Below are 144,179 nucleotides of genomic sequence, written 5' to 3'. Positions count from 1 at the left end.
GCGGTCAGAGTGCTAATGCTGACTGCTATCCACCGACTAAAGTGCCAACAATCGGCAAGTAAGCATTAGAACTGGACTATGCAGCAATGGAAGTAGGTGGCCTGGTCTGATGAATCATGTTTTCTTTTACATCATGTAGATGCCGGGTACAGGTGTATCCCTTACCTGGGGGAAGAGATGGCACCAGAATGGACTATGAGAAGAAGGCAAGCCGGCAGAGGCAGTGTGATGCTCTGGGCAATGTTCTGCTGGGAAACCTTGGTTCCTGGCATTCATGTGGATGTAAGGGTATGTTCACACGCAGAGTCAAAAACGTCTCAAAATACGGAGCTGTTTTCAAGAGAAAACAGTTCCTGATTTTCAGACTTTTTTGTGCCACTCGCGATTTTCGCTGTTTTTTACGGCTGTTTTTGCAGTTTTTTTCACTAGTCTATGGAAAACGGCTCCAAAATGGTCCCAAGAAGTGTCTCCTGCACTACTTTTTCGCGGCCATTTTTTTACGTGTAAATAAACGCGGCGAAAAACGCTCCGTCGGAACAGAACGCCATTTTCCCATTGAAATCAATGGGCAGATATTTGGTTTTTCGTGCATTTACGGCCGTGTGAACATACCCTTACTTTGACACCTACCTAAACATTGTTACAGACAGGTACACCCATTCGTTGTAACTGTTTTCCCTAATGGCAGTGGCCTCTTTCAGCAGGATAATGCGTCTGTGCGCCTGCCACACTTAAAAATTTTCAAGATTTGTTTTCAGGAACATGACATAGAGTTCAAGGTGTTGACTTGGCCGCCAAATTTCTCAGATATCAATCAAGCGTCTGTTGGAAGTGCTGGAAAAACAAGGACATGTAGCATTATATACCAGCCATTCAAATGAACGTCTGTATATGTAATGCATGGATGCGTCGGGTCTTCCAGAGCGACTCTATATTCCGGCTTAAAGAGGGGATCCGGAACGCATATGGACAGGGTTTGTTTTAAAAACCTGAGTTGAATGCACAGATTTTGCTCTTAATTATGTAAATCAGAAATACCAGTTAGTGGCTACTCCAAAACTTGCCTCAAACTTATGCAGAAATTGCTTTTGCCTCCTTAATTATTGTGTTTAAATGGATTCTCTTGTTCAAAAAACTCATTTTCAAATACCCTATTGGAAAATTCTGAGATGGGATCCCCATTCAAGAACCTCCTTAATGAGTGAAAATATGCAACACAGAGGGTCTCACGCTGAAGGGACTGAGACATCTGAGCACTACAAGGACAATCAATTGATTTCAATGACAAATGTGTAATGTTTCAGTTCATCTGTGTTGATCTTCGTCGCCAGGTTCCTCCACATATTATGACTGATTACTGGAGGTCCCAGCAGTGGGATACCCTGTAATCAGTTTTATCAGCAAGGGACCCTTTTAACGATCAGCGGATGGATGCAGAGGTGGCTTCAAAAACTCTGCAAGTTCAGCTGTTATCACTAGGGAAGTTCAATTACTGGATCAATCGGGAAACATTGTGAAGGATGTTTCCTTAACATCCCAAATTTGGCTTCCCTCTGCCCATGTCCCTTTTTTCTCCTTTATTAAAAAAATATTATCATCCTTCGAGGTACCTCGAATAGTTCATGGAACTCCGGGATGGTTTGATAATTTATTATCTCAACCACAGCCAATACGTAAACCTGTGTCATTGTTACATAAGAAACTCAGTTTTCATGACCATTCCTCTCCATATATCGTCAGATTATGGGAAAAGGATTTAAGTAGGACCTTCAATGACTCGGAGATCTGTCATATATTGACTGCTCCTCACAAGATAACCTTTTGCATATGTTATATAATCAATATGGGCTTAAAGTGCAGACACTCAGCTTTAATTTGAGGGTATTCACATCCTAATTTGAGGAAGAGTTTAGGAATTACAGCTCTTTAATATGTAGATGCCTCTTTTTCATGGGACCAAAGGTAATTGGACAATTATATCAAAAGCTATTTAATGGGCTGCATAGGCTATTCTCTGGTTAATCCATCATCAATTAAGCATCTAAAAGGTCTGGAGTTGATTCCAGGTGTGGCATTTGCATTTGTAAGCTGTTGCTGTGAACCCACAATATGAGGTCAAAGGAGCTCTCAATGCAAGTGAAACAAACCATCGTTAGGTTTAAAAAAATGAAGAAATTCATCCGAGAGATAGCTCAAATGTTAGGAGCGGCCAAATCAACAGTTTGGTACATTCTTGAAGAAAAAGCGCACTGGTGATCTCGTGAACTCCAAAAGGCCTGGACATTCACGGAAAATAACAGTGGAGAATGATCACAGAATCCTTTCCATTGTGAAGAAAAACCCCTTCACAACATCTACCCAAGTGAAGAACACTCTCCTGGAAGTAGGTGTATCAATAGCTAAGTCTACCACAAAGAGAAGACTTCATGAGAGCAAATACAGAGGGTTCATCACAAGGTGCAAACCATTAATCAGCTTCAAAAATAGAAAGGCCAGATTAGACTTTGCCAAACAACATCTAAAGAAGCCAAACGGAAACTGCGGTCCCTGGCTCCGTCACCATTGAAATCCATGGTGATGGAAACGGAAAGCCCTGGTTTCCGTCGAGGTCAGTTTGTGTCAGCTCAGGGTCCCGTTCTGACGGAAACCTTCGACGGAACATCAGAACGTAACCCCAACGCAGATGTGAACACAGCCTTACCCAGGTCTAGGCTAGATACATTACATCCACAGCCTTACCCAGGTCCAGTCTGAAACTTCCCTCCGTATGAAAGCCCTACATTAGGATAACATCTCTTAGAAAACTTCCTTGTGATCCAAAATTTAGAATCAAAAATACCATTGACGAATTATTAATTGAGGCCTACCATGCAGGCATCATAGATAGGGATCTTTTGGAATTTATGACGGTGCGGCATCCGGTGGTTCCAGTGTTGTACTGCCTTCCAAAGATCCACAAGTCGATGGTTGACCCCCCTGGTAGACCGATTATATCCGGCTGTGGGTCTATCTTCTCACCGATAGCAATTTTTTTGGATAAAATGTTACGAAATTTTGCCATTAATGCTAAGTCCTATATTCAGGACACCACTGATTTTTTTACTAATTTGGATGAGGTACAATTAGAAGGAGACTGCATACTCAAAATTAAAACGGTTGGAGCTAGAGTGGATCTTTAAATTAGACACCTTATCCCCTAGAGGTCTTAATATGGATTTCAAGATCTCCCCAAGTTTCTCTAGATAGTCCAGAGTTACACTTTGATATGAACATCTGCCCGTGGGTCCATCATTATCCCTGCATTCCTCCCCCTTCTCTACGGTTAGGAAATCAATAATAGTTTGGCCATTTTGCATTTCTGAGTATATTTTATATATTATTGACAATATTTTGGTTTATACATACCATTAATATTTTGATAAATACTTAATATATTTCCTTTCCTTTTTTCCAGATATTACTCTCAAGTTTTGCCTCAAGGATCGGCTGAAGTTATATATATATATATATACACTGCTCTCATGTTCTACTGAATGTATCTTATTCCCCAAAAAATGTCATATGTTATATTTGTCCATGATTTGCCTCTAAATTAGTATCATCCCTTTGGTGATGAAGTGGCTTTACGTTTATGTACTATGAATCATATTTATTCTAATATCTTAAATCTCTGTCTCTATATTTGATAGAATATACAGGGATCTACTATTTATCATATATTATCATAGTGACATAGTATTTACCTATAGTTTACTCCTAGTTACAGGGGTGCTCTATATACTATACATTGCTATCTGTATGGCCAACTATACACTTGCAGAGTTATGAGAGGATAAGATGGACTTGTAACGTATAAGGTAGAATTGGCCCTTTCCAAAATGGCGCTGAGTATCGTCAGTGAGTTTCGCGCATGCGCGAACTGACGATATGCTCTGTGACTCATATCCCAAATTGAGAGGATCTGACGCCATCTACATGAAACACTAAAGGGTGAACGGCCCTCTTTCAAAATGGCGATTATCACTATGAGTGGGCCATGCGCCTGCGCGAAACGACGCGCTGTGCTATGACTCACATCAACAGGTGATAGGATCACGTAAATTTTAGACCTGCGTAGTAGAGAGTGTAAAACGCCATCAGCCGATCCAGCGAGGGTAAGATGTTTTTAATTTAAATTTTATAATACACACCTGTCTTTGACATTGTTCACATGTCACTATACACATGTAGCCCATCTGATTGATTGGCCTTATTATAGTAAATATGCTATTTGCATTAAGCACATGTAATGTTTTATCTATATTTCCCTATGTATGTATTGCTATATCCATTAGGGATCCTATTGACACAATATTATGTATATTTGCTGTATCATCTCTTCACGATTTTATTATATATATGTAATTGGTTTTGTAATTTTGTACTGCATATATATGTGCTTTGAGTGTCACACTGTTATGCTTGAGAAAGGCTCACACCGAGCTGAAACGTTGCACACACGTGGAATAAAAGGATCTCTATCCAAATATTTGGTAGTGCTGCCTCATCTTCTTTTAGCCCCCACAGTATAATGCCCCACATAGCTGCCCCCATACATTATAGTGCCCCGCATATCAGCTTCCATACAGTATAATGCCCCCATATCAGCTCCCCATAAGGTATAATGCCCCCATATCAGCTCCCCATATAGTAAAATGCCCCCATATCAGCTCCCCATACAGTACAATGCCCCCCATATGAGCTTCCCATACAGTATAATGCCCCCCATATGAGCTCCCCATACAGTATAATGCCCCTCCATATCAGCTCCCCATACAGTATAATGCCCCCCCATATCAGCCCCCATACAGTATAATGCCCCTCCATATCAGCACCCATACAGTATAATGCCTCCATATGAGCTCCCCTTACAGTATAATGCCCCCATATCAGCTCCCTATACAGTAAAATGCCCCCCATATGAGCTACCCATACAGTATAATGCCCCCCATATGAGCTACCCATACAGTATAATCCACCCATACCAGCCCCCCATACAGTATAATTCCCCCATATCAGCCCCCATGCAGTATAATGCCCCCCATACAGTATAATTCCCCCATATTAGCCCCCATGCAGTATAATGCCCCCACCTTATCAGCCCCCATGCCATAATCAGCCCCCCATTCAGCACAATGCCCCCCCCCCACCCCCGCAATATCAGCCCCCCATACAGTATAATGCCCCCATATGTACATAATAGAAAAATAGCATAATTACTTACCTATCCTCATTCCCACGCCGGGTGGAGGATCCTTCGCCTCCTCCGGTGTGTGCTATGAGTGACTCGGCGCAGACAGGCGCGATGATGTCGCTACATCCCTCCTGACTACGTCGAGCCGCTCAGGGCACAGTAAATGCTGGATCAAGGAGACGTCCGCTCCTTGCTCCAGCATTGAATGGAACCGGGACCTCAGTGAGTGACTTGCGACCCCCCGGAGGTCTTCACACAAATCCCCAGGGAAACGCAACCCACAGTGTGTAATGTATTGTGCAGTTTGCGGTAGAGAGAGGAGGAGGGGGCTGTAATTTAATGGCCCCCCTCTCCACCACAACCAGCACAATACATTACAAGGCAACACAATACATTAAAACAACACAACACAATACATTACAATACAGACTCTGCAGCTCACCTGGAGTCCTCCGCACCGGTTCTTCCACTGCACTGGTTGGAAGACGTGTCACGTGACAACACGGTCACATGATACACTAAGTGTACCATGTTACCGTAACCAGGAAGTGCCGGTTTCACAGCACAGAAGATTTATGTAACAAGCATGTGCTATGGCAACGGGGGTCCGTGGGCCCCCCAGGCTTAGGGGCCAGGTCGCAACTGCGACCGCTGCGACCCCTATAGCTACGCCACTGGTTCACACCCTTCTTGGTAAGGGTAGAGATGGGAGCTGTCAGAGATGAGAAGTTTGGAATAAACTGCGGGTAGAAATTGGCGAATCCCAGGAACCGCTGTATGACCCTTAGGCCTTGAAGACGTGGCCATTCCAGGACAGACATTAGTTTCTCAGGATCCATCTTAAGACCTTGATCTGAGCTGATGTAGCCCAGAAAGGGCAAAGACCTCTTTTCAAAGATGCACTTCTCCAACTTGGCATATAAGTGATTCTCCCTTAGTCGCAGAAGAACCTGATGGACATGCCTCCGATGGGTCATCAGATCTGGGGAGAAAATCTAAATATCATCGAGATAAAGTACAACACACATATAGAGGAGATCTTGGAAGATATCATTGATGAATTCCTGAAATACTGTGGGAGCGTTACACAGTCCGAAGGGCATCACTAGGTATTCGTAGTGCCCATCACGGGTGTTAAATGCCGTCTTCCATTCGTCAACCCGGCGAATCCGGATTAGGTTATAAGCCTCCCGCAGGTCTAGCTTAGAAAAAATTTTGGCTCCTCGTATGCGATCAAACAGCTCGGATATAAGTGGCAACGGGTATTTATTCTTGACCGTGATCTGGTTGAGACCACAGTAGTCAATGCAGGGTCGAAGAGATCCGTCTCTCTTCTTAACGAGGAAGAAGCCGGCCCCAGCCGGGGAGGAAGATTTTTGTACAAAACCCCTCTCCAAATTCTCCTTGATATAGGCTAACATCGATAAAGTCTCTGGCAAGCAGAGAAGATATACCCGTCCACGGGGAAGAGAAGCATTTGGAACCAGTTCAATGGGACAGTCCTAATTCCGATGTGGAGGCAACGTCTCAGCCTCACGCTTGCAGAAGACATCCGCAAAACTGGCATACTGAGATGGTAGATCGGAAAGTGACTGAGGCAGAGGGGGCATAACAGGTCGGACTTGTGACAGGCAATGGCTGTGGCATCTGGAATCCCATTGAAGAATTTCTCCGGAACTCCAGTCAAAAACTGGGGCATGTAGGCGAAGCCATGGCAGACCCAGCAGGATAGGATTGGTAGCCTTAGGTAGTACAAGGAAGGCGATCTGCTCCGAGTGAAGAGCTCTGACCCGTAGTGTCAACGGCTCCGTGATGAACACAATCGGATCGGGCAATGGTAGGCCATTCACAGAGGCAACAGCCAGGGGTCTTTCCAGAAGCACTGTTGGTAGATGTAAATGATCCACTAGATCCTGCTGGATGAAATTAGCAGCTGCTCCAGAGTAAAGATAGGCAGAAGAGGTATGTGACGTCTGGGAGAGGTTTTAACGTTTGGAGACGTCCCACCTAGAGTTGCCTCTCTAACCAACCCTAGATACTGGAGTTTCCCGGTTTCTGTGGGCATTGGCGCACAAAATTACCCTTAAGGCCACAATACATACATAGTCCAGAGGAGCGTCTGCGCTGCGTCTCCCGTTCAGACAACCGGACTCTGTCTACCTGCATGGGTTCTTCAGGTAGCGCACTAGGGGAAGGCAATAGTGTTCTCTGGACCGAGGGTGCTGGTCTGTGGACCCGGCTCTAATGTCGAACCTCTTGAGTGCACTCCCGAATTCTCATATCAACCTGAGTGGCTAACAGGATGAGGGCATCCAAGGTAGAAGGAAGGTCGCGGGTCGCCAGTTCGTCCTTGATGTGAGAGGACAGTCCCTGCCAGAAGGTCGCCACCAGTGCCTCATTGTTCCATGTCAGCTCGGTTGCCAGGGTATGGAAGGAGATAGCATACTCCCCTACTTTGGAACCCTTTTGCTTGAGGGTCAACAGAGTAGCTGCGGCAGAGGATGTTGAACACGGCACGAAAGGACTGCAAGAACAAGGCTAGGTCCGAGGATACAGGTCCTTGTTGCTCCAAGATTGGGTTCGCCCATGCGAGGGCCTTGACAGTAAGAAGGGAGATGATAAATGCTACCTTGGCCTCCTCGGAGGGGAAGAGAGCCTAAAATGAACTGTGCATTCGTAAATAAACCCTCTACATGTTCTGGGATCACCGTCGTAGCGAGGAGGAAGAGGCAGAGGAACTGTGGATCCGGAACAAACAGGAGGAGCAACGGGCAGTGGCACAGCAACAGCCTCTGGAGGAAGAACCGGAGGTGGAACAGTGAGTAGATCCAGACGGACCAAGATAGAATTTACAGCCTCAAGGAGTTGATCCTGACGTGTGCGTAGGTCATGCATCTCCATCTGTGTATCTTCTGGACTGCGGTCTTGAGCTGGCCAGCGGGTTCCATGGCCTGAGCGTATTGTCAAGATCATAGAGTATGTGGACTCACTAGACCGCTCCGGAGAGGCAGCTGACCAGGTAACAGTCTATACAAAAAGTCTATAGCAGGTTGGTGCAGCAGGTAGCACCAGACGTGGCGGGCAGTACAACATGTGACATAAGACACTGGACGTGGCAGAAGACACTGGACGTGGCAGAAGACACTGGACATGGCAAACAACAGCAGGTGCAGTAGACACGACTCCAACAATAGTAGACACAGGAACTAGAACACAGCACGGGATACAGGGACAGGTAACAGGGCATGGGTAACAACTGGAACGGGAAACACTAAGGGACCATTTGCAAGACAGACTTGGGATAAACTAACAACGCTCAGGCAAGGATCAGAAGGGCTGGGGCCATCTTATAGACCAGGAAATCATGTGGATTGATGATGATGATCGTTTTCATGTGCGCGCGCTGGCCCTTTAAGAGCGGGAACGAGCGTGCGCGCACACCCTACGGGACACAGCAAGCCAGAGCAGAAGTGAACGCTGGCGTCTCCAAGGAAGGAGATGGGGACCAGTGGTCACGGATCGATGGACGCTACAGGGTCTATCCACGCCTGTGTCTGGCGCCGATTATGACCAGGAAATAACCTTTAAGAATAGGCAATTATGTGGGACCTCTTCTAGAGGTTAAGAGGTAGATAAGTATCAACCTCTTAGGACTAATGCTATGTCCCATTTTGTCACAGGTCAGAGGATGGTAATTGTCATTCTAGCAGATCTTTTCAGGAACCTTTTTACCAGGGGATATTGTGACAAGAATCTTACGCAAAAAGGCGGATCTGGACTAAATTTGGACCTTTAAGGTCGACTGACCTTTGAGGTCCTTTTCCAAATCCTTCCTGCAGGAAGTAGTGTTGGATGTTGCTAATCCGTGGGTTGGAACTATTCACTCCTTGAGTTAAATACCAAGCTGAAAAAAATTCACTCAACCCTTGTGTAAGCCATCTTGGTAGATTCAGAACTAGACTGTGAGCAGGTCTTCATAAATTCATTGGAGAACCCTTTAGATTATAAAAGGGGCTGGTCAACCTTCGGGCTGCCAGGTTGAAACTCTTCAGGTCCTGGCAGCGTTAAAGGGAATGTGTCGCGAATTAAACCTTTTTTTAAGTAAGTTATTATACTTTTTACGTTTTTTGCTGTATTTGTTTTTTTTCTTCCACATGGTGGAAAGTATTAAAAATGAAATAATAATTTGACATGTTTTCCTATGTTGGCCACCAGAGGGAGCACTTCCCAGAATTAACAAGGTGAATAAGGCAAAGCAACCTGACTCACAGCTGCCGTAAATGTGGGATTGAATGTCGCCCCCCCCCCCCCCCTCCTACAACCCAGGAAAAGGTGTCTTCAAATTGCTAAGCAGTGTCCGGCTACCATTTTGGGTGTGATTGTTGAAATGCAGCTGGCAGAAGCTATGGGACACACCAAAAGGCTAATGGTATGTTTACTAAACAAAGGGAAAACAGCTCCTGATTTTTAGCCATTTTTTAATCAAACGCACGTTTTTGGCGGCGTTTTTTATGGTAGTTTTTGGAGCTGTTTTCCTATAAAGTCAATGAAAAACGGCTCCAAAAACGGCCCAAGAAGTGACAAGTCATCATACAATCCTGCTGACAGTGACCTCGAGCATCACCGCCCAATACTGCTGACAGTCTCCTCCAGCTTCACCATACAATCCTGCTGACAGTCTCCTCCAGCATCACTGTCAGCAAGATTGTATGGTGACGCTGGATGAGACTTTCAGCAGTATTGGGTGGTGATGCTGGAGGAGACTGTCAGCAGGATTGTATGGTGATGCTGGAGGAGACTGTCAGCAGGATTGTATGGTGATGCTGGAGGAGACTGTCAGCAGGATTGTATGGTGATGTTGGAGGAGACTGTCAGCAGGATTGTATGGTGATGATGAAGGAGACTGTCAGCAAGATTGGGTGATGATGGAGGAGACTGTCTGCAAGATTGGGTGGTGATGATGGAGGAGACTGTCAGCAGGATTGTATGGGGACACTGGAGGAGACTGTCAGCAAGATTGGGTGGTGATGATGGAGGAGACTGTCAGCAGGATTGTATGGTGATGCTGGAGGAGACTGTCAGCAAGATTGGGTGGTGATGATGGAGGAGACTGTCAGCAGGATTGTATGGTGACGCTGGAGGAGACTGTCAGCAAGATTGGGTGGTGATGATGGAGGAGACTGTCAGCAGGATTGTATGGTGACGCTGGAGGAGACTGTCAGCAAAATTGGGTGGTGATGATGGAGGAAACTGTCAGCAAGATTGTGTGGGGACGCATCACCACCCAATGTTGCTGACAGTCAACTCCAGTGTCCCCATACAATCTTGCTGACAGTCTCCTCCGCAGTAGAGGAGACTGTCACAACACTCTATGATAGGAATAACCATCTGCTGCTGACAGTCTCGTCCCCGACCTCCTGCTGACGGATACCTCACCTCCTCACCCGATCACAGTCCGCACACCGTCCACACTGACAATACATCTCTGCTACATACATACATACAGACACACACACACACACACGCACGCGCACACACACACACACACACACACACACACTCAGCTCTACTACACAGACACACACAGTCAGCACTGCTACATACAGACACTGGCAGGGATTTTACAAGGAACACAAAGAAGCAATGACCCTTAGGGTATGTTCACACGGTCTATTTACGGACGTAATTCGGGCGTTTTAACCCCCGAATTACGTCCGAAATTATGGCTTGAAAGCGTTGACAAACATCTGCCCATTGAAAACAATGGGCTGACGTTTGTCTGTTCACACGAGGCGTATATTTACGCGTCGCTGTCAAAAGACGGCGCATAAATAGACGCCCGCGCCAAAGAAGTGTCATGTCACTTCTTCAGACGTAAATGGAGCCGTTTTCCATGGACTCCATGGAAAACCAGCTCCAGTTACGTCCGTAATGGATGCGGCGTTCAAGCGCCTGCACATGCCGTTACGGCTGAAATGACGGGGCTGTTTTCTCCTGGAAACAGCCCCGTAATTTCGGCCGTTACAGACGCTGCCGTGTGAACATACTCTTAGGAGATAGGAGCTGTGCGCGCTTTATCTTCAGCGGCTGTCAGCTGTCATACACAGCTGACATCCCGCTGCAATGGCTGCGATGGCTGTTACCGCCGATCGCAGCCATTTAGCCCCTTCAATGCGGCTGTCAATGACGTCCGCCGCATTGAAGTCATTGAGAGAGGGAGGGAGCTCCCTCTGTACCCCCCGGGCTCCTCCGCGAAGGATCGCGGGTGGCAATGGTTGGTATGGCAACCAGGAAGCCGTTACTAGGCTTCCTGGTTGCCCAGGTACGGTAGCCTATTAGGTCCTGCCCGAGGCAGGACGTAATAGGCTAACTGTCAAATGAAGAATGACAGTTACGATACACTGCACTACAGAAGTAGTGCAGTGCATCGCACCAGGGATCAGAAGACCAGATCTTCAAGTCCCCAGGTCAGTGTAATAAAAAAAGTGAAAAAAGTGAAAGAAAAATAAATAAATAAAAGTTAATAAATAATAAATAAATAATAAAAACAACACTTGCCCTGTTTCCCTGATCAACTCTTTTATTATTAGAAAAAAAATGAAAATATCGAAAAAAAACTATACATAATAGGTATCGCCGCGTTCGGAACGGGCTGATCTATAAAAATATCACATTATTTTTACCGCACGGTGAACACCGTAAAAATTTTCAATAAACACCAATGACTGCATTTGATAAATACCCCACATCATCATTTGCTGGACCCCACAGGTGGACCCTGTAGATGCAGGGGAGATTAAGAAACTTTAGGGCCTTGTGCGGCTTATAGGGCTAGTGAAGAAGTCAAATATAAGGCAATACTGGAGCGCAGATATTTTTTATAATACCCAATAAACCCGGCCTGTGTATAAAGAATTGGTTGAAAGCGTACCACACCAATCCATGATTTATTCATTCACCCCATTATTACATCATCCTATTATGACCTGATGCACTTCGCCCAGCTTACATATGCCCTGATGTACTCCGCCCAGCTTACATATACCCTGATGTACTCCGCCCAGCTCACATATGCCCCCACATTATAAGCTGAAATACCGGTAAAACACCAAGCAAAATCTGCGCTTCAAAAGCCAAATGGTGGTCCAACTGAGCCTGGCATTGTACCGAAACGGCAATTTATGACCACATATGGGGTATTACTGTATTCTGGAGAACCCGCTTAACAATTTATGGGATGTGTGTCTACGGTGGTACAAGCTGGACACAACACATTGGGCACTCAAATGGCATATCTGTGGAAAACAGCTATTCTCAATCTGCAACATCTATTGTTTACTCATTTTTGCAAAACACTTGTGCGGTCAAAATGCTCACTACACCCCTAGATCAATTCTTTGAGGGATCTAGTTTCCAAAATGGGGTAATTTTTCGGGAGTACCACTGTACTGGTACTATAGCTCAATGCAACATGGTGTAAAAAAACGAATCTTGTAAAATCTCCACTCCAAATACTAAATGGCGGTCCTTCCCTTTAGAGCCTTGCTGTGGGTCCAAATAGCAGTTTATGAGCACATGTGGGGTATTTGTAATTTATAGACAGTAGTTTGCAGATGGACGTTTCATCTGATGCTCCAGGTACGGAACCACATATTTCCCTTGTGTTCTTACAGGCAGCTATGGTGGACACCACCTTAGAAAAGGTGTGAGGAGCCGAAGAGATCCTGAATGGAAGAGCTGTGAACTGCAGGGTGCTTGACACTGCCTCTGATCTACACAGCTGTTCTTAGATATTTTCTGAGGCATAAAAATTGGAATGTGAATGTACGCATCCTTTAATGCCAGAGAGGCCATGAAATCTCCTTTTCATGGATCTGATTGTCTACTATCTGACCTTCTTCCTGAAGAATCAGATTTTACTACCTTTCCTTCATTTGCCCTAAGGCCTAGGAACTAGAATTACAGGAGAATAAACTCTAGTTCCTCTCCCGGGAATAGGGACCTCCCCTAGGATCTTCCTTTCTAGGAATTGTAGATAGGAGACATCCAGGATGACCTGATGTAAAGGAGAAGTACGAGAAATCTTGCTGGAGGATGCAAATGAAAATCTATCAGTTTGGGCTTTCTGGTGAAATGAAATCTGAATAACTGCCTCCATGGGGATTGTGACTTTAAAGCAGAGCTCTAGACTGCTCAGTCATCCTGATTGACTTTGTTAAGGGCTATTGAGCCTCTTAATCCCCTCTGTGGAACCATTATCTGCCTCAGTATTGACTTCTTTGGCATCTTAACCCCTTCAGGACCCAGCCTCTTTTGGCCTTCAGGACACAGCCGATTTTTTCAAATCTGACATGTGTTACTTTATGTGGTAATAACTTTGGAATGCTTTTACCTATCCAAGCGATTCTGAGATTGTTTTCTCGTGACATGTTGTACTTTATGTGTGTGTGGGTTCAGATAGCACCAGAGACAAGGTGGAAGTGGTTTTGCACGGATAGGGGCCCAACCCAAAATTGGTCGATAAATTTGGTATTTATTTCTGAAAAACACTAAAATTTTGAGAAAATATGCAAAAATTTGCATTTTTCTAAATATAAACGTTTCTGCTTGTAAAACAGATAGTAATACCACACAAAATAGTTACTAATTAACATTTCCCATATGTCTACTTTATGTTTGCATCATTTTTTGAACGTACTTTTATTTTTCTAGGACGTTAGAAGGCTTAGAACTTTAGTAGCAATTTCTCATATTTAAAGAAAATTTCAAAAGGCCATTTTTTCAGGGACCAGTTCAGATCTGAAGTGGCTTTGAGGGCCTTATATATTAGAAAATCCCCATAAATCACCCCATTTTGAAAACTGCACCCCTCAATGTATTCGAATCAGCATTCACAAAGTGTTTTAACCCTTTAGGCATTTCACAGGAATTAAAGTAAAGTAGAGGTAAAATGTACAAATTAAATTTTTTTTGCCGAAATTCATTTCTAATGCATTTTTGTTATTGTAACACAGAAGGTTTTACCAGAGAAATGCAACTCAATATTTTATAGCCCAGATTCTGCAGTTTTTAGAAATATCCCACATGTGGTCCTGGTGCGCTAATGGACTGAAACACCGGCCTCAGAAGCAAAAGAAGCACCTAGTGGATTTTAGGCCTTTTTTTTAGAATATATTTTAGGCACCTTGTCAGGTTTGAAGAGGTCTTGTGGTGCCAAAACAGTGGAAACACCCCAAAAATAACCCATTTTGGAAAGTACACCTAAAGCAATTTATCTAGGGGTATAGTTAGCACTTTGACCACAGGTTTTTAGCTAAATATATTGGAATTAGTCTGTAAAAATGAAAATCTACTGTTTTTCTAAAAAAAATGTGGTAATAAACTGCTAATTGGACCCACTGCAGGGCTCAAAATGGAAGGAGCGCCATTTGGATTTTGGAGCACGGATTTTGCTGGAATGGTTTTCGGTGCCATGTCGCGTTTGCAACACCCAGGAGGGACCAAAACAGTGGACACACCCCAAAAGTGACCCCATTTTGGAAACTACACCTCTCAAGGAATGTATCTAGGGGTTTAGTTAGCATTTTGACCACACAGGTTTTTTGCAGAATTTAGTGATATTAGATCGTGAAAATGAAAATCGACTTTTTTTCTGAAAAAACATAGAAATTTTAAATCCTTGAAAGAAATAAAGGAAAAAAAGAACCACAATATTTGTAAAGAATTTTCTCCTGATTACAGCAATACCCCATATGTGGTAATAAACTGAAGATTGGACCCATGGCAGCGCTCAGAATGGAAGGAGCGCCTTTTGGATTTTGGATCACAGATATTGCTGGATTGGTTTTTGGTGCCATGTTGCGTTTGCAACGCCCTGGAGGGACCAAAACAGTGGAAACCCCCCAAAATTGACCCCATTTTGGAAACACACCACAAGGAATTTTTCTAGGGGTATAGTTAGCATTTAGACCCCACAGGTTTTTTTGCAGAATTTATTAGAATTAGGCCACGAAAATGAATATCCCAATGTTGAATTTTCTAATTTTCACAAGGGATAAAGGAGGAAAAAACAACCAATTTTTGTAAAGCAATTTTTCCCGAGTACGGAAATACCCCACATGTGGTCATACATTTTTTCATTAGAAATGAATTAACCCTTTCAGGACTGATCCATTTTTTCCTTTCTTATTTTAGTTTTTCACTCCCCGCCTTCCAAGTGCCATAAAGTTTTTTATTTTTCCGTCAGTAGAGTGTTGTGAGGGCTTATTTCTTGCGGGAGGAGTTGTAGTTTCTATTGACACCATTTAAAGTACCATAAAATGTACTGGGAAACTGAAAAAAAAATTATTTGCGGGCTGAAATTGGAAAACAATTTGATTCCACTTTTTGGGGGTTTTGTTTTTACAGCTTTCGCCGTGCGGTAAAAACAAAAACTTTACTTTATTCTGCGGCTCAATACAATTACGGTGATACCAAATTTATATAGGTTATTTTTATATTATACTACTTTTACAAAGAAAAATCTAATTGTTAAAATAAAAATTGTTTTGTTTCACCACATGCTGAGAGCCGTAACTTATTTATTTTTCGGTTGATTGAGCGGTGGGAGGTCTTCTTTTTTGCGGGACGAGCTGTAGTTTTTATTGGTACCATTTTTTGGTACATAAAAAGTGATCAAAAAATTGTATTACATTTTTTTTTGAGAGCTAAGGTGACAAAAAAACAGCGATTTTGGCGGTTTAAATTATTTAAGTTTTGACAGAACACTGGAAGGGACCTGACCTGTTTACAGGTTGCAACTGAGGGAACTTTGGGAGTGAAGTCCGGCAGTAGCCTTAGCAAGATCATGCCATTGAGGAATCTGATTTATGGATCCACTGATGACAAGTCTTGATGCTCCCATACTTCTAGAGGTTCAGAGGTAGATAAGCATAAAGCTCTTAGGACTAAAGCAAAGTCCCATTGCGCCACAGCTCTGAGGATAGTAGGTCTCATTCTACCAGACCTTTTCAGGAACCTTTTTACTAAGAGATTTTGTAAAAAGGACCTTACTGAAAAAGGCGGACCTGAACTAAATTTGGACCTTTTAGGTCAATTGATTTTCCAAATCCTTCCTGCTGGAAGTGTAGGATGTTGTTAATCTGCGGGTTGGAACTATCCACTCCTTGAGTAGAATACCAAGCTGAAAAGATCCACTTAACCCTTGTGTAAGTCTTCTTGGCAGAATAAGAACTGGACTGTGAGCAGCTCTTCATAAATTCATTGGAGACCTGATCAACCTTCAGGCTATCAGGTTTAACCCCTTCAGGACGGAGCCTGTTTTGGCTTTCAAGACGAAGCCGATTTTTCAAATCTGACATGTGTCACTTTATGTGGTAATAACTCCGGAATGCTTTTGCCTATCCAAGTGATTCTGAGATTGTTTTCTCGTGACATATTGTACTTTATGTTAGTGAAAAAATTTGGTCGATAAATTCAATACTTATTTGTAAAAAACACCAAGATTTGAAGAAAATTTGCAAAGATTAGCATTGTTCTAAATTTAAATGTATCTGCTTGTAAAACAGATAGTAATACCACACAAAATAGTCACTAGTTAACATTTCCCATATGTCTACTTTAGTTTGGTATAGTTTTTTAAAAAAAATTTTATTTTTCTAGGACGTTACAAGACTTAGAACTTTAGCAGCGATTTCTCATATTTTCAAGAAAATGTCAAAAGGCGATTTTTACAAGGACCAGTTCAGTTTTGAAGTGGCTTTGAGGGCGTTATATATCAGAAAGTCCCCATAAATCACCCCATTTTGAAAACTGCACCCCTCAAAGTATTCAAAACAGCATTCAGAAAGTGTTTTAACCCTTTAGACGTTCCACAGGAATTAAAGCAAAGTGAGGTGAAAAGTTACAAATTTCTTTTTTTTTTTTTCAAAATTCATTTGTAATACATTTTTTTCTATACCACAGAAGGTTTTACCCGAGAAATGTAACTTATTATTTATTACCCAGATTCTGCAGTTTTTAGAAATATCCCACATGTGGCCCTAGTGCGCTAATTTACTGAAATACAGGCCTCAGAAGCAAAGGAGCACCTAATGGATTTTGGGGCCTCCTTTTTTTTAGCATATATTTTAGGTACCATGTCAGGTTTGAAGAGGTCTTGTGGGGCCAAAACAATAAAGACCCCCAAAAGTGACCTCATTTTGGAAACTTCACCCCTCAGGGAATTTATCTAGGGGTATAGTTAGCATTTTGAACCCACAGTTTTTTTGCTAAATTTATTTTAATTAGTATGTGAAGATAAAAATCTACTTTTTTTCTGAAAAAACGTAGACATTTTTAATTTTTTCAAGGAATAAAAGAGAAAAAACACCCCAACATATGTAAAGCAATTTCTCCCGATTATAGCAATACCCCATATGTGGTAATAAACTGCTGTTTGGACCCACAGCAGTACTCAGAAGGGAAGGAGCACCATTTGGATTTTGAAATTCTGATTTTGCTGGAATAGTTTTCAGTCGCGTTTGAAATGCACTGGAGGGAACAAAATAGTGGAAACCCCCGGAAAGTGACCCCATTTTGGAAACTTCACTCATCAAGGAATTTTTCTAGGGGTAAAGTTAGCATTTTGACCCCACAGTTGTTTTGCTGAATTCATTGGAATTATTCTGTAAAGGTAAAAATCTACTTTTTTTCTGAAAAAAGGTAGCCATTTTTAATTTTTACAAGGAATAAAGGAGAAAAAGCACCCCAACATTTGTAGAACAATTTCTCCCGATTACGAAAATATGCCATATGTGGTAATAAACTGCTGTTTGGACCCACAGCAAGGCTTAGAAGGGAAGGAGCGCTATTTGTCTTTTGGAGCTCAAATTTAGCTGAAATGGTTTTTGGGTGCCATGTCGCATTTGCAAAGCCCCTGAGAGGCCAAAACAGTGGAAACCCCCCAAAAGTGGAAATTACACCACTTAAAGAATCTATCTAGGGATATATTGGGCATTTAGACCCCACAAGTCTTTTGCAGGATTTATTAGAATTAGGCTGTGAAAATGAATATCAACATTTCTTTCACTAAAATGTTGCATTTTTTCAATTTCACAAATGATAAAGGGGGAAAAAGCTGCCCAACATTTGTAAAGCAATTTCTCCCGAGTACGGCAATACTCCACGTTTGGTCATAAATGGTTTTTCATTAGAAACTAATTAACCCTTTCTGGACTGATCCATTTTTTTCTTTTCCTTTTTAGTTTTTTCCTCCCCGCGTTCCAAGAGCCACAACTTTTTTATTTTTCAGTCAATAGAGCGATAGGAGAGCTTATTTATTGAGCACTTTTTATTACATTTTTAGGTAGAGCCAAGCTTACCAAAAAACAGCGATTTTGCAGTTTTAAATTCTTTATTTTTCACGTGAGACACTCCATACATCACCCCCCACACTACGACATGCTATGTCGTGGTGCGCGAAGGGGTTAATGTGCAGCGGATGGTGCAGAGTGAAAATTACAATTTTCCACTCATATGCCATTTTAGTGCACTACATGGTATGCCCAGTTTGTGCCACTGAAGACAAATACCTCATAAAATATTAACCGGGTTCTCCCGAGTATAGTGATGCCATATCTGTGAACGTAAACTGGTGTTTAATTATGCTGCAGGGCTCAGAAGGGAGGGAGCGGCATTTGGCTTTTGGGGCGCAGATGTAGCTTGGTAGTTGTTCTGTTTGGGGTTTTACTGGTGTTTCAGTTTATAATGTAGGGGCATATGTTATCTGTGCGGGGTACATCAGGGTATAATAAGAGGGTATAATAATGCAGTAAATAAATAATAATCCGCAGATATGTGGCCGGTGTCGCACTGATAAATGGCGCCCGATCTTATTCGCTTTTGGAACACTCTGCACATTTTGCATTGCCATATTCTGAGAGCCAGAACTGTTTTATTTTTTCTCCACCGGAGCTGTGTGAGAGATTTTTCATTGCGGGACAATCTGTAGTTTTCATTGGTACCATTTTGGGGTACCAGAATTTTTTTTGATCACGTTTTATTCCATTTTTTGGCAAGCAAGGTGACCAAAAACCATCAATTCTGAAAATGTTTTATTCTTTTTTTTTATGGCGTTCACCCTGGGCTATAAATTACCATTATATTTTATTCTGCGGGTCGGTACGATTACGGTGATACCATATGTATATAATTTTTTTATGTTTTGCAGCGTTTGTGCAATAAAATCACTTAATTATAAAATAAATTCTTTTTTGTGTCACCATATTCTGAGAGCGATAACTTTTTTATTTTTCAGTCCAAAACGCGGTGTAAGGGCTTGTTTTTTGCGGGACGGGTTGTAGTTTGTATTGGTACCATTTTGGCGTACATGCGACTTTTTGATCACTTTTTATTGTATATTTTGGGAGGGTTGGGAACCAAAAAATGGTGATTCGGGCACTGTTTTTCGTTTATTTTTTTCGCGGTGTTCACCTTGCGGGAAAAATAATATTACAGTTTTATAGTTGGGGTCGTTACGAACGCGGTGATACCAAATATGTGTACTTTTTTTAACGTGTTAATTTTTTTCCTATAATAAAAGACTTATTATAGGAAAAAAAGCATTCTTTGTTTATGTCACTTCGAACTTTTATTTTTACACTTTTTAAAAACATTTTTATTATCTTTTTTTTACTTTGTTTACATATCCCACTAGGGGACACTTAGACTTGCAGCTCTGATCGCTGCTGGAACACATTACACTACACACGTAGTGTAATGTGCTCTAACTGTCATTGTGACGTAACTGTCACACTGACAGGAAGCATCGGAGGACCGGCCGGAGGCTGCTCCTCCGAGGCTTCCGTACATGGCAACCCGGAGGTCATTGTCTGGCCTCTAGTTGCCGTGAGAAGGATCGCCAGCCCCCGCAAATGCATGTGGGGGGCTGCCGATCCGCTGTAAACCTCTTTAATGTGGTGATCGCAATCGACCACCGCATCGAAGGGGTTAATTGCCGATTTCAGCGGCGACAGGCCGCTGATCGGCAACGGGGAGAGCAGGGCATACGCCCTGCACAGTTAACCGCCGCTGCGGTGTAGCGCCGCGCGAAGGTTAACTGTCAAAACACTGACGTTACTGCACGTCAAGGTGCGCGAACTTACTGCACACATTGACGTGCATTAACGTCAATGTGCGGGAAGGGGTTAAACTCTTCAGGTCCTGGCAGAGTTAACTGCTCTAAGACACATAAGTTCTGCACTGGGGGAAGTGTCCAGTAACACCCTCGACTCTAATAAGTTGGGATTACCATGACCTCTGTGGTCAAAACGTATGATGGCTTTTACTGTGGTCTGGTCTTGCATAATTTTCATCAATACCCTGGATATTAACCCCTTCTTTCTTTGGCCACTTTTGACCTTCCTGACAGAGCCTCATTTTTCAAATCTGACATGCTTCAATTTATGTGGTAATAACTTTGGAATGCTTTTACCTATTCTAGCGATTCTGAGACTGTTTTCTCGTGACACATTTGACTTTGTTACTGGCAAAATTTGCTCGATACATTCAGTATTTAATTGTGAAAAACACCAAAATTGAGCGAAAAATTACGAAAATTAGAATTTTTCTAAATTTAAATGTATCTATTTGTAAGACAGGCAGTTATCCCACACAAAATTTTTTGCTAATTAACATCCCCCATATGTCTACTTTAGATTGACATGATTGTTTGAACATCCTTTTATTTTTCTAGGACGTTACAAGGCTTAGAACTTTAGCAGCAATTTCTCACATTTTTAAGAAAATTTCAAAAGGCAATTTTTTCACGGACCAGTTCAGTTGTGAAGTGGCTTTGAGGGTCTTATATATTAGAAACCACCAATAAGTCACCACATTTTAAAAACTTCACCCCTCAAAGTATTCAAGACAGCATTTAGAAAGTTTCTTAACCCTTTAGACGTTTCATAGGAATTAAAGCAAAGTAGAGGTGAAATTTACAAATTTCATTTGTTTTTGCAGAAATTCATTTTTAATCCATTTTTCTTGTAACACAGAAAGTTTTACCAGAGAAATGCAACTCAATATTTAGGTTCTGCAGATTTAGGAAATATCCCACATGTGGCCCTGGTGTGGTAATGGACTGATGCACAGGCCTCAGAAGCAAATGAGCACCTAGAGGATTTTGGGGCATTCTTTTTATTAGAATATATTTTAGGCACCATGTCAGGTTTGAAGAGGTCTTGCGGTGCCAAAAGAGTGGAAATCCCCCAAAAGTGAGGTGTGGGAAACTACACACCTCAAGGAAATTATCTAGGGGTATAGTGAGCATTTTGACAGCACAGTTCTTTTGAGAAATTATTGGAAGTAGGCCGTGAAAATCAAAATCTAAATTTTCTCAAAGAAAATGTAGGCTTAGCTAATTTTTTCTCATTTCCACAAGGACTAAAGGAGAAAAACCACCACAAAAAGCAATTTGTAAAGCAATTTCTCCCGAGTAAAACAGTACCCCATATGTGGTAATAAACGGCTGTTTGGGACACACGGCAGGGCTCAGAAGGGAGAGAGCGCTACTTGGCTTTTGGAGATTACATTTAGCAGGAATACTTTGCAGTGGCCATGTCATATTTGCAAAACCCCTGAGGGGACAAAACAATGAGCCCAAAAAGTGACTCCATTTAGGAAACTTCACCCCTTGAGGAATTAATCTAGGGGTGTAGTGAGCATTTTGACCCCACAGGTGTTTCATAGAATTTATTAGAATTGGGCAGCGAAAATAAAAACAATCCCTTTTCTTCAATAAGACGTAGCTTTAGCTCAAAATTTTTAATTTTCTCAACAAATAAGGGAAAAAAAAATAACCTCAGTATTTGTAAGGAAATTTCTCCCGAGTATGGTAATACCCCATATGGGGTCATAAACTGCTGTTTGAGCACACGGCAGGGCTCAAAAGGGAAAGAGTGGCATTCGGCTTTTGGCGTGTAGATTTTGCTGGATTGGTTTCTGGGTGCTATGTCGCATTTGCAAAGCCCCTAAGGTACCAGTACAGTGGAAACCCCCCAGAAGTGAACCCATTTTGGAAACTAAACCACTCAAGGTATTCAGCTAGGGGTGTACTGGGCATGTTAACCCCGCAGTGTTTTTCAGAAATTAGTGTGCACTCGATGTTGCAGAGTGAAAATGGGATTTTTTTCCATAGATATGCCAATATGTGGTGCCCAGCTTGTGCCACCATAACAAGACAGTTCTCTAATTATTATGCAGTGTTTCCCGGTTTTAGAAACACCCTACATGTGGCCCTAATCTTTTGCCTGGACATTTGACAGGGCTCAGGAGTTAAAGAGTGCCATGCGAAATTGAGGCCTAATTTGGCGATTTACAAAGTATTGGTTCACTATTGCAGAGGCTCTGATGTTAAATAATGACAGAAACCCCTGAGAAGGGACCCCATTTGGAAACTACACCCCTCAAGGCATTTATTAAGAGGTGTAGTGGGAATGTTCACCCTACAGGACTTTTCCATAAATGATTGCGTTGCGGATGCTGCAAAGTAAAAATTTCAATTTTTCCCTAGATATGCCAATTCAGTCATGCCCAGCTTGTGCCACTGGAGACACACGTCCCAAAAATTGTGAAAAGTGTTCTCCCGGGTATGGCCATGCCATATACAGTGAAGGAAATAAGTATTTGATCCCTTGCTGATTTTGTACGTTTGCCCACTGTCAAAGACATGAACAGTCTAGAATTTTTAGGCTAGGTTAATTTTACCAGTGAGAGATAGATTATATTTAAAAAAAACAGAAAATCACATTGTCAAAATTATATATATTTATTTGCATTGTACACAGAGAAATAAGTATTTGATCCCTTCGGCAAACAAGACTTAATACTTGATGGCAAAACCCTTGTTGGCAAGCACAGCAGTAAGACGTTTTTTGTAGTTGATGATGAGGTTTGCACACATGTTAGATGGAATTTTGGCCCACTCCTCTTTGCTGATCATCTGTAAATCATTAAGATTTCGAGGCTGTCGCTTGGCAACTCGGATCTTCAGCTCCCTCCATAAGTTTTCGATAGGATTAATGTCTGGAGACTGGCTAGGCCACTCCATGACCTTAATGTGCTTCTTTTTGAGCCACTCCTTTGTTGCCTTGGCTGTATGTTTCGGGTCATTGTCGTGCTGGAAGACCCAGCCACGAGCCATTTTTAATGTCCTGGTGGAGGGAAGGAGGTTGTCACTCAGGATTTGACGGTACATGGCTCCATCCATTCTCCCATTGATGCAGTGAAGTAGTCCTGTGCCCTTAGCAGAGAAACACCCCCAAAACATAATGTTTCCACCTCCATGCTTGACAGTGGGGATGGTGTTCTTTGGGTCATATGCAGCATTTCTCTTCCTCCAAACACGGCGAGTTGAGTTAATGCCAAAGAGCTCAATTTTAGTCTCATCTGACCACAGCACCTTCTCCCAATCACTCTCAGAATCATCCATATGTTCATTTGCAAACTTCAGACGGGCCTGTACATGTGCCTTCTTGAGCAGGGGGACCTTGCGGGCACTGCAGGATTTTAATCCATTACGGCATAATGTGTTACACATGGTTTTCTTGGTGACTGTGGTCCCAGCTGCCTTGAGATCATTAACAAGTTCCCCCCGTGTAGTTTTCGGCTGAGCTCTCACCTTTCTCAGGATCAAGGATACCCCATGAGGTGAGATTTTGCATGGAGCCCCAGATCGATGTCGATTGACAGTCATTTTGTATGTCTTCCATTTTCTTACTATGGCACCAACAGTTGTCTCCTTCTCACCCAGCGTCTTACTTATGGTTTTGTAGCCCATTCCAGCCTTGTGCAGGTCTATGATCTTGTCCCTGACATCCTTAGAAAGCTCTTTGGTCTTGCCCATGTTGTAGAGGTTAGAGTCAGACTGATTAATTGAGTCTGTGGACAGGAGTCTTTTATACAGGTGACCATTTAAGACAGCTGTCTTTAATGCAGGCACCAAGTTGATTTGGAGCGTGTAACTGGTCTGGAGGAGGCTGAACTCTTAATGGTTGGTAGGGGATCAAATACTTATTTCTCTGTGCACAAATAAATATATATAATTTTGACTATGTAATTTTCTTTTTTTTTTTTTTATATAATCTATCTCTCACTGGTAAAATTAACCTAGCCTAAAAATTCTAAACTTTTCATGTCTTTGACAGTGGGCAAACTTACAAAATCAGCAAGGGATCAAATACTTATTTCCTTCACTGTATGTGTAAGTAAACAGCTGTTTGGGCACGTTGTAGGGTTCAGAGGGGAGGGAGCACCATTTGGCTTTTGGAGCGTGGATTTGCTTGGTAGTAGTTTTGTTTGAGTATTGCTGGTATTTCTGTTTGTAATGTGGGGGTATATGTAAGCTCGGCAGAGTACATCAGGGGCATAGTCAGGTGGTATATTAATGCGGTAAAAAAAATAATCATTTCTGCACAGGCCGGTGTCGCACTGATAAATGTCCTTCTTTATCCCTCTTTTGGTCCACACTCCGCACCTTTGCAGTTTGGGGAATTTTGCTAGGAAGTGTTGTACTGGTATAATACGGGCGCCCTTGCTTCCAGCATGTTTGGGCTCTCCCCTTCCTGGTTCCCTAATTTTAGGGCCTTTATAATTCGCCTCCTGAAACAGAAACAGAAGAAATGTTCTCCTCGGGCCTGCACAACTGCTTTTTTTTATTTCCTTGCTTATTGGAGCCTTAACTAATTTTATTTTTTCATAGATTTTTTTTGCGGGACGAGCTGTAAGTTAAATTGGTCCCATTTTGGGGTACGTGCGGCTTTCTGATCACTTTTTATCCTATGTTTTGGGGGGCAAGGTGACCAAAAAACTGCAATTCTGGCATTGATTTTTAGGTTTTTTTTTATACAGCGTCCACCATGCGTTATAAACTATATGTTAACTTTATTCAGCGGGTCAGTACGATTCCGGCGATCCCTAATTTATAGAACTTTTTTATGTTTTACAACTTTTTGCACAATAAAATTACTTTTGTAAAAAGAATGTATTTTTTCTGTCGCCAAGTTTTGGGAACCATAACGTTTTAATTTTTTCATCGACTGAGCTGTATATGGGCTTGTTTTTTGCGAGACGAGCTATAGTTTATATAGGTACTATTTTTGGATACATGCAACTTTTTGATCACTTTTTATTCCAATATTTGTAGAGCAAAGTGACCAATAAAATAGAAAATGTTTTTTTACAGGGTTTTTGTATGCTGTTCATCGTGTGGAATAAATAACATAATATTTTTATAGTTCAGGCCGTTACGGACACGGCGATACCAAATACGTATGGTTTATTTCGTTAATAATAATAATAATAATAATAATAATAATAATAAAGGACTTGATAAGTGAATAGGGCAATTGTGTTTTATTTTATTACTTGAAACTTAATATATGTTTTAAAACTTTTTTTTGACACAATTTTTTATGCTTATTTTACACTTTTTTTCAAGTCCCACTAGGGGACTTGAAGGTCCAACTGTCAGATTTCGTTTTTTCTAAAACATTGCACTACCTATGTAGTGCAATGTATTAGATCAGTCAGTCATTCACTGACAGCAAGCCGATTAGGCTTTGGCTCCCGGCGGGGCATAGTCGGCTTTCCTAATGGCAAAGTAGGAGGCCATTGTTAGGTCTCTTGTTGCCATAGCAGCAGTCGCCAGTCCTGATTGCATGGAAGGGCTGGCGATCTGCAAGCAACCTCTAAGATGCAGCGATCGCTGCATCTAAGGGGTTAATGGCAGGCATCGGAGCTAGCTCCAGTTCCTGCTGTTACAGGTGGTGTCAGCTGTAACATACAGCTGACATCCACCGCTGATGACGCCGGCTCAGCTTCTGAGACAGCGCCATCTTGCCGTCAGCTATGGAAGCCTTTCAGGTTCCGCCGCCGGGCGGGTCCTGGAAGGCTTCCGTGCTAGGCATACCAGGAGGCCAGTATTGGGCCTCCGGTTGACATTGCAGCCACCGGAACCCCTGCAATTTCATTGCAGGGGTTCAGATGAACTGCAAACAACTTAAATGCAGCATTCGCGTTTGACCGCTGCAGGTAAGGGGTTAATGGCGGGAATCGGAGCAAACTTTGGTCCTCACCATTACCCCAGGGTGTCAGCTATAACATGCAGCCGACACCCGGGGATCGTGGCACCGACTTAGCTTCTGAGCCGGTGTCTACCATTTGTCGTATGGATACGTCAAAATGTGGGAAGGACTGGCTCTCTGTAGCGCCCATGGCCGCGGGCCGTCGGGTTCACTCACCTCCCGACGCACGCAGCCATGGATCTGTGAGCGCTGGCCTCCGTCTCCCTCCTAGGAGATGCCAGCACTCACTTCCGCTCCGTCCGGCTGGGTCCCGTAGGGTGTGCGCGCACGCTCGCGCCCGCACTTAAAGGGCCAGCGCGCGCACATGAAAACAATGATCATTAACCCACATGATTTCCTGCTCTATAAGAATGCCCCAGCCCTTCTGATCCTTGCCTGAGCGTTGTTAGTCTTTCCCAGTTTGTCTCGCAAATGGTCCCTTAGTGTCTCCCGTTCCAGCTGTTACCCGTGCCCGGTTACCGTTCCTGTATTCCGCATTGTTCCTGTGTCATCTGCCACGTCAAGTGCCATCTGCCACGTCAAGTGCCATCTGCCACGTCTAGTGTCTTCTGCCACGTCAAGTGCCATCTGCTCATCGGATACTGCCCGCCACGTCTGGCGCCACTTTCCACACCTGCCTCCATCCGTGCTGAAGCCACAGCCACCGCCCGGACTATTTCAGGTACCTAAGCATTACTGTCTGCCATCTTACTTTCACATAGACTGTGACCTGGTCAGCTGCCTCCCCGCTACGGCGGAGCGGCCTAGTGGGTCCACAAACCCAGTGTCCGTGACAGTACGCTCAGGACATGGAACCCGCTGGCCAGCCCAAGACCCCAGTACAGAAGATTCAGACAGAGATGCATGACCTACGCACTCGTCAGGATCAACTCCTTGAGGCGGTGAATTCTATTCTGGTCCGCCTGGATTTAATCGCTGTTCCACCCCCGGTTCTTCCTCCAGAGGCTGTTGCCGTGCCACTGCCTGTTGCTCCCCCTGTTTGTTCTCGATCCTCAGTTCCTCTGCCTCTTCCTCCTCGCTACGACGGTGACCCCAGAGCATGCAGAGGATTTCTTAATCAATGCACGGTGCATTTTAGGCTACGGCCTCATCTCTTCCCCCTCCGAGGAGGCTAAAGTAGCGTTCATTATCTCCCTCCTCGCTGGCAAGGCCCTCGCATAGGCGAACCCAATCTTGGAGCAACAGGGACCTGTATCCTCGGACATAGCCTTGTTCCTGCAGTCCTTTCGTGCCGTGTTCGAGGAGCCGGGTCGAACATCCTCTGCCGCAGCCACTCTGTTGACCCTCAAGCAAGAAGGCTCCACAGTAGGGGAGTATGCGATCTCCTTCCGTACCCTAGCAGCCGAGCTGGCATGGAACAAGGAGGCACTGGTGGCGACCTTCTGGCAGGGACTGTCCTCTCACATCAAGGACGAACTGGCAGCCCGCGACCTTCCTTCTACCTTGGATGCCCTCATGCTGTTAGCCACCCGGGTTGATATGAGAACCACAGACCTGCACCCCCTGCCCAGAGACCACTATTGTCCACTCCTAGTGCGCTACCTGAGGAACCCATGCAGGTAGACAGAGTTCGGTTATCTGAACAGGAGAAGCAGCGCAGACGCTCCTCTGGACTTTGCATGTATTGCGGCCTCAAGGGTCATTTTGTGTGTCAATGCCCACAGAAACCGGGAAACTCCAGTACCTAGGGTTGTTTGGAGAGGCAACTCTAGGTGGAACGTCTCCAAACGTTAAAACCTCTTCCAAATTATCGATACCTGTGGTCATCGTCACCGGACAGACTTCACATCCTTCCTCCGCCTATCTTGACTCTGGATCGGCTGCTAATTTTATCCACCAAGATCTAGTGGATCGGTTTCAACTACCCACAGTCCGTCTGGAGAGACCCCTGGCAGTTGCCTCTGTGAATAGTCTACCGCTGCCTGATCCAATCATGCTCATCACTGAGTCGGTGACATTACGGGTCGGAGCTCTTCACTCAGAACAGATCTCTTTCCTGGTACTACCCAAGGCGATCAATCCTATCCTGCTGGGTCTGCCATGGCTCCGTCTACACGCCCCGACACTCGACTGGAGTTCTGGAGAGGTTCTTCAAAGGGGCTCCAGATGCCATAGCCATTGCCTGTCACAAGTCCGTCCTGTTGTGCCCCCTCTGCCTCAGTCACTCTCCGATCTACTGTCTCAGTATGCCAGTTTTGCGGATGTCTTCTGCAAACGAGAGGCTGAGACGTTGCCTCCACATCGGAATTATGACTGTCCCATTGAACTGGTTCCCAATGCTTCTCTTCCCCGTGGACGAGTATATCCTCTCTCCTTGCCAGAGACTTTATCGATGTCAGCCTATATCAAGGAGAACTTGGAGAGGGGTTTTATTCGAAAATCTTCCTCCCCGGCCGGGGCAGGATTCTTCTTCGTTAAAAAGAAAGATGGATCTCTCCGACCCTGCATTGACTACCGTGGTCTCAATGAGATCACGGTCAAGAACAAATACCCGTTGCCACTCATTTCCGAGCTGTTTGATCGCATACGAGGAGCCAAAATATTTTCCAAGCTAGATCTGCGGGGGGCCTATAATCTAATCCGGATTCGCCGGGGTGACGAATGGAAGACGGCATTTAACACCCGCGATGGGCACTACGAATACCGAGTGATGCCCTTCGGACTGTGTAACGCTCCCGCAGTATTTCAGGAGTTCGTTAATGACATCTTCCGAGATCTCCTCTATACGTGTGTTGTAGTTTATCTCGATGATATTGTAATCTTCTCCCCAGATTTGATGACCTATCGGAGGCACGTTCGTCAAGTTCTTCTGCGACTAAGAGAGAATCGCTTGTATGCCAAGTTAGAGAAATGCACCTTTGAAAAGAGGTCTCTGCCCTTCCTGGGCTATGTCATCTCGGATCAAGGCCTTAAGATGGACCCTGAGAAGTTAAAGTCTGTCCTGGAATGGCCACGTCCTCAAGGCCTAAGGGCCATACAGCGGTTCCTGGGTTTCGCCAATTTCTACCGGCAGTTTATTCCGAACTTTTCTTCTCTGACGGCCCCCATCTCTACCCTTACCAAGAAGGGTGTGAACGCCAAGGTGTGGACTCCGGAGGCAGAGTCCGCATTCATTAGCCTCAAGAAAGCCTTGACTTCAGCTTCGATCCTCCATCACCCTGACATATCTCGGCAGTTCTCACTAGAAGTGGACGCTTCCTCTGTTGGTGCAGGCGCACTTCTGTTCCAGAGGAGCTCCAAAGGAAAGGCAGTAGTGTGTGGCTACTACTCAAGACTGTTTTCCTCTGCTGAGCGCAATTATTCCATTGGAGATCGGGAGCTACTGGCTATCAAATTGGCCCTGGAGGAGTGGAGACATCTTCTGGAGGGCGCTGCTCACCCCATCCTGATCTTCACCGACCACAAGAATCTCACTTACCTTCAGTCCGCTCAAAGACTGAATCCTCGTCAAGCCAGGTGGTCACTGTTCTTCACCCATTTCCAATTTCTGCTCCACTACCGTCCCGCTGACAAGAACGTGAGGGCCGATGCCCTGTCCAGATCATTCGAAACGGAAGACACGGTGGAGTCCCTTTAGACGATCATAGACCCATCCTGCGTTGTCACCGCCAATCCTCTGAAGCTTAGAAATATCCCTCCAGGGAGAACTTTTGTTCGGTTGGCAGACAGAAAAAGAATTCTCCGCTGGGGACACAGTTCTAAACTAGCTGGGCACGCCGGTGTCCGTAAGACCCAAAACCTGATCGCTCGTCACTTCTGGTGGCCCACGCTACGTAAGGATGTTCTGGACTTTGTCTCTGCTTGCACGGTGTGTGCCTCTAACAAGGTGGCTCACAGCAAGCCTGCCGGCCTGCTTCAACCCCTGCCTGTACCCAGTGCCCCCTGGCAGCACATCGCTATGGACTTCGTCACGGACCTTCCTCTCTCAGCAGGATGCAACACCATCTGGGTGGTGGTGGACCGGTTCTCTAAGATGGCACATTTTATCCCGCTGACCGGCCTACCCTCTGCTCCTCGACTGGCAAGCTTCTACATTCAGCACATCTTCCGCTTGCATGGCTTGCCTCTTCACATTGTGTCCGACCGGGGGGTTCAGTTTACCTCCAAGTTCTGGAGTGCCCTCTGTAAACTCCTGGATGTGAGTTTGGACTTTTCCTCTGCCTATCACCCCCAGTCCAATGGGCAAGTTGAGAGGATCAACCAGATCATGGAAAATTATCTCCGCCACTTCATCTCTTCACAGCACGATAACTGGGTACAGCTTCTACCATGGGCGTAGTTTTCATATAATAACCACACAAGTGAGTCCACCACCTCCACTCCGTTTCACATCGTGTACAGTCAACATCCCAGAGTTCCTCTTCCAGTGTCGACTTAATCTCAGGTTCCCGCTGCTGACTCTGCATATGGGGACTTCCTGCAAATCTGGCAGCAGACCCGGTCTTCTATTTTTCTGGCGGTAGATCGCATGAAGCGTAAGCCAGATACCAAAAGAAGAGAGCCGCCTCAGTATCTTCCTGGGACTAAAGTCTGGCTGTCCTCTCGAAACATTCGCTTGAGGGTGCCTTCATACAAGTTTGCTCCCAGGTTCCTTGGTCCCTTCGAGATCCTGCAACAAATGAACCCTGTTTCCTATAAGCTGCGGCTGACCCCTACCCTCAGAATCCCTAACTCCTTCCATGTGTCCCTCCTGAAACCAGTGGTCCTGAACCGCTACAGCAAGACCTCTAGTTCCACAGTTGCTTCCAGCGGTCCTTCTGATGTATTCGAGGTAAAGGAGATCCTGGACCGCAAGAGGGTAGGAGGAAGGACTTTCTATCTGGTGGACTGGAGAGGGTTTGGTCCTGAGGAGAGGTCCTGGGAGTCAGAAGAGAACCTCAGCGCCCCATCTCTTATTAAAAAGTTCCTCTCTCACTCTGGTTCCAAGAAGAGGGGGCGTAAGAGGGGGGATACTGTAGCGGCCGCGGGCCGTCGGGTTCACTCACCTCCCGACGCCCGCAGCCATGGATCTGTGAGCGCTGGCCTCCGTCTCCCTCCTAGGAGATGCCAGCGCTCACTTCCGCTCTGTCCGGCTGGGTCCCGTAGGGTGCGCGCGCGCGCTCGCGCCCGCTCTTAAAGGGCCAGCGCGCGCACATGAAAACAAAGATCATTAACCCACATGATTTCCTGCTCTATAAGAATGCCCCAGCCCTTCTGATCCTTGCCTGAGCGTTGTTAGTCTTTCCCAGTCTGTCTCGCAAATGGTCCCTTAGTGTCTCCCGTTCCAGCTGTTACCCGTGCCCTGTTACCGTTCCTGTATTCCGCATTGTTCCTGTGTCATCTGCCACGTCAAGTGCCATCTGCCACGTCAAGTGCCATCTGCCACGTCAAGTGCCATCTGCTCATCGGATACTGCCCACCACGTCTGGCGCCACTTTCCGCACCTGCCTCCATCCGTGCTGAAGCCACAGCCCGGACTATTTCAGGTACCTAAGCATTACTGTCTGCCATCTTACTTTCACATAGACTGTGACCTGGTCAGCTGCCTCCCCGCTACGGCGGAGCGGCCTAGTGGGTCCACAAACCCAGTGTTCGTGACACTCTCCATGACATATCCATACGACAAATGTCGGGAAGGGGCTAAGGAAACCGGTGGAAAAATGTAGGCCAGCCTTAACCTCCTAGGGATGAACAAGGCATCCACTGCCAAGGGATTATCCTCCTGATAAAGGGAGAGAAATGTTTCTACATTGCCACTGAATCTGTTCGCCATGAGATCATACTCTGGCACTCCCTGCATCCTGGTGATTTGCTTAATGAGCTCTAGCTTCAGAGTCATTGCTCCCGGGACTGCTAGAATTCGACTCAGTGGGTCCGCAATAATGTTGAGGGAGCCTTGAATATATATAGCAGACAGATAGGTAAGATTAACTCTGTCCATGTCAAGATCTTTCCCACTTACTTGAGAGGGGGTTCTAATCGGATGCCACCCTGCCTCATGTTATGATGTCTGATTTTACACAGACTGCTTTCTCCTGGGCTTGCATAGTATATAATATGGCATTGAGTTCCTTTAGGATCGAGGACCTCTGTAAGGGACTCCTTGAGTCCCGGACTATATACTCTTTCAGGTGTACTCCCAACCTAGTTGAGATGCATCTGTAGTCAACAAGATCCAGAGATGCTGGACGTCCTGTCTCTTAGATGTTTCCACATCTAATGGATTCAAGACTTTAAAATGACAGCGTGCACCTATTGTTCAACCACTCCGGGTTGCATCACGATTCTGGATCTCTCTCTGGATGGGTCGTAAGTACCTTAAGGCGAAAAGTACTGCCTATGCAGCTGCTGACATAAAACATAAGACCCTAGGCTGCCAAGATTCTTTTCCGCCAAGTGGGAGGACGGTAGAGAATATTTCCTTGGAACTTATGACAAATCATAAAAGAGACTGTGTTCTTGATAGAACAATGTCTGACTTTTCCCAATTTATTATTCAACAGCGTTGGAGTTACTGGACAGTAGTTTGAAGATGGGCAATTCATCTGATGCTCCAGGTATGGAACCACATACATCCCCTGTCTTTTTACAGGCAGCTATAGTGGAAACCACCTTAGAAAAGGTGTGTGGAGCTAAAAAGATCCTTAACAGAAGAGCTGTGAATTGCAGGGTGCTTGACACTGCCTCTTATCTACACAGCTGTTCTTAGATATTTTCTGAGGCAGAAAAATGGGAATGTGAAGGTATGCATCCTTTAAAGGCAAAGTGTCGATAGAATTTTTTTTTTTTTAGTTAAACTGTTAATATATAAATGATTAAACATGGTTCTAATTTTTTTAATTTTTTCACAAGTCAGGAAATATTATAAATTAGATTCTAATTTATAACATTTCCATGTGCTGGTCACTAGAGGGAGCAATTCCCAAAATTGCAGCATTGGCATGTGGTAAAGCAACCTCATTGCTTTAAGCTGCAAAATTGGAGAACACACACTCGCTCTAGTGTGCTCAAACAATACCCCCTCCTTTATCCTGGCTAGTGCCAGGAGAAAGGAGGGGGTTGAATGTTCAAACCTCCTACACTGTGTGTCGCCATGTTTTGAGCGAATGCACAGTGTAGGAGGATTAGATACAGTGGTAAATACACAGTATAACACGAACATACACAAACATAACTTGTCTGCTCCTGCTGCCGCCGCTGCCTGCGCTCCGTCTGCTCCCTCCGCTCCCAGTCCTTGCTTCTGAACATATGGACGGAAGCCGCGACCGGAAGTAGTCATCTTACTGTCCGGCCGCGACTTCCGGTCCACATGAAAATGGCGCCGGATGTCGCTCGGCCGAAGACCTTCCTTTTGGATTGTGTGGGAGCGGCGCATGCGCCGTTCCCACACAGTCGGCGTACGCTATAGTGAATGGAACGTTTCCCGTTCGCATTCACTATGGGGATGTATGTGCCATATTCCATCTCTGTATGTGTCGTTAATCGACACATACAGAGATGAAAAAAAAAATGGCAGCCCCCATAGAGAAGTAAAAGAAAGAAAAAAGAAAAAAGTAAAACACAAAAACACAAATAAATAAAATTAATTTTAATAACATATTAAAAGCAAAAACCTTCCCTTTAAGACTAGAGAGGCCATGAAATCTCCTTTTCATGGATCTGACTGCCTCCTGAATTTTTTCTTCCTCAAGACTTGGTGGTCAATATCTTTCCTTTATTTTTCCTAAGGCTTAGGAGTTAGAATTACAGGAGAATAAACTCCAGTTCTTCTCCCAGGAGTAGGACCTCCTCTAGTATCTTCCTTTCTAGGAATTGTAGAAAGGAGACCTTCAGGATAACCTGATGTAAAGGAGCAGTACCAATACGCTTACCCATGGGACTAGCTACCCAACTACACAGAGCTATTTTTCGGAGGACGTTTTTCCGATTGACCAGCGGCAATAGAGTTTGATAAAAGCCGGATTGTGGCCGAAACGTTTCTCACTTCTATATATTGCCTTCCGAATAAATCCTTCTTTTACAAATTTATCTAAGGAGTGCTTTGAGTTTATCTTCAAAATATTAACGGGGTGGGAACCCTACCAGTAGCACCCAGACAACCTGCAGAGTGCCACAGATTTGATCTTCACACAGCCATGTAACATCTGCGATCAGGCACACTTAGTTTAGCTATAGGATAAGGCAACATTTTAGAGCCACCTAGGAGCCAAACCCACAAACTTGTTATTCATAGCCAGACGTGTAATCCATTGCACCACTGGCCCTGCTTAGCAGAGTCGGCACTTCAAAGCGCACACTTGCAGTTTGGATCTGACCTCAGCAGGTACCATAGTACGACTGGACAATCTTGGCAATAGCCTTATAAATCTTTGGAGGAGGACCCCGCCAGCTTAAGTGTACCTCATCCATAGGAAACAGACCATACTCTGGATGTTTCCACCTCTACCATCATAGCATTTTTCAAAAGCTTCATCCACTTTGAAGGCCCCCCTAGAGATGGAGACTTGAGCTTCCCCCTGGTCAACATCCTGGTCCCATTAGTATGACAAATTAACTGGTGCTGTTGTCCATAGCAATGCTTAGACTTTCCTGATAGGAGGAAAACTGATTCTTTCATCTCAGTTTGGATTTTTGGACAGTCCTTAAATCAAATCAGCTCATCTTGCAAAGATGGATAACCATCAAGGTCACAAGGGTGCCAAACATGGCACTTATAAAGTTCAAAGCTAACAGGCAGGGGGGTATCACAGTCCCTGCAGCTACAGTGTGGCACGATCTGTGGGTATGTGGAGCCACTGGGCCGTACCGCTGTAACGGGATAGCAGCTGGTCAACAGAGTACCAAATCAATATATAAAGAGTCCAAGCACAAGGGTACCTGTAGTAGTTCAGACCGTAGCAACGGCGAGGCACAGATGGGAACTTGACAGCAGACACCAGACGTGTTTTAACACAGCAGGCAGAACCGGTGGCACAACACGACTGCAACAGGTTTAAGGCACAGGAACAAATAGCACGGGATACAGGGTACAGGTAGCAGGGCACGGGAACAACGGGAACAGGATAACACTAAGGGACCATTTGCAAGACTAAAATAGGAAAACACAACATTGCTCAGGCAATGAGCAACAGGGCATGGCCCTTCTTATAGTCCAGGGTGATCATGGACTAATTAACGATAATTCCCATGATTCTCTATTGGGCACAGCGGACCGAAGCGGAAGTGAGAACTGGCGTCTTCTGGGAAGGAGATGCGGGCCAGCGCTCACAGATCCATGGCTGCGGCCACCTGGGGGTGAGTAGTCCCGACAGTCCGCGCCCATAGACGCTACAGTATCCCCCTCTTACGCCACCTTTTCTTGGGGCCAGAGCGAGAGAGGAACTTCTTAATGAGGGTAGGGGCATTGAGGTTCTCTTCTGGCTCCCAGGACCCCTCCTCTGGACCCCTTCCAATCCACCAAATAAAAATTTCTTCCTCTTACTTTTTGAAGTCCATGATCTCCTTAACCTCAAATAAATCAGAAGAACCGCTGGGAGGAACTGCAGAGCTTAGGCGTTTTTGAGTAACGGTTGAGCAGCACAGGTTTCAGGAGGGACACATGAAAGGAGTTGGGGATCCTGAGGGTAGCAGACAGCCGAAACTTGTAGGAGACAGGGTTGATTTGGTGTAGGATCTCAAAGGATCCGAGGAACCTGGGAGCAAACTTGTCCGATGGTACCTTTAGACGGATATTCCTTGAGGACAGCCAGACTTTGGTACCCGGAAGATACTGAGGCGGCTCTCTTCTTCTAGTATCCGCCTTTCGCTTCATGCGGTCCACCACCAGCAGAATAGACGACCGGGTTTGCTGCCAGAACTGCAGAAAGTCCCTAAATGTAGAGAGTCAGCTGCAGGCACCTGGGATGTAGCTGAAACAGGAAGAGGAATTTGTGGATGTTGGCTGTAGACAATGAAGAACGGTGTAGAAGCAGTTGATCACTTTTGTGGTTGTTGTATAAGAATTCGGCCCAAGGAAGAAGCTGTACCCAGTCATCATGCTGCATGGAAATGAAGTGTCGTAGATAATTCTCCATGATTTTATTAATCCTCTCGACTTGACCATTGGACTGGGGATGGTAGGCTGAGGAAAAGTCCAACTTCACATCTAGGAGTTTACAGAGGGCTCTTCAGAATTTCGAGGTAAACTGAACCCCCCAGATCAGACACGATATGAAGAGGCAAGCCATGCAAGCGGAAGATGTGCTGGATGAAGAGGTTAACCAGCCAAGAAGCAGAAGGTGGGCCGATAAGCAGAACAAAATGAGCCATTTTTGAGGACCGGTCCACCACCACCCGGACCATATTTCATTCAGCAGAGGAAGGAAGTCTGTGACAAAGCCCATTGCTATATGCTGCCAGGGAGCATTGGGCACAGTCAGAGGTTGGAGCAGACCAACATGCTTGGAGTGAGCAACCCTGTTGGCAGCGCACACAGTGCAGGACGAGACAAAGTCCACAATATCAATGGGCAGTGTGGGCCACCAGAAATGACGGGCAATCAGATCTTGGCTTTTACGAGCACCAGCGTGCCCAGCCAGTTTGGAGCTGTGCCCCCAGTGAAGGAATCTCCTCCAGTCTGACAGGCGCACAAAAGTCCTCCCCAGAAGGGATATCTCTAACTTGCAGAGGATCAACATAAATAATCCAGGACGGATCAATGATACTTTGCGGGGACTCCACGGTGTCCTCTGTTTCGAACGACCTGGTCAAGGCATCGGCCCTCACATTTTTGTCAGCAGGATGGTAGTGGAGTACAAATTGGAACCGGGCGAAGAACAGCGACCCCCTGGTTTGACCGAGGTTCAGCCGTTGGGCCGACTGGAGATAAGTGAGGTTCTTGTGGTCGGTATATATCAGGATGGGATGAGCTGCGCCCTCTAGTAGATGTCTCCACTCTTCCAGAGTCAATTTAATAGCCAGTAACTCCCGATCCCCAATAGAGTAATTGCGCTCTGCAGGAGAAAAAAAAAGTCTAGAATAATAGCCACATACCACTGCCTTCCCATTGGAACCTTTCTGGAACAGAAGTGCACCTTCACCAACAGAGGAGGCATCCACCTCCAATGAAAACTGTCGAGATACATCAGGATGATGGAGGGTTAAGGCTGCCGTGAAGGCACTCTTAAGGTTATTAAATGCAGATTCTGCCTATGGAGTCCACAACTTGGCGTTCACACCTTTTTTGGTGGGGTAGAGATGGGAGCTGTCAGTAAAGAGAAGTTTGGGATAAACTGCCAGTAGAAGTTGGCCAATCCCAAAAAACGCTGCATGGACCTACACTCTTGAGTACGTGGCCATTCCAGGATGGACTTTACCTTCTCAGGATCCATCTTGAGGCCTTGATCCAAGATGATGTAGCCCAGGAAGTGTAGAGAATTTTTCTAAAAAATGCACTTCTCCGGCTTGGCATACAGGCAATTCTCCCTTAATCGCAGCAGTACTTGACGGACAGGTCTCCGATGAGTCGTCGGATCTGGAGAAAAAATAAAAATGTCATCGAGATAGACCTCAACACAGACATAGAGGAGATCTCGGAAGATGTCTTTGACAAACACTTGGAAGACCACGGAAGCATTACACAGACCAAAGGGCATTACCAGGTATTCATAGTTCCCGTCTAAGGGTGTTGAATGCCGTATTCCAGTAGTCACCCGGCGGATCAAGTTGTAAGCCCCACACAGGTCTAGTTTAGGGATAATCTTGGCTCCTCGCATGCGGTCAAATAGCTCGGAAATTAGTGGCAACGGATATTTGTTCTTGACCGTGATTTGATTGAGGCCCTGGTAGTCAATACAAGGCCGAAGAGATCCATCTTTCTTCTTGACAAAGAAGAACCTGGCCCCGGCCGGGGAGGAGGATTATTGTATAAAACCCCTCTTCAGATTCTCCTTGATATAGGCCCACATAGACTGACTGAGTCTCTGACAACAAGATAGGGTATACCCGTTCATGAGGAGGGGACAAATTAGGAACCAGTTCAATAGGGCAGTCATAAGCCCGGTGTGGGGGCAGCGTCTCAGCCTCCTTCTTGCTGAAGACATCTGCAAACAGAGTAATGAGGAGGTAATTCTGCCAACGACTCAGGCTGAGGAGGCTGGGCCGGATGGATCTGCAACAGACAGCGATTGAGAAACTTGGAGCCCCATTGGAGAACCTCTCCGGAATTCCAGGACTGGGGCATATAGTCGAAGCCAAGACAAGCCCAGAAGCACAGGGTTGACGGCTTTGGGCAGGACAAAAAATGAAATTAGCTCCGAATGAAGGGCTCCAACTTAGAGCTTCAGCGGTTTGGTCTCAGATACAATTGGATCAGACAGAGGCAGTCCATTCACTGAGGCAACAGGCAAAGACGTCTCCAGAAGGACTATGGGCAACTGGAGAAGATCCACTATTTCTTTTTTGGTAAAGTTAGCTGCGGATCCAGAGTCCAGATAGGCAGAAACCCAGGGCGTCTTTTCGCTGGACACTATGGTCACGGGGGTGGATAGTTTTGAAGAGTTTTTTTTCAGCGCTGTATCGCCTAGGGTTGTCTCTCCAACCAATCCTAGGCATTTGGAGTTCTTTGGCTTCTGAGGGCACAAACGCACAACATGGCCTCCGAGACCACAATACAGACAAAGTCTCGAAGTGCGTCTGCCAAGCTTCCCCTCCTACAGCAACACTGTATTGCAGCACGGGTGCCGGCCTCACAGCACTGTTATGCCCAGCTCCTTTATAGAATAGATTGTGCTAAGCTCACCGACCTAGCAAAGCTGAGTTCCTGTAGCTATTACAATGGCCGACAGCCTGTCCCCAAGCTTCCCCTTCTCCAGCAGGATAGTTCACCTTGAGGAAGTGTAGCAAAAGGACTCAGCCACAACATTCAGCAGTGTTTCTGATCAGATCACAGCTGGGGGTTAGACACAGGCTTTCTAGTCTTTACATGCCATTTACTCCCTTCTCAGTCTCCTCCAAGTAGCAGGGGGGTTGATAGCAGGAGCGCAGAGAGCACAGCAGTTTTTTCTGGCCACTCAGATACTATGAAACATTCCAGAGACGCACAAAGCATACTAAGAGCACAGCACAGGGTATGAAGATCACACCTGCTTCTCTACATAGGGAACGCAGCTCACAGCCTGCTACATCATCACCTCATCAGGAATCCTGATGATCTGCATCTACCGAATATGAGGGATTTAGGTATATCGGTGTAGATAATAGTATGAGCAGCCCCATCTAGCAAATTCCTCCACTTTTCTAAAGACTTTTCTCATGGTCCCTATAGGAGTAGCTTATTTCTGTAGCAGAGAAGAAGCCACAGGAAACCACCTTACCCTTTGAGTTTGAAAGAGAAGTGCTCCAGCATCAATGCAACAAGCGCCAACCTCCAACGAGAATTGCCGAGAAACATCAAGATGGTGAGGAACAGAGGCAGAAGTGAGGGCCCTCTTGAGGTTTATAAATGCCGACTCTGCTTAAGTGGTCCAGACTTTAGCGTTCCCGCCCTTTGTTGGTGAGAGCAAAGATAGGGGCGGTAAGCGAAGGGAAGTTTGGGATGAACTGGCGATAGAAAATTGTGAAGCCAAGAAATCTTTGTATGGCATGGAGCCCTTGAGGACGTGGCAACTCTAAGACTTCAGATGGATCCGGAGAAAATGGAGTCCATGATTGGAAACTATATAGCCCAGAAAGGGAAAGGAATTACCTTCGAATAGGCACTTTTCTAGTTCGGCGTAGAGGTTACTCCCCCTTAATCGCGACAGGACTTGGCGAACGTGCTTCCGGTGAGTCGTCAGATCTGGGGAGCATATCAAGATATTATTCAGATATACCACCTCACAGACATATAGTAAATCCCGGAATATGTCGTTCACAAATAACACAGCTAGAGCGTTACACAATCCAAAGGGCATCACAAGATATTTGTAGTGACCGTCTCTGGTGTTGAATGCGGTTTTCCATTCGTCCCCTTTGCGGATACGGATCAAGTTATAAGCCCCGCGTAGATCCAGCTTTGTGAAAATCTTGGCCCCATGTATTCTGTCGAAGAGCTGTGAGATCAGCGATAAGGGGTACTTGTTCTCAACAGTGATTTGTTTCAAACCACAATAAAGCGATACAAGGCCGAAGAGAACCATATTTAATTTTCCAAAAAAATAATCTGGCTCCGGCTGGAGAAACAGATTTCCTGATAAACCCCCCTCTCGAGGTTCTCCTTGACGTATACCTGGTTTTCATGGCCTGGGTCTCAGGCAAGGAGAGAGGATAAACCCGTCCACGAAGACGTGAAGCTTCAAGAGCAATTCAAATCGTACAGTCATAAGGACAATGGGGAGGCAGAATCTCAGTCTCCTTCTTGCTGAAGAGATCCACATAACAGGCATACTGTGGAGGCATACCAGAAAGTGACTGAGGTACCGGGGACTGGACAGGGTCGAACCTTAACCAGGCAGCGGTGTAGACATTGGAATTCCGGGGAGGTTATCCAGTGGGGATCCCGGTCGAGGACAGAGCGTGTTGGTGAAGCCATGGTAGTCCCAGCAGGATTTGGTTAATAGCCTTAGGAAGAACATAAAAGGCAATTTGTTCCGAGTGTAGAACACCCATTTGCAACTTCAAAGGTTCCGTGATGGCAAGAATTGGGTCTGGCAGAAATTTATCATTCACAGAAGCAACTGCTAGAGGTTTCTCCAGAGGAGTCGTGGGCAAATGGAGACTGTCTACGAAGGCCTGATGGATGAAGTTCGCAGCCGCTCCAGAATCCAGATAACGGAAACAGTGTGTGATTCTTCACCAGAGATTGTCACAGGAATCCATAATTTGGGAGAGAATTTTGCAGAAGGCGTCGGTCCACCTGGGTAGTCTCTCCAATCAATCCTAGGTGCTAAGGTTTCACGGTTTCTGGGGACATTGACGCAAAAAATGACCCTTGTTGTAAAGGATCTGCCAGACACAGCTTCTGTGTAGACGCCCGTGGTTAATTAGTCTGCACCTGCTCCTAGGTCTGATAGAGTGACTCGATCTGCTACCACTCAGGCTGGTAGGCTCAGGAGTGGGAGAACCTATCACAGCCTGGCCAGATGGTTTTAGCTCCCGCCCCCGGTCTATTTATACCTTCATTTCCTGCTTGTCTTTGCCTGTGATTCTGTCCTGTTTCCTGGCTCTGCTGCTCCTGCTATTATTTGACCTTGCTTCTTTTTGACCCTGGCTTTACTGACTACGCTCCTGCTCTGCGTTTGGTACATCATACACTCCTGGTTTGACTCGGCTCGTTCACTACGCCTGTTGCTCACGGTGTTGCCGTGGGCAACTGCCCCATTTCTCTTAGCTTCTGTGTACCCTTGTCTGTTGTGCACATATTGAGCCATATTGGACCGTCGCCCAGTTGTACGCCGTTGCCTAGGACGGGCCGTGCAAGTAGGCAGGGACTGAGTGGCGGGTAGATTAGGGCTCACCTGTCTGTCTCCCTACCCCGTCATTACACTTGTGGCCACAGTACAAGCATAGGTTAGCGGAGCCACCAAGGCCTCTTTGTTCCAGGAAAGTAGTTTGTCTGCCATGGTGTGGAATTGTATGGCGTACTCCCCTACCGCCTTCTCAGAGCGTCAGAAAACGTATGTCCTAGTTCTTCAAATACCGCACGGAAAGTCTCTAAGAACCGCTGCAGGTTGGAATACTCTGGGCCCTCACGTTCCCAGATAGGGTTCACCCATCCCAGAACTTTAACAGAGAGAAGGGAGAGAATAAAGGCAACCTTGGTCAGATCAGAAGGGAATAGATGTGCATGCAACTGGAAGTGGATCTTGCACTGGTTGAGACAGCCTCGACAGTTTCTTTCATCTCCATCGTAACAAGGTAAAAGTGGCAATGAAATGCCAGCCCCAGAAATGACTGGAGTGATGGCGGGTAGTGGAGTAGGTGAAGCAGCATTTTGAGAGGTAGTCGAGGAGGCAACAGAAGCAAGCGTTAGACACAACATTGCTCAGGTAATGAGGAAGTGGGCAAGTTCTTTTTAAAGTCTCGGATGTGCTTTGGGGTGGTATTCCTGGTGTGCGCGCTGAACCTTTAAGACCGGGGACGAGCATGTGCACCCTACGGGTACTGGCCGGAGGAGAGAGTAGTGCATGCCAGCATCTCTGTGGAAGGAGACACCGGCGACGTTTCAGATTGCTGTGGTCGCGGCTGCCGGTAAATGGGGCATGCACCCACAGACTGTGTCCCCCAATGTAATGAACAAGAAATTTATTTTGTATGCAGTTTATTTTTGCAATACTATAGATACAGACTCTGTACCTGATGAAACACCAACTATGATTGATGCTGCTCTCTTGTTGTTATATTGTAAGTCTACAACTTATTCAATAAAAAGACCACTGAAAATATAACAACTGTATTTGTGTCTCCAGTCTAAGGATAGTCACACACACAGCAGATTTATTACCGAAATGTCTGGGACTGTTCCCTTCATCTGAATGGAGCTTGCTGAATCCATGTGCATGCTGCAGAAACAACCCCACTCAAATATATGGAACAATTTTCCATTGCAGAAGTTTCTGCTATAAATCTGCCGCTTGTGAATCCACCCTAACAAATCTTCTAAACATTTGTACCAAATCTGAACAACTTGAATCGAATTTTAGGCCTTTCAGGTAGTGATAAATATACTTATGACATTTCCTTCAGTGGAGAAAAAGTCTGTGAATTTTTCTATTAATATATTATTGCAAAATTAATTAGTGTTTTTAGTTGAATTACATCACCAATATATTTTCATACCGTTTGAATTAAGATCAAAAATTTATATGTGCATATACGTTAAAAAACAAGGTGACATTTCAGCTTCTCTGCTCTCACAGTAAACAAGGTATTCTTTACTTTCAAATATCCACAATACTTTTCCTCTATAGATCCCGGGCACAGGAGACCTCAAGTAAATATAATTTGGGTGTTTGGCAGATCCAGGCTAATTCCACTTAAAAAACCAAATGAACACGCTTATTGACTATTTAATGTCTGAAAAACGGATATATTAAGAATTTTTTTTTTATATATAGCATTTCCAACATTCCAAATGAGAATGTGGTTTCTACTCTGTATGAATCCTCTGGTGAGTATAAAAATGTAATTTCCTTACATATAGAATATCAAAATGCCTTTTTTTGTGGGTGATTTATCTGATGTTCCCAAAGTTTGCCTTTAGTAATAAAACATCTCCCACAGTCTGAGCATTACAAAAGCTGCTCCTTGTGTGAATTTTCTTATGTGTAACAAGACCTGATTTTTGTGTAAAGCATTTCCCACATTCAGAACATGAATATGGCTTCACCCCTGTGTGAATTCTCTCATGGCAAACAAGACATGATTTATCTGTAAAACATTTCCCACACACTGAACATGAATATGGCTTCTCTCCTGTGTGAATTCTCTGATGTGTAACAAGATGGGATTTATTTGTAAAACATTTCCCACATTCTGAACATGAATATGGCTTCTCCCCTGTGTGAATTCTCTCATGGCAAACAAGACTTGATTTATCTTTAAAATATTTCCCACACACTGAACATGAATATGGCTTCCCTCCTGTGTGACTTCTATGATGTTTAACAAGATGGGATTTATTTGTAAAACATTTCCCACATTCTGAACATGAATATGGCCTCTCCCCTGTGTGAATTCTCTCATGGCAAACAAGACTTGATTTATCTTTAAAATATTTCCCACACACTGAACATGAATATGGCTTCTCTCCTGTGTGAATTCTCTGATGTGTAACAAGATGGGATTTATTTGTAAAACATTTCCCACATTCTGAACATGAATATGGCTTCTCCCCTGTGTGAATTCTCTCATGGCAAACAAGACTTGATTTATCTTTAAAATATTTCCCACACACTGAACATGAATATGGCTTCCCTCCTGTGTGACTTCTCTGATGTATAACAAGGTTTGATTTATCTATAAAACATTTCCCACACACTGAACATGAATATGGTTTCTCTCCTGTATGAATTCTCTGATGTATAACAAGGTTTGATTTTCCTGTAAAGCACTTCCCACATTCTGAACAGGAATATGGTTTCTCTCCTGTGTGAATTCTCTGATGTATAACAAGGTTTGATTTTCTTGTAAAGCACTTCCCACATTCTGAACATGAATACGGCTTCTCTCCTGTGTGACTTCTCTGATGTTTACCAAGATGGGATTTATTTGTAAAACATTTCCCACATTCTGAACATGAATATGGTTTCTCTCCTGTGTGAATTCTCTGATGTATAACAAGGTTTGATTTTCCTGTAAAGCACTTCCCACATTCTGAACATGAATATGGTTTCTCTCCAGTGTGAATTCTCTCATGTATAACTAGACTTGATTTGACTGTAAAACACTTCCCACACTCTGAACAGGGGTATGGATACTTCCCTCTGTAACTTCGTCTGCGTGTAAAACGATCTGATCCTTTTGTAAATGGTTTACCACATTGAAAACTTTGACCCCCTTTATAAGCTGTACTTGTGGTAACAATATGTGATGGGTCAGGAGAAGATTCCTCACGATTAGGGGAATTGTATGATAGATCTGTAATGGTAAGTCCTGGATGTACATTGAGGGTGATGGAGTTTTCTCCTGAAGACTGCTGCATAATATCTTCATCTTCTACTTTATAATTTAGCGAGAACATGAAGTTTCCCTCTGAGTTCTTACTGGAATTTTCTATTAAAAGCAAAAATAGATTTCGTAATTTAAATATTTTTTTCAAACCAAAGTAGACAAATTTATAACATTTCTATTAGGATGGAAACACACATGCAGTTATTTTAAGCTAAAACCAGAAGTGGATCCAGCAGGAAGGAAAAGTATAAGCCATTCTTTATGAATCCACCCCTGCTCTACAAAAAAACAAACAAAAAAAAAAAAACAACACCAAGCGCTGACACAAAAACTACATGTGTGATTCCAGCCTTACCAAAGTTTTGGTCTACACCCAGTCACCACTTTATTACATACATTATTACTTGGCTTGATGAAACTCAAATATTTGAGAAGCACAACCATGTCTGGCACTCGGACATGTCTTCTGCCCACACATTTAACACTTCACTACCAATTGGGCATCACTATAATACTAAAACTTAAAGCGGATCTGTCAGATATTTATGTTGCGCTGTCTGAAGGCAGCATAAAGTGAGACACTGAATCAAGCGGTATGTTACTTAGTCCGTAATGTGCAGTAGTTTAGGAGACTTTACATGATAGCAATAAATGGTTTGAGCCCAATGATATGAACGCTCCTCCTGCCCTTCAGCCTATGAAGAGAAAGAGTTTCAAACAGTGGCTGAAGGGAAGGAGGAGCGTGCATATCATTCAACTCAAGCCCTGCCTCACGGGACATGCGATGTAACTATATCATGTAAAATCATGGCCGCAGTCTACCATTTATCAAGATAATGTGCAATGAGACAAAGCACACATCTCAGGCTGAATTCATGGACAGGACAATGTGGTCTGAAGTGCATAATGCCTGCACAGTCAGCAGATCTCAATCTTATACAACATCTTTAGGATGGAGTGGGATAGACCGAGTCAGGTTATCAATCAGAATCTGTGCTAAAGGTTTGCAGTACATTGTTATATCATTCCACTAAGAATTGAGGCTGTTCTAAGGGAAAAAGAGACTCCTATCAAGAACTAAAAAGGTGGAACTAGTGAAGTGGCCCCTGACTGCAGGTGATCATCACTGAAATGTCTTTGTATGTGCAATAAATAAAAGTGAAATACGATAACTCTAATAATAGATCTGGAAGAAAAAAAAACCAGAAACCATCTCTATCGCCACCATAAAACATTCTTTAAGACCCTTAAAGGAGATCGACCAGAAGACATGTTCTAGAAGAGCTATTAGGTGTACAGTAGATCATAGCGGACTTCTGATTGTTTGATATTGCAGCCTAAGGTTGTACTACAGAAATATCCTGAAAACAAAATGCCCCCCTGTGACTTCTGTGCAGAGTTGTCATGGGGACCTGGTGTATTTTCTAATGGTTCCTCAATACTTCCAGCCACATAGTAAATATAGAACTATAATGAGGACCTTTCTTCTCAGCTGTTATTATTTGGGGAATTGGAATGATTCAACCAAATAAATTACAAAGTACAAAGAAAATCAACAAAATGTATGTGATTTTTATTTGTTTGGACTCAAAAAATGATGCTTAAGCCTTTCCTGCCCATGGACTTACATGCACTCAGTTCCATACATGTGAATGCGGTTGTTTCTGTGCATGGATTTCTGCCTCATTCAGATAAATGGAACAGTCATAGAAAATGTCTGCAACAAATCAGTGTGAATTCACAATAATGGCTCCTTAGCAGTTTGTTTTTTGCATTGTTTTTTTTTTTTTTTTTTTTTTGGTGCTTGTAAAAAAAATAAGAAAAATTTTTTAGGCTTATTCTCAAACGTATCTTCCTGGCATTTTTTTCATTCATACATTTGAAATATGCTTTTCTTTCAGACATGAAAAACACCAGAAAAAGAAAAAACGAAGGAAAAACTGCCACCCCCTAAAATAAAAAAATAAAAAAAAGCTGCCAAAACGCCACAAAAAAAAGGCCATGTGTGTGACAACAAAAGCCATGATTAAGGACGCAGCCAGCGTTCGAAACGCGTAGGCTATCTACCTCATTAATATACTCTCTGCATTCCAGGACACCATCACTACTTTTCCCTCGATCCTGTTTTTACAATGGATATAATTAAAACTTGGAAATTGTTTCTTTTTAACTTCTAACAGCGCTGGATCAAACTTTGTTCTTCCATTATACTGTGTGAAACCACACTTATGCTGTCAAGGCTGGAAGTGTCAAGTAGGCCCCATCAGCATTGACTGCGGTGCTTTAGTGGTTAAACTGAGTCTTCCCGATGCCATCCAATAGGCTGGAGCTAGTCTTACTTTTGTAGTAAGCAATAACATTATCAACCGATTTGCTAGCGTTTATTTCTAAATTACTACATGCTGAGATTTCAGAGCCACACACTTGTCAGAAGCTTTTAGGAGATTTTCAAGTTATACAATAAATTCCCAGGAGTAGCGATTTATCGCGCACTACAATAAAAAGTATATTTTTAGCCCCAGCCTTAGTGCAGCTGTTAATTTCAACTGGTGCCCCCAAAAACTCATGCTACACCTAGTGCATGACCGGATTCATAGAACACCTTGTAAGGAACTTCTATGTGCAGTCACAGCTCCCTCAGGTCCTGCACTATGTATAACACATTGTCTGAAGTGTTACTGTAATGTAGAACTAAAAGGAGGAACCCCACCTGAACAAACCTCCCAATTCACTTTCTAATATCATTACTTACCTGTGGTAACACCTCCTGGAATTTCCTCCTGCACTTGACTCTTACACAGTTGATCACCCCTCACCCGCTCTTCTTCTTCTTCATCCTCCACATTAGTCAGATCTTCCCCCTGATTTCACATATGTAACAATTCATTACAATACAGCAGAGTGCGCGAAGAATCTAACAGATCAACTTAAGAAACCACCAAAATCTATGACCAAGTCTATGACTGCAGGACCAAAAAGATCCACACCCATATACACTGCTCAAAAACATTAAGAGAACACATACATCACAGTATAACTGGTCAATGAAATTTCGGTGATCCCAATCTGTCCAGTTTATAAGCATAAGTGACTGTGCATCCATTCACCTGCTTTGGTGCAAATGAAAGGGTCAACAGGTGCACTGGAGGCATCAGCAAGACAACCCTTAAAAAGGGAAAGGTTATGCAGGTGGTGGCCACAGAATATTTCTCTATCCTTATCCTTCCTGACTGATTATTCTACAGTTATCCATTTCCCTAGTGTTAGTCACTATCGATAGCATGAGGCGGTACCTGCAACCCATTCAGGTTGCACAGGTAGTTAAGCTCCTCCAGGATGGCACATCGATGCGAGCCGTCACAGGGTGGTTTGTGATGTCTTCCAGCACAGTCTCAAGAGCATGGAGCAGAAACGAGGACACCGGCCATTACACAAGGAGAGCCAGACAGTGCTGTAGAAGGGCATCAATCTATCAGCAGGATCAGTATCTGATATTTTGTACAAAAAGGAACAGGAGAAGCACTGCCAGAGCCCTAAAAAATGACCTCCAGATGGCTACTGGTGTGTGTTTCTGACCAAACTGTCAGAAACAGACTCCATGAATGTGGCATGAGGGCCTGACATCCCGTAGTGGGACCTGTGCTCGTAGACCAGCACAGCGAAGCTCGATTGGCATTTGCCACAGAACACCAGAATTTGCAGGGAAGCCATTAGCACTTCGATCTCTTTACAGGTTCACACCGAGCACATGTGACTGGCGTGAAAGAGTCTGGAGATGCTGTGGTAAACGTTATGCTGCCTGCAACATGATCCAGCATGACCGCACGGGTGGTGGGTGAGTGATGGTCTAGGGAGGCATATCCTTGGAGGGTCACACAAAACTTTACATGATAGCCAACGGTACCTTTACTGCTGTAAGGTCACGGGAATTATATCTTCAGAGCAATCGTCAGACCTTATATTGGTGCAGTGGGCCCTGTGCTCATACTAGTGCAGGACAATGCCCAGCCACATGTAACCCAAGTGTGTAGGCAGTTCAGGGATGACAAAGGCATTGATACCATTGACTGGCCCTCACATTCCCCATACCTGAATCCAATTGAGAACCTCTGGGACATTATGAATTAGCGTATCCGACGCTGCCCTAGTAGCGCCACAGACTGTCCAGGAGCTCACTGATGCCCTGATCCAGCCGTGACATCAGGAGCATGCCCAGACGTTGTCGTGTGAGCATACAGGTAGGTGGGAGGCCATACACACTACTGAGTCACATTAAGAGCTGCCGTGATAAAAAAAATCATGCAAATTGGATGCGTCTGTGATTTAAATTTTTTACTTAGTTTTTTGGTATGATTTGGAATCCAGCCCCCAATAGGTTGATGATTTTGGTTTCCATTGATTGTTATATGTAATTTTGATCTCAACGAATAACACACATTATATCAGTACAGATTTTAAACTTCAATCACGCTTCGAATCTCGATGAACGAAAGATTCAAGTGTTCCCTTAATTTTTTTGATCAGAGTAGATTTGGTATAGGGCTCAGCTTTATCTACCTGATGATTCTCTGGGACATTGTGATTTTCCGCTGGACAGTCCTGGAAGTACAGAGGACTGGGACATCTCTTTGGTGGATTTCTCCTACTGGATCCATCTATACGAAACACAGTGAAGGAATAGATTGTTTAGTGATGATGAGATGGGAGTAGTATGCAGGGGACTCTCAAAACAGGTTTTTCCTTTTACAACTAATGAAAGTCTCCCACTCCTTACACTGCTGATCAGCCCTTAAATCCGTCTCCTCTTCTGCTTCATCTATAACTTGAACCTTAATATCAATCAGATTTTCTCCCTAAACAGACAAGAAAAAAAAGTAAAATAAAACTTGGATTCAATTACCCTATGTTTATATTTTGTTGAAACTTTAGCGCCATCTACCTGATGATTCTCTGGGACATTGTGATTTTCCTCTGGACAGTCCTGGGAATACAGAGGACTGGGACATCTCTCTGGTGGATTTCTCCTACTGGATCCATCTGTAGGAAACACACAGTGACTGAATACATGACCTACTGTAGATCTGTCTATACTAGTCCTTCTCAATGAATTAGAATATCATCAAAAAGTTAATTTCAGTAATTCAATTCAAAAAGTGAAACTCATATTATATAGATTAATTACACACAGCGTGATCTATTTCCAGCATTTTTTTCTCTTAATGTTGACGATTATGGTAACCGTTAATGAAAACCCAAAATTTAATCCCTCAGAAAACTGGAATATTAAATAAGCACAATTTAAAAAACGATTTTTAAATACCAAAATGTTGGCCTACTGAAAAGTATGTACACTATATGCCCTCAATACTTGGCCAGGGCTCCTTTTGCATGAATTACTGCATCAATGCGGCGTGGCATGGAGGCGATCAGCCTGGGGCACTGCTATGGAAGCCCAGGTTGCTTTGATAGCGGCCTTCAGCTCGTCTGCATTGTTGGGTCTGGCGTCTCACATCTTCCTCTGGACAATACCCCATAAATTCTCTATGGGGTTTAGGTCAGGTGAGTTTGCTGGCCAATCAAGCTCAGTGATACTGTGGTTATTAAACCAGGTATTGGTACTTTTGGCAGTGTGGGCAGGTGCAAAGTCCTGCTGGAAAATGAAATCAGCATCTCCATAAATCTTGTCAGCAGAGGGAAGCATGAAGTGCTCTAAAACTTCCTAATAGACGGCTGGGTTGACTCTGGACTTGATATAACACAGTGGACCAACACCAACAGATGACATGGCTCCCCAAACCATCACTGACTGTGGAAACTTCACACTGGACCACAAGCAACTTGGATTGATGCCTCTCCACTCTTCCTCCAGACTCTGGGACCTTGATTTCCCAATGAAATGCAAAATTTACTTTCAGTGGTCCAAACAGGACATTGTACCACTGAGCAGCAGACCAGTCTTTGTAAAGGCTTAGGAAACTTTTGCAGGGGTTGTGTGTTGATTAGCTGATTAGAGTGTCACACCAGGAGTCTACAATCTTGGACTTCTACCCAATATTCAAATTTTCTGAGAGGCTAAATTTTGGGTTTTCAGTAACTGTTAGCCATAATCATCAACATTAAAATAAAAGATGCTGGAAATAGATCACGCTGTGTGTAATGAATATATATAATATAGGAGTTTCCTGTTTTGAATTGAATTACCGAAATAAATTAACTCTTTGATATACTAGTCCTTCTCAAATAATTAGAATATCATCAGAGACTTCTCCCAATACCTTTAATTCAATGTTTATTGAATCAAAAAGTCTAAAGGGCACGTTCTGAGATATTGCGGATACAGTTGAAAATGGTAGGGGGCAGAGGGCATTTAAGAGCTCCCTACTAACCAAAACAAAGTGCCCTGGCCCGCCCTGGAACAATGACTCTCCTACCATTTGGAGATGCTTTAATCCAGTTGTCTAGACATCACATTGTAGAATTCCCTAAAAGGCAGGACTTGTGGGGTGTTCATGGTATTCAGTGGTTAGTATCCATCAACAGTGGTCCAAGGTAGGACAACCGGGGAACCAGAAACAAGGTCATTGATGTGTGTGGGGAGTTTAAAGGAAATATGATTCATCAAGGCAAGCCCCATCATAATTGATATTTGGAGTGACCCATATAGGTAGTTATGATAAGGAAAAATAGCCCATGTAAATATTTTAAAATTTCACAGCCACACACCCAGAGGAACTACACGGAATTGGCTAAAAACATGGGCCTATCACAGATTTTCCCCTTTCTAACTGCTCTACCGTCAAAGCCCCTGACCCTTCTAAAGTAAAACGGGGGGGGGGGGGTGAGATGTCACCGCCTTACCAGACCAGCTACCTTGGCTAAAAGACACTTGCAAAAGGCCCAGTACCGGCAGGAGACCTGGTATGGTAGGAAAGCCAGGACCCGTGAGTTTATTGAAGGACAACAAGTGCTCATGATGATCGCTGCCCCTGCCAACAAGCTTGAAGCAACATGGGATGGTCCTTACCGAGTTATCCGAAATAGCGACACTAACTAGGTCATTTCCATGGACCCTAGTGGCCGGCGACAAAAGACTGTCCACATCAACATGCTGAAAGTGTACCACGACCGATCCCTGCCTGTTTTGACCATCTGCTATCCCCCTAGTGATAAGGAAGGAGACGACTCCCAAATGGACCTTCTAAATCTGGCTCGAGCTGGGGGTACACTGGACCAAGTGCACCTGGGACCCCATCTATTGGATATCCAAAAGGGTGATATTCTCGCCTTGCTGGGATCGAGGGCTTCGGCTTTCTCCTCAGCCCCGGACGGACAACTCTCACCAACCACCATGTGGAAACTTTAGGACAACGCCCCATCCAGCAGGCTCCTTACAGGGTTCCTGGGGCCTTTCGGGACATGATCAAGAGTGAACTGGCGGACAAGAAACAACTTGGGATTATTAGGCCATCCCAGAGCCCCTGGGCCTCCCCTGTGGTACTGGTGCCCAAAAAGGATGAAAACGAGATTCTGAGTAGATTGCCGGGACCTAAACGATGCCACTGAATGTGACGCGTACCCTATGGCCAGGATCGATGATCTATTGGATAGGCTGGCCAGTGCTCTATTTGTAACTACATTAGACTTAAGCAAGGGGTACTGGCAGATACCCCTAAAAGACGACAACTGGGAGCGATCTGCGTTTATTACCCCCTTTGGACTCTGAGTTCCTGGGAATCCTCTTTGGAAGGTTGCTGGGTCATTTTTCATCCCAAAGATTGGTAGACCAGCTGTTAGAACAATGTCAGGACTTTGCCTGTGCATACTTGGATGATATTGCCATTTTCAGCACCTCATGGAAAGAACATCTTGAACACTTGGGCATAGCTCTGGACCATATTTTTACAGCAGGACTGACAATTTGCCCTGATAAATGCCAGTTGGGGATGGCGGAGGTGCAGTTTCTGAGGCACAGAGTAGGAGGTGGGACCCCAAGACCTGAGCCTGCCAAAGGTGGAAGCCATTAGAAACTGGCCTACCCAAAACTAAGAAACAAGTACTGGCCTTTTTGGGGACCATCATTTATTATCGAAAATTTGTTTCTCATTTCAGTGACCTGGCAAGGCCCCTAAATGACCTGACCCACAAAAACATGCCTAGAATGGTGAAGTGGGCACCTGCCTGTAAGGAAGCCTTTACAGCATTAAAGACGGCTCACACCACCGTCTTGACCGCACCAGACTACAAGCGCAGGTTCCTTGCGCAGACAGATGGGTCCACCTCAGCAGAGGGGAATTTGTTCTGTAATCAGGTACCACAGGTAGTGTCTCCAGCATATGGACAATCAGATGAGTCAGAGGTGCAGTCCACAAGACAAAGTGTCCTCATTGTCCAATCTCCACAGGGGATAATCAGGAGGCACCACCATCACTCAGCTCAGGTGGAGACGAGCAAATGTAGCAGATTCAATTAACCCCTCCCCACTGTGATCTCATCCTGGCTGTGGCAGACAATAGTTGGGCAATATACAAAATACCACAATTCACATACAGACAGTAGAAATACAAACTAAAGTCATTATTATAACAAATCACGGTAACAAGAAACGGCCAAGATGTCCCTCTCCCTGAGGGGCATATAAGGGCTTGACCTGGGGAGGATGGAGAGTTTTCTGGATGAAGACTTTAATGAGAGATGAAGCGGAGGCCAGCACTCTGAGGAGTTTCCTGTGGATTATACATCATTGGCTACGTATTGAGTTCTACTGGACTGTACCTTATTTTGTGAAAGGTGTGCTGTCCCTGCATGGAAGGCTATCTTTTCTGTCAGCGTTGGATGCAACAAACCTTGTTGGAGCTGCCCTGTCATCACTGGCTCTGTGGATCATGTATTAACCTAACAAAACCATATATTAACTACTATCGCCTCATACTCAAAAGGGTGGTGGTATATATATATATATATATATATATATATATATATATATATATATATAGCTGCTACTACACATTCAATATCATCTATCACACAGTGTAAAAAGAAATAACGTCCCTTTTTGTCTAGTTTCTGAGACATCAACTCATCTGTAGAGGAGTACAATTTGAGTATTGACACTCCCATTGCAAAAGAGGAGAACACTGAATGACATGGAGCCTGTATCCAGCTTTTCTGTATCCTATCAAGATTTACGGATCTTAAAGGAGTTTCTCGTAGGCCGATCAAAGAGGGTTTCTGCCCCCTTAAAAGATAAAAATTTGCGCTCCTCCTAATCCTATTTTCCACCCCTCTTATATTCCATAATACAATCTTAATCAGATTTAAAAAAAATAATTTAACTTTGCTCCCCATTCCCATCCCAATCCCCTCATATTAAACCCTATGTTAAGGATCTGCCAGGCACAGCATCTGTATCCACGCCCATAGGTAATCAGCCTGCACCTGCTTCTATGTCTGTGAGACTGACTCCATCTTCCACCACTCAGGATGGCAGGCTTAGGAGTGGGAGAGCCTATCACAGCCTGGCCAGACGGAGCTAGCTCCCACCCTCTGTCTATTTATACCTGCCTTTCCTGTTCCTCCTTGCTTGTGATTCTTGTTTTGTTTCCTGGCCCTGCTACAGCTTCTTTAACCATTTGACCCTGCTTCATATCGACCCTGGCTTACTGACTACTCTCCTGCGCTGCGTTTGGTACCTCGTACACTCCTGGTTTGACTCGGCTCGTTCACCACTCTTGTTGCTCGCGGTGTTGCCGTGGGCAACTGCCCCTTTTCCCTTGCTTCTGTGTACCCTTGTCTGTCGGGCACTTATTGAGCATAGGGACCGTTGCCCAGTTGTACCCCGTCGCCTAAGGCGGGTCGTTACAAGTAGGCAGGGACTGAGTGGCGGGTAGATTAGGGCTCACTTGTCTGTTTCCTTACCCCCATCATTACATAATCACAAGCCCATATACCTACTCTACCCTGGTCCCTCACATTATTATGGACCCCCTTGAGACCCTGGTTCAGCAAATGCAGGGTCTCTCCCTACAGGTCCAGGCCCTGGCTCAGAGGGTCAACCAACCTGATGCTACCATGGTAGTGCCACTCACCTCACCTCTTGAACCCCACCTCAAGTTACCTGACCGGTTCTCAGGGGACCGGAAGACTTTTCTCTCCTTTCAGGAGAGTTGTAGGCTCTATTTTCGTTTAAAGCCCCACTCCTCAGGTTCTGAGAGCCAGCGGGTGGGTATAATTATGTCCCGGCTCCAGGAAGGGCCCCAAGAATGGGCCTTCTCCTTGGCTCCTGACACCCCTGAACTTTCCTCCGTTGATCTTTTCTTTTCTGCTCTCGGACTCATTTATGACGAGACTGACAAGACTGCCTTTGCCGAGAGTCAGCTGGTGACCTTACGTCAGGGTAAGAGACCTGTTGAGGAGTATTGCTCTGGCTTTAGGAAGTGGCGCGTAGCATCTCGGTGGAATGACCCTGCCTTAAGGTGCCAGTTTAGGTTGGGTCTGTCGAACGCCCTGAAAAGACCTGCTAGTTAGCTATCCCTCTTCTGACTCCCTAGACCAGGTTATGGCTTTAGCGGTACGACTTGACCGACGTCTCAGGGAACGACAACGTGAACGTTTGTGTTTTCTCCTCTGACTCCCCCCATGATGCCTCCCGAGGTTCCGTTGCTTCGTTCTTCCACGGAAGACTCGGAGGTACCTATGCAACTCGGGGCCTCCGTGTCCCCCCAAGAACGTAGAGAGTTCTGCAGGAAGAATGGTCTCTGCTTCTATTGTGGGGATGACAAGCATCAAGTGAACACCTGTCCTAGGCGTAAGAATAAGCAGCCGGAAAACTTCCGCGCCTAAGTGATCATCGGGGAGGTCACTTGGGCGCACAGGTATTTCACGTAAATATGAAACGTAATAAAATCTTGCTTCCCTTTCAGGTCTCTTTTGGTGGTAGGTCTGCTACCGGCAGTGCCTTCGTGGATTCAGGGTCGTCTGCTAAATTCATGTCTGTGGAATTTGCTATGTCTCTAGCTATGCCTTTGATTGATTTGCCGAAACCTGTCCCGGTAGTGGGTATCGACTCCACTCCTCTTGCTAATGGTTATTTTACACAGCATACCCCTGTTTTTGAACTCCTTGTTGGCTCCATGCATTTGGAGCAGTGCTCTGTACTGTTGATGCAGGGATTATCGTCCGATTTGGTTTTAGGCCTTCCCTGGTTGCAGTTGCATAATCCCACGTTTGACTGGAATACTGGGGATCTTACCAAATGGGGTAATGAATGCTTGACGTCATGTTTTTCTGTTAATTCTATTTCTCCCCCTGAGGAGGTGAACACGCTACCGGAGTTTGTTCAGGACTTCGCTGATGTTTTCTCTAAGGAGGCCTCCGAAGTGTTACCTCCTCATAGAGAATACGATTGCGCTATCGATTTGGTACCAGGAGCTAAGCTCCCTAAGGGTAGGATATTTAATCTCTCTTGTCCCGAACGTGAAGCCATGAGAGAGTATATCCAGGAATGCCTGGCCAAGGGTTACATTCGCCCCTCTATGTCTCCGGTAGGTGCTGGCTTCTTCTTCGTAGGAAGAAGGATGGTGGTCTTAGGCCGTGCAGCGACTACCGGAACTTGAATAAGGTCACTGTACGGAACCAGTACCCCCTTCCTTTGATTCCTGATCTCTTCAATCAGGTTCAGGGGGCCCAATGGTTCTCTAAGTTTGATCTACGGGGGGCTTATAACCTTATCCGCATCAAAGAGGGGGATGAGTGGAAAACTGTGTTTAAAGGAACAGTGTCATCACCCCAAAAAATTTTCATATGTTCAAGATGTTAGTGCTTTATTAAAAACGTTTATATTTATTTGTGTGTTTGTGTTTTACTTTTTCTTATTTTTACACTTTTTCTTCCCTATGGGGGCTGCCATTTTTTGTTCCATTTCTGTCTGTGTCGATTAACGACACATACAGACATGGAATACGGCAGCCACAGTCCCATAGGGACTGCGAACGGCTCCCGTCCCATTGACTTCAGTGTACGGCGTCTGTGTAGGAACTGCGCATGCGCCGCTCCCACACAGTCCAATTCTAAATTGGCGCCGTCCGGCGCCATTTTCCTGTGGACCGGAAGTCGCGGCCGGACAGTAATATTACTACTTCCGGTCGCGGCTTCCGGATTTGTGCACTTGGACCAGCGGCAGCAAACGGAGCGGACGGGCCGGAGGGAGCCGCGGCGGCAGGAGCAGGTAAGAGATTTCAATGTATGTTCGTGTTTGTGTGTGTTTACTACTGTATGTAAACCTACTACACTGTGTGTTAGCTCAAAAAATGGCGACACACAGTGTAGGAGGTTACACCGTTCAAACCCCTCGTTTATCCCGGCACTAGCCAGGATAAAGGAGGGGGGGATGCTGAGAGCTCACTAGAGCGAGGGCTTTTAACCCAATGTTGCAATGCTGCAATTTTGGGAATAGCTCCATCTAGTGACCAAAAATGGGTAGTATTATAAATTAGAATTAATTTATAATATTTCCTATTTCCTGACTCGTGAAAAAAATAAAAAAAATTTGAACAATGTTTAATCACCCACACACTAAATGTTTAATTTTTTTAAAAAAAAACATGTTTTTCTGCCAACACATTCCCTTTAACACGCCCGAAGGTCATTTAGAATACCTCGTCATGCCCTTTGGGTTGTGTAATGCTCCCGCGGTCTTCCAGAATTTCATAAATGAGATTTTAAGATATTACCTGGGGGTATTTCTTGTAGTGTACCTTGATGACATACTTGTGTTTTCCAAGGACTGGTCCTCCCACATTGAGCATGTCAGGAAGGTGCTCCAGGTCCTTCGGGAAAACAAACTGTTTGCGAAGACCGAAAAATGTGTGTTTGGGTGTGCAGGAGATACCATTTTTGGGTCAAATCCTCACTCCTCGTGAATTCCGCATGGACCCCGCCAAGGTCCAGGCTGTGGCGGAATGGGTCCAACCTGCCTCCCTGAAGGCGTTACAGTGCTTCTTGGGGTTCGCTAATTATTACAGGAGATTTATTGCTAACTTCTCGGTCATCGCTAAGCCTCTTACGGACCTCACTCGCAAGGGTGCTGATCTCCTCCGCTGGCCTCCTGAGGCTGTCCAGGCTTTTGAGGTCCTTAAGAAGTGCTTTATCTCGGCCCGGTGTTGGTTCAGCCCAACCAAATGGAGCCATTTATCGTGGAGGTTGACGCGTCCGAGGTGGGAGTGGGGGCTGTCTTGTCCCAGGCTACCAGGTCCCTCACCCATCTCCGTCCCTGTGCCTACTTCTCCAGGAAGTTTTCGCCCACTGAGTCTAACTATGATATTGGCAACCGCGAACTCTTAGCCATTAAATGGGCATTTGAAGAGTGGCGCCACTTCCTGGAGGGGGCCAGGTAACGGTCCTTACCGACCACAAGAATCTGGTTTTCCTAGAATCTGCCCGGAGGCTAAACCCGAGACAAGCTCGATGGGCATTATTTTTTACCAGATTTTTTGGTTACCTATAGGGCTGGGTCTAAAAATATTAAGGCTGATGCACTGTCGCGTAGCTTCATGGCCAGCCCTCCTTCGGAGGAAGATCCTGCTTGTATTTTGCCTCCAGGTATAATCATTTCCTCTATTGACTCTGATTTAGGCTCTGAAATTGCTGCTGATCAAGGTTCAGCTCCAAGGAACCTTCCTGAGAACAAGCTGTTTGTTCCCCTGCAATTCCGGCTTAGGGTACTTAGGGAAAATCATGACTCCGCACTATCTGGTCATCCAGGCATCCTGGGTACCAAGCACCTCATTGCCAGAAACTATTGGTGGCCTGGGTTGCCTAAAGACGTTAAGGCCTACGTTGCCGCTTGTGAGGTTTGCGCTAGGTCCAAGACTCCCAGGTCCCAACCAGCGGGCTTACTACGTTCTTTGCCCATTCCCCAGAGACCTTGGACCCATATCTCCATGGATTTTATCACCGATTTGCCTCCATCTCAAGGCAAGTCGGTGGTGTGGGTTGTAGTAGACCGCTTCAGTAAGATGTGCCACTTTGTGCCCCTCAAAAAACTACCCAATGCTAAAACGTTAGCTACCTTGTTTGTCAAACACATCCTGCGTCTCCATGGGGTCCCTGTCAATATTGTTTCTGACAGAGGGGTACAATTTGTTTCTTTGTTTTGGAGAGCCTTCTGTAAAAAGTTGGAGATTGATCTGTCCTTCTCCTCTGCCTTCCATCCTGAAACTAATGGCCAAACCAAGAGGACTAATCAGTCTCTAGAACAATATTTAAGGTGTTTCATCTCTGACTGTCAATATGATTGGGTCTCATTCATTCCCCTCGCCGAATTTTCCCTTAATAACCGGGTCAGTAACTCGTCAGGGGTCTCCCCCTTTTTCTGTAATTTTGGGTTCAATCCACGGTTATCCTCCGTTTCACCTGGTAGTTCCAACAATCCCGAGGTAGAGGTCGTTCATCGGGAACTGTGCATAGTCTGGGCCCAGGTTCAGAAGAACCTAGAGGCGTCCCAGAGCATACAAAAAACTCAGGCAGATAGAAGACGTTCTGCTAACCCCTTGTTTATGGTCGGGGATCTGGTGTGGCTATCGTCAAAGAACTTGCGCCTTAAAGTCCCGTCCAAGAAGTTTGCTCCCCGGTTTATAGGGCCGTACAAGGTCATTGAAGTCCTCAATCCTGTCTCCTTCCGACTGGAGTTGCCCCCATCTTTTTGAGTATACGACGTGTTTCATGCCTCCCTCCTTAAACGCTGCTCCCCGTCCCTGGCTCCCTCGAGGAAACCTCCTGTCAACGTTCTCACCCCTGAGGGGGTAGAATTCGAGGTGGCCAGGATTGTGGACAGCAAGATGGTCCAAGGCTCCCTCCAGTACCTGGTCCATTGGAGAGGACTTGGGTACCCACCCGGGATGTTCACGCTGGGGTATTGGTCAGGAGGTTCCACCTTCGTTTCCCCAATAAACCAGGTCCATCTAGAAAGGGTCCGGTGGCCCCTCATAAAAGGGGGGGTACTGTTAAGGATCTGCCAGGCACAGCGTCTGTATCCACGCCCATAGGTAATCAGCCTGCACCTGCTTCTATGTCTGGGAGACTGACTCCATCTTCCACCACTCAGGATGGCAGGCTTAGGAGTGGGAGAGCCTATCACAGCCTGGCCAGATGGAGCTAGCTCCCGCCCTCTGTCTATTTATACCTGCCGTTCCTGTTCCTCCTTGCTTGTGATTCTTGTTTTGTTTCCTGGCCCTGCTGCAGCTTCTTTAACCATTTGACCCTGCTTCATATCGACCCTGGCTTACGGACTACTCTCCTGCTCTGCGTTTGGTACCTCGTACACTCCTGGTTTGACTCGGCTCGTTCACCACTCTTGTTGCTCACGGTGTTGCCGTGGGCAACTGCCCCTTGTCTGTTTGTCTGTCGGGCACTTATTGAGCGTAGGGACCGTCGCCCAGTTGTACCCCGTCGCCTAGGGCGGGTCGTTGCAAGTAGGCAGGGACTGAGTGGCGGGTAGATTAGGGCTCACTTGTCTGTTTCCTTACCACCATCATTACACCTATACGAATTTTCACTCTTTTTTTGTCCCCCCCCCCTTTTACCCTGCAGAACATACTCCCTTGTCTACGTCAGTTTTCATTTCCCCCATGGTCATTACCCCCAGCCCTGCCACCCCACTCCTCCCCCTCTTCATTTTATTCTGAGAACATGGATATCTAATTTTGCCTCAAAGTGTTTCAATTTAAGAGGTAAACTGTCCATCCAACTATGAATATCGTCATGCACATTAAAGAACTTTACAGTTCCTTCCCAGACAATAGGCATCTTTGCAGGATACAGCATGGAGTACTTGATCCGATTTTGCTCTAGTCTTTTTTTGACCAGAACAAATTTACTTATTTTCTGTGTTTCCCATGAGAAGTCCGGGTAGATAGCAATTCTTTCTGAATTAAACATCAGTGTCCATTTAACTCACGTGTTCCTGAGTATCTTCTCCCGATCCTCAAAAGCCAGTAGTTTGAGCAGTCTAGGAAGAAACATCGCTATTGGGGGACCTGTTGTGACTCTATGAGCACGTTCAATCAAAAAGATTTTTTTTTTTTTTTTTTAAAAAGTGTTCTAATCCAGAACTTCCTGTAGCCATTTAGTAATAAAATCCCTAATATCACTACCTTCCGATTTCTCTGGAATACTCAGGAGTCGCAAGTTTTTTCTCCCTGCATGATCTTCCAAAATCTGCAGCTCGCCCTGCAGAAAACAAGACCTCACACGACTACAATCGTGAAAAATAAAGGTACGTTCAATAGAATGCAGAGGGGGGGGGGGGGGAATTATTTTACTGTTTTTTCTGACTTAAACAATTCTGCACTTACAAGAATAATATTTTTTTTTAACCCCTTCCCGACATCCACCGTATATATACGGCGCTGTCGGGAAGGGGTTCCCGCAAACCGCAGTACAGTTACGTCGCGCTGATGGTACATGCTCAGAAGCGGAGCCCACACCATCAGCGCGGGGTGACAGCTGTATTATAGGCTGGCACCCTCCTGTAACGGCCAGGACCCGACCTATTCTCCGATCCGGCCGATTAGCCCCTCAGATGCTGCGTTCAATAGACAGCACAGCATCTTAGGGGTTTTTACCCGACCGGCAACCCAATCGCTGGGTTGCTATGGCAACCGGAGGCCAAATAATGGCTTCCGTGTCTGCCTTGTACGGAAGCCGTTGAGGACCCGCCTCCGTGAACAACTGACAGCTCTAATACACCGCCCTACATATGTAGGGTAGTGTATTAGAAAAGCGAACGGGGCATCAGGCCTTTAAGTCCCCTAGTGGGACAAGCTAAAAAAAGAAAAAAAAAAAAAAAAAGGAGTGGGGTACCGAGCTGGGTATATAGTGAATAGAAATGTAAAAAAAGTTTCAAGTAAAAAAAAACAAAACCCAAACTGCCTTTTTGCCTCATAATAAGGCCCCATACACACGAACGTGCTTTTGCGGCCGCAATTCCCCCGGAAATCCACGGGAGAATTGCGGCCCCATGCACACGACCGTAGTTTTTACGGTCTGTGCATGGCCCGGGAGCCCGCACCGCAGAAAGAACGGACATGTCTTATTACGGCCGTCTTCTGCGGTCCGGGCTCATTTAAAATAACGGCTGCAGCCATGTGCATTGCCCGCAATTTGCGGGTGGCTTGCGGCTGACATTCCGCTGCCGGCCGACCCGAAAATCACAGGCGTGCACATGGCTACAGTCGTGTGCATGAGGCCTTAGTCTTTCATTATTGGGAAAAAAACGTAAAAAAAACTAACAAAAAAAAAACACAACAAAAATTATCGTAATGGTATCGTGGCGTCCATAACGGCCCAAACTATAAAAGTATTATGTAATTTATACCGCATGGTGAATGACAAAAAAAAAAAAACACACGCCAGAATCCGTTTTTAGGTCACATCCCCTCTCAAAAAAAAAAAAAACAGTATAAAAAGTAATCAAAGAGTCACATTTAGTCCAAAATAGTACCAATAAAAACGATGACCCCTCCCGCAAAAAAAACAAACAAAAACCCTGACACAGCTTTGACCACGCAAAAACAAAAAAGTTATGGGTCTTAGAATATGGCAACACTGAAAAAAAATGATTTTTATTGTAAAAGTGATTTTATTGTGCAAAAGCTGGAATACATTAAATAAACTATGTAAATTTGATATTGCCATAATCGTATCGACCCGCAGAATAAAGTTAACATGTAATTTATGGCGCACTATGAATGCCGAAAAAGCTATTCCAGAACCGCTTGTTTTTGGTAATTTCCTCTTCCAAAAAATGAAATAAAAAGTGATCAAAAAGTCATGTGTCCCAAAATAATACCAATAAAATCTACAGCTTGTCTCACAAAAAACGAGCCCGCACACAGCTCCATCAACCGAAAAATAAAAAAGTTATGGCACTAGTAATGCGGTGATGATGTGCAGGCCGGAGGGGAACATTCCTTCAGTTTCAGGGCGATAGTATTTAGGAGCCAGAAAGGGAAGGGTCATAGCACATCCGCTGGAAGCGAGGGCGTCCCTATTATGCCACGGCAACACTTTCCCAGCAAAACTTCCCAAACTACAAAGGAGGAAAAAAGTCCCCAAATGGTGCAGAGTGTTACAAAAGAGGGATAAGAAAGAAAATAGTTTATCAGTGCGACACTGGCCTGTTTATAAAGGATCTCTTCACAGCGTAACGCACATATATGGATTATTGTATTATTTACCCCATTATACCCTGAGGTACTCCGCCCAACTTACATATACCCTGAGATACTCCGCCCAGCTTACATATACCCTGAGGTACTCCGCCCAGCTTACATATACCCTGAGGTACTCCGCCCAGCTTACATATACCCTGAGGTACTCCGCCCAGATTACATATACCCTGATGTACTCCGCACAGCTTACTTAAACCCCCCCAAACTATAAACTGAAATACCAGTAATACTCAAACAAAACTACTGCTAATCAAAATCCATGCTCCAAATGGCGCTCCTTCCATTCTTAGCCCTACAGTGTGCCCAAACAGCAGCTTACGTCCACAAGTAAGGCATTAGCATACCCCGGGAGAATCCGCTTAACGATTTATGGGGTAAGATTCTCCAGTGGCACAAGCTGGGCACAACATATTGTTCGGTGAATAAGCATATCAGTGGAAAAATTGCAATTTTCACTTTGCATCATCCACTGCGTATTAATTTCTGAAAAACACCTTTGGGGACTAAATTCTCACTACACCCCTTGATAAATGTCTTTAGGGTGGAGTTTCTAAAATGGGGTAACTTTTTTTGGTACATCAGGTGTTTTACGAATGCAACGTGGTGTCCACAAACCATTCGTGCAAAACCTACGCTCCAAAAGTCAAATACCACTCCTTTTCTTCTGAACCCTCCCATATATGTAAACAGCCGTTTATGACCACATATGGGGTGTTACTGTACTTGGGAGAAATTGCTTTACAAATGTTGTGGTACTTTTTCTACTTTATTCTTTGTGAAAATGAAAAATGTTTATCTAAATCTACATCTTATTGGGGAAATTATTATTATTTTTTCTCATTTTTACGGCTTAATTCTATTTAATTCAGCAAAAAACCTTTGGGGTTAAAATTCTCACTATACCCCTAGATCATTCCTCAAAGGGTGTAGTTTCCCAAATGGAGTAAACTTTGTGGTGTTTCCACTAAACTAGTACTATAGGGGCTCAGCAAATGTGACATGGCGCGCAGAAACCCTTCCAAAATCCAAATGGCGCTCCTTCCCTTCTGAGCCCTACCGTATGTCTAAACAGTCATTTATGACCACATATGGGGTACTGTTTTACTCGGGAGAAATTGCTTTACAAATCTTGTGGTGCTTTTTCTCCTTTAGTTCTTGTAGGTTTAGCAAATTTTTTCATTTCAACATTTTTTTTGAAAAAAATAAAATGTCGATTTTCATTATTACGGCCTACTTGCAATTTCTGCAAAACACCTGTGGGGGTCAAGATGCTCACTATACCCTTAAATAATTTCCTCAAGGGGTGTAGTTTCCAAAATGGGGTCAACTGTGGGGGTTTCCACTGTTTTGTCCCCTCAGTGGCTTTGCAAATGCGACATGGCCTCCGCAAAGCAATCCTACTAAATTTGAGCTTCGAAAGTCAAATGGTGCTCCTTCCCTTCTGAGCCCTGCCGTGTGTCCAAACAGCCGTTTATGACCACATGTGGGGTATTGTTTTACTCGGGAGAAATTGCTTTACAAATGTTGTGGTGCTTTTTCTCCTTTAGTCCTTGAGAAAATGAAAAAATAAAATTAGCTAAACCTACATTTTATTTGAAAAATGTAGATTTTCAATTTCACAGCCCACTTCCAGTAATCTTTGCAAAAAAAACCTGTGGAGTCAAAATGCTAACTATACCCCTAGATAAATTCCTTGAGGAGTGTAGTTTCCCAAATGGGGTCCCTTTTGGGGATTTCCACTGTTTTGGCACCGAAAGACCTCTTCAAACCGGACATGGTGCCTAAAATATACTCTAATAAGTGCTCCTTTGCTTCAGTCCAGTAGCACACTAGGGCCACATGTGGGATGTTTCTAAAAACTGCACAATCTGGGAAATAAATATTGGAGTTACGTTTTTCTGGTAAAAGCTTTTGGGTTACAAAAAAACAAAAAAAAGATTAAAAATCAATGTCTACAAAAAAAATTAAATAAATGAAATTTGTAAATTTCACCTCCACTTTGCTTTAATTCTTGTGAAACGCCTTAAGGCCTCATTCACACGACCGGGTCAGAGTGTCGGCCGGGAAAATCGGCCGATTTTCCCGGCCGGTTTGCTTCCGTTCCGATTCCGTTCCGGGCCAAGTTGCCGTTTTTACCGGCCGATTTGGACCCGATTTGCATCAGTTTTTTTCCCTCTCCGTTTTAAAATCGGATGAATTTCATTTAAATTTGTTGCCACACACAGCCCTTTGTAGATAATGTCACAGCCCCCCTGGTAGGTAATGCCCCCTAGCCCCCTGTAGGCGATGCCACACAGCCCCCTGTAGGCGATGCCACACAGCCCCCTGCAGGCGATGCCACACAGCCCCCTGCAGGCGATGCCACCCACCCAGCCCCCTGTAGGTGATGCCACCCAGCCCCCTGTAGGTGATGCCACCAAGTCCCCTGTAGGTGATGCCACCAAGTCCCCTGTAGGTGATGCCACCAAGTCCCCTGTAGGTGATGCCACCAAGTCCCCTGTAGGTTGCACCCATCCCTCCCCCCTCCTTCCAGGAGAAGTCACTGACTTCAATGTCCATATATGGACAGTGCAGTCACTGACTTCTCCTGAAGAGGAATTCCCTGCCACAGGTCGGGAATTCCGCTTCAGAAGTGAGTGACGTCACTGTGTCCATTTATGGACAGTGTAGTCACTCACTTCTCCTGTAGCGGAATCCCCGGCCATAGAGTCGGGGATTCCGCTGCAGAAATGCGTGACTTCGCTGTGTCCATATATGGACAGTGTAGTCACTCACTTCTCCTGTAGCGGCATCCCCGGCCATAGAGTCGGGGATTCCGCTGCAGAAGTGCGTGACTTCGCTGTGTCCATATATGGACAGTGTAGTCATGCACTTCTCCTGTAGCGGAATCCCAAGTCCCCGGCCGGGACATTGGGGATTCCGACTCCTACAGGGAGCAAAAAAAGACCCTCCTCCTCCTCCTCCCATGCACTCTGCACTGTGAGGAGGAGGAGAGAGTGTGCGCGAGCAACGGCAGACCCGGCCATCACTCGGGACACATTCCGGTGATGGCCGTGTATTACCCGGCCCCGTCAAAAAATCGGTTGTGTGAATAGCCCCATTAGGGGTCTATTATTCCTAATGCAGCCGGGTGCCAGCCGATTTATGAACGGCTGGCACCCGGCCGGGCAACCCTGTCGTGTGAATCCCGCCGAAGTGTTAAGAAACTTTCTAAATGCTGTTTGAATACTTTGAGGAGTGCAGCTTTTAAAATGGCGTGACTTATTGGGGGTTTCTAATATACAGTGAAGGAAATAAGTATTTGATCCCGTGCTGATTTTGTAAGTTTGCCCACTGTCAAAGACATGAACAGTCTAGAATTTTTAGGCTAGGTTAATTTTACCAGTGAGAGATAGATTATATATTAAAAAAAAATACGGAAAAAAATCACATTGTCAAAATTATATATATTTATTTGCATTGTGCACAGAGGAATAAGTATTTGATCCCTTTGGCAAACAAGTCTTAATACTTGGTGGCAAAACCCTTGTTGGCAAGCACAGCAGTCAGACGTGTTTTTTGTATTTGATGATGAGGTTTGCACACGTTAGATGGAATTTTGGCCCACTCCTCTTTGCAGATCATCTGTAAATCATTAAGATTTCGAGGCTGTCGCTTGGCAACTCGGATCTTCAGCTCCCTCCATAAGTTTTCGATGGGATTAAGGTCTGGAGACTGGCTAGGTCACTCCATGACATTAATGTGCTTCTTTTTGAGCCACTCCTTTGTGGCCTTGGCTGTATGTTTCGGGTCATTGTCGTGCTGGAAGACCCAGCCACGAGCCATTTTTAATGTCCTGGTGGAGGGAAGGAGGTTGTCACTCAGGATTTGACGGTACATGGCTCCATCCATTCTCCCATTGATGCGGTGAAGTAGTCCTGTGCCCTTAGCAGAGAAACACCCCCAAAACATAATGTTTCCACCTCCATGCTTGACAGTGGGGACGGTGTTCTTTGGGTCATAGGCAGCATTTCTCTTCCTCCAAACACGGCGAGTTGAGTTTATGCCAAAGAGCTCAATTTTAGTCTCATCTGACCACAGCACCTTCTCCCAATAACTCTCAGAATCATCCAGATGTTCATTTGCAAACTTGAGACGGGCCTGTACAGGTGTCTTCTTGAGCAGGGGGACCTTGCAGGCACTGCAGGATTTTAATCCATTACGGCGTAATGTGTTACCAATGGTTTTCTTGGTGACTGTGGTCCCAGCTGCCTTGAGATCATTAACAAGTTCCCCCCGTGTAGTTTTCGGCTGAGCTCTCACCTTCCTCAGGATCAAGGATACCCCACGAGGTGAGATTTTGCATGGAGCCCCAGATCGATGTCGATTGACAGTTGTCTCCTTCTCACCCAGCGTCTTACTTATGGTTTTGTAGCCCATTCCAGCCTTGTACAGGTCTATGATCTTGTCCCTGACATCCTTAGAATGCTCTTTGGTCTTGCCCATGTTGTAGTGGTTAGAGTCAGACTGATTAATTGAGTCTGTGGACAGGAGTCTTTTATAGAGGTGACCATGTAAGACAGCTGTCTTTAATGCAGGCACCAAGTTGATTTGGAGTGTGTAACTGGTCTGAAGGAGGCTGAACTCTTAATGGTTGGTAGGGGATCAAATACTTATTTCTCTGTGCACAATGCAAATAAATAAATATAAGTTTGACTGATTTTCTTTTTTTTTTTTAATATAATCTATCTCTCACTGGTAAAATTAAACTAGCCTAAAAATTCTAGACTGTTCATGTCTTTGACAGTGGGCAAACTTACAAAATCAGCAAGGGATCAAATACTTATTTGCTTCACTGTATAAGGCCCTCAAAGCCACCTCACAACTGAACCAGTCCCTGAAGAAATAGCCTTTCTAAATTTTCTTGAAAACGTGAGAAATTTCTGCTAAAGTTCTTAGGCCCCATGCACACGAACGTGCTTTTGCGGCCACAATTCCCCCGAAAAATCGTGGTTTCCAGGGTCCGTGCATGGCCCAGGGCCTGGACCGCAGAAAGAACTGACATGTCTTATTACAGCCGTGTTCTGCAGTCCAGGCTCATAGAAATTAATGCACATGGCCATGTGCACAGCCCGCGATTTGCGGGCGGCCCACGGATGACACTCTGCAGCCGTCCGACCCAAAAATCACGGCCGTGCACATACATGGCTACGGTTGTGCGCATGAGACCTAAGCCTTGTAACGTCCTAGAAAAATAAAAGGATGTTCAAAAAAAAAAACTATGCCAATCTAAAGTAGACATATGGGGGATGTTACTTAGCAGCTATTTTGTGTGGTATAACTATCTGTCTTACAAGTAGATACATTTAAATTTAGAAAAATGCTAAATTTTTCGCTAAATTTTGGTATTTTTCACAATTAAATACTAAATGTTTCGAGCAAATTTTGCCAGTATCCAAGTCCAATGTGTCACGAGAAAACAATCTCAGAATCGCTTGGATAGGTAAAAGCATTCAGAAGTTATTACCACATAAATTGAAACATGTCAGATTTGAAAAATGAGGCTGTCAGGAAGGTCAAAAGAGGGAAGGGGTTAAAGAGGCCCCGTCACCACATTATAAGTGCCCTATCTCCTATATAAGGAGATCGGCGCTGTAATGTAGGTGACAGTAATGCTTTTTATTTAGAAAAACGATCTATTTTAAACCACTTTATGAGCGATTTTTAGATTTAAGCGAATGAGTTTCTTAATGCCCAACTGGGCGTGTTTTACTTTAGACCAAGTGGGCGTTGTACAGAGGAGTGTTGTCCAGTGTCATGCACTTCTCTCCATTCATTTACACTGCACTAGCGATATAGTTATATCGTTAAGTGCAGTTACATACACAAACACTAACATTACTGCAGTGTCCCGATAAAGAATATACATCACTACCAACCTGGATGTGATGTTTATTCAGAATACTGACATGTCTGTAGCATCTTTGTGAGATTCCAGCAATCTCGCGAGATTACGATGTAACCTGTCATTTCAAACGAGATTACGCTCGCATTGCTGGAATCTCACAGAAAAGATTCAGAAGTGTCAGGATTCTGAATAGACATCACGTCCTGGCTGGAGGTAATGTATATTCATTGTCAGGACACTGCAGTAATGTTATATCGCTATGTGCAGCCACATACAAACACTAACTATATCGCTAGTGCAGTGTAAATGAATGGAGAGAAGTGTATGACGCTGATTGGTCAGCATCATACACTCCTCTGTACAACGCCCACTTGGGAATTAAGAAATCATTAGCATAAAGCTAAGAAATCGCTCATATTGTGGTTTAAAATAGATTGTTTTTCTAAATAAAAAGCACTGCTGTCACCTACATTATAGTGCCGATCTCCTTATGTAGAAGATAGGGCACTTATAATGTGGTGACAGAGCCTCTTTAAGTCCATGTGCAGGATAGTAGACTCCAGTAATCGTAGATCTCACACTGAACCTGCAGAACATCTTTTCACACGATTGTCATGTCCGCTGTTCCCACATGGTAGAACTTTACACTCCTCATGTTGTAGAGATTATAAGAGCAGCGCAGATCAGTCACTGGTTATATAAGAGAATGTTCACACATGGAAACGGTGGCAGATATGTATGCGATTAGTTGTACAATCTGAATGTGGTTAGTAAAAATCCATGCACCTGCTGCAGAAACAACATTCAGTTATATGGAAACTATTACAACAAATCTGTGACCATTCCCTAGTGCAGCACTGCAGCAAAGCAAGGAACAGGTGATCGGAGGTCAGGAGTCACATGTGTATATGCTGCACATGACGAAATTAACACTTCAAAAAAATAAACAAACAAAATATCTCGGTCTCTTCTTACCGTGTGGTGTGCGCGGCCGGTAGTTCTCCATCATGACCTCCTCGTACAGATCCTTGTGTCCTTCTAGATACTCCCACTCCTCCATGGAGAAATAGACAGTGACATCCTGACATCTTATAGGAACCTGACACACACAATGACACAGTCATTACCCAGACACCTCCAGTGCTGTTACTGTAGAATTTCCCAGCAGTGTCACCTCTCCAGTCAGCAGCTCCGTCATCTTGTAGATCAGTTCTAAGATCTTCTTCTCATGTATCCGGGAGTGAGGGGGAGGCTCTGTGATGGGGCTTTGACTACTGCTCCATCCTCCTGACTCATGGATGATGGGAGTCGTACAGTCACCCGATGTCTTCTTCACTATTGTGTACTCCTGTGTATGGAGAGAGACACTTCGAGAACTGAACACAGTATTCCCCCCTCAGTAGAAAGAGGGAGATTGTGACCCGCTGTATAGAGCTCTAGTGACCCCACATCTGTAATACTGGAGACGTCACCTACAAAAAGACATTCAGAAAATAGAACGAGGCTAAAACTAAAAAGGAAATAATATTGGGGGGACTAGATGGACCATGTGCTCCACTCCTGCCGTCATCTTCTATGTTTCTATATAGAGGTCATCCTGATTCTCCTGGTTCCTTGTCATTCTCATTGCTCTACAACAGGGGTCTCAAGCACGTGGCCTGCATGCTGCCCCTGGGGCTGTCATCTGCGGCCCGCGGGACACAGAGCCGCTAGTATCGGCTCTGCTCCGAGACTCTGGAATTCCCTGACATCGCTGTCCACATATGAACAGCGATGTCTGGGGCTTCCCCAGAGCTGGAGTCCCGGGCAGAGCGCTAGTACAGGCTCTGCTCCGGGACTCTGTGGAATTCCCTGACATCGCAGCCCATATATGGACAGTGTGTCAGGGTCTTGCCCAGAGAGGAGTGCCGGGCAGAGCGCTATTATCGGCTCTGCTCCGGGACTCTGGGGAAGCCTCTGACATCGCTGTCCACACATCGACAATGATGTCAGGGGCTTCCCCAGAGCAGGAGTCCCAGTGATGTCAGGAGCACAGCTGGAGTCCCAGGAAGAGCCTACTAGCGCTCTGCCCGGGACTCCTGCTCTGGGGTTGCCCCTGACATCTCTGTCCATATATGGACAGTGATGTCAGAAGCAGAGCTGGAATCCCAGGCAGAGTGGCAGAAGCGGAGGGCTCTGCGGCAGCACCCGCGGAGGCCACATGCGGCAGCACCCGCGGAGGGCACTGCGGCACTATCTAAAAAGGGGCTGCCCAATCTTGACATGTGTGCTAACTGAGCCGCCGGACTGAATTTAGCGACACTTAAACTGGAAAGCTGGATTGTTGAAATAAGCACGTGGAGAAATAGCTCAAATTTTAAACCTAGCGGTATTATTATAGTAATATAGTGTTCTAGTAGTTCAAATAACTAATTAACAATAATTTTGTATTGTATCAAATTTGAAAGTAATGCGGCCCGTCAACTTCCCATTTTTTCTATATGCGGCCCACTTACCCGGCCGAGTTTGAGACCCCTGCTCTACAACATCACTATTGCTGCATTGGTGACATGACACATAACGGACCATATTGGTGGCTGATGTTCAGCTTTTCTGCGGTTGGCTTCTTGATGTCACTTGGAAGGTCTGGACGCTGTTCTACAGGACACTGGATTCTTCCTATTACTTCCTATTATGTATTGTCCCTTCCCTATGTGTGACTTGTTCTAGACTGTAGAAAAGTTTACCTCTCCGCTCAACAGGTAGATGATCTCCAAGGTGAAGTCTAATATTCTTCTGCTCATCTCATTCCTGTCCTTGTCCATCCTTGGTGTGTCATTCAGGAGAATGAACGTTGTGGAGGAGAAGATGAGAAAACTGGAGGATCTGGTACTGCAGATGTCTTTATGAAGAAAGGAGAAGACAGAAATCATACAGGGGACAACATCATGTGTGACATACAGAACCTCACTTATTGATCATTGAGAGAAACATCTTCTCAGAGCCGTCACCACATGGAATAAAGGGGTATTCCCAACACGGACATTTCTCCCCAGGATATGCCAGAAATGTCTGATAGATGCGGCTCCACCTTTGGCCGTGCTCGGCTGTTTCTGGACCTCCTATACAGGTGAATGGAGAGAGTCGGGCACATGTGTGGTCACCTCTCCATTCATTCTCCACCTGGATGTATTCATCACCTCACCAGGCAGATCGGGGGACCAACGTACTCCGTATAGAGGTGGGACCCCCATATATAAGACATATCTCTCAGGTGAGAAGAGTAAAATCAAGATGTCCCCTCTCCCCCAGACAATGAAGACCGGACAACCCGACACTGAACCCTGGCTCCAGCCTGCACAGGACTTAGACTGGGCCGCCGTGAAAAGGCGTAGTGGTGGTCACTAAGGGGTTAAAGCTGTGCCAAATAAGGTCCAATTACTTTGTATCCAAGTTATTTCTTACGAAAAAAAAAAAAACTCAGACATTCATGGGGTCTCCTTCACCAATCAAACACTTGATCCAATATTTAAGGCCTTGCCACTAAACAAAAGTTCTTAGAAGATTTCAAAGAGTAGGAATAAAATATAAGCGGTGATGGCCTCCAACAGGGTCTCCCCACACAGGTTCAAATCCTGTTCACAGCGAAGCATTTTATAAAGAGAGAAAACAGACCTTCCAGAAAACTTTAACAAACATGAACGGCCTTATTTCCATTCTTTCAGCATTTCCGGTCTCATGTACCAATTAAAACTGTAAAAAAAATAAAAATTAATCATGCTGCAATTTTCCCAGGAAGAGAACAATTTCCATTCTCTCACTCAAAAACCTAAGAACAGACTAGTCTCTTTCTCTAGTACACACGTCAAAACATAAGGCCCGCGGGCCGAATCCGGCCCGCCACCTGATTTCATGTGGCCCGCGAGGTCCGCTGCATGTAAAAACCTGAATCAGATTTTTACATGCCACGCCACAAGGACTTCTAAGTCCGCAAAAACAGGTGTTTTTTTCTGCCGTACGGCAGAAAAAAAGGACCTTCTGGGATTTAGTTCTCCCAGAACATTGCACTGCACCAAAAAGGACATGCGCCAAAAAGGGAAGAGTAAGCGGCCGTGAGCATATTTTCAATCTGAAAACATGCAAGGCGCTGCCAAGTGAGTAAGTCTGAGTGAGGTCAGGTGACTGGAGTTGTTCATTCCCGGGCCGGCACTGACCTCACTCAGACCACCGCCGCGTAACCTGCTAAATATTAGCAACAACAGACAGAGCGGTAAGCTACCGCGCTCCGCTCTGGTACATATGTGGCCTGGGGCACTCTGGGCCCTATGTGTGGCACTCAGCACAAGAGGGGGTGTTTGACACTTTCTACAGGGACTGTGTGCGTGTGGCGCCATCTACAGGGGGCTCAAGTGGGGCATTATTAGTGGGGGCACGGTTACTGATGGGGCACTTTTATTGTGACGAGCACTAAAGGATTATTATTACCATCTGGGGCAATGTGGATTAATATAAACTAACTTTTATACCCGGCATTGCTCGGGAGGTTGACTTACGGTATAGATAGAGTAAAAGCTCACTATTTAAATACCCAATTATGTGATGTAAGGCCCCATGCAAACGACCGTAGAATTTGTCTGTAATTACAGACCCATTCACTTCTATTGCCCATGGACACCTTCCTGTATATTTACAGGAAGGTGTCCGTGCCGTAGAAAGGCTCCGCAAAAGATAGGACATGTCCTGTTTTTGCTTTTTATGGACCGTGCTCCCATACTTTATATGGGAGCATGACCCGCATAATAATTAGAGAGGATTAAAAGTTAACTTACCTGCTTCTTCCTCTAATCCAGCATCCCGGGATGACGTTTCATCCCATGTGACCGCTGCAGCCAATCACAGGCTGCAGCGGTCACATGAACTGCCGCGTCATCCAGGGAGGTCGGACTGGATGTCAAGAGGGACGCGTCACCAAGACAACGGTACGTATGAACTTCTTTTACTTTCAATCAGAGCGGAAACTCTGCCCGAAAGAGCTGCCCTGTCTCTCTTTCCAGCACTGATAGAGAGAAGGGGCTGCCGATTAGTGCATAGAAAACGGGTCCGTAAGTACGGGTGGAATACTGGTGACACCGGACCCAATGTTATTGGAAGCACCATTAAATATCCTTAACACTATGATTACATGATCAAAAAAAAAAAATATGTATTTCCTTTAGGAAATAAAGTCCTAAGCCAGTGCTCCTAGACTAAACTACGAAGTGGTGGATGAGGGACAGGGACTTCTGATTCATGCCCATTTGGCATAAATTTTTCCTCGCTCCTCATCTTTACCATTAGTCCCTCCATCGCTCATTGTGTCTCCATGCATTTTAGTCCCTCAATTATACGAGACAGGACAACGGTCCTGCCTCTGTGTAAACCCGCTGTGGCCAACATCGCAGTGCTGCTGTGTTAGGCAATTCAGCGAGGAATGATTTACGTTGCAGCCAATTATGGGCTGCCACGTCATCAATAGGGGGCGGAGCCTGTCAGTGCAATCCGTTACCTGGGGAACGCGTGTCCAATCAAAAATAGCTATTCCCTGATTTTAAACCAATGAAAAATCCGGCTTCAAACAAACTGCTGTAGGCAATTTACTGCTCATAGAGCCCTATCCCACAGCACCAAGCAGAAGCCGAATCCTACATTTCAGGTCCTAAACGGACTATCCCAAAAGACATAATTTTTATTTTATTTTTAAATGGGTGAAATCTGTGTTGGCCAAGTGGTTAAAGGGCTTTACACTCTTTAAAAATTGTGTGCAGATGGCTTAACACCTCATGCACACGACCGTGTTTGCCGGTCGAGTCCTGTCAGCGATCAGAGGAAAGATAGAAAATGTCCTATCTTTCCTCAGATCGGAGACTCAGATAATTTTTCACTGACCGGATTCACCCGCTAAAGTGAATGGGTCCGTAAAGACTGTTTGGTGCCACTCGAATGCTGTCAAAAATGGCCAGAGTGGCACAACGGTCGACCATGTGAATGAGGAGTAACGGAGAGTAGTCACTTACCAATATACTGTCTGTAGCTGAAATGCCTCTGTCTCACATGCAGTCACATGACCATGCTTCCGGTGTTTATCTCTAAATAGTGTGATGTTCTGTACACTGAACACTTGGTTACCTCCAATCCCCCCTTCCCATAGAAAACGATGTCATACATTATATGCCTCTTATTTCCACTGCTTTCTGCTCTCCCCACCTCATCCTATCACTGGCAGAATCCAGTTTCAAATGCGGGGACGCAAATTGTGCAGAGTACAGTAGCAGAACAGCAGGGCTGGGTTTCAGTAGCAGACAATGAGTATTTATAGCACTACCTTACACATTGTAAGAGGGGCATGCAGGCAGCTGTAAATATATATTAACAGCTGTGGGAGGGGAGAGGACTCATGGGCACTGCAGTCCCTTACATGGTAATCCTGCCCACAGCAAGCACTAGCAAAATGACAACAATTCTACACAAAACTGTGCACCATAATGAAAATTAAAATCAACTTCCAATCTACAGTGGCATTCTCTGGTGACCATTCACACACATACAGGTACTTTTTTGTGTATTTACTTTTAAGCTTTCAATTTGATACCGTATAGGGTTTTTGTGCTTATGTTCAAATCCAGCTTCATTACTGGTTTTGGCTTTAAAGGCTATGCACACCTTTGAACCCTTTTTTTCTTAAAAATATTTAAACCTGTTATGAACCTAGATGTGATCGATTACAGGTGGATCCTGCGTGTCGACCTGCTGTCACTGAACCCGTCAGTGCCGCCGACTTGAAGGATACAGGTTTCAGCACTAGATACAGCTACTCTGTATACAGGATACAAAGTAGCTGTACATCAAAAAGTAAAAATAAATTTTTAATAAAAGGTCATTACAAAGTTGCACCAAACCCGCTGATATTTTTTATTTTTTTTTAATAAAAAATGTCTAACACGTTTCAAAAAGGTGTAAATAGCCTTTAGGCACTGTTCACGGAAAAAAAAAAAAAAGCTTGCGGGAAGAAGCGTCATGCCCTATCTTGAGACGGAAGATGGAAAAAGACGCAGCAAACGGCCAATGCTGTTTTTGACGTGTTCTATGGCAAAAGCTGCTTGCATTTTTTCCTTTGACTGTTGAAGAAAGAGGTAAAAAAAACCATAGCGGCGAAAAGTGTGTCAAAAAAAAGCCTGTGGTACAAAACCACTTAAAAAAAAAAACCGGACCGGATTTTTACAGGCATAATTTTCTGCCTGCAAAAAAAACTCAGTGGCCTTAATGTACTGATGCGAAAGACTAACTAAAATACTGCCACGTGAAAGCGACCTAATAAAGACATGTCCACAGAACCCTGTAATACTAAGCTGGTAGACGGCTGCGCTGACTCTGGACTTGATATAACACAGTGGACCAACACCAACAGATGACATGGCCCCCAAACCATCACTGACCGTGGAAACTTCACACTGGACCGCAAAGACACTTGGATTGATGCCTCTCCAATCTTCCTCCAGACTCTGGGACTGAGATTTCCAAATCAAATGTAAAATTTACTTTCATCTGAAAACAGGACTTTGGACAATGAGCAGCAGTGTTGGTCCACTGTGTTATATCAAGTGTATCTAACCGTTCGTGGGTGCACAGTATCGAAGTTTCCATGCATCGTGCAGCCCTAAAGGTGACACATCTATATATACACACACACACACACACACACACACGGCCGCCATCAGGGAAGTACTACTGGTACTGCCGTCAGGGGCTCGGCCACAATGATGAAAAAAATAGGGGCCCGTCCGCTTCTCAGCTGCTTTAAACATTGGAATGAGGACCCCCAGCGTTAGTCACTTGGAGAAAGGAACGGACCCTGCAATGTAATAGGGCCCATTCCTTAATCTGAAGTAACTAACGCTGGGGCCCTGAGAGGACTAACAGAAGAGGAAGATGCAGAAGCTCCGTGTGGAAATTTTGCCCCCCAGACACTTCCTTCTCTACACAGCCGACTGGACCTGCAGGCTGGTGAGTGTCCCCCCTCCATCCTGCTTCCCATTCCTCCTGACCCCACGTGTAGAATATATAAATGATGTTAAAATGTTTGGGTTTTTCTCGGTTTCCCTAGCGTTTTTTTTGCCCTGATTTTCGCAATCACAGCAAAAATGGCACAGTTTTGCCGCGATTATATAAAAATTGTGGCAAAACTGCGTGATTTGTGCCCAGATTATGAAAATTGCATCAAAAAAACAAAAACATGAAAAAAAATAGTGCTGTTAGGCTATATTCTCACAGTGCGGTTAAATCACGTTTTTTTGCAAAAAAAAAAAAGGGATTTGACCGCACTGTGTAACTAGACTAAGGCCTTATTCAGATAGGCGTGTTCGGTCCGTGATACATGGAGCGTCTATTGGCCGTATTTGCCAGGCTGACCACAATTCATGTAGCCGGACTCCTAGCATCACAGTTATCAATGCTGCAGGGAGTCCCTTCCTCTCCGCGGGAATACCGCCCTGTACTGTAATGATGTTTTCAGTACGGGACGGGGACAGTACTTCCACGGGAAGGGAGGGACTCCTATGATTCTAGATAACTGTGATGCTAGAAATCCGGCTCCCTGAACTGTGGTCGGTCCGTAAATATGGCCGATACACAGTCCGTATATCACAGACCGAACATGGACGTCTCAATAAGGCCACTTACTGGTCCCCTATTTTTTGGTGCGGATTGCGCACTGAAAATTCACTACAAATGACAATATAAGGCGATATTGAGACCAACGTGTGTAAATCAGACGTGAAGAACGGACGATTTGCATCCGTGCGGGACCCGGGACTTGAGTCTATTGAGGGATCCGTGAAAATGGACAAAAATAGGAAAAAAAAAAATGGAAAGCAACGACCGTGTGAATAGCCCCATAGAAATACCTACAGCCGTGTGACGGTCATTAAAAGAAAACGTCCTTCACACGGACGATTAACATGTTAGTCTGAATAAGCCCTAACTCGTGTGAATGGGGTTTGCACGTGCGGCAGAAAAAAAATCTGCATGGAATTTAAGACGTGCGGCTGATTTTTAAATCCTCATCATGCCTATTATGTTGCAGAATTGTAACGTATTTCATCCTTTACCATGTAAAGGGTTAATTTGCTGTAAATCCCTAGCAAATTCTGTGAGGCTACACGCACATTGAGGAATTTGGTGCACAACATCCGCATCAAAACAAATAATACGGTTTTTACATTTTGATGCGGAAACAGGTGCAGGTTTTATGCGGCAGATTTTATTTTTTATTTTTATTTAAAAACGCAAGATAAATTGACATGCGTCATATTTTCAAATACACAGTAGAAAATGCGACATGTGGAGAAGATTTCTTGATCTCATTTACTTTGCTGGTCCTGTATTACACTGCGGATTTGCTGCACGAAAATACCCGCGACAAATTTGCACATAATAAGCATCATGTGCATTTGGCCTAACAGAGGTTTTTTTTAACTCACCCTAACGCTGGATTCACACGAGCGTGGCGTTTTTGCGGACGCAAAAACGCGGCGTTTTGCGCGTGCAAAAACCACTTGACAGCTCCGTGTGTCATCCGTGTATGATGCGCGGCTGCGTGATTTTCACGCAGCCGCCATCATAGAGATGAGGCTAGTCGACGTCAGTCACTGTCCAGGGTGCTGAAAGAGTTAACTGCTCGGCAGTTAACTCTTTCAGCGCCCTCGACATTGAATTCCGATCACAATATCGAGCAACCTGTTAAAAAAAAAAAAAAAACGTTCGTACTTATCGAGAACTTCCCTCCCGGCCGTTGCCTTGGTGACGTGTCCTTGGAGACGCGCCTCTCTTGACATCCGGCCCCACCTCACTGGATGACGCGGCAGTCCATGTGACCGCTGCAGCCTGTGCTTGGCCTGTGATTGGCTGGAGCTGTCACTTGGACTGAATTGTCATCCCGGGAGGTCAGATTGGAGGAAGAAGCCGGGAGTTATCGGTAAGTCAGAACTTCTTTTTTTTTTTACACGTTCATGTATATTGGGATCGGAAGTCACTGTCCAGGGTGCCGAAACAGTTTAACTCTTTCAGCACCCTGGACAGTGACTATCTCCTGACGTCGCGTACCAGAATTTTTTTTGCCGGGTTCGGCCAAAACTAGTTCGGCCGAACCCGGTGAAGTTCGGTTCGGTTGTCCGGGTTCGCTCAGCTCAAAAAGACTCCGTTTGGATGTTTGTAAACAGAAAAGCACGTGGTGCTTTTGGGTTTACATTCATCCTTTTGACAGCTCTTGCGCGAATCACGCAGTTCGCACGGTAGTGCTTCCGTGCGGCATGCGTGGTTTTCACGCACCCATGGACTTCAATGGGTGCGTGATGCGCGAAAAACGCAGAAAGAACGGACATGTCGTGACTTTTTTTCAGCGGACTTACGCTGAGGAAAAATCATGGACAGGTCAGCACGGCCCAATAGACACATATAAGTGCGTGCAAATCACGCGCGTTGCACGGACGTTTTTCCCGTTCGTCTGAATAAAGCCTAAGGCCTTATTCACACAAACGTATTTTACATACGTGATACGCGCATGAAAATCAGGCGCGTCGCACGGACCTATGTGAGGCAATGGGGCCATTCAGACTGTCCGTGATTTTCACGCAGCTTAAAACTCACGACATGTCCTATACTTGGCCGTTTTTCGCGCATCATGCACCCATTGAAGTCAATGGGTGCGTGAAAATCCCACATGGCACACGGAAGCACCTCCTGCTTTTAGGTTTCTAAACATAAAAACAGAGTGTCATAACGATGCCATATCTGCGAAAATCACGCAGGCACGTACCAAATACTGATGCCACACAAAACGCAGCATTTTTTACGCACGCAAAATGGACACGTTCGTGTGAATAAGGCCTAAGGCCCGTTCACACATGTTGGATTTGATACGGATTCTGATGACATGCCGATGATTCTGCATCCCATGCATATGAGGTTTCCGTAACCCAGTTCAATTTTCCACTTGCTTTTTTGTCGGCACCATGAAAAGAAATCCGCCACAGCAATAAGTAGCATGCGACTTATATTACATGGAAAAGCTGAGGATGAGCAGCTCTAAATGACAATGGGACTTAGGCCTCATTCACACGACAGGGTTTCCCGGCCGGGTGCCGGCCGTTCATAAATCGGCTGGCACCCGGCTGCATTAGGAATAATAGACCCCTAATGGGGCTATTTACACGACCGATTTTTTGACTGCCGGGAAATCCGGCCGTCAAAAAATGGGACATGCCCTATTTTCGGCCGGGTACCCGGCCGCCCGGCTCCCATAGAAGTCTATGGGGCCGGGTAATACACGGCCATCACCGGAATGTGTCCCAAATGATGGCTGGGTTTTCCGTCGCTTGCGCTTTATCTCCTCCTCCTCACAGCGCAGAGTGCATGTGAGGAGGAGTTTATGCCATTCGGACGAATGGCTGTACGCAGTACACTGTGTGGCAGGGCCGGGGTTTACAGCAGGTGGAGAGCACTGCGCTGGCTCCCTTCCCCTGCTTGTTAAAAGCGCCCTGGCCCGGCGACACCTTCCATGGCGCCACTAGCAGCTTCTGCTGCTGCTACTACTGTAGCGACGCCACTATAGCAGAGCAGGGAGGTATCTCCCCGCTCTGCTATGTGCTAGCCGCACTTTAGCTCCTTGAAGGAGCGGAATCCCCGTGTTTTCGGGGATTCCGCTCCTGGACAGAGCGCTTGATGTCTCTGTCCATATCTGGACAGTGACATCAGGGGAAACTCCTGAAGCGGAATCCCCGAACACATGGGGAATCCCCTTCAGGAGTTGCCGCTGATGTCACTGTCCAGATCTGCCCGGCCCGGAACTTTATGCAAACCGGCCGGGCAAAATGGACGATTTTACCGGCCGACACTCGGGCGGGACCCTGTCGTGTGAACCCAGCCTTAGGCCTTGTTCACACCGTATTTTGCAGGCAGTAAAATCTACCTCGGAATTCCTTCAGGCTTTCTGTGCCTCCCATTGAGGTCAATGGGAGGTCAGAGACAGAAACGCCCAAAGAAAGAGCATGTCTGTTCTTTTTCCCGCAAGCGTTTTTTTCCTTTTGCAGGAAAAAAAAAAAAACGCCTTCACCTTCCGTAGAAATCAATAAGAGGCGATTTCGGACGTATTTTGCTGCAGTTTCCAATGCGGTTTCCACGGCAAAAAAAACTGTGTGAACAGGGCTTTATTCTTGTGTGGATCTGCTACACGCTTGCGCCAAATCTGCGTCAGAAATCAAAGGGGAAGCCTCAGATTTTTGTGGTTGAAAAACACATTGAACTTTAATGGAAACGTAAGAAAGGAGCATTAGTTCTCCTTACATCCTCACAAGTGCTGCCCCCTCCCTTAAAGGACAGGTGCCGCCCAAAAAAAAAAATTTTATATAAATTTGCTTTTAGTGTGTTATTAAAATAAATTGTATTTATTTGTGTTTTTTGGTTTTACTTTTTTCTATTTTCTTACTTCTCTATGGGAGCTGCCATTTTTTTTTTCATCTCTGTATGTGTCGATTAACGATACATACAGAGATGGAATACGGCACATACATCCCCATAGAGAATACGAACGGGAGCCGTTCCATTCACTATAGTGTACGCCGTCTGGGTGTACCAGAAGCCGCGGCCGGATATTAAGATGACTACTTCCGGTCGCGGCTTCCGGACATATGTTCAGATGCAAGCACTAGGAGCGGAGGCGGCAGGTAAGTTATGTTTGTGTATGTTCGTGTTATACTGCGTGATTATCACTGTATCTAATCCTCCTACACTGTGCATTCGCTCAAAAAATGGCGGCACACAGTGTAGGAGGTTTGAACATTCAACCCCCTTCTTTCTCCTGGCACTAGCCAGGATAAGGGAGGGGGGATTGTGTGAGGACACTAGAGCGAGTGTGTCTTCTCCAATTTTTCAGCATAAAGCAATTAGGTTGCTTTATCACATGCCAATGCTGCAATTTTGGGAATTGCTCCCTCTAGTGACCAGCACATGGAAAGGTTATATAATATTTCCTGACTTGTGAAAAAATTAAAAAAAATTAGAACAATGTGTAATCATTTTTATACTAACAGTTTAAAGAGGCTCTGTCACCAGATTCTGAAATCCCTATCTCCTATTGCATGTGATCGGCGCTGCAATGGCCAAGTTATGAGCTATTTTATATATATGCAAATGAGGTTTGAAATGGACAACTGGTCGGTTTTTTTTTCGTTATGTCCAAATGGGCGTGTATTGTGCTTTTAACTGGGCGTGTTTACGTGTATGACGCTGACCAATCAGTGACCAGTCAGCATCATACACTCATCTCCATTGATTTACACAGCAGCGATGTGCAGCCACATAAACAGAGATTAACGTTACTGCAGTGTCCCGATAATGAATACACATGATCATCCAGCCTGGACGTCATGTGTATTCAGAATCCTGACACTTCTGAATCTTTTCTTTTAGATTTCTAGCAAGGGAAACGAAATCTCGCGAGATTACAGAGGTAAACGAGATTTCGTTTCCCTTGCTGGAAATCTCAAAGAAAAGAGTCAGAAGTGTCAGGATTCTGAGTACACATGACGTCCAGGCTGGAGATCATGTGTATTCATTATCAGGACACTTGTGTATGTGGCTGCACATCGTGTTCTAGTAAGAACGCTGTGCTGCTGTGTAAATTAATAGAGGAGAGCATGATGCTGACTGGTCACGGATTGGTCAGCGTCATACACATAAACACGCCCAGTTAAAAACAATACACGCCCAGTTGACAATAACGAAAAAAAAAACGCCCAGTTGTCCATTTTAAACCTCATTCGCATATATATATATATATATTTATAAAATAGCTCATAACTTGGGCAAAAATGAACGTTTTTTTAAAAAAAATATGTTTTACTGTAATCTACATTGCAGCGCCGATCACATGCAATAGGAGATAGGGATTTGAGAATCTGGTGACAGAGCCTCTTTAACTAAAAAAAAAAAAAAGAAAAAAACATTTCTAGCGACACATTCCCTTTAAGGCCTCGTGTTGTTACCCTAAGTTTATCGTGTAGTCAGGAAATCTCCTACCGTAAACTATAAACGTAGACGATAATCCACAGGGCTCCATTATGTCCTTTTAGCCTCCGTCAGGCTGGTAGATGTCGGTAAACCTTATTTTGGAAGGATGGAATAGTGTAGTGGACTTTGCTATTCCATCCAGAGATTCCACAAAAAAACAAAAAACGTATACCGCTCCTGACATTAGTATATGGACAGTGACGTCAGGAGCTTCCCAATGCCGGGGTCCCCAGACAGAGTATCACAAGCGCAAAGCTCCGGACTTTACTGTCCATATAAGTAAAGTGACATCAGGAGATTCTCCAGGGCCGGAATCCCCGGTCAGAGTGTTGCCGACGCTCCGGCCATGTGTTCAGGCTTTGCTAAGCTCCGGACGTCACTTACGTTTATGGACATAAGGAACAGCGCCAGAGTCCCTGGGCAGAGCGCTGGTAGAAGGCTCCAGCCCTGGGAAAGCTGTAGACGTCACTGCCATTCACGGACAGTGACTTCAGGAGTTTCTCCTGGGCCATTCCCTGGGTGACATATGCCAATATATGCCATACAGTGGGATACAATTTGGCTAAATAGATCAAAATCCCGAGAATTAACCGGTGACTGCCGGCTCCGTGGTTTCCTTCACTGTAATTGACATCAGCACCAAAATCAGTTATTGTGTATAACATACAAACGTGAGCGCCACACTTTCTGTATCCCACCCCCGGTAATGGAGAGAGGGGGCCCAGACATCTTGGCTGTATGGGGCCCAGAAATTCCTGACGGCCGCCCTACATACATCTATACACCGTGTGACACACACACACACACACACATCTATACACCGTGACACACACACACACCTATATACACCGTGACACACACACACACACACCTATATACACCGTGACACACACACACACCTATATACACCGTGACACACACACCTATATACACCGTGACACACACATACCTATATACACCGTGACACACACACATCTATCTATACACCGTGACACACACACACACACATCTATCTATACACCGTGACACACACACACACACCCCCCTGTACACCGTGACACACACCTCTATCTAAACACCGTGACACACACACCTCTATCTAAACACCGTGACACACACACCTCTATCTAAACACCGTGACACACACACACACACCCACCTATACACCGTGACACACACACCTATGTACCCTGTGACACACATCTATACACCGTGACCCACACACACCTATATACACACGTGACACACACACACATCTATCTATACACCGTGACACAAACACCGTGACACACACACACACCCCCCCTGTACACCGTGACACACACCTCTATCTAAACACCGTGACACACCCCCCTATACACCGTGACACACACACCTCTATCTAAACACCGTGACACACACACACACATCTATAAACCGTGACACACACCGTGACACACACACCCACCTATACACCGTGACACACACACCTATGTACCCTATGACACACATCTATACACCGTGACACACACACACACACACACACCTATATACACGTGACACACACATCTATACACCGTGACACACACACACACCTATGCACCGTGACACACACACACACACCTATGCACCGTGACACACACACCTATACACCGTGACACACACAAATCTATACACTGGCACTAGGGCTGGTCGATTAATCAAATTAATTTGATTAATTCGTCCTGGAGTCCTGAGACGATTCGGTTTTAAAACAGAACCGTTCAACCGATTTCATAATCTCACCGTCGGGCTGAGCTACAGGAGGAAGCTCCGCCACGCAGCATTGTCACCTGTGACTATAATGAAGTCGCTCGTTTACCACTGTTGCTCCCCTGCGCTGACCGCCATTCCATCCATTCAGTAAGGAGAGAGGAGACGCAGGACGCAACAATGCTGTCTCATCCCACCTCCTCCTGTAGCTGCCCGACATAGTGCTCCGTAGTACTAGTACGGCATGGCAGTACTGCATCGGTTAGTCTTCTATTGGCTGGCAGCTTATGAATTCATATGCTGTCAGCCAATGGCGGGAGGTCATTCAGAAAAGAGATGGGGGTGAGAATGTAAACAGAGATAGGTGCCGAAGCCCCTGACATCACGGTCCACATATGAACAGTGATGTCAGGAGCAGAGCAGTGTCCCAGGCAGAGCGCTAGTAGCCCTCTACCCAGGACTTTGTCTCTGGGATTGCCCCTGACATCACTATCCATACACGGACAGTGACATCAGGGGCTCCTACTGAAGCAGAATTGAGCGTCGGAAATGCTCTGGTTGGGGATTCCACTCCTAGAGCGAGCCCCAAAAGGTGCTACCTACAGGGAGAGGGGCTGTGTGGCACTCCCTGAGAGGGGGAGGCTGTGTGGCACTCCCTGAGAGGGGAGGGGGGGCTGTGTGGCACTCCCTGAGAGGGGAGGGGGGGGGGCTGTGTGGCACTCCCTGAGAGGGGAGGGGGGGCTGTGTGGCACTCCCTGAGAGGGGAGGGGGGGCTGTGTGGCACTCCCTGAGAGGGGAGGGGGGGCTGTGTGGCACTGCCTGAGAGGGGAGGGGGGGCTGTGTGTACCTCTATATCTATAGAGGTACAACCTGGGTGTCTAACTTTTTTATGTGGGAATAAAGTGAAGTTTTCTGCCATTTTACTGCCGCCATGACCGCATGGCGGAGCCGAAGTATGGAAAGCTGGATGAGCACGGTGAGGAATTAAATATATAAGTGTACAAGATGCCGATTACAAACGGGCAAAGAAATACAAAATTTCATGGGCGTTCTTCATTAAATTATCTCTTGGTATATTTTTCACTTTATTTTAGGCCTCATTTACACGAACGTGATATACGTCCGTGCGACGCGCGTGCCTTTCACGCTGGTCGCACGGACCTATACAAGTCTATGGGGGCATGCAGACAGTCCGTGAGTTTTGCTCAGCGTGAGTGCGCTGAAAAAAAACAACTCACGACATGTTCTAAATTTCTGCGTTTTTCGCGCATCACGCACCCACTGAAGTCAATGGGTGCGTGAAAACCACGAAAATCGCACGGAAGCACTTCCGTGCGAACTGCGTGATTCGCGCAAGAGCTGTCAAACTCTGAATGTAAACAGAAAAGCACGTGGTGCTTTTCTGTTTACAAACATCCAAACGGAGTGTCTTAGAGATGAGCGAACCGAACTTCACTCGTTTTGACCGAAACCGGCAAAAAATTTTGCGGTACGCGACGTCAGGAGACATTCACTGTCCAGGGTGCTGAAAGAGTTAAACTGGTTCAGCACCCTGGACAGTGACTTCCGATCACAATATACATGAACGTGTAAAAAAAAAAAGAAAAGAAGTTCTGACTTACCGATAACTCCCGGCTTCTTCCTCCAGTCTGACCTCCCGGGATGACAATTCAGTCCAAGTGACAGCTCCAGCCAATCACAGGCCAAGCACAGGCTGCAGCCAATCACAGGCTGCAGCGGTCACATGGACTGCCGCGTCATCCAGGGAGGTGGGGCCGGATGTCAAGAGAGGGACGCGTCACCAAGGCAATGGCCGGGAGACCGGACTGGAGGAAGCAGGCAGTTCTTGGTAAGTATGAACGTCTTTTTTTTATTCACAGGTTGATGTATATTGTGATCGGAATTCACTGTCGAGGGTGCTGAAAGAGTTACTGCCGATCAGTTAACTCTTTCAGCATCCTGGACAGTGACTGACGTCGACTAGCCTCATCTCTATGATGGCGGCTGCGCGAAAATCACGCAGCCGCGCATCACACACTGATGACACACGGAGCTGTCAAGTACCTTTTGCCTCGTGTAAATGAGGCCTTATAGTAATAAGAAAACCGATATTCAAATTGAACATCGCTCATGGCATTGAAAAGAATCTAGTTTTTAATTTTTGGCAAAATTGCACAGCCCTGACACCTCTACATACATACATACACCACCACCACGCCTCCACATACATACACCAAACAGCCACGCCTCCACATACATACATACACCACCACCACGCCTCCACATACATACCTACACCGCCACGCCTCTACATACATACACCGCCACGCCTCTACATACATACACCGCCATGCCTCTACATACATCACCACGCCTCCACATACATACACCACACCGTCACGCCTCTACATAAATCGCCACGCCTCCACATACATACACCACACAGCCACGCCTCCACATACATACACCGCCACATACATACATCCATACACCGCCACGCCTCCACATACATACCTACACCGCCACGCCTCTACATACACCACACCGCCACGCCTCTACATACATACACCGCCACATACATACACCACCACGCCTCCACATACATACACCGCCGCGCCTCCACACACATACACCGCCGCGCCTCCACACACATACATAGCCACATACATACACCACCGCGCCTCCACACACATACACCGCCGCGCCTCCACACACATACACCGCCGCGCCTCTACATATACCGCCACGCTTCCACATACATACACCGCCACATACATACACCGCCACGCCTCCGCACACATACATACACCGCCACGCCTCCGCACGCATACATACACCGCCACGCCTCCGCATGCATATATACACCGCCACGCCCCTACAGACATACACTGCCGCCCCTCCACATACATACACCGCCGCGCCTCCACATACATACACCGCCGCGCCTCCACATACAGCTTAGAAGAGTAAAATTAAGACATTTCCCCCCAGACAATGAAGACCTGACTCCTGACAACCTGACACATGGCGGATACTGGGGAGACATTGCTGACAACTCATAAGACGTGGTGCACACTATGCAGTCAGTGTTTGATATGAACTGTGAGGTTCTGCAGCAGCTGAGGTGACATTATATATAAAGGAACCCGGACAACGTCTCCCCCCGAGTTTATATGAGTGAAATACGGGGTCACACTTGTCTCCCCTCTGACGGTTTTCTCCACCGCGATCATATAAAGCCGATGCTGGAAATATAACAAAGCCGCTAACAGCTTCTCCTCTCCTACAAATAATCAGACCCCGCGTCACGTCCCCCAGTAACCTGACCTATATTCTTTAGTGAAAAAAAAACAAAAAAAACTTACCCCCCCCTCCCCATAGTAAACGTGTAATGAGTCTCCCCGGGAAAATGCTCCAGAACAATCTATATATTCTCCACAGAGAACGCCATAAAAACAAGAAGAAAATCTGATAATTATTCATAGCCCACAAGTAACAGGTCATCTCACCACTGGCTGATAACAGAGAGAACACCCGACGAGCGCTGCTCTATAATATACTAACCACTGGCTGATAACAGAGAGAACAGCCGACCAGCGCTGCTCTATAATACACTAACCACTGGCTGATAACAGAGAGAACACCCGACCAGCGCTGCTCTATAATATACTAACCACTGGCTGATAACAGAGAACACCCGACCAGCACTGCTCTATAATATACTAACCACTGGCTGATAAGAGAGAACACCCGACCAGCGCTGCTCTATAATATACTAACCACTGGCTGATAACAGAGAGAACACACGACCAGCACTGCTCTATAATATACTAACCACTGGCTGATAACAGAGAGAACACCCGACCAGCGCTGCTCTAAAATATACTAACCACTGGCTGATAACAGAGAGAACACCCGACCAGCGCTGCTCTATAATATACTAACCACTGGCTGATAACAGAGAACACCCGACCAGCACTGCTCTATAATATACTAACCACTGGCTGATAACAGAGACAACAACCGACCAGCGCTGCTCTATAATATACTAACAACTGGCTGATAACAGAGAGAACACCCGACCAGCACTTCTCTATAATATACTAACCACTGGCTGATAACAGTGAGAACACCCGACCAGCGCTGCTCTATAATATACTAACCACTGGCTGATAACAGAGAACACCCGACCAGCACTGCTCTATAATATACTAACCACTGGCTGACAACAGAGAGAACACCGGACCAGCGCTGCTCTATAATATACTAACCACTGGCGGATAACAGAGAGAACACCCGACCAGCGCTGCTCTATAATATACTAACCACTGGCTGATAACAGAGAACACCCGACCAGCGGTGCTCTATAATATACTAACCACTGGCTGATAACAGAGAACACCCGACCAGCGGTGCTCTATAATATACTAACCACTGGCTGATAACAGAGAACACCCGACCAGCGCTGCTCTATAATATACTAACCACTGGCTGATAACAGAGAGAACACCCGACCAGCACTGCTCTATAATATACTAACCACTGGCTGATAACAGAGAACAGAGAACTGCCGACCAGCGCTGCTCTATAATATACTAACCACTGGCTGATAACAGAGAACACCCGACCAGCACTGCTCTATAATATACTAACCACCGGCTGATAACAGAGAGAACACCCGACCAACACTGCTCTATAATATACTAACCACTGGCTGATAACAGAGACAACAACCGACCAGCGCTGCTCTATAATATACTAACAACTGGCTGATAACAGAGAAAACACCCGACCAGCACTGCTCTATAATATACTAACCACTGGCTGATAACAGTGAGAACACCCGACCAGCGCTGCTCTATAATATACTAACCACTGGCTGATAACAGAGAACACCCGACAAGCACTGCTCTATAATATACTAACCACTGGCTGATAACAGAGAACACACGACCAGCGCTGCTCTATAATATACTAACCACTGGCTGATAACAGAGAACACCCGACCAGCGCTGCTCTATAATATACTAACAGAGAACACACGACCAGCGCTGCTCTATAATATACTAACCACTGGCTGATAACAGAGAACACCCGACCAGCGCTGCTCTATAATATACTAACCACTGGCTGATAACAGAGAGAACACCCGACCAGCGCTGCTCTATAATATACTAACCACTGGCTGATAACAGAGAACACCCGACCAGCGCTGCTCTATAATATACTAACCACTGGCTGATAACAGAGAGAACACCCGACCAGCGCTGCTCTATGATATACTAACCACTGGCTGATAACAGAGAACACCCGACCAGCGCTGCTCTATAATATACTAACCACTGGCTGATAACAGAGAACACCCGACCAGCGCTGCTCTATAATATACTAACCACTGGCTGATAACAGAGAACACCCGACCAGCGCTGCTCTATAATATACTAACCACTGGCTGATAACAGAGAACACCCGACCAGCGCTGCTCTATAATATACTAACCACTGGCTGATAACAGAGAACACCCGACCAGCACTGCTCTATAATATACTAACCACTGGCTGATAACAGAGAACACCCGACCAGCGCTGCTCTATAATATACTAACCACTGGCTGATAACAGAGAACACACGACCAGCGCTGCTCTATAATATACTAACCACTGGCTGATAACAGAGAACACCCGACCAGCGCTGCTCTATAATATACTAACCACTGGCTGATAACAGAGAACACCCGACCAGCGCTGCTCTATAATATACTAACCACTGGCTGATAACAGAGAGAACACCCGACCAGCGCTGCTCTATAATATACTAACCACTGGCTGATAACAAAGGGAACACCCGACCAGCGCTGCTCTATAATATACTAACCACTGGCTGATAACAGAGAGAACACCCGACCAGCACTGCTCTATAATATACTAACCACTGGCTGATAACAAAGGGAACACCCGACCAGCGCTGCTCTATAATATACTAACCACTGGCTGATAACAGAGAGAACACCCGACCAGCACTGCTCTATAATATACTTACCACTGGCTGATAAACAGAGAGAACACCCGACCAGCACTGCTCTATAATATACTAACCACTGGCTGATAACAGAGAACACACGACCAGCGCTGCTCTATAATATACTAACCACTGGCTGATAACAGAGAGAACACCCGACCAGCACTGCTCTATAATATACTAACCACTGGCTGATAACAGAGAGAACACCCGACCAGCGCTGCTCTATAATATACTTACCACTGGCTGATAACAGAGAACACCCGACCAGCACTGCTCTATAATATACTAACCACTGGCTGATAACAGAGAGAACACCTGACCAGCACTGCACTATAATATACTAACCACTGGCTGATAACAGAGAGAACACCCGACCAGCACTGCTCTATAATATACTAACCACTGTCTGATAACAGAGAACACCCGACCAGCGCTGCTCTATAATATACTAACCACCGGCTGATAACAGAGAACACCCGACCAGCGCTGCTCTATAATATACTAACCACTGGCTGATAACAGAGAGAACACCCGACCAGCGCTGCTCTATAATATACTAACCACTGGCTGATAACAGAGAACACCCGACCAGCACTGCTCTATAATATACTAACCACTGGCTGATAACAGAGAGAACACCCGACCAGCACTGCTCTATAATATACTAACCACTGTCTGATAACAGAGAACACCCGACCAGCGCTGCTCTATAATATACTAACCACTGTCTGATAACAGAGAACACCCGACCAGCGCTGCTCTATAATATACTAACCACTGGCTGATAACAGAGAGAACACCCGACCAGCGCTGCTCTATAATATACTAACCACTGGCTGATAACAGAGAACACCCGACCAGCGCTGCTCTATAATATACTAACCACTGGCTGATAACAGAGAACACCCGACCAGCGCTGCTCTGTAATATACTAACCACTGGCTGATAACAGAGAACACCCGACCAGCACTGCTCTATAACATACTAACCACTGGCTGATAACAGAGAACACCCGACCAGCGCTGCTCTATAATATACTAACCACTGGCTGATAACAGAGAACACCCGACCAGCACTGCTCTATAATATACTAACCACTGGCTGATAACAGAGAGAACACCCGACCAGCGCTGCTCTATAATATACTAACCACTGGCTGATACCAGAGAGAACACCCGACCAGCACTGCTCTATAATATACTTACCAGTGACTGATAACAGAGAGAACACCCGACCAGCACTGCTCTATAATATACTTACCAGTGACTGATAACAGAGAGAACACCCGACCTCCGCTGCTCTCTACCTCAAACACGACAATATCTAAAGGACCTGTGATGACGTCACCACCATGTGACCGGTCAGGAGGGGCGGAGCTTATCAGTGTAGGGAAGTGGAGGATGAAGGTGTACTTATGATCACGTGACATGAGGGGCGGAGCTCTGTGAGGGGGCGGGGCTCCTGTTCTGTGTGGAGTAATGATGGATTCACTGTTTTCTTCTATAGGTTGTCAGCAATTATATGAGAGCTGGAGCCAGGGGAATGCTGGGAGTTGTAGTCCTCTGCTCATAACTTCTCCCTGTAATGTCCTCTGATATCCCATAATAAGAGCCTGGACATGCTGAGAGTTGTAGTCCTCTACTTTTATACCTCTTCCCTGTAATGTCCTCTAATATCCCATAATAACAGGCTGTACATGCTGGGAGTTGTAGTCCTCTTATACCTTCGCCCTGTAATGTCCTCTGATATCCCATAATAACAGCCTGGACATGCTGGGAGTTGTAGTTCTCTCCTCTTATACCTCCTTTCTGTAATGTCCTCTGATATCCCATAATAACAACTTGGACATGCTGGGAGTTGTAGTTCTCTCTTCTTATACCATATCCCTGTAATGCCCTCTGATATCCCATAATAACAGGCTGGACATGCTGGGAGTTGTAGTTCACTCCTCTTATACCTTCTCCCTGTAATGTCCTCTGATATCCCATAATAACAGTCTGGACATGCTGGGAGTTGTAGTCCTCTACTCTTATACCTTCTCCCTGTAATGTCCTCTGATATCACATAATAACAGCCTGGACATCCTGGGAGTTATAGTTCTCTACTCTTATACCTTCTCCCTGTAATGTCCTCTGATATCCCATAATAACAGCCTGGACATGCTGGGAGTTGTAGTCCTCTCCTCTTATACCTTCTCCCTGTAATGTCCTCTGATATCCCATAATAACAGCCTGGACATGCTGTGAGTTGTAGTTCTCTCCTCTTATACCTCCTTCCTGTAATGTCCTCTGATATCCCATAATAACAGCCTGGACATGCTGGGAGTTGTAGTCCTCTACTCTTATACCTTCTCCCTGTAATGTCCTCTGATATCCCATAATAACAGCCTGGACATGCTGGGAGTTGTAGTCCTCTCCTCTTATACCTTCTCCCTGTAATGTCCTCTGATATCCCATAATAACAGCCTGGACATGCTGTGAGTTGTAGTCCTCTCCTCTGTGATAGATGGTCAAATTGCTTATATTCTCTGTATGAAATGACATTATGAAGTATCAGGCAGGATGCCGGATTATGAAGATCTGTATTCTCCATTTAGTAATGACCTCTTTCTGGTTCTGCTTGAGTTACAGGGAAATAAGTTATTTCTTTGTGTTCTTCGTGTGGCATTCAATATACTGGTAGATAGGAGTCTGGCAGAACGCCTAGACCTGAAATAATCCTCATATTAGTAATGAATTCTTCATCTCAGTATTTCACACACATATATGAAATCATCACATTCACTTATGAAAACCTCCTACATTTCTATTGTTTGTAGGCCAGGATTTGCAGCTGTTAGAAAGATCACGTGACCTCAGTGGGAAGGTCCCTATGACGTATTTTCAGTCTACGTATAAAATGTTTTGATTGGTTGTTCCATGATAGGTAACACCCGGATTAGAGGGTACGCCCTGATTAGAGGGAACGCCCTGATTAGAGGGAACGCCCTGATTAGAGGGTACACCCTGATTAGAGGGAACGCCCTGATTAGAGGGAACGCCCTGAGGGTATATTAACTTCTGTATCTTGATAATAAATGAGAATATTGATTGAGACGACAGATTGCTATTGTCTTTATTGATCTCCCGGTGCACTGCTGATACTTCAATTACCATATTGGAATACCACCCGACAAAGCAGAGGGAGCCCATTAGAGCGCCCATCCCAAAAGGTGCTACGTGGAAGGGGTTTCCTCGACACCCTGCAGAGTACAAAGATGGCGGATCCGGGGGCCTTCATCAGGCCCCCAGGCTGCCATGCCAGCCAACGGCATCCAGAAAACGTGTCATGGGGAGGGCCGTTGGCAAGTTACAGGGGGCCGCCCCCGTTTCCAGTCATTAAATGCCGCAGCCGCTATTTACCGCAGCATCTAACAGGTTAAACTAGCGTGGTCGCGCTGAAGTGACGGCTGTAACACTCAGCCGATACGCTTGTTCTATGGAGCGTACGCAGCCTGTGAACCCGCTTCATGTTACCACATCACACATTCCCACCCCACCCCTATATATATGTATATATATATGCCAGATGTAAGGAAGGGGGGACGGAGACATATACACATATATACACCAGGGGCGTTGCTGGGGTGTTAAAAGCTTGTGTGTTACTAATGATTTTTTTTTACAGGTGCGGTTGTTGGATTACTTCCTATTCGAGGTCTACTTTGATTAAAGCGTAATTTTAATAAAATAGTTAACGAGGGTTGTGGGGGGGGTGTTTATTTTAATAAAAATATTTTTTTTCTGTGTTTTTTAAAAAAACTTTATTTTTACTGCGTTAGTAATGGCCGCTGTCTGATTGACATTGTCCATTACTTAGGGGGGGTTTAGTGTTAGCCGGTGGAAAGGCTAATACTAATCCCTCCATTATTACCCTGGTACCCACTGCCACCAGGGGAACCGGGAGGAGCCATCTGTAGCGACGGACGGGCACTGGGGCGGCCACAGACTGGTATTTTTAGGCTGGGAAAGGCCAAAAATTGTAGGCCTTCCCACCCTGGTAATGCTAGGCTGCTGCTATGTTGTATCTGGCTGGTTATGAAAAATGGGGACGGGCAGGCGCATGTCGTTAGTTAAGAAAAAAAAAATTACTGAAAAGAAAAAAACCAACGTGACATTCCCCCCGTTTTTCAAAACCAGCCAGATGCAACATAGCAACAGCAGCAGGCTATCATTACCAGGGTGGAAAGGGCCACGGTGATTGGATCTTCCCAACCGAATACCAGCCTGCAGCCGCCCCAGGGACCGACCATCACTACAGACGGTCGGGTACTGGATTGTACTTGACTCTTCCTGGAACCCCTGGTAGCGGTGGGTACCGGGGTAATAATGGGGGGTTAGTGTTAACATTTTCACCGGCTAACACTAAGCCCCGCCTTAGAAATGGATGCTGTCAGACAGCGGCCATTGCTGAGGTAGTGGTAATAAAGTTATTAAAAAAAACAGGCACAGAAATATTTTTTTATTGAAATAAAACACCCCCCGGGGACTCAAGCCTCGTTAAACAATTTTATTTAAAAAAAAAAAAAAAACCTCATCGAAGGAGTCCTCGAATCCGAAGTAGTCCAAAAACCGAATCTGTAAAAAAAACATAAATAACGAAAAAAAGGATGGACTAGCATAGCCGACTACGCTAATCCATCCCGAGGGATCCAATAACAAAAAACTTATTCCACTCGGTGTACTTTTTTTTAACATTAGAGGCTATGGGTGACTGATGCCACTGTATGGCACCCGTCACAGGTATACGGTAAACGTATACCTCTAGGAGCTCCTAACATCATTGTCCATATAAGGACAGTGATGTTAGGAGCAGAGCAGGAGTCCCAGGCAAAGCCCGGGACTCCAGCTCTAGGGTTGCCGCTGACATCACTGTCTATATATGAACAGTGATGTTAGAGGCTTTGACATTGCCGGAGTCCAGAAACCGAGCTGCTTCAAGCACTCTGGCTGGGACTCTTTCTCTCCTCCTGGCATCACTGTCTATATGGACAGCGATGCCAGGAGGAGAATAGTCAGAAGGAGTCCCAGGCAGAGCGCTTGAAGGAGTTCGGTTTCGGGACTCCGGCAATGGGGGGAAGTCCCAGACATCACTGTCCATATGTGGACAGTGATGTTAGGACTCCGGCTCTGGGGTTGCCCCTGACATCACTGTCTATATATGGACAGTAATGTTAGAGGCTTCCACAGAGCCAGTGTACCGGAGCAGAGCCTCTACTAGCGCTAGGGAAAGGTTCGGGAACGTTAACATGGGCTAACATTCAGTGCAGGGCCGGACGGGCGCGAGTGGTGGGATACGTTGGCAGGATGCCAATGGTCTGTGGTCACGGCTGTCGTGAGGCAAGGAACAATAGATAGATGGCAGGAAAACAAAACACAAGACCAAATACATGTAGGTTGGAAGAGTAATAGAAGAAGAATTTGCTTTTAAATTGGCACATGGCTAAAACTCTATTTTCCGTGCAGATTGTGCACTTAAAATTCACTACAAGTTACAATATAACTCATGTGAATGGGGTTTACCTATTTTTGAAGTATGGAATAGTGTAGTTGACTATGCTATTCCATCCTGAGAGATCCCGCAAAAAAAACGTATACCGCTTGTGACAACACTATATGGACAGTAATTTCAGGAGCTTCCCAATGCCGTTGTCCCCAGGCAGAGCATCGCAATCCCTCTGCACTTGGACTATTGCCCTGGGGAAGCTCCTGACATCACTGTCCATATATGGACATCTGGAACAGCGACGGAGTCCCTGGGCAGAGCTCAAGTAGAAGCTCTGCCCGGGGACTCCTGCCCTGGGGAAGCTGCTAATGTCACTGGCCATTTATGGACAGTGACTTCAGGAGTTTCCCCAGGGCCATTTCCCTGGCGACGTATCCCACTGTATACCATATAGTGGGATGCGTTATGGCGGAATTTAACAAAATCCAGGGCATTAACCGTTTATGTGTCTGTCCCATGGTTGTAATCTGTGCAGAGTACATCAGGGCATAATAAAAGGGTATAATAATGGGGTCAATAATAATCCACAGATGGGTGGTATGCTGTGAAGCAATCCTTTATGCATAAACCAGTATCTGCACTTTTTTGGGACGTTGTCTTCTTTGTAGTTTGGAGAACGTCTTTGGGAAAGTGTTGTCCTGGGATAATACGGGCACCATCACTTCCAGCAGATGTGTTTGGGTCCTCCCCTTCCTGGTTCCCTTATATTAAATAATCACCTTGTGAAACTGAAGGAATGTTCCCCCCTGGCCTGCACATTTCTACTCCCTGCATTACTATAGCCATAACGGTTTCTCCCACCGAGCGGTGTGAGGGCTGTTTTTTGTGGGACGGTCTGCAGATTTTATTTCGGGATACATGTCCATTTTTGAGAGGAAAAGTGACCAAAATACAGCAATTTTTTTAATTTTATTTAACCCGTTAGTGACCGGCCCATAGTCTTTTTACGTTGGTCACTAACGGGCCTTATTCCGATGCCATAGACTTTTTACGTCGCGGCATCGGAATAAGTAAACAGAGCAGGGAGCTGTCAAATCTCCCTGCTCTCAGCTGCCAGAGGCAGCTGAGGGCTGGGGGCGTCCCTGCTCTGCCGGGTGAGATCGATATTAGTATCGATCTCACCCGTTTAACCCCTCAGATGCGGTGCTCAATAGTGAGCACCGCATCTGAGTGGTTTTGGAGAGAGGGAGGGAGCTCCCTCTCTCTCCCACCGACACCCGGCGATACGATCGCCGAGTGTCAGGGTCTCCCATGGCAGCCGGGGGCCTAATAAAGGCCCCCAGGTCTGCCTGTAATGAATGCCTGCTAAATCATGCCGTAGGCATGACCTAGCAGATGTCTGTCCGTTTTAAACGGACAGGCATAATACACTGCAATACAGAAGTATTGCAGTGTATTATAATAGCGATCGCAGTATCGCATATTAAAGTCCCCTAGTGGGACTAATAAAAAAGTTGAAAAAAAAGTTTAATAAAGTTAATTAAAAAAAAATGTGAAAAAAAAATGAAAAACCCACTTTTTACCCTTACAAACTGCTTTAGTATTAAAAAACAAAAATAAAGTAAAAAAGTTACACATATTTGGTATCGCCGCGTCCGTAACGACCCCGACTATAAAGCTATTACATTACTTAACCCGCACGGTGAACGGCGTAAAAAATTAAATAAAAAAAGATGGAAAAATTGCTGTTTTCTGTGAATCCTGACTTTAAAAAAATGTGATTAAAAAGTGATCAAAAAATCGTATCTACTCAAAAATGGTACCAATAAAAACTACAAGTCGTCCCGCAAAAAAAAACCCTCATACAACTGCATCGGCGAAAAAATAAAAACGTTACGGCTCTTCAAATATGGAGACACAAAAACAAATAATTTGGAAAAAAAAATTGTTTTTACTGTGTAAAAGTAGTAAAATATACAAAAACTATACAAATTTGGTATCGTTGCAATCGTAACAACCCGCTGAATAAAGTTATTGTGTTATTTATACCACACGGTAAACGGCGTAGATTTAGGACGCAAAAAAGAGTGGCAAAATGTCAGATTTTTTCTATTCCCCCCCCCCCCAAAAAAAAGTTAATAAAAGTTAATCAATAAATAATATGTACCTCAAAATGGTGCTATTAAAAAATACAACTTGTCCTGCAAAAAACAAGACCTTATACAGCTATGTCGACACAAAAATAAAAAAGTTATAGCTCTTGGAATGCGACGATGGAAAAACGTAAAACATAGTTTGGTCATTAACTTCTAAAATAGGCTGGTCATTAAGGGGTTAATATTAACCCCTTCAAGACACAGCCTGTTTTGGCCTCGTGGACACAGTTGATTTTTTTAAATCTGACGTGTCACTTTATGTGGTAATAACTCTGGAATGCTTTTACCTATCCAAGCGCTTCTGAGATTGTTTTCTCGTGACATATTGTCAACCGCATTCAGAAAGTATTTTAACCCTTTGGCTGGGTTCACACGACCTATTTTCAGACGTAAACGAGGCGTATTATGCCTCGTTTTACGTCTGAAAATAAGGCTACAATACGTCGGCAAACATCTGCCCATTCATTTGAATGGGTTTGCCGACGTACTGTGCAGACAACCTGTCATTTACGCGTCGTCGTTTGACAACTGTCAAACGACGACACGTAAAAATACAGCCTCGTCAAAAGAAGTGCAGGACACTTCTTTCAGACGTAATTTGAGCCGTTCTTCATTGAACTCAATGAAGCACAGCTCAAAATTTACGGCTGTCAGAGAAGCCTCGCAAAATGCGAGGAGGAGCATTTAAGTCTGAAACGAGGCAGCTGTTTTCTCCTGAAAACAGTCTGTCTTTTCAGACGTAAAAGCAAGCTAGCGTGTGCACATACCCTTTAGGCGTTTCACAGGAATTAAGGCAAAGTAGAGGTGAAATTTACAAATAAATATTTTTTTTTGGGTTTGATTTGTTGTTTTTTGTGTTTTGTTCTTTTCTTTTCATTTACATGGTGCACTGGAGTAAGTGCACCATGGGATGGTAACTTTTTAATTTTTTTTATTTTTAGAGTTTATTATTATTATTATTATTATTATTATTATTATTTTGATGTTCTGTTATTATTGTGATGATTATTTATTTTGTTTTATATATGTGTGTTTTTTTTTAGGGGGCCATTGGTTGGCATATTTTTAAGACTGTATTATAATAAGTATGTTGTATATAGTGTTATAGTTATGTTTTCTTGGGGTTGGGGGGTATAGGTGTGTGTATGAATGAGTATGGGATTATCGTTATGTATGCATGGGGATGTATGTAAGAAGGGCCAGGCTGAGTAAATTGTGATGTACAGAAATGTACATATGTTTTGTTTTGTTGTGTTTGTTTTGTATGTACCATTTATTTTGTAATGTTTTATATTTTTTTATTAAAAGAGTACCAGAGAAACGCAGCCACACCAGCATTGACTAGCAAGGAGGGAGGTTGTGTTTGAGAGCTGCTGCTGCTGTGTGTGTTAGGGTATGTTCACACGCACTAATTCCGGACGTAATTCGGGCATTTTTGCCCCAAATTACGTCCGAAAATAGCGCCTCGATAGCGCTGACAAACATCTGCCCATTGAAAGCAATGGGCAGACGTTTGTCTGTTCACACGAGGCGTATATTTACGCGCCGCTGTCAAATTACGGCACGTAAATAGACGCCCGCATCAAAGAAGTGACCTGTCACTTCTTTGGCCGTAATTGGAGCCGTTATTCATTGACTCCAATGAATAGCAGCGCCAATTACGTCCGTAATGGACGCGGCGTTCAAGCGCCTGCACATGCCGTTACGGCTGAAATTACGGGGATGTTTTCAGGTGGAAACATCCCCGTAATTTCAGCCGTTACGGACGCCCTCGTGTGAACATACCCTTGAGTGGACCACACCCAGGATCCAGGGAGTTTCCTTTTTTTTCACCAGCCCAGGTTCCTATCACCTGCCTGGGCTAAGGAAGCTTCCCTGAAGGAGGCTCCATTCATACATGGAGCCTCAGACCTCTACCCCCTGGAGCATGCAGGCGGGGGGTAGAGGGTCTTCCCAACCTGCTGGGAAGGTGCAGCCAGCATCAGGGGTGAGAAGATCATCCCGTGGAAAGATCTGTGTGCCCCCCCCCTGATGCTGGGGCTCTGGAAGGAGCCAGGAGGAGATGGAGGTTCACCCAGGAGGAGGACCAGAAGGCCCAGCAAGGCAAGATGTCCGACCCAGGGACCAGAGTACGGTAGAGGAGTGGGGGCTACTGCGGTCGGGAGAGTTTGTGGAGGCTTTCAGCTCCCGCCTAGCTGCCCGGCTGGAAGAATACCGGGACCTCGATAAGTCCTTACGGTGGCTGCGGGAAGATCTGGCGGTCGCCAGCGGACGAGCCGCGAAAACATCAGGCGCCAAGAGGTCCCGGTACAGTCTCCAGGTGAAAGAAATTCTGGAAGAAGTTAAGGCAGTGGATGAAAGGAGATCATGGCAGGTGGGGGAGCCTTCGGGGAGAAGCTGGAAAATGACGAGAGGTTTTCCCTGATGGCGTCCCCCACGCAAGGTAACGAAACCCCCTGCAAAGGGGAAGGAAGAAAAAAAGGAGAGGCTGCTAAAAGTGCAGAGGCAGCGGAGACTGCAGAAAAGGAGGCCAGAATTACAGAGGCCGCAAAAGTGGAGACCGCAGAAATGAAGGAAAGTGTGGAGGTGGAGAGGACGCCAACCCGGGAGGAGACGGAAACGGGCTCGGAGGACCCCTGGGAAGGCAGTAACGGAGGGGCAAGTGGGGAACTTTCCGGCAGCCAAGGTGTGCAAAACTTTGAATCGGGCAGTGAGCACCCCCCGGGGATGCTCACGCAAATACGGCTGCAGGAGTCCCCAGTGTCCCTCCAGAACTTTACTTTTGGAGCTGAGTTGCCACCGGAGGAGGAAAAAACAAAAAAGAAAAAACTATGGAAGAGGAGGCGGAAAAAGGCAAAGGTGAAGACAGGTGGAGTATCTTACAAATATTCCTAACTGTCTTCCTTGCGTTCCGGACCGTGTGAGAGCTAGGTTCGGGACGCAAACCCCGCAAATCCCCCAGCTCCGGCCTCTGCAGTGGGGTCGTGGCGGGTATGTGGGCAGAAAAATATGGTGCTGGTTTTGAGCAATGTGGCCAAGATGGCGCCAGACGCCGTCTCCTGTAAAGGAGGTGGTGTCGATGGCCACGTGGCGCTAGGGGGCGTGTCCCCATGTCCGGCAGATGGGGAACCTCAGAAGCCGGTCTCTGGCGGCCGGGGGACGGGGGGAACCGGAAACCGGATGTGGCGCCGGAAAACCGGAAGTCCGCTGGTCATGTGACTCGGCCAGCGGACGCACCAGAAAGTGTTGCGGCAGCAAGTGGTGGCGGTAGGAGAGGCTCCGGCACTGCTGGCCACCCCCCGACGGGAGGGGGGGGTGGTTTGGTGCCGGGAGCAGCTCTAGCTGTGCCTGCGGCCCACCTATCTGCATCGCCGCAAGGTGGTGGGGATGAAAGGAGCTTAGCGGGCACGGGGGGTGGCGGTACCCCTCCTCCCAAACATCAGATCCGTGATGCAGCAGATATGGAGGTCGGTGAAGCGGAGGGTGCTGAGGGAACGCCGCCTGTGACATCTGGCGGCACCCCAGATATAGCGGCACCTGATGATGCGGAGACCCCAAAAACAACAAAAAGACTGTATATCAAACCTACAGACAAAAGAAAGAACTCTGTAACCAGCCTGGCCGGAATGAAAGCTGTGGGGAGTAGTGTGAATAAAAATGTAAATACAAATATCTGTGGTGATGGTAATATTAATAATGATGGTAATGTTGATGGTGGCGGTGGTATTGTTGGGGATGTTAATGTGGGTCGTAATAATGTGGGGGGAGTGTCAACCAGTGGCGGGCCGGTTGCTCCTTCCACCAGAGCGCCCGGCATGTCGTATGCGGGCGTTGTGGTGGGGGGACCGCCGGCCCACCCATCCTCATCTTCTGGGCCCGGGGACGGCAGTTTGCACAGCGCCTCCTAGAAGCCTTAAGGGAGGTGAAGCAAACGAGAACAGTAGGGGGAGTGCAGAAGGACCTATCCTTTTGGATAAATAGGTATGGTCTGGATGCCTTCCGAGAGAAACGGGGAGATCAGTGGTCGCTCCCAACAACCGGGCCGGCCGTGGCCAGGAGGAAAGTGGTCCATCTCCTGTGGCGTGGCAATGATGCGTGCCCTCCTCGTAAGAGGGTGGTGGAGCTGATGCTGGAGATGGGCTTCAAGGCGAGTGACATCTACGCCTTGATACATCCTCATGGTACGGCTGAGTTTGACATCAGCTTTGTTCAGCCGGGGGGCCTTGAGGTCTTCTGGGGGAACTATGAGCTGGTGAAGAGCGAGCCCGGCTGGCGAGGGTTTGCTGCGCAAGCAATCTCTCGCCAGAATGGTCTCAGGAAAGTGACAGTTCTTACCCGTAACGAGTCGCTTTCCTGTGTGGACATCATGACCTGGTTGGGAAGATATGGTGAGGTAGCAGAGATGCCACGGAAGAACTGCGATGAGTTTGGCATCTGGTCGGGAGCCTGGACGTTTATGGTTAAACTTAAGCGTCTGGGGCAGACGGTGTCCCACATACCATCATCTGCTTTCTTGGGAAGAGATCGAATCCTTGTCGTCTACCAGGGGCAGCCGAAGCTGTGTCACCGGTGTGGCGACCCCTCACACTTGAGCGCAAGCTGCACTGTGCAGAAGTGCGCTCATTGTGGGGGGGTAGGCCATGTGGCCGCATCGTGTGGCCAGATTAGGTGTAACCTGTGTGGTGACCTAGGTCACCCTTTCAGTCGGTGTCCGCGCTCAGTCGTCAATGTCTGCTCCAACCCTACGGAGAATGTAAGGAGGGAGGTCTCCGTGGGCGAGGGGGTGGACAGAGACGATAGAGCCCAAGAGCAAAAGGACGAACGCCAGGAGGGGACCCCCTTCTCGTCAGAGAAGGGCGGAAAAACGCAGAAGGGAACGAGAGCTGAGGAGGAGCCAGGAAACTGGGGACTCCTCTGGCTCGGACCTGGATGCCCCCCAGGATACTGATGCTCTTGGGGAGGCCGTACTGGACAAGGAGATAAGGAGGATAGAAAGAGCAGAGGGTTGAGGACTCCCAGTCCTCCCACTATGAAAGTGCGGAAGAGGAAGGGAGGCCCAGATGGCTTAACATCTGAGTTTTATAAGGCTTTTAAGGGAACCTTAGTTCCCCTCTTGACTGCGGTTTTTAATGAGTGGCTCTCCTCGGGCACTCTGCGAAAGTCAGTGGGCAAGTCGGCCTTGATCATTCTGTCAAAGGGTAAGGATTCGACCCGTATTGAGAACTGGCGTCCCATAGCGCTCCTCAATACGGACAGAAAGGTTCTCGCAAAAGTACTGTTTAATCGGCTGGTGAAGTTTGCACCCCGGCTCCTTTTGTCGGCCCAGCATTGCTCTGTTCCAGGCCGCAGCACCTTTAGTGCTGTCCTCAGTGTCAGAGAGGCAGTGGAGCAGGGACATTCTGGCCGATGGGAGGGGTAGATGCTGTCCTTGGATCAGGCCAAAGCTTTTGACCGGGTGAATCACAAGTACCTTTGGTCAGTCCTTCTGAGGTATGGCCTACCGGGTGAGTTCGTTAATTGGCTCCAGACCCTATACGCTGGGGCTGAGTCTTTTGCACTGGTGAACGGTTGGACTGGAACCCCCTTTGAAGTTGGGTCTGGTGTCCGCCAGGGTTGTCCCTTAAGCCCCTTGCTGTATGTTTTCGCGATCGACCCCTTTCTTAGGCGGCTCGATCGTGGGCCATTGGCGGGGGTGGGCATGGACTTGGAGGGGCCGGAAGCCAATCAGAGGGTGGTTGCGTACGCGGATGACATCACTATCTTTGTCTCCTCGAGAGGGGAGGCAGAGTGGGTGATGTCAGAAGTGGAGCGCTACTCACGGGCATCTGGGTCCAGGATCAACCGGGACAAGTGTGAAAGTCTCTGGCTGGGGGGGGATCCCAGTTTTGATCTCCCGGACACCCTCCCAGAGCCCAAAGGGTCTGCTAAAATCTTAGGCGTTGAATTTGGCCCGGGTGATTACCCCAAGAAAAACTGGGAAGGTAGGCTATCAATAGCTGCCCAGAAGGTTGGCCAATGGAAGGGATGGTCTTTGTCCCTTAGGGAAAGGGTTCACCTGGCCAAGGCTTACCTGATGCCCATGTTGCTCTACCTTGGCAGCATGTGCATGTTGCCAGAACCTCTCTGGACTCGGGTTTATAGCATGTTCTTCCAACTGTTATGGGGAAACAGGCTTAACCTAATCAAGAGGGAGGTTACTTACTTACCGAGGAAACTAGGTGGATTAGGTATGGTTAACCCAGTGGTGTTTCTAGAAAACACCTTCATTAAAATTAATTTGGCGAACCTCTTTGAAAGAGAAAGGGCTCCTCTGTGGATATCCTCCTGCATGGGATGGTTTCGGCCTTTCTTCCAGGAATGGGAGACAGAAGGCCAAGCGAAAGACCTGCGTGCACCCCATGGGCACCTCCCGGCTTATGACGCCCCGGTTCTGAAGGTTGTTCGTCAGTGGGGTCTGGAGGCGAGGGAGATCAAGACCATGTCGAGAAAATTTCTTGACAAAAAGGTCTTGTTGACCTGCTTCCAGAAGCCCCTGGCGCTCAGGGACTGCCCAAGTAGAGACCTTGGGGTGGGATTAAAACTTTTAAACTCTGTGAGGATTCCCCAGAAGTTTTGGGATCTGGCTTGGCGCTGCTTCCATGGGAGGCTGTATGTAAGGGGCAATCTGAAGTTCAGAAACTCTGATGAAAGAGGTTGTCCTCGGGAGGAGTGCGGTGACACGCTGGAAAGCATGGACCATTTCTTGCTTCAGTATCCCTTCAATGCACTCCCTCCAATATTCACAGTTTTAAACGTGCCCTGAAAACACATCTATTTAGACAGGCCTATAACATTCCCTAATCTGACTCCTTTCCATGGCCCTCCTTTTAGATTAGTCATCAGGATAAGATTCCCTCACACTCCTTCTCTTCATGTCTGTCATACATGGATACTGGCTGGTGACCGGCTCATGCAGCTTTATGTCACCACCGCATGTGTATAAAAAATGGCCGGACCATTGTACAGAACAAACACTATTACACTTTGTGTCTCCCTTATGTCCTCATAGATTGTAAGCTCTTGCGAGCAGGGTCCTCACTCCCCAGGTTTGAATTGTAAAGGAACTTTGTCACTATGTAATGTCTGATATTGTTTGTTTCATGCCCCCTCTAAATTGTAAAGTGCTGCGTAATATGTTGGCGCTATATAAATAAAGATTATTATTATTATAATGCAGAGGTTTACAAACGCGTGGGTGCCTCCATCGGTTGGACCGGTCTGACCAACCTCTCATACGCTGATTGGGCCTACGGGGCATTCGGAGACCTGGGTGGAAGGGAGCATTGCACTTCATTTTTAGTTCGTTTAGTGATCCGGTATTTCACGTGGAACGCACGGTGCTTAGTATCCACTCATTTTAAAATCCTCCTGGAGGACGAGGTGTGTAGGAATATCATGGGTGACCTGGTGAAGGTCCGGTCTCTGGAGGTTGAGAAACTGGGTGCATCCAAGGCCTCTCGACTTTGGAGGGGCTTTAATTTTAGGGTGCCCTAGGTGGAACCAACCTTCAGGGGGAGGGGAGGGGGTGCCCCTGGGTACTAGACTGGAGGTAGGGGTCTACACCTGGCCATGACACTGGGAAATAGCGATAGGGACAGAATGAGTGACAGCAGGAGGGACAAATTCGTTTATAAAGTAATAAGGGATAGAGATAGGGCAAGCAGGATAGGTTTAGCGATAGGGACCAGGGTGGTGGCTTTGGCCTCTGGGCTGGTGCTCTAGGGGGGCTTTCCTCTCTCTCTCCTCTGGTGATGGGCTGAGTAAGCACAAGTAGGTTTTTGTTTTGAACTTTTTGGAGACAGAAAAAGGGCTTACAAGCAGCCAAACTTAGGTTTTCGGGTTTATGTATATAGTATGGTATTTGGTTATAGTTATGTATCGGTAAGATTATATGGTGTTTAGGTGTATGCATGGATTTGTGTGAATGTTTAGGTAAGATGGGCAGTAGATAGGTGGGGTGGGGGGCCTGGGGGTATGCCCAGCCCGATTCTGGACTACGTGGACGTGAGGAGGACATGAGACGTGGGATCGGGCTGGGTGGGTGATGTGTTGGGTGGTGGGGGCCAGCATCTGAACTATGCGGACATGGAAGGACATGAGGCGTGATGCTGGTTGGGGGAGGTGATGGATAAGTTAGTATGTACAAGGTTAGGTACGAATGTGGATAAGTTAAATAAAATGTAAAAAAATTAAGGAAATGGAAAAAAAAATTAATACAATTTTTTATTCTTTTCATTTACATGGTGCACTGAAGTAAGTGCACCATGGGATGGTAACTTTTTATTTTTAGAGTTTATTATTATTATTTTGATGTTTCTATTATTATTGTGATTATTATTTATTTTGTTTTATATATGTGGTGATTTTTGTTAGGGGGCCATTGGTTGGCACATGGCTTTTAAGAGTATGTTATAACAATATGTTGAATATAGTGTTATAGTTATGTTTTCTTGGGGTTGGGGGGTATAGGTGTGTGAATGAGTATGGGATTATAGTTACGTATGCATGGGGATGTATGTAAGAAGGGCCAGGCTGGGTAAATTTTATGTACAGAAATGTACATAAGTTTTGTTTTGTTTGTTTTGTAAGAACCGTTTATTTTGTAATGTTTTATATTTTTCTATTAAAAGAGTACCAGAGAAGCTCAACTCCATATTTATTGTCCAGATTCTGTAGTTTTTAAAAAGCTGTGTAAGGGCTTGTTTTTTGCGGGATGGGTTGTAGTTTTTATTGGTACTATTTTGGGGTACATTCCACTTTTTGATCACTTTTTATTGTATATTTTGGGAGGGGTGGTGACCAATAAATAGTGATTCTAGCGTTTTTTTACTTATTTTTTTTGCAGCGTTCATAGTGCGGGAAAAATAATATTATAGTTTTATAGTTGGGGTCGTTACGAACGTGGTGATACCAAATAAGTGTACTTTAACGTGTTCATTTTTTTCTCCTATAATAAAAGACTTATTATAGGAAAAAAAGCTTTTTTTGTTTATGGAACTTATAACTTATTTTTAAACTTTAAAACATTTTTATCTTTTCTTTTTTTACTTGTCCCACTAGGGGACATTTAGACTTGCAGGTCATTGTGAAAGGACAGTCACTCTGACAGGAAGCCAAGGAGGACTAGCCTCCGGCTGCTCCTCCGAGGCTTCTGTACATGGCAACCCGGAGGTCATTGTCTGCCATCCGGTTGGCATGACAAGGATCGCCAGCCCCCGCAAATGCACTTTGGGGCTGCTGGTCTGCTCTAAACCTCTTAATGCGGCGATCGCAATCGACCGCCGCTTCTAAGGGGTTAATTGCCAAAATCAGCGGCGATGGGCCACTGATCGGCAACACGGAGAGCAGGGCAGACACCCTGCACAGTTACACCGCCACTGCGGTGTAGCGCCGCTCGTCAGTTAACTGTTAAACGGACGTATCTGCACTCCCAGGTGCGCAAAGTTACTGCTCACCTGGACGTGCATGTACGCCGAGATGCGGGAAAAGGTTAATATCGTGGTATTTCCCTGTGCGGTCTGTGAATCCCTTCGTATTAATAAGGACTTGACAGGCCGTGCACATCCCACACGGGAAGAATCCTTGATATTTCTAAGTTTTCTTGTTGACAGGATCTCTAGATAAATGACTTTTGACTGTGTTGGCCAATTGTGTTGCTCTTCCTATAGCCAATGAAATCTGTAGGGCCCGAGTGTTGCTTTAGGTCATGATTAAGCATTAAGCTTCTTTTTCTTTAGTTACTAACAGTTTATTCCGGTCAGTACGCAACGCTTGATTGTATGCGCATTTAATCTGTCGTCCGGAATAGTTCCGTTCTTTTAAGTGATTTTTTTTTAGATCTTTGGCACCCAATTTGAATTTCACGAAAGTTGAGTAGTTCCTTCTCAGCCTTAGGAACTCCCCTTTCAGGACCCCTTTTATTGTCCTCCAAAGATGGGCACTTCTTGCATCCAGGAGGCTATTTGTAGCCGTCTCCTTTCTATATAAATCTGTTTCTATTTCTCCTTTTTGGTTAATACCAATTTTAATGTCTAAAAAAGGAATTTAGACTTAACCAATTAACACTCAATTCTAGTAATCATTCAAGCGATCCACAATGCTAAATAGCTCATGTTATCAATTATTTTAATTTTGATGCCTGTTTCTTCCTGCAAACTCAAGGAACGGCAATGGGTGCTGCATGTGTGCCCACTTTTGCCAATCTCTTCATTGGGTGGTAGGAGGAGGAATTTATTTTCAGTGATCAGTTACAAATTTATACCAGCTGCATAATGACATGGCGTCGATATATTGATGATGTCGTGTTTATTTGGCGAGGGACAGAACATGAGCTACTTACCCAAGGGGTTGCTCCTGCAAAACACATGTATCCCTTATCCACAGGGTAGGGGATACATGTGAGATCGCTGGGACCTCGATCGCGTCACAGGCATCCCCACTTCTCATTTTCCCATGAATGCTGCAGTCAGCTTTGATCGCAGCATTCAGGAGAATAGCGGCGGAGATGAGAGGTTTCTTTGATCTCCGCCAGCTCCGGCTGGGTAATAGTCATTGCCCCGCGGTCAGCATGAGATGTGGCCGGCGCTGCACTAATGAGCGGCGGTTCAGGCCCTGAGGACAGAACACGGGGGAGTTTTGTAGTGCGCCCGCCATGTTCGGTCTTCAGTGCCGCCGCTCATTAGTGCAGTGATGGCCGAATCGCATCATCCTGACTCCGCGCACTTGTCAGGACTCAGGAGCGGGGCAAAGTATGTATCACACAGCCGCAGCCCTGCTCTCATACATTCATGTGTTACAATAGTGAGCTGTGCGGCCGCACTGCTAAGTATCGAAATACATAAAATAACGGTATCGAACCGTTTGGGGATGCAGAGTATCGAAACAATATCGAAGTTTCGATGCATCGTGCATCCCTAGTTCCGTGTGTGTGTTTGTTTGTTTGTTATGTCCTGGCAGCAGGGCCGCCATCAGGGGGGTATTAGGGGTACTAGTGTAGGGGGCCCGGCCAAACTTAATTGAAAGGGGGGCCCGGCAACTACCGCGACTTGCCTTTGGTAGAAAAAAACAGGCCCCTGCAATGGGGCCTGTTCTTTTCACCAAAACAATGTCGTGAGCTGTGGGCCCCCCTCTCGTCAAACACCGGCGTGAGCTGCGGGCCCACCTCTCATCACCGCCGCGAAACACCGTTTGCGCACGCGCGCGAACGACCGCGAGCTCGCACCCGCGCGCGCATGACCATAAGCGCGCACCCCCGCAACACAAGTACGATCTACGGGGAAGGACAGCCACACAGGGACAGCGGCGCACAGTTTACTTACCTGCTGGCCCGCCTCCGACTCCGCCTCCTCGTCCTCCACCTCCTCCTCCGACTCCGCCTCCGACTCCTCGTCGTCCGACTCCGCCTTCTTCTCCAGAGCGTAGCTGCGTAAGGAGAGGGGGAGGAGTCTAGTTGTTGCGCGGCGGCAGGACTTCTACGATCCCCGCCATTTTCTGGAGCCTGGAGGTGAAGGACTGGACGTCTGGACCGAAGACATCGCCTGAAGAGGACTGGAGTGGGAGCAGCTCTTCTGACACGGTGAGTAAAGTGTCTCAAAGTGCTGTTTATGTATGGCCCTCTTCACACAGAGTATTTTGCAGGCCGAAAAAAATCTGCCTCAAAATTCCTTAGGGTATGTGCACACACACTAAGTACGTCCGTAATTGACGGACGTATTTCAGCCGCAAGTCCCGGACCGAACACAGTGCAGGGAGCCGGACTCCTAGCATACTTATGTACGATGCTAGGAGTCCCTGCCTCGCTGCAGGACAACTGTCCCGTACTGTAATCATGTTTTCAGTACGGGACAGTAGTTCCACGGAGAGGCAGGGACTCCTAGCATCGTACATAAGTATGATGCTAGGACCCCGGCTCCCTGCACTGTGTTCGGTCCACTACTTGCGGCCGAAATACGTCCGTCAATGGGGCCGTTCAGATTGTCAGTGATTTTCACGCAGCGTGTGTCCGCTGCGTAAAACTCACGACATGTCCGATATTTGTGCATTGTTCGCGCATCACGCACCCATTGAAGTCAATGGGTGCGTGAAAATCACAGCCAGCACTTCCGCAGCCGTATAAACTATGAATGAAAACAGAAAAGCACCACGTGCTACAAACATACAAACAGAGTGTCATAATGATGGCGGCTGCGCGAAAATCACGCAGCCAGGCATCATACGCTGCTGCCACACGGAGCTGTTATGGACCTTTTGCATGCGCAAAACGCCACGTTTTTGCGCACGCAAAAAGCACACGCTTGTGTAAATCCGGCCTTAGGGTAGGAACACACTAGGCGTGAACGCTGCGGATTTTATGCAACACATTTTATTGTGGACAATCCGCAGCGCATTACAGTCGCAGCTGAGTGGATGAGATATGAACAAATCTCATCCACACGCTGCAAAAATAATGGACCTGCAGTGTGGCTTTTTAAGCCGCAGCGTATCAATTTATTCTGTGGGATCGCTGCTCGTCTGTTGCGGAAATGCTGCGGTTCTGCCGCAAAAATCACACATGAGAAAAAAAAAAAAGGTACTTTTTTACATTTATAAAAAAGTTTAGACTTACCCCGGCCGTAGTCCTGGTGACGCGATCCTCTATTCTTAGAGCAGCCCCGCCTCCTGTCATGACGTTTCATACCATGTGACTGCTGCAGTGGTCACATGGTCTACAGCGTCATCCCAGGAGGCGGGGCTACGTTCAGAAGGGAAAGATGCGTCACCTAAAATACGACCGGGGCAAGTCTAAACTTTTTTTTCCCTGCAGGATTCCCGCAGCGGACACGCCTCACGAAACCTGCGCCACTATTTGGTGCGGTTTTGCTGGCAGAATTCCCTGCGGCTACCGGGGCGGATAAGCTGTGTAGTTTTACTCAGCATATCCGCCTAGTGTGTCCCTTATGATGTCGCTCCTGGAGCTGCTGCCGCTCTCTAAATAGGCAGTTGGTCCAGTAGAATTTGGAATAATTTTTTTTTTGTGAACCAGCTTAAAAAAATACAAAACTTTTGTGTTAGGGCCTGTTCACATCACCGTTCGCTTCCGCTCCGGGGTTCCGTCTGAGGTTTCTGTCGGGTGAACCCAGGAACGGAAAGTGACAGCACAGCTTCCGTTTCAGTCACCATTGATCTCAATGGTGACGGAAACATCGCTAATGGTTTCCGTTCGTCACCGTTCCGGCAGGTTTTAGGACGGAATCAATAGCGTAGTCGACTGCGCTAATGCTGACGGAAACGGAAGCTGTGCTGTCACTTTCACTTTCCGTTGCGGGGTTCACCCGACAGAAACCTCAGACGGAACCCCGGAACGGAAGCGAACGGTGATGTGAACAGGCCCTAACACAAAAGTTTTGTCTTTTTTTAAGCTGGTTCACAAAAAAAAATAATTCCAAATTCTACTGGACCAATTGCCTATTTAGAGACCGGCAGCAGCTCCAGGAGCGTCATCATAAGGGACACACTAGGCGGATATGCTGAGTAAAACTACACAGCTTATCCGCCCCGGTAGCCGCAGGGAATTCTGCCAGCAAAACCGCACCAAATAGTGGCGCAGGTTTCGTGAGGCATGTCCGCTGCGGGAATCCTGCAGGGAAAAAAAGTTTAGACTTACCCCGGCCGTAGTCCTGGTGACGCATCTCTCTCTTCTGAGCGTAGCCCCGCCTCCTGGGATGACGCTGTAGACCATGTGACTGCTGCAGCGGTCACATGGGATGAAACGTCATGACAGGAGGCGGGGCTGCGCTAAGAATAGAGAGATGCGTCACCAGGACTACGGCCGGGGTAAGTCTAAACTTTTTTATAAATTTAAAAAAGTGGCTTTTTTTTTTTTTTCTCATGTGTGATTTTTGCGACAGAACCGCAGCATTTCCGCAACAGAGGAGCAGCGAACCCACAGCATAAATTGACACGCTGCGGCTTAAAAAGCCAAAAGCCACACTGCAGGTTCATTTTTTTTGCAGCGTGCGGATGAGATTTGTTTAAATCTCATCCACTCTGCTGCGACTGTGATACACTGCGGATTTTCCACAATAAAATGTGTTGCATAAAATCCGCAGCGTTCATGCCTAGTGTGTTCCTACCCTAAGGCCGGATTTACACAAGCGTGTGCTTTTTGCGTGCGCAAAAACGTGGCGTTTTGCGGATGCAAAAGGTCCATAGCAGCTCCGTGTGGCAGCAGCATATGATGCCCGGCTGCGTGATTTTCACGCAGCCGCCATCATTATGACACTCTGTTTGTATGTTTGTAGCACGTGGTGCTTTTCTGTTTTCATTCATAGTTTATACGGCTGCGGAAGTGCTGTGCGTGATTTTCATGCACCCATTGACTTCAATGGGTGCGTGATGCGCGAACAATGCACAAATATAGGACATGTCGTGAGTTTTACGCAGCGGACACACGCTGCGTGAAAATCACTGACAGTCTGCACGGCCCCATAGAGTAACATAGGTCCGTGCGAGGCGCGTGAAAATCACGCACGTTGCACGGATGTATTACACGTTCGTCTGAATAAGGGTATGTTCACACGGCCTATTTACGGACGTAATTCAGGCGTTTTTGCCCCGAATTACGTCTGAAAATAGCGCCTCAATAGCGCTGACAAACATCTGCCCATTGAAAGCAATGGGCAGACGTTTGTCTGTTCACACGAGGCGTATATTTACGCGCCGCTGTCAAATGACGGCGCGTAAATAGACGCCCGCGTCAAAGAAGTGACCTGTCACTTCTTTGGCCGTAATTGGAGCCGTTATTCATTGACTCCAATGAATAGCAGCGCTAATTACGGCCGTAATTGACGCGGCGTTCAAGCGCCTGCACATGCCGGTACGGCTGAAATTACGGGGATGTTTTCAGGCTGAAACATCCCCGTAATTTCAGCCGTAACGGACGCCCTCGTGTGAACATACCCTAAGCCCTAACAATAAGGCCCAGTTCACTGAGTTTTTGGGCCTTGATATTGACTCGGACACTGCGTTAGAATCAGCACCAAAGAACTTCCAAAACCGCCTACCATTGATTTAATCTGAAATCAATGGGAACCAGTCGCGGAAAAAAGAAAAAGCAGCACGTCCTTTCTTGCCGTGGTCCCGCCTCTGACCTCCCATCGAAATCAATGGGAGGCAGAAAATGCATTTTTTCCCTGCGTTTTTTTGTCTGCTGTCCTCAATCGCCGTGGGCAAAAAACGCGGCAAGATAGTGTGGGCAGGTCAAAATCTGCCTCAAAATTCGGTGCGCGGTTCCAGGCGGTCGCGGGTGCGCGGGAGTTTGCGGGTGCGCGCGATCGGTCGCACGGGCGGCAGTGTTTCGCGGCCCCCATAACGACCCCCATGCTACCCAGGGCCGCTATCAGGGGGGGTATTATGGGTACTGATGTGAGAGGCCCTGCCAAACCTAATTGAAAGGGGGGCCCGCAGCTCACAACATTCTTTTGGTGAAAAAAACAAGCCCCATTGCAGGGGCCTGTTTTTTTTTCTACCAAAGGCAAGTCGCGGCAGTTGCCGGGCCCCCCTTTCAATTAGGTTTGGCCGGGCCTCTCACATCAGTACCCATAATACCCCCCCTCATGGCGGCCCTGGGTACCATGATATAGTGCTGGACGGAGTACCGTTAACAGGCGGTGCCACGGTAGGGGGGCCCAGAAAATTTAGCTGTAGGGGGCCCTGAAATTCCTGATGGCGGCCCTGCCTGGCAGTGTAAGGTATATGAATGTATGTATGTATGCGGCAGTGCAGCGTGTGTATGCGTGGTCCCGGCAGCGCAGCGTGTGCTGCTCTATAATATACTAACCACTAGCTGATAACCGAGAGAACACCCGACCAGCACTGCTCTATAATATACTAACCACTGGCTGATAACAGAGAGAACACCCGACCAGCACTGCTCTATAATATACTAACCACTGGCTGATAACAGAGAACACCCGACCAGCACTGCTCTATAATATACTAACCACTGACTGATAACAGAGAACACCCGACCAGCGCTGCTCTATAATATACTAACCACTGGCTGATAACGGAGAACACCCGACCAGCACTGCTCTATAATATACTAAACACTGGCTGATAACAGAGAACACCCGACCAGCGCTGCTCTATAATATACTAACCACTGGCTGATAACAGAGAGAACACCCGACCAGTACTGCTCTATAATATACTAACCACAGGTTGATAACAGAGAACACCCGACCAGCGCTGCTCTATAATATACTAACCACAGGTTGATAACAGAGAACACCCGACCAGCGCTGCTCTATAATATACTAACCACTGCCTGATAACAGAGAACACCCGACCAGCGCTGCTCTATAATATACTAACCACTGGCTGATAACAGAGAGAACACCCGACCAGCACTGCTCTATAATATACTAACCACTGGCTGATAACAGAGAACACCCGACCAGCACTGCTCTATAATATACTAACCACTGGCTGATAACAGAGAACACCCGACCAGCGCTGCTCTATAATATACTAACCACTGGCTGATAAAAGAGAACACCCGACCAGCGCTGCTCTATAATATACTAACCACTGGCTGATAACAGAGAACACCCGACCAGCACTGCTCTATAATATACTAACCACTGGCTGATAACAGAGAACACCCGACCAGCGCTGCTCTATAATATACTAACCACTGGCTGATAACAGAGAGAACACCCGACCAGCACTGCTCTATAATATACTAACCACTGGCTGATAACAGAGAACACCTGACCAGCACTGCTCTATAATATACTAACCACTGGCTGATAACAGAGAACACCCGACCAGCGCTGCTCTATAATATACTAACCACTGGCTGATAACAGAGAACACCCGACCAGCACTGCTCTATAATATACTAACCACTGGCTGATAAACACCCGACCAGCACTGCTTTATAATATACTAACCACTGGCTGATAAACACCCGACCAGCGCTGCTCTATAATATACTGTGAAGGATGGTTTATTTGCTTATATTCTCTGTATGAAATTACATTATGAATAATCTAGCAGGATGCCGAATTACTAAGATATGTAATATGTGAAAGTGATGATAATAATGTTTAAATGATTTAGTTTCGTGCAGCAGCCATCTTGTCTGGAGTTCCCATCTTGGTTCTTTTGTAGTGAATAGAAAAGTCATTGTTCCTTTAATACAATTAATGTTGATTTCGTATGTTTTATCTTTGACCTTGGTTCCCATGCGAAGTTTGTAGAGAATGAACAGGTAGGGAAATGGGAGGGTGGCAAGTATGCGTGAGGGAAGGTCTCCCACCCATCTCCACGAGAATATTCTGTCCAAGAGAGAGATAAGACACTTGTAAACATAATGTGTGAAGAATTATAATGATGTATCTGGGATGTATTTTATTGTATGCTTTTTTACTGAATAACAAATATTGTCACATTGTCTCTGATTGGTTAACCTCCAGCCTACACCCCTTCTGAATTTCAGTTTAAGGCCCTGTTCAAAAAAATTCCTCCTGTAAAAACTGACCCTGGAGGTTTTCATGTTTGACGTGGTTTTTGACGTGGTTTTTGAGGCGGTTTTCCAGGCGGTTTTTCAGGCTGTTTTTGCCGAGGTTTTCACACGCATGAGGCTGGGTTCACACAACCATGTTACGTCCATAATGTACGGAACGTATTTCGGCCGGAAGACCCGGACCGAAGACAGTGCAGGGAGCCGGGCTCCTAGCATCATAGTGATGTACGACACTAGGAGTCCCTGCCTCTGCGTGGAACTACTGTCCCGTACTGTAATCATGATTACAGTACGGGACAGTTGTCCTGCAGCGAGGCAGGGACTCCTAGCGTCGTACAGCACTATGATGCTAGGAGCCCGGCTCCCTGCACTGTCTTCGGTCCGGGTCTTCCGGCTGAAATACGTTCCGTACATTACAGACGTAACATGGTTGTGTGAACCCAGCCTGACAGCCTTCTGTCAACGGATCTGTCACCATTGAAATGAATGGTGATGCAAACGGAACTTACTTCACACTTGCCTTTCCGTTGAGGGGTTCCCCTGACTGAAAGCACCGACGGAACCCCTGAGCAGAAACCACGCTGATGTGAACAGGCCCACATTAAAAAAAACATTGTTTTCTGTTTGCATCATCATTGACTTCAATGCTGATGGATCCGTTGCTAATGGGATTCCCTACACTGCGGTATTGGTTCAGTCGAAACGACAGAACCCTTTGCACAACGGGGACAAACAGAAACCATTAGCAACGGATCTGTCACCACTTCACACTTGCCTTTCCGTTGAGGGGTTCCCCTGACTGAAAGCACCGACGGAACCCCTCAGCGGAAACCACGCTGATGTGAACAGGCCCACATTAAAAAAAAAAAAGTATACTTACTTCTTGAATCAATTTCCCAACATCAATGTCCATTCGGTGGTACACCTCTGCTGTCGTCATTTCTGTTCCTGAAATGTTAAAAAAAAATAAAAAAGAGATGACATACATGAACAACTGCATAACAAAATAAAAAAATTAAAAATAAAAAAATCTAAAAAAAAAATCTAAAAAAAAAAATGCACAGCTCCATACATGTATAGCATGTATGGAACATAGGAGCAAGTGCACTTACTTGTATTTGGATGCAGGACTTCGGTTTTCTGTATCCCTGAGTTCTGTCCACGATGTTTTTCAGGCTCCACGAGCAGACAGGAAATGACAGCCCCTTGCTGGGCTGGACTAGCAGCAGGAGACGACTCCTGCAAGAAACTCCTCAAAAACACTCGGCAATATACTCGTCAGAAAACACCTCACTAGTTCGAGGTGTTTTTTGACGTGTCCCCATTGCTTTCAATGCGGTTTTGGACGCGGAAACCGCATCAAGAAGGGTCATGTCCCTTCTTTTTGCCGCGAGGCGTTTTTTTTACTCGCGGTAAAAAAACGCCTCCGTCTCCCATTGAAATCAATGGGAGTCATTTTGGGTAGTTTTTGGCGCGTTTTCCGACGCGTTTTCCGCGTCAAAAAACGTGTCAAAAAACTCTGTGTGAACAGGGCCTAACAGTTTGAGTTTGGTAATAAATCCTTCAGAGGAGTATTTTGAACATATCAGCAGCGTCTGTGTGTTTTCTTCTCCTCTCTCGATATATAGCGGTGAAATATCCTAATTAGGATACTGACTAATGGAGTCTGGCCTTGAGAGTCTGTTTGGACTCGTATAAATTTTAGTCTAATATATTTTGAGCGATGGATTTCCACGACAATACTAACCACTGGCTGATAACAGAGAACACCCGACCAGTACTGCTCTATAATATACTAACCACTGGCTGATAACAGAGAACACCCGACCAGTACTGCTCTATAATATACTAACCACTGGCTGATAACAGAGAACACCCGACCAGTACTGCTCTATAATATACTAACCACTGGCTGATAACAGAGAACACCCGACCAGCACTGCTCTATAATATACTAACCACTGGCTGATAACAGAGAACACCCGACCAGCGCTGCTCTATAATATACTAACCACTGGCTGATAACAGAGAACACCCGACCAGCACTGCTCTATAATATACTAACCACTGGCTGATAACAGAGAGAACACACGACCAGCGCTGCTCTATAATATACTGACCACTGTCTGATAACAGAGAACACCCAACCAGCGCTGCTCTATAATATACTAACCACTGGCTGATAACAGAGAACACCCGACCAGCGCTGCTCTATAATATACTAACCACTGACTGATAACAGAGAACACCTGACCAGCACTGCTCTATAATATACTAACCACTGGCTGATAACAGAGAGAACACCCGACCAGCGCTGCTCTATAATATACTAACCACTGGCTGATAACAGAGAACACCCGACCAGCACTGCTCTATAATATACTAACCACTGTCTGATAACAGAGAACACCCAACCAGCGCTGCTCTATAATATACTAACCACTGTCTGATAACAGAGAACACCCGACCAGCACTGCTCTATAATATACTAACCACTGGCTGATAACAGAGAGAACACACGACCAGCACTGCTCTATAATATACTTACCACTGGCTGATAACAGAGAGAACACCCGACCAGCACTGCTCTATAATATACTAACCACTGGCTGATAACAGAGAGAACACCCGACCAGCACTGCTCTATAATATACTAACCACTGGCTGATAACAGAGAGAACACACGACCAGCACTGCTCTATAATATACTAACCACTGGCTGATAACAGAGAACACCCGACCAGCACTGCTCTATAATATACTAACCACTGGCTGATAACAGAGAACACCCGACCAGCGCTGCTCTATAATATACTAACCACTGGCTGATAACAGAGAACACACGACCAGCACTGCTCTATAATATACTAACCACTGGCTGATAACAGAGATAACACCCGACCAGCGCTGCTCTATAATATACTAACCACTGGCTGATAACAGAGAACACCCGACCAGCACTGCTCTAAAATATACTAACCACTGGCTGATAACAGAGAGAACACACGACCAGCACTGCTCTATAATATACTAACCACTGGCTGATAACAGAGAGAACACCCGACCAGCACTGCTCTATAATATACTAACCACTGGCTGATAACAGAGAACACACGACCAGCGCTGCTCTATAATATACTAACCACTGGCTGATAACAGAGAACACCCGACCAGCACTGCTCTATAATATACTAACCACTGGCTGATAACAGAGAACACCCGACCAGCGCTGCTCTATAATATACTAACCACTGGCTGATAACAGAGAGAACACCCGACCAGCGTTGCTCTATAATATACTAACCACTGGATGAGAACAGAGAACACCCGACCAGCGCTGCTCTATAATATACTAACCACTGGCTGATAACAGAGAGAACACCCGACCAGCGTTGCTCTATAATATACTAACCACTGGCTGATAACAGAGAGAACACCCGACCAGCACTGCTCTATAATATACTAACCACTGGCTGATAACAGAGAGAACACCCGACCAACGCTGCTCTATAATATACTAACCACTGGCTGATAACAGAGAGAACACCCGACCAGCGCTGCTCTATAATATACTAACCACTGGCTGATAACAGAGAACACCCGACCAGCACTGCTCTATAATATACTAACCACTGGCTGATAACAGAGAGAACACCCGACCAGCACTGCTCTATAATATACTAACCACTGGCTGATAACAGAGAACACCCGACCAGCACTGCTCTATAATATACTAACCACTGGCTGATAACAGAGAACACCCGACCAGCACTGCTCTATAATATACTAACCACTGGCTGATAACAGAGAACACCCGACCAGCACTGCTCTATAATATACTAACCACTGGCTGATAACAGAGAACACCCGACCAGCGCTGCTCTATAATATACTAACCACTGGCTGATAACAGAGAGAACACCCGACCAGCGCTGCTCTATAATATACTAACCACTGGCTGATAACAGAGAACACCCGACCAGCACTGATCTATAATATACTAACCACTGGCTGATAACAGAGAGAACACCCGACCAGCACTGCTCTATAATATACTTACCACTGGCTGATAACAGAGAGAACACCCGACCAGCACTGCTCTATAATATACTAACCACTGGCTGATAACAGAGAGTTCACCCGCACTGCTGCCTACCTCTTACATGGCCATAGCTTAAGGACCTGTAATGACGTCACCACCATGTGACCGGGCTGGAGGGGCGGGGCTTTTCTGTGAGAAGTGGTGGTAAAACCTGTAAGGCCTGATTTACACGAGCGTGTGCGTTTTGCGCATGCAAAAAATGCGGCGTTTTGCGTGCGCAAAAGGCACTTAACAGCTGCGTGTGTCATCAGTGTATGATGCGCGGCTGCGAGATTTTCTCGCAGCCACCATCATTTTGACACTCTGTTTGGATGTTTTTAAGGGTATGTGCACACACACTAATTACGTCCGTAATTGACGGACGTATTTCGGCCGCAAGTAGCGGACCGAACACAGTGCAGGGAGCCGGGCTCCTAGCATCATACTTATGTACGATGCTAGGAGTCCCTGCCTCTCCGTGGAACTACTGTCCCGTACTGAAAACATGATTACAGTACGGGACAGTTGTCCTGCAGAGAGGCAGGGACTCCTAGCATCGTACATAACTATGATTCTAGGAGCCCGGCTCCCTGCACTGTGTTCGGTCCGGGACTTGCGGCTGAAATACGTCCGTCCATTATGGACGTAATTAGTGTGTGTGCACATACCCTGACAGAAAAGCACGCGGTGCTTTTCTGTTTACATTCAAAGAATGACCGCTGTTGCGCGAACCACGCAGTTCGCATGGAAGTGCTTTCGTGCGACCTGCGTGGTTTTCACGCACCCATTGACTGCGTGATGCGCAAAAAACGCAGAAATATAGAACATGTCGTGAGTTTTACGCAGCGGACTCACGCTGCGCAAAATTCACGGACTGTCTGCACTGCCCCATAGCCTAATATAGGTGCGTACGACACGCGTGAAAAGCACGAGCGTCGCACGCGCGTATATTAGGGTATGTTCACACGGCCAAATTTCAGACGTATACGAGGCGTATTATGCCTCGTTTTACGTCTGAAAATATGGCTACAATACGTCGGCAAACATCTGCCCATTCATTTGAATGGGTTTGCCGACGTACTGTGCAGACGACCTGTTATTTACGCGTCGTCGTTTGACAGCTGTCAAACGACAACTCGTAAAAATACAGCCTCGTCAAAAGAAGTGCAGGACACTTCTTTCAGACGTTTTTGGAGCTGTTTTCTCATAGACTCCAATGAAAACAGCTCCAAAAACGAGTTGGTAAAAAAATGAGTTGGTAAAAAACGTCTGAAAAGCAGGGTCTGTTTTCCCTTGAAAACAGCTCTGGATTTTCAGACGTTTTGGTTGACTACGTGTGAACATACCCTAACACTCGTCTAAATGATGATAAAAGGACATCAGGGGGCGGAGCTCTGTGAGGGGGCGGGGCTCCTATGCTGTATTGAGAAGTGATGGATTCATTGTCTTCTTCTATAGGTTATAAGCAATTGTGTGAGTGCAGGAGCCAGGGGAATGCTGGGAGGTGTAGTTCCCTCCTCTTACACCCCTCACTCTGATGTCCTCTGATATAACATAACAGCTTGACATGCTGGGAGTTATAGTCTTCTTTTCTTTTACTTCCTCCCTGTAATTCCACTGTGATATCCCATAATAACAGCCTTCGACGCTCAGCACAGGAGCTCCACCCCCATGAGGCTCCGCCCCTCATGTCACATGATCATCATCACAGGTCCTTCATCCACTACGTCTCTCTAGATCTGAGCTGGGTGTGACGTCAACATGTCCATCATCTATTGCCGTGTATGAGGTAGAAAGCGGCGCTGGTCGGGTGTTCTCTCTGATCAGCCAATAGTTGTGAGTTGGCCTGTTACATGTGGAGTTACTGTAATATATGATGTATAGAATATAATATAATAGTTACAGGCGCAGTAGTCACATGATGGAGGTGGTGAGATGACATGTTACATGTGGAGTTACTGTAATATATGATGTATAGAATATAATATAATAGTTACAGGCGCAGTAGTCACATGATGGCGGTGGTGAGATGACGTGTTACATGTGGAGTTACTGTAATATATGATGTATAGAATATAATATAATAGTTACAGGCGCAGTAGTCACATGATGGCGGTGAGATGACGTGTTACATGTGGAGTTACTGTAATATATGATGTATAGAATATAATATAATAGTTACAGGTGCAGTAGTCACATGATGGCGGTGGTGAGATGACGTGTTACATGTGGAGTTACTGTAATATATGATGTATAGAATATAATATAATAGTTACAGGCGCAGTAGTCACATGATGGTGGTGGTGAGATGACGTGTTACATGTGGAGTTACTGTAATATATGATGTATAGAATATAATAGTTACAGGCGCAGTAGTCACATGATGGCGGTGGTGAGATGACGTTACATGTGGAGTTACTGTAATATATGATGTATAGAATATAATAGTTACAGGCGCAGTAGTCACATGATGGCGGTGGTGAGATGACGTGTTACATGTGGAGTTACTGTAATATATGATGTATAGAATATAATATAATAGTTACAGGTGCAGTAGTCACATGATGGCGGTGGTGAGATGACGTGTTACATGTGGAGTTACTGTAATATATGATGTATAGAATATAATATAATAGTTACAGGTGCAGTAGTCACATGATGGTGGTGGTGAGATGACGTGTTACATGTGGAGTTACTGTAATATATGATGTATAGAATATAATATAATAGTTACAGGCGCAGTAGTCACATGATGGCAGTGGTGAGATGACGTGTTACATGTGGAGTTACTGTAATATATGATGTATAGAATATAATATAATAGTTACAGGCGCAGTAGTCACATGATGGTGGTGGTGAGATGACATGTTACATGTGGAGTTACTGTAATATATGATGTATAGAATATAATATAATAGTTACAGGTGCAGTAGTCACATGATGGCGGTGGTGAGATGACGTGTTACATGTGGAGTTACTGTAATATATGATGTATAGAATATAATATAATAGTTACAGGCGCAGTAGTCACATGATGGTGGTGGTGAGATGACGTGTTACATGTGGAGTTACTGTAATATATGATGTATAGAATATAATAGTTACAGGCGCAGTAGTCACATGATGGCGGTGGTGAGATGACGTTACATGTGGAGTTACTGTAATATATGATGTATAGAATATAATAGTTACAGGCGCAGTAGTCACATGATGGCGGTGGTGAGATGACATGTTACATGTGGAGTTACTGTAATATATGATGTATAGAATATAATATAATAGTTACAGGCGCAGTAGTCACATGATGGTGGTGGTGAGATGACGTGTTACATGTGGAGTTACTGTAATATATGATGTATAGAATATAATAGTTACAGGCGCAGTAGTCACATGATGGCGGTGGTGAGATGACATGTTACATGTGGAGTTACTGTAATATATGATGTATATAATATAATAGTTACAGGCGCAGTAGTCACATGATGGCGGTGGTGAGATGACGTGTTACATGTGGAGTTACTGTAATATATGATGTATAGAATATAATAGTTACAGGCGCAGTAGTCACATGATGGCGGTGGTGAGATGACGTTACATGTGGAGTTACTGTAATATATGATGTATAGAATATAATAGTTACAGGCGCAGTAGTCACATGATGGCGGTGGTGAGATGACATGTTACATGTGGTGTTACTGTAATATATGATGTATAGAATATAATATAATAGTTACAGGCGCAGTAGTCACATGATGGCGGTGGTGAGATGACGTGTTACATGTGGAGTTACTGTAATATATGATGTATAGAATATAATAGTTACAGGCGCAGTAGTCACATGATGGCAGTGGTGAGATGACGTGTTACATGTGGAGTTACTGTAATATATGATGTATAGAATATAATATAATAGTTACAGGCGCAGTAGTCACATGATGGTGGTGGTGAGATGACGTGTTACATGTGGAGTTACTGTAATATATGATGTATAGAATATAATATAATAGTTACAGGCGCAGTAGTCACATGATGGTGGTGGTGAGATGACGTGTTACATGTGGAGTTACTGTAATATATGATGTATAGAATATAATAGTTACAGGCGCAGTAGTCACATGATGGAGGTGGTGAGATGACGTGTTACATGTGGAGTTACTGTAATATATGATGTATAGAATATAATATAATAGTTACAGGCGCAGTAGTCACATGATGGCGGTGGTGAGATGATGTGTTACATGTGGAGTTACTGTAATATATGATGTATATAATATAATCGTTACAGGCGCAGTAGTCACATGATGGCGGTGGTGAGATGACGTGTTACATGTGGAGTTACTGTAATATATGATGTATATAATATAATAGTCACAGGCGCAGTAGTCACATGATGGTGGTGGTGAGATGACGTGTTACATGTGGAGTTACTGTAATATATGATGTATAGAATATAATATAATCGTTACAGGTGCAGTAGTCACATGATGGCGGTGGTGAGATGACGTGTTACATGTGGAGTTACTGTAATATATGATGTATAGAATATAATATAATAGTTACAGGCGCAGTAGTCACATGATGGCGGTGGTGAGATGACGTGTTACATGTGGAGTTACTGTAATATATGATGTATAGAATATAATATAATAGTTACAGGCGCAGTAGTCACATGATGGCGGTGGTGAGATGACGTGTTACATGTGGAGTTACTGTAATATATGATGTATATAATATAATATAATAGTTACAGGCTCAGTGGTCACATGATGGTGGTGGTGAGATGACGTGTTACATGTGGAGTTACTGTAATATATGATGTATAGAATATAATAGTTACAGGTGCAGTAGTCACATGATGGCGGTGGTGAGATGACGTGTTACATGTGGAGTTACTGTAATATATGATGTATAGAATATAATATAATAGTGACAGGTGCAGTAGTCACATGATGGTGGTGGTGAGATGACATGTTACATGTGGAGTTACTGTAATATATGATGTATAGAATATAATATAATAGTGACAGGTGCAGTAGTCACATGATGGTGGTGGTGAGATGACGTGTTACATGTGGAGTTACTGTAATATATGATGTATAGAATATAATATAATAGTTACAGGCGCAGTAGTCACATGATGATGATGGTGGTGGTGAGATGACGTGTTACATGTGGAGTTACTGTAATATATGATGTATAGAATATAATATAATAGTTACAGGTGCAGTAGTCACATGATGGTGGTGGTGAGATGACGTGTTACATGTGGAGTTACTGTAATATATGATGTATAGAATATAATATAATAGTTACAGGCGCAGTAGTCACATGATGGTGGTGGTGAGATGACATGTTACATGTGGAGTTACTGTAATATATGATGTATATAATATAATAGTTACAGGCGCAGTAGTCACATGATGGCGGTGGTGAGATGACGTGTTACATGTGGAGTTACTGTAATATATGATGTATAGAATATAATATAATAGTTACAGGCGCAGTAGTCACATGATGGTGGTGGTGAGATGACGTGTTACATGTGGAGTTACTGTAATATATGATGTATAGAATATAATATAATAGTTACAGGTGCAGTAGTCACATGATGGCGGTGGTGAGATGACGTGTTACATGTGGAGTTACTGTAATATATGATGTATATAATATAATATAATAGTTACAGGCGCAGTAGTCACATGATGGAGGTGGTGAGATGACGTGTTACATGTGGAGTTACTGTAATATATGATGTATATAATATAATATAATAGTTACAGGCGCAGTAGTCACATGATGGCGGTGGTGAGATGACATGTTACATGTGGAGTTACTGTAATATATGATGTATATAATATAATAGCTACAGGCGCAGTAGTCACATGATGGCGGTGGTGAGATGACGTGTTACATGTGGAGTTACTGTAATATATGATGTATAGAATATAATATAATAGTTACAGGTGCAGTAGTCACATGATGGTGGTGGTGAGATGATGTGTTACATGTGGAGTTACTGTAATATATGATGTATATAATATAATCGTTACAGGAGCAGTAGTCACATGATGGCGGTGGTGAGATGACGTGTTACATGTGGAGTTACTGTAATATATGATGTATAGAATATAATATAATAGTTACAGGCGCAGTAGTCACATGATGGCGGTGGTGAGATGACGTGTTACATGTGGAGTTACTGTAATATATGATGTATAGAATGTAATATAATAGTTACAGGTGCAGTAGTCACATGATGGCGGTGGTGAGATGACGTGTTACATGTGGAGTTACTGTAATATATGATGTGTAGAATATAATAGTTACAGGCGCAGTAGTCACATGATGGTGGTGGTGAGATGACGTGTTACATGTGGAGTTACTGTAATATATGATGTATAGAATATAATATAATAGTTACAGGCGCAGTAGTCACATGATGGTGGTGGTGAGATGACGTGTTACATGTGGAGTTACTGTAATATATGATGTATAGAATATAATATAATAGTTACAGGTGCAGTAGTCACATGATGGTGGTGGTGAGATGACGTGTTACATGTGGAGTTACTGTAATATATGATGTATATAATATAATAGTTACAGGCGCAGTAGTCACATGATGGTGGTGGTGAGATGACGTGTTACATGTGGAGTTACTGTAATATATGATGTATAGAATATAATATAATAGTTACAGGCGCAGTAGTCACATGATGGTGGTGGTGAGATGACGTGTTACATGTGGAGTTACTGTAATATATGATGTATAGAATATAATAGTTACAGGCGCAGTAGTCACATGATGGTGGTGGTGAGATGACGTGTTACATGTGGAGTTACTGTAATATATGATGTATAGAATATAATATAATAGTTACAGGCGCAGTAGTCACATGATGTCGGTGGTGAGATGACGTGTTACATGTGGAGTTACTGTAATATATGATGTATATAATATAATAGTTACAGGCGCAGTAGTCACATGATGGCGGTGGTGAGATGACATGTTACATGTGGAGTTACTGTAATATATGATGTATAGAATATAATATAATAGTTACAGGTGCAGTAGTCACATGATGGCGGTGGTGAGATGACGTGTTACATGTGGAGTTACTGTAATATATGATGTATATAATATAATAGTTACAGGCGCAGTAGTCACATGATGGCGGTGGTGAGATGACGTGTTACATGTGGAGTTACTGTAATATATGATGTATAGAATATAATATAATAGTTACAGGCGCAGTAGTCACATGATGGTGGTGGTGAGATGACGTGTTACATGTGGAGTTACTGTAATATATGATGTATAGAATATAATAGTTACAGGTGCAGTAGTCACATGATGGCGGTGGTGAGATGACGTGTTACATGTGGAGTTACTGTAATATATGATGTATATAATATAATAGTTACAGGTGCAGTAGTCACATGATGGTGGTGGTGAGATGACGTGTTACATGTGGCGTTACTGTAATATATGATGTATAGAATATAATAGTTACAGGTGCAGTAGTCACATGATGGTGGTGGTGAGATGACGTGTTACATGTGGAGTTACTGTAATGTATGATGTATAGAATATAATAGTTACAGGTGCAGTAGTCACATGATGGTGGTGGTGAGATGACGTGTTACATGTGGAGTTACTGTAATATATGATGTATAGAATATAATATAATAGTTACAGGCGCAGTAGTCACATGATGGTGGTGGTGAGATGACGTGTTACATGTGGAGTTACTGTAATATATGATGTATATAATATAATAGTTACAGGTGCAGTAGTCACATGATGGCGGTGGTGAGATGACGTGTTACATGTGGAGTTACTGTAATATATGATGTATAGAATATAATAGTTACAGGCGCAGTAGTCACATGATGGTGGTGGTGAGATGACGTGTTACATGTGGAGTTACTGTAATATATGATGTATAGAATATAATAGTTACAGGTGCAGTAGTCACATGATGATGGTGGTGAGATGATGTGTTACATGTGGAGTTACTGTAATATATGATGTATAGAATATAATATAATAGTTACAGGTGCAGTAGTCACATGATGGTGGTGATGAGATGACGTGTTACATGTGGAGTTACTGTAATATATGATGTATATAATAGTTACAGGCGCAGTAGTCACATGATGGCGGTGGTGAGATGACGTGTTACATGTGGAGTTACTGTAATATATGATGTATAGAATATAATATTATAGTTACAGGCGCAGTAGTCACATGATGGAGGTGGTGAGATGACATGTTACATGTGGAGTTACTGTAATATATGATGTATATAATAGTTACAGGCGCAGTAGTCACATGATGGTGGTGGTGAGATGACGTGTTACATGTGGAGTTACTGTAATATATGATGTATATAATATAATAGTTACAGGCGCAGTAGTCACATGATGGAGGTGGTGAGATGACGTGTTACATGTGGAGTTACTGTAATATATGATGTATATAATATAATAGTTACAGGTGCAGTAGTCACATGATGGTGGTGGTGAGATGACGTGTTACATGTGGAGTTACTGTAATATATGATGTATAGAATATAATATAATAGTTACAGGCGCAGTAGTCACATGATGGTGGTGGTGAGATGACGTGTTACATGTGGAGTTACTGTAATATATGATGTATAGAATATAATATAATAGTTACAGGCGCAGTAGTCACATGATGGTGGTGGTGAGATGACGTGTTACATGTGGAGTTACTGTAATATATGATGTATATAATATAATAGTTACAGGCGCAGTAGTCACATGATGGCGGTGGTGAGATGACGTGTTACATGTGGAGTTACTGTAATATATGATGTATATAATATAATAGTTACAGGTGCAGTAGTCACATGATGGCGGTGGTGAGATGACATGTTACATGTGGAGTTACTGTAATATATGATGTATAGAATATAATATAATAGTTACAGGCGCAGTAGTCACATGATGGTGGTGGTGAGATGACGTGTTACATGTGGAGTTACTGTAATATATGATGTATAGAATATAATATAATAGTTACAGGCGCAGTAGTCACATGATGGCGGTGGTGAGATGACGTGTTACATGTGGAGTTACTGTAATATATGATGTATATAATATAATAGTTACAGGCGCAGTAGTCACATGATGGCGGTGGTGAGATGACGTGTTACATGTGGAGTTACTGTAATATATGATGTATATAATATAATAGTTACAGGCGCAGTAGTCACATGATGGCGGTGGTGAGATGACGTGTTACATGTGGAGTTACTGTAATATATGATGTATAGAATATAATATAATAGTTACAGGCGCAGTAGTCACATGATGGTGGTGGTGAGATGACGTGTTACATGTGGAGTTACTGTAATATATGATGTATATAATAGTTACAGGCGCAGTAGTCACATGATGGTGGTGGTGAGATGACGTGTTACATGTGGAGTTACTGTAATATATGATGTATATAATATAATAGTTACAGGCGCAGTAGTCACATGATGGTGGTGGTGAGATGACATGTTACATGTGGAGTTACTGTAATATATGATGTATAGAATATAATATAATCGTTACAGGCGCAGTAGTCACATGATGGCGCTGGTGAGATGACGTGTTACATGTGGAGTTACTGTAATATGTGATGTGTAGAATATAATATAATAGTTACAGGCGCAGTAGTCACATGATGGCGGTGGTGAGATGATGTTACATGTGGAGTTACTGTAATATATGATGTATATAATATAATAGTTACAGGCGCAGTAGTCACATGATGGTGGTGGTGAGATGACGTGTTACATGTGGAGTTACTGTAATATATGATGTATATAATATAATAGTTACAGGTGCAGTAGTCACATGATGGCGGTGGTGAGATGACGTGTTACATGTGGAGTTACTGTAATATATGATGTATAGAATATAATATAATAGTTACAGGCGCAGTAGTCACATGATGGTGGTGGTGAGATGATGTGTTACATGTGGAGTTACTGTAATATATGATGTATAGAATATAATCGTTACAGGTGCAGTAGTCACATGATGGCGGTGGTGAGATGACGGGTTACATGTGGAGTTACTGTAATATATGATGTATAGAATATAATATAATAGTTACAGGTGCAGTAGTCACATGATGGTGGTGGTGAGATGACGTGTTACATGTGGAGTTACTGTAATATATGATGTATATAATATAATAGTTACAGGTGCAGTAGTCACATGATGGTGGTGGTGAGATGACGTGTTACATGTGGAGTTACTGTAATATATGATGTATAGAATATAATATAATAGTTACAGGCGCAGTAGTCACATGATGGCGGTGGTGAGATGACGTGTTACATGTGGAGTTACTGTAATATATGATGTATAGAATATAATATAATAGTTACAGGCGCAGTAGTCACATGATGGTGGTGGTGAGATGACGTGTTACATGTGGAGTTACTGTAATATATGATGTATAGAATATAATATAATAGTTACAGGAGCAGTAGTCACATGATGGCGGTGGTGAGATGACGTGTTACATGTGGAGTTACTGTAATATATGATGTATATAATATAATAGTTACAGGTGCAGTAGTCACATGATGGCGGTGGTGAGATGACGTGTTACATGTGGAGTTACTGTAATATATGATGTATAGAATATAATAGTTACAGGCGCAGTAGTCACATGATGGAGGTGGTGAGATGACGTGTTACATGTGGAGTTACTGTAATATATGATGTATAGAATATAATATAATAGTTACAGGCGCAGTAGTCACATGATGGTGGTGGTGAGATGACGTGTTACATGTGGAGTTACTGTAATATATGATGTATAGAATATAATATAATAGTTACAGGCGCAGTAGTCACATGATGGCGGTGGTGAGATGACGTGTTACATGTGGAGTTACTGTAATATATGATGTATAGAATATAATAGATACAGGCGCAGTAGTCACATGATGGTGGTGGTGAGATGACGTGTTACATGTGGAGTTACTGTAATATATGATGTATAGAATATAATATAATAGTTACAGGCGCAGTAGTCACATGATGGCGGTGGTGAGATGATGTGTTACATGTGGAGTTACTGTAATATATGATGTATAGAATATAATATAATAGTTACAGGTGCAGTAGTCACATGATGGTGGTGGTGAGATGACGTGTTACATGTGGAGTTACTGTAATATATGATGTATAGAATATAATAGTTACAGGCGCAGTAGTGACATGATGGCTGTGGTGAGATGACGTGTTACATGTGGAGTTACTGTAATATATGATGTATATAATATAATAGTTACAGGCGCAGTAGTCACATGATGGTGGTGGTGAGATGACGTGTTACATGTGGAGTTACTGTAATATATGATGTATAGAATATAATATAATAGTTACAGGCGCAGTAGTCACATGATGGCGGTGGTGAGATGACGTGTTACATGTGGAGTTACTGTAATATATGATGTATAGAATATAATATAATAGTTACAGGTGCAGTAGTCACATGATGGTGGTGGTGAGATGACGTGTTACATGTGGAGTTACTGTAATATATGATGTATATAATATAATAGTTACAGGTGCAGTAGTCACATGATGGCGGTGGTGAGATGACGTGTTACATGTGGAGTTACTGTAATATATGATGTATATAATATAATAGTTACAGGCGCAGTAGTCACATGATGGCGGTGGTGAGATGACGTGTTACATGTGGAGTTACTGTAATATATGATGTATATAATATAATAGTTACAGGCGCAGTAGTCACATGATGGCGGTGGTGAGATGACGTGTTACATGTGGAGTTACTGTAATATATGATGTATATAATATAATAGTTACAGGCGCAGTAGTCACATGATGGTGGTGGTGAGATGACGTGTTACATGTGGAGTTACTGTAATATATGATGTATATAATATAATAGTTACAGGCGCAGTAGTCACATGATGGCGGTGGTGAGATGACGTGTTACATGTGGAGTTACTGTAATATATGATGTATAGAATATAATATAATAGTTACAGGCGCAGTAGTCACATGATGGCGGTGGTGAGATGACGTGTTACATGTGGAGTTACTGTAATATATGATGTATAGAATATAATATAATAGTTACAGGCGCAGTAGTCACATGATGGCGGTGGTGAGATGATGTTACATGTGGAGTTACTGTAATATATGATGTATAGAGTATAATATAATAGTTACAGGCGCAGTAGTCACATGATGGTGGTGGTGAGATGACGTGTTACATGTGGAGTTACTGTAATATATGATGTATAGAATATAATATAATAGTTACAGGCGCAGTAGTCACATGATGGCGGTGGTGAGATGACGTGTTACATGTGGAGTTACTGTAATATATGATGTATATAATATAATAGTTACAGGTGCAGTAGTCACATGATGGTGGTGGTGAGATGACATGTTACATGTGGAGTTACTGTAATATATGATGTATAGAATATAATATAATAGTTACAGGCGCAGTAGTCACATGATGGCGGTGGTGAGATGACGTGTTACATGTGGAGTTACTGTAATATATGATGTATAGAATATAATATAATAGTTACAGGCGCAGTAGTCACATGATGGTGGTGGTGAGATGACATGTTACATGTGGAGTTACTGTAATATATGATGTATAGAATATAATAGATACAGGCGCAGTAGTCACATGATGGTGGTGGTGAGATGACGTGTTACATGTGGAGTTACTGTAATATATGATGTATAGAATATAATATAATAGTTACAGGCGCAGTAGTCACATGATGGCGGTGGTGAGATGACATGTTACATGTGGAGTTACTGTAATATATGATGTATAGAATATAATAGTTACAGGCGCAGTAGTCACATGATGGCGGTGGTGAGATGACATGTTACATGTGGAGTTACTGTAATATATGATGTATATAATAGTTACAGGTGCAGTAGTCACATGATGGCGATGGTGAGATGACGTGTTACATGTGGAGTTACTGTAATATATGATGTATAGAATATAATAGTTACAGGTGCAGTAGTCACATGATGGCGGTGGTCAGATGACGTGTTACATGTGGAGTTACTGTAATATATGATGTATAGAATATAATATAATAGTTACAGGCGCAGTAGTCACATGATGGCGGTGGTGAGATGACGTGTTACATGTGGAGTTACTGTAATATATGATGTATAGAATATAATATAATAGTTACAGGTGCAGTAGTCACATGATGGTGGTGATGAGATGACGTGTTACATGTGGAGTTACTGTAATATATGATGTATAGAATATAATATAATAGTTACAGGCGCAGTAGTCACATGATGCCGGTGGTGAGATGACGTGTTACATGTGGAGTTACTGTAATATATGATGTATAGAATAGAATATAATAGTTACAGGCGCAGTTGTCACATGATGGCGGTGGTGAGATGACGTGTTACATGTGGAGTTACTGTAATATAGGATGTATAGAATATAATATAATAGTTACAGGCGCAGTAGTCACATGATGGTGGTGGTGAGATGACGTGTTACATGTGGAGTTACTGTAATATATGATGTATAGAATATAATATAATAGTTACAGGCGCAGTAGTCACATGATGGCGGTGGTGAGATGACGTGTTACATGTGGAGTTACTGTAATATATGATGTATAGAATATAATAGTTACAGGCGCAGTAGTCACATGATGGAGGTGGTGAGATGACGTGTTACATGTGGAGTTACTGTAATATATGATGTATAGAATATAATATAATAGTTACAGGCGCAGTAGTCACATGATGGCGGTGGTGAGATGACATGTTACATGTGGAGTTACTGTAATATATGATGTATAGAATATAATATAATAGTTACAGGCGCAGTAGTCACATGATGGTGGTGGTGAGATGACGTGTTACATGTGGAGTTACTGTAATATATGATGTATAGAATATAATATAATCGTTACAGGCGCAGTAGTCACATGATGGTGGTGGTGAGATGACGTGTTACATGTGGAGTTACTGTAATATATGATGTATAGAATATAATATAATAGTTACAGGTGCAGTAGTCACATGATGGCGGTGGTGAGATGACGTGTTACATGTGGAGTTACTGTAATATATGATGTATAGAATATAATAGTTACAGGCGCAGTAGTCACATGATGGTGGTGGTGAGATGACGTGTTACATGTGGAGTTACTGTAATATATGATGTATAGAATATAATATAGTAACAGGTGCAGTAGTCACATGATGGTGGTGATGAGATGACGTGTTACATGTGGAGTTACTGTAATATATGATGTATATAATATAATAGTTACAGGCGCAGTAGTCACATGATGGCGGTGGTGAGATGATGTGTTACATGTGGAGTTACTGTAATATATGATGTATAGAATATAATAGTTACAGGCGCAGTAGCCACATGATGGTGGTGGTGAGATGACGTGTTACATGTGGAGTTACTGTAATATATGATGTATAGAATATAATAGTTACAGGTGCAGTAGTCACATGATGGCGGTGGTGAGATGACGTGTTACATGTGGAGTTACTGTAATATATGATGTATAGAATATAATATAATGGTTACAGGCTCAGTGGTCACATGATGGTGGTGGTGAGATGACGTGTTACATGTGGAGTTACTGTAATATATGATGTATATAATGTAATATAATAGTTACAGGTGCAGTAGTCACATGATGGAGGTGGTGAGATGACGTGTTACATGTGGAGTTACTGTAATATATGATGTATAGAATATAATATAATAGTTACAGGCGCAGTAGTCACATGATGGTGGTGGTGAGATGATGTGTTACATGTGGAGTTACTGTAATATATGATGTATAGAATATAATATAATAGTTACAGGTGCAGTAGTCACATGATGGAGGTGGTGAGATGACGTGTTACATGTGGAGTTACTGTAATATATGATGTATATAATATAATAGTTACAGGCGCAGTAGTCACATGATGGTGGTGGTGAGATGACGTGTTACATGTGGAGTTACTGTAATATATGATGTATAGAATATAATATAATAGTTACAGGTGCAGTAGTCACATGATGGCGGTGGTGAGATGACGTGTTACATGTGGAGTTACTGTAATATATGATGTATATAATATAATAGTTACAGGTGCAGTAGTCACATGATGGTGGTGGTGAGATGACGTGTTACATGTGGAGTTACTGTAATATATGATGTATATAATATAATAGTTACAGGTGCAGTAGTCACATGATGGCGGTGGTGAGATGACGTGTTACATGTGGAGTTACTGTAATATATGATGTATATAATATAATAGTTACAGGTGCAGTAGTCACATGATGGCGGTGGTGAGATGACATGTTACATGTGGAGTTACTGTAATATATGATGTATATAATATAATAGTTACAGGCGCAGTAGTCACATGATGGTGGTGGTGAGATGACATGTTACATGTGGAGTTACTGTAATGTATGATGTATATAATATAATATAATAGTTACAGGTGCAGTAGTCACATGATGGTGGTGGGGAGATGACGTGTTACATGTGGAGTTACTGTAATATATGATGTATATAATATAATATAATAGTTACAGGTGCAGTAGTCACATGATGGTGGTGGGGAGATGACGTGTTACATGTGGAGTTACTGTAATATATGATGTATAGAATATAATATAATAGTTACAGGCGCAGTAGTCACATGATGGCGGTGGTGAGATGACCTGTTACATGTGGAGTTACTGTAATATATGATGTATAGAATATAATAGTTACAGGCGCAGTAGTCACATGATGGCGGTGGTGAGATGACGTGTTACATGTGGAGTTACTGTAATATATGATGTATAGAATATAATAGTTACAGGCGCAGTAGTCACATGATGGCGGTGGTGAGATGACGTGTTACATGTGGAGTTACTGTAATATATGATGTATATAATATAATAGTTACAGGTGCAGTAGTCACATGATGGTGGTGGTGAGATGACGTGTTACATGTGGAGTTACTGTAATATATGATGTATAGAATATAATATAATAGTTACAGGCGCAGTAGTCACATGATGGCGGTGGTGAGATGACATGTTACATGTGGAGTTACTGTAATATATGATGTATATAATATAATAGTTACAGGCACAGTAGTCACATGATGGTGGTGGTGAGATGACATGTTACATGTGGAGTTACTGTAATATATGATGTATAGAATATAATATAATAGTTACAGGTGCAGTAGTCACATGATGGTGGTGGTGAGATGACATGTTACATGTGGAGTTACTGTAATATATGATGTATATAATATAATAGTTACAGGCTCAGTAGTCACATGATGGTGGTGGTGAGATGACATGTTACATGTGGAGTTACTGTAATATATGATGTATAGAATATAATATAATAGTTACAGGCGCAGTAGTCACATGATGGCGGTGGTGAGATGACGTGTTACATGTGGAGTTACTGTAATATATGATGTATAGAATATAATATAATAGTTACAGGCGCAGTAGTCACATGATGGCGGTGGTGAGATGACGTGTTACATGTGGAGTTACTGTAATATATGATGTATATAATATAATAGTTACAGGTGCAGTAGTCACATGATGGTGGTGGTGAGATGACGTGTTACATGTGGAGTTACTGTAATATATGATGTATATAATATAATAGTTACAGGCGCAGTAGTCACATGATGGTGGTGGTGAGATGACGTGTTACATGTGGAGTTACTGTAATATATGATGTATATAATATAATAGTTACAGGCGCAGTAGTCACATGATGGCGGTGGTGAGATGACATGTTACATGTGGAGTTACTGTAATATATGATGTATATAATATAATAGTTACAGGCACAGTAGTCACATGATGGTGGTGGTGAGATGACGTGTTACATGTGGAGTTACTGTAATATATGATGTATATAATATAATAGTTACAGGTGCAGTAGTCACATGATGGTGGTGGTGAGATGACGTGTTACATGTGGAGTTACTGTAATATATGATGTATATAATATAATAGTTACAGGCGCAGTAGTCACATGATGGTGGTGGTGAGATGACGTGTTACATGTGGAGTTACTGTAATATATGATGTATAGAATATAATATAATAGTTACAGGCGCAGTAGTCACATGATGGCGGTGGTGAGATGACGTGTTACATGTGGAGTTACTGTAATATATGATGTATATAATATAATAGTTACAGGTGCAGTAGTCACATGATGGTGGTGGTGAGATGACGTGTTACATGTGGAGTTACTGTAATATATGATGTATAGAATATAATAGTTACAGGCGCAGTAGTCACATGATGGCGGTGGTGAGATGACGTGTTACATGTGGAGTTACTGTAATATATGATGTATATAATATAATAGTTACAGGCGCAGTAGTCACATGATGGCGGTGGTGAGATGACGTGTTACATGTGGAGTTACTGTAATATATGATGTATAGAATATAATAGTTACAGGCGCAGTAGTCACATGATGGCGGTGGTGAGATGATGTTACATGTGGAGTTACTGTAATATATGATGTATAGAATATAATATAATAGTTACAGGCGCAGTAGTCACATGATGGCGGTGGTGAGATGACGTGTTACATGTGGAGTTACTGTAATATATGATGTATAGAATATAATCGTTACAGGCGCAGTAGTCACATGATGGCGGTGGTGAGATGACGTGTTACATGTGGAGTTACTGTAATATATGATGTATAGAATATAATATAATAGTTACAGGCGCAGTAGTCACATGATGGTGGTGGTGAGATGACGTGTTACATGTGGAGTTACTGTAATATATGATGTATAGAATATAATATAATAGTTACAGGCTCAGTAGTCACATGATGGAGGTGGTGAGATGACATGTTACATGTGGAGTTACTGTAATATATGATGTATAGAATATAATATAATAGTTACAGGTGCAGTAGTCACATGATGGCGGTGGTGAGATGACGTGTTACATGTGGAGTTACTGTAATATATGATGTATAGAATATAATATAATAGTTACAGGCGCAGTAGTCACATGATGGCGGTGGTGAGATGACGTGTTACATGTGGAGTTACTGTAATATATGATGTATAGAATATAATAGTTACAGGCGCAGTAGTCACATGATGGCGGTGGTGAGATGACATGTTACATGTGGAGTTACTGTAATATATGATGTATAGAATATAATATAATAGTTACAGGCGCAGTAGTCACATGATGGCGGTGGTGAGATGACGTGTTACATGTGGAGTTACTGTAATATATGATGTATATAATATAATATAATAGTTACAGGCGCAGTAGTCACATGATGGTGGTGGTGAGATGACGTGTTACATGTGGAGTTACTGTAATATATGATGTATAGAATATAATATAATAGTTACAGGCGCAGTAGTCACATGATGGTGGTGGTGAGATGACGTGTTACATGTGGAGTTACTGTAATATATGATGTATAGAATATAATATAGTTACAGGCGCAGTAGTCACATGATGGCGGTGGTGAGATGACGTGTTACATGTGGAGTTACTGTAATATATGATGTATAGAATATAATAGTTACAGGCGCAGTAGTCACATGATGGAGGTGGTGAGATGACCTGTTACATGTGGAGTTACTGTAATACATGATGTATAGAATATAATATAATAGTTACAGGTGCAGTAGTCACATGATGGTGGTGGTGAGATGACGTGTTACATGTGGAGTTACTGTAATATATGATGTATAGAATATAATATAATAGTTACAGGTGCAGTAGTCACATGATGGTGGTGGTGAGATGACGTGTTACATGTGGAGTTACTGTAATATATGATGTATATAATATAATAGTTACAGGCGCAGTAGTCACATGATGGCGGTGGTGAGATGACGTGTTACATGTGGAGTTACTGTAATATATGATGTATAGAATATAATATAATAGTTACAGGTGCAGTAGTCACATGATGGTGGTGGTGAGATGACGTGTTACATGTGGAGTTACTGTAATATATGATGTATATAATATAATAGTTACAGGCGCAGTAGTCACATGATGGCGGTGGTGAGATGACGTGTTACATGTGGAGTTACTGTAATATATGATGTATAGAATATAATATAATAGTTACAGGCGCAGTAGTCACATGATGGTGGTGGTGAGATGACGTGTTACATGTGGAGTTACTGTAATATATGATGTATATAATATAATATAATAGTTACAGGCGCAGTAGTCACATGATGGTGGTGGTGAGATGACGTGTTACATGTGGAGTTACTGTAATATATGATGTATAGAATATAATATAATAGTTACAGGCGCAGTAGTCACATGATGGCGGTGGTGAGATGACGTGTTACATGTGGAGTTACTGTAATATATGATGTATAGAATATAATAGTTACAGGCGCAGTAGTCACATGATGGAGGTGGTGAGATGACCTGTTACATGTGGAGTTACTGTAATATATGATGTATATAATATAATAGTTACAGGCGCAGTAGTCACATGATGGCGGTGGTGAGATGACATGTTACATGTGGAGTTACTGTAATATATGATGTATAGAATATAATATAATAGTTACAGGCGCAGTAGTCACATGATGGCGGTGGTGAGATGACGGGTTACATGTGGAGTTACTGTAATATATGATGTATATAATATAATAGTTACAGGCGCAGTAGTCACATGATGGCGGTGGTCAGATGACGTGTTACATGTGGAGTTACTGTAATATATGATGTATAGAATATAATAGTTACAGGTGCAGTAGTCACATGATGGCGGTGGTGAGATGACGTATTACATGTGGAGTTACTGTAATATATGATGTATAGAATATAATATAATAGTTACAGGTGCAGTAGTCACATGATGGAGGTGGTGAGATGACGTGTTACATGCGGAGTTACTGTAATATATGATGTATATAATATAATAGTTACAGGCGCAGTAGTCACATGATGGAGGTGGTGAGATGACGTGTTACATGTGGAGTTACTGTAATATATGATGTATATAATATAATAGTTACAGGCGCAGTAGTCACATGATGGAGGTGGTGAGATGACGTGTTACATGTGGAGTTACTGTAATATATGATGTATAGAATATAATATAATAGTTACAGGCGCAGTAGTCACATGATGGTGGTGGTGAGATGACGTGTTACATGTGGAGTTACTGTAATATATGATGTATATAATATAATAGTTACAGGCGCAGTAGTCACATGATGGAGGTGGTGAGATGACGTGTTACATGTGGAGTTACTGTAATATATGATGTATATAATATAATAGTTACAGGCGCAGTAGTCACATGATGGAGGTGGTGAGATGACGTGTTACATGTGGAGTTACTGTAATATATGATGTATATAATATAATCGTTACAGGTGCAGTAGTCACATGATGGTGGTGGTGAGATGACGTGTTACATGTGGAGTTACTGTAATATATGATGTATAGAATATAATATAATAGTTACAGGTGCAGTAGTCACATGATGGTGGTGGTGAGATGACATGTTACATGTGGAGTTACTGTAATATATGATGTATAGAATATAATATAGTTACAGGCGCAGTAGTCACATGATGGCGGTGGTGAGATGACGTGTTACATGTGGAGTTACTGTAATATATGATGTATAGAATATAATATAATAGTTACAGGCGCAGTAGTCACATGATGGTGGTGGTGAGATGACGTGTTACATGTGGAGTTACTGTAATATATGATGTATAGAATATAATATAATAGTTACAGGCGCAGTAGTCACATGATGACGGTGGTGAGATGACGTGTTACATGTGGAGTTACTGTAATATATGATGTATAGAATATAATATAATAGTTACAGGCGCAGTAGTCACATGATGGTGGTGGTGAGATGACGTGTTACATGTGGAGTTACTGTAATATATGATGTATATAATATAATAGTTACAGGCGCAGTAGTCACATGATGGTGGTGGTGAGTTGGCCTGTTACATGTGGAGTTACTGTAATATATGATGTATATAATATAATATAATAGTTACTGGCGCAGTAGTCACATGATGGTGGTGGTGAGATGACATGTTACATGTGGAGTTACTGTAATATATGATGTATAGAATATAATAGTTACAGGCGCAGTAGTCACATGATGGTGGTGCTGAGATGACGTGTTACATGTGGAGTTACTGTAATATATGATGTATATAATATAATAGTTACAGGCGCAGTAGTCACATGATGGCGGTGGTGAGATTACATGTTACATGTGGAGTTACTGTAATATATGATGTATAGAATATAATAGTTACAGGCGCAGTAGTCACATGATGGCAGTGGTGAGATGACGTGTTACATGTGGAGTTACTGTAATATATGATGTATAGAATATAATAGTTACAGGCGCAGTAGTCACATGATGGCGGTGGTGAGATGACGTGTTACATGTGGAGTTACTGTAATATATGATGTATATAATATAATAGTTACAGGCGCAGTAGTCACATGATGGTGGTGGTGAGATGACGTGTTACATGTGGAGTTACTGTAATATATGATGTATAGAATATAATATAATAGTTACAGGTGCAGTAGTCACATGATGGCGGTGGTGAGATGACGTGTTACATGTGTAGTTACTGTAATATATGATGTATATAATATAATAGTTACAGGCGCAGTAGTCACATGATGGAGGTGGTGAGATGACGTGTTACATGTGGAGTTACTGTAATATATGATGTATAGAATATAATATAATAGTTACAGGTGCAGTAGTCACATGATGGTGGTGGTGAGATGACGTGTTACATGTGGAGTTACTGTAATATATGATGTATAGAATATAATAGTTACAGGCGCAGTAGTCACATGATGGCGGTGGTGAGATGACGTGTTACATGTGGAGTTACTGTAATATATGATGTATAGAATATAATATAATAGTTACAGGTGCAGTAGTCACATGATGGTGGTGGTGAGATGACATGTTACATGTGGAGTTACTGTAATATATGATGTATAGAATATAATAGTTACAGGTGCAGTAGTCACATGATGGCGGTGGTGAGATGACGTGTTACATGTGGAGTTACTGTAATATATGATGTATAGAATATAATAGTTACAGGCGCAGTAGTCACATGATGGCGGTGGTGAGATGACGTGTTACATGTGGAGTTACTGTAATATATGATGTATAGAATATAATATAGTTACAGGTGCAGTAGTCACATGATGGCGGTGGTGAGATGACGTGTTACATGTGGAGTTACTGTAATATATGATGTATAGAATATAATATAATAGTTACAGGTGCAGTAGTCACATGATGGTGGTGGTGAGATGACGTGTTACATGTGGAGTTACTGTAATATATGATGTATATAATATAATAGTTACAGGCGCAGTAGTCACATGATGGCGGTGGTGAGATGACGTGTTACATGTGGAGTTACTGTAATATATGATGTATATAATATAATAGTTACAGGTGCAGTAGTCACATGATGGCGGTGGTGAGATGACGTGTTACATGTGGAGTTACTGTAATATATGATGTATATAATATAATAGTTACAGGTGCAGTAGTCACATGATGGCGGTGGTGAGATGACGTGTTACATGTGGAGTTACTGTAATATATGATGTATATAATATAATAGTTACAGGCGCAGTAGTCACATGATGGCGGTGGTGAGATGACGTGTTACATGTGGAGTTACTGTAATATATGATGTATATAATATAATAGTTACAGGTGCAGTAGTCACATGATGGCGGTGGTGAGATGACGTGTTACATGTGGAGTTGCTGTAATATATGATGTATAGAATATAATATAATAGTTACAGGCGCAGTAGTCACATGATGGCGGTGGTGAGATGATGTGTTACATGTGGAGTTACTGTAATATATGATGTATATAATATAATGGTTACAGGCGCAGTAGTCACATGATGGTGGTGGTGAGATGATGTGTTACATGTGGAGTTACTGTAATATATGATGTATAGAATATAATAGTTACAGGCGCAGTAGTCACATGATGGTGGTGGTGAGATGACGTGTTACATGTGGAGTTACTGTAATATATGATGTATAGAATATAATATAATAGTTACAGGCGCAGTAGTCACATGATGGAGGTGGTGAGATGACATGTTACATGTGGAGTTACTGTAATATATGATGTATAGAATATAATATAATAGTTACAGGTGCAGTAGTCACATGATGGTGGTGGTGAGATGACGTGTTACATGTGGAGTTACTGTAATATATGATGTATAGAATATAATAGTTACAGGCGCAGTAGTCACATGATGGTGGTGGTGAGATGACGTGTTACATGTGGAGTTACTGTAATATATGATGTATATAATATAATAGTTACAGGCGCAGTAGTCACATGATGGCGGTGGTGAGATGACGTGTTATATGTGGAGTTACTGTAATATATGATGTATAGAATATAATATAATAGTTACAGGTGCAGTAGTCACATGATGGAGGTGGTGAGATGACGTGTTACATGTGGAGTTACTGTAATATATGATGTATAGAATATAATATAATAGTTACAGGCGCAGTAGTCACATGATGGTGGTGGTGAGATGACATGTTACATGTGGAGTTACTGTAATATATGATGTATAGAATATAATAGTTACAGGTGCAGTAGTCACATGATGGCGGTGGTGAGATGACATGTTACATGTGGAGTTACTGTAATATATGATGTATAGAATATAATAGTTACAGGCGCAGTAGTCACATGATGGTGGTGGTGAGATGACGTGTTACATGTGGAGTTACTGTAATATATGATGTATATAATATAATAGTTACAGGCGCAGTAGTCACATGATGGCGGTGGTGAGATGACGTGTTACATGTGGAGTTACTGTAATATATGATGTATAGAAT

The 144,179-nt window shown here is 44.5% G+C and overlaps 2 protein-coding genes and 1 long non-coding RNA gene across 4 annotated transcripts; all 3 read right to left on the bottom strand.

The window, feature by feature from the left end:
- Nucleotides 1-42,624: 42,624 nt before the first annotated feature.
- Nucleotides 42,625-70,170, bottom strand: LOC142660640 (uncharacterized). The gene is made up of 6 exons (XM_075837369.1): nucleotides 70,051-70,170; nucleotides 49,901-49,998; nucleotides 49,736-49,814; nucleotides 49,519-49,616; nucleotides 47,714-47,822; nucleotides 42,625-45,063 (listed from the first exon to the last, which is right to left on the bottom strand). The coding sequence occupies exons 1-6, from the start codon at nucleotides 70,133-70,135 to the stop codon at nucleotides 43,523-43,525; spliced, it is 2,010 nt and encodes a 669-aa protein (XP_075693484.1). The 5' UTR covers nucleotides 70,136-70,170; the 3' UTR covers nucleotides 42,625-43,522.
- Nucleotides 70,171-70,180: 10 nt separating this feature from the next.
- Nucleotides 70,181-92,254, bottom strand: LOC142676162 (oocyte zinc finger protein XlCOF29-like). 2 transcript variants are annotated; one of them, XM_075847234.1, is made up of 3 exons: nucleotides 92,167-92,254; nucleotides 71,802-71,956; nucleotides 70,181-70,423 (listed from the first exon to the last, which is right to left on the bottom strand). In XM_075847234.1, exons 2-3 carry the CDS (start codon nucleotides 71,877-71,879, stop codon nucleotides 70,199-70,201), a joined length of 303 nt encoding a protein of 100 aa, XP_075703349.1. In that variant the 5' UTR covers nucleotides 71,880-71,956; nucleotides 92,167-92,254; the 3' UTR covers nucleotides 70,181-70,198. The 2 variants fall into 2 exon arrangements, with proteins under 2 accessions (XP_075703349.1, XP_075703348.1); XM_075847233.1 differs by lacking the exon at nucleotides 92,167-92,254 and adding an exon at nucleotides 92,112-92,135.
- Nucleotides 92,255-115,574: 23,320 nt separating this feature from the next.
- LOC142677886 (uncharacterized) lies at nucleotides 115,575-118,277 on the bottom strand. Its single transcript, XR_012852627.1, has 3 exons — nucleotides 117,207-118,277; nucleotides 116,975-117,042; nucleotides 115,575-115,906 (listed from the first exon to the last, which is right to left on the bottom strand). It is a non-coding gene; the product is annotated as an uncharacterized LOC142677886 (long non-coding RNA).
- Nucleotides 118,278-144,179: the final 25,902 nt, after the last annotated feature.

Source organism: Rhinoderma darwinii, chromosome 1, assembly GCF_050947455.1.
Source record: "Rhinoderma darwinii isolate aRhiDar2 chromosome 1, aRhiDar2.hap1, whole genome shotgun sequence".
In the NCBI taxonomy this organism is placed as follows: Eukaryota; Metazoa; Chordata; class Amphibia; order Anura; family Rhinodermatidae; genus Rhinoderma; species Rhinoderma darwinii.
Note: the sequence above shows the minus strand (reverse complement) of the source record. Positions and strands in the feature narration are given on the sequence as shown.

Coding starts and splice junctions, on each gene's coding strand:
- LOC142660640 (XM_075837369.1), bottom strand. CDS start 70,135: ATGGAGGAGTGGGAGTATCTAGAAGGACACAAGGATCTGTACGAGGAG. Junction 49,617..49,735: donor TTTAAGGGCTGATCAGCAGT/GTAAGGAGTGGG, acceptor TGTTTCGTATAG/ATGGATCCAGTAGGAGAAAT. Junction 45,064..47,713: donor TCCAGGAGGTGTTACCACAG/GTAAGTAATGAT, acceptor TGCTTTTAATAG/AAAATTCCAGTAAGAACTCA.
- LOC142676162 (XM_075847234.1), bottom strand. CDS start 71,879: ATGGACAAGGACAGGAATGAGATGAGCAGAAGAATATTAGACTTCACC. Junction 70,424..71,801: donor TCTACCTGTTGAGCGGAGAG/GTAAACTTTTCT, acceptor CTCCATACACAG/GAGTACACAATAGTGAAGAA.